The 109,133-nt window shown below is 38.8% G+C and overlaps 2 protein-coding genes across 7 annotated transcripts; both read right to left on the bottom strand.

Annotated features, from left to right (window-relative positions):
- Positions 1-702: 702 nt before the first annotated feature.
- On the bottom strand, positions 703-12,311 carry LOC139755781 (uncharacterized). Its single transcript, XM_071674402.1, has 3 exons — positions 11,786-12,311; positions 1,913-2,470; positions 703-1,094 (listed from the first exon to the last, which is right to left on the bottom strand). The coding sequence occupies exons 2-3, from the start codon at positions 2,121-2,123 to the stop codon at positions 763-765; spliced, it is 543 nt and encodes a 180-aa protein (XP_071530503.1). The 5' UTR covers positions 2,124-2,470; positions 11,786-12,311; the 3' UTR covers positions 703-762.
- Positions 12,312-30,695: 18,384 nt separating this feature from the next.
- LOC139755911 (uncharacterized) lies at positions 30,696-102,832 on the bottom strand. 6 transcript variants are annotated; one of them, XM_071674653.1, is made up of 15 exons: positions 102,698-102,832; positions 97,818-97,956; positions 86,665-86,902; positions 84,274-84,399; positions 81,757-82,461; positions 81,499-81,631; positions 77,232-77,496; positions 74,943-75,088; positions 72,142-72,297; positions 69,662-69,819; positions 62,059-62,193; positions 59,038-59,166; positions 52,179-52,324; positions 42,967-43,310; positions 30,696-32,397 (listed from the first exon to the last, which is right to left on the bottom strand). In XM_071674653.1, the coding sequence occupies exons 2-15, from the start codon at positions 97,918-97,920 to the stop codon at positions 30,847-30,849; spliced, it is 4,335 nt and encodes a 1,444-aa protein (XP_071530754.1). In that variant the 5' UTR covers positions 97,921-97,956; positions 102,698-102,832; the 3' UTR covers positions 30,696-30,846. The 6 variants fall into 6 exon arrangements, with proteins under 6 accessions (XP_071530754.1, XP_071530757.1, XP_071530758.1 ...); XM_071674656.1 differs by having other exon boundaries at positions 81,499-81,628; XM_071674657.1 differs by having other exon boundaries at positions 86,665-86,893.
- Between the last annotated feature and the right edge of the window lie 6,301 nt (positions 102,833-109,133).

Here is a 109,133-nt window from a genome sequence, read left to right as displayed (position 1 = left end):
TAGTTAAGTAGGATCCTTTGATTGGCGGAGGCCCTTTCGCTCCGCCTCTGAAAGGCGGAGTCTATCTAAGGGTTCCCCACTTTGAAGCTAACATTTTTACCCTTCTGTCCTGCCTGAACACTGCACCAATCAGGGGGTCGTCTCATTTCAACTACCCATCGCGTTACGCTCGTAAAGCATCGCAACTTGACCATTGTCTCGTTACTCTCCCTGACGAAGCAGTTGGTCAAAGCACTTCACATTGACTGTACGTAAATGTCATTTTTTTTGCATTTCCGTTCAGATTCATCATCCTTATCGCTTCGAGTATCTGGCTGTATAAGTCTGTGATCACAGGAAGAGACGATAAGAAGTAATACATATGTCTTGGGTCGTGGCTGAAGATGACCTGTCCATTGTATAAATCCACTTCAGACCAGAGAATAAAAGAAGCACATAAGCTGTTTTATATAGGACACGGCTGTCCTAATTGGCGTGGAGGTGAGGCTGTTTTAGACACGGTAGTCATATGAATTGAAACACGTACGACCCAATCCTGATGTTTTATTACCTTATGCTAGAAGAAAAAAAAGATATGAAAATTCTAAAATATTGTTTACCTTTACACGAAGTTATATATATATATATATATATATATATATATATATATATATATATATATATATATATATATATATATATATATATCAAGTGAGACATTTTTCAAAGAGTAGATTTTACTCATATGAGGAGAAGAGGATAAGAAGCCATTGTTGGACATCATCAGGAGCAAGCTCCTAGGAAATCCTGCGCGGTACATTCTTCCACACAGCATTTGGCCCTCAAGTCTCCTATCGTCTGGGCCTCGCCAGAATCACCGTCTCTCTTATCTACATTGTTTCTTGCTGGGATCTCGTTGACGACGTTGCTCTGGCCACCACTGCGTCGTTCGATCAAGTTGGTCTGGACGTTGCCGAAGGCGTAAGACCCACCATTTCTTCTTGCTCTCGAGGGTGTTTCTGATGTGCGTACTCTGTGAGACACCTCTGCAGCTTCTGTTTGCAGGGGTAACTTGTGGAAATTCGGTCTGTTGTATCTCTCTTCAGACAGCCACTCTGAAAAAAAAGAAAAACCATATGTCAAAAAACAAACCTGTTGAATGGCGCCCTCCTTCAAGTGGCGCCATGTAAGGTTGCTAGTGAAAGAGAAAAGAGAGGCGTTTGGGCTGTACTTACAAGGAAAGAGAGTAAATGATTGGGAGATGTGTAATATTGAAAGCAGGAGGTCAAAAAGAAGGTGCAGGGGTTGAAAAAGAGGTGTAAATGAGGGTTGGGGTGAGAGAATATCATTAAACTTAAGGGAGAGTAAAAAAAAAAAAAAAAAAAGATGTTTTGGAAGGAGGTAAATAATGTGCGAAAGACGAGAGAACAAATAGGGATATCGGAAAAGGGAAAGTGATAACAGGTAATGATGGAGTGTGGAGGAGACTCGGTAATAGTTACTCTCCGTATTGTACAATAGTAATTACAATGTAAATAAAGGTGATTGTAGTGTTTACAAAGATACCTATGATGCTTTACAAAGATACTCAACAAAAATGCTTGGGATTCTGTTATCACACGAGACTTGTAAACAGAAGGAATGGGTTAAAGATGGAGGACGATTGCAAAAGAAAATCATCAGTTTAAGACATATAAGTCTGAGCCTGACAAAAAGAAGGGGAAAAAAAAAAAGCATGCACTGCTGATGAAAATGGATACAAGCTGAAATAACTGGGGAGGAGATGATAAAAAGACAAGAAACTCAGGAGTGAAAAGACGGCGCTTTTGAGGTGAACATTAGCATTTGCGTGAGAAGGTCAAGGCTGGGATTATGACGAACGAAAGATTTCAAACGAGAATAACTCCGTCATGAGACAGACAGACAGACGTACCTGGGGCAAGAGATGTACTAGTCTCCGGCGGACCCTGGGAGTGTACGGATCGTCGGGCAATGTTGCACACATAGACGAGCATCTGTCTGATCTCCCTGGAGGAACAAAACAGTTGCTCTCTTTTGATGCGTGGCGGCCGCGTCTCCACCACTACCACCACCACCACCAACACCGCCGCCAGCATCACCAGCACTGTCGATCTGTTCGTCATGGCCGAATGCCCAATGGTGTACAATATTGCTTGACAGTGGATATTGTTAATGCTGTGGGGTGGAAGGGAAGGTTTATATTTTTGGTGGGATAAGATGTGGGGGCGATCTACTGTTGTTGGAGGTTACATAAGACGTTGTTGAGGCTGCTACTGTAGAACTGTTGGTGGTTCTACCACGCCTGAAGGCTCTTGTAGAGCTGTCGAAGCTGATGGAGAAATCTTTCAAGTATTTCAGCGTTGAAGATGATTCTGACAGACTTGGATCTGCCGAGTGTGTTTGTCTGATGCCTTTTCCAGGTATACTGGACAACACCAGCCTTCCAGGATGTGGCAAAACACACGCTAGTCTGGAATGGTAGGAGAAAGTCCCATTAGTAACCCCTTCACGCAGGAGTACATAGCAAATAACAGAAGCCTTGATGATTGTGCAATGAAAGATAAAAGTCGTGTCGCGGTTTTTGTCCAAAAGATTAAATGTAATTCGTGAAACATTATCAGAACCCTAACACAGTTACATAGTCGTGGTCGGTAAGACTGAGTTCCTGAAGCTTTATAACTGCTGCTGATCAGATAAGTGTTCAAATGAACCCAGAGAGTCTGGTACAACGAGGAATACGAACCAGATTCGGTCAGGCGACGTTCACCTGGTCATTTCAGCTTAACACCAGCGCGCAGAACACCAGGTAGACCTACGATATACCCTAGTATGGAGAGAGCAAGCACCATGTATGCAACTGCCAGGAAGATAAGGGGTGGTATGATCTCCCTTTACTTAGAGGGAGAGGAGCCTGAACACATAACACAAATATTCCGTGTGAGCAGAAGGATGGTAGAGAGCTGGATGCAACTGTTTCGGAAGGAAGGCACAACAGACAACCGTCATTGGCCAGGTCGCTCTCGTGTTACAACACCATTACAAGGCCAAGAAATAGCCTCGTCGATGAAGATGACCCTACGAGCAGCGCTTACGTTGTAAGGGACGCGTTACTGCACGCGAACAGTTGTGCCAAGGCTTCGGTCGTCTGGTTTATTCGCCCGAACTCCAGCTGTAAAACTTACCCTAACGGAGAGACAAACAGGATCTATTAGCATTAGCAAGACGGTATGACGAGATGCCATAGGAGTTTTAGCAGAGGGGCATATTTTACGACGAAAAAGTGTCTTCTCAGAGAGTTTACGACCGCGCTGTACTGTGCATGGGACGCTAGTACATGATTATAGGAAATTATTGGCAAGCATTGTCGATTTTCGCTTGGTGTTCCTGCCTCATTCCATGCGTCATTTTCCTGGCATAATTAATGGAAGGTTTAATTATGTCCTAATTATGTCTTTCGTCAGTTCATTTATCATCACAACTACGACGAAAACTTTGTCCTCTCCAGCGTTCTTTTATATTCACCCTAACGTCACCTATTTGTATAGACAGATATGGCAAGGAAAATGTTGTTGCTTCAAGAAGTGGCCTCACCACTGGCGGAATCTGGGGCTGTATGACGAGCAGTTGTGTAGGGTAGGTGGTCGAGCAAGAGTGTCGTCTCACAGCTTGAGAAATATGTTGATAATCTTGGAAAATGTTCTAATACCATCTACGAGAGCAGTACTCACGGAGGGAGAAAGATTTCACATTCGTTTGGCTCAATATAACAGCCCTATCCACAATGCACGAATTGTAAGGGACTTCTTTGTGGCACGTCTTGAGATGACACTCCTTGACTGGCCTGAGCCCATGTGAGTAACAGTGGCTAGGATGCGACGGTCGAAGTCGGAGAGCATTTCACTGTCTACGTAAAGGAGTTATGGAAGAGGCTTCGATTACAACCGGACCTTACCCAGCATCTTGTCCACTAAATACGAGGAAGGCTCCCAGATGTTATTGCAACGAACTATACTAAGTATTAGTAACTTTTTGATGGTGTATTTGGTGGTGGTATGTGGTGTTAATGTGGGGGTGGCGATATGTGATGGCGTGGTGATGGTAATGATGTGTGTTCTATGGTAGTACATTAAATGTGGTGGTGATTTTATGTAGATTATATTACAGTAAAGGAATGGTTTATTCTATGTTTCATTTTTCCCATGTAGGGGAGGTGGTAGCGGGATTGTTGTAGTGTTGGGGCTCGGAAAGCCTTGGTCAGAGGGTCGAGGAGGCTGCAACAAGTCTGGTCGGAAACCTGTGGTCAGAAGTTCGTGGCTTCACCAAGTCTGGCCAGTCATTCCCTTACCCCAGCGTTGTCGATCAGCTGTATATCTGTATGTGGCTTTGTGTCATGATAGATGTTGAGATTGATGGCCCTGCAGGAAAACATAAAATAATATAGGTTGTCAACTATAAACCGAACATCTGCTCGCCAATAGTATAGGGCAAACTTGTTTGAGTGTACAACGAAGGAAAACGGATGAAGAGTTGAGGTAATGAAACATGTAGGGAGGAGCAACTAAACAGACCGAAAGAGAGAGAAAGAACAAGAGAGAAATTGATTCCCATAAATGACACAACACCATCCTCCTACCTTAGGCTACATCCTGGACCAAATCACCAAACAAATTACCCACAATAGCATGAGAATGAAACACAAGGAACAGTCAAACCACACCTACAACCTCTCTACTTCTGCATTCCTGTGCATGAGACGCCAGCTTCCCCTAGCCTAGCATGTTGACCGTCAACACGGGTTAGTGTTTGGTGTGTGTGTGTGTGTGTTGGCGAGGCCGCCCTCATCCATCCTGTACTGTCTAGAGACAGTCTGTAGACTTCCTTATCTTCTTATCTTTTCTGCTTCACTTACATGTCTTTTAACTCCAGTTTTGGTTAACGTTAGGAGATAACCTGGTCCTTGGAGTATCAAGTATCGTGTTATCTGTACTTCCCATGCACCTCCAGGTAGAAATTCATATTAAGGTTATGTGATGAGTCTTATGATCACATAAGTATCTTAAATAACATTGACTTATATATATATATATATATATATATATATATATATATATATATATATATATATATATATATATATATATGTGTGTGTGACTTTTGTAATTGATTTATTTGTTTCTGAAATATTCACTTCCCGGTAACAAGCGTTAGAAATTCCTTTGACATATTAAGCAATATCATATATATATATATATATATATATATATATATATATATATATATATATATATATCAAGTGAGACATTTTTCAGAGTAGATTTTACTCATATGAGAAGAGGATAAGAAGCCATTGTTGGACATCATCAGGAGCAAGCTTCCTAGGAATCCTGCGCGGTACATTCTTCCACACAGCATTTGGCCCTCAAGTCTCCTATCGTCTGGGCCTCGCCGGAATCACCGTCTCTCTTATCTACATTGTTTCTTGCTGGGATCTCGTTGACGACGTTGCTCTGGCCACCACTGCGTCGTTCGATCAAGTTGGTCTGGACGTTGCCGAAGGCGTAAGACCCACCATTTCTTCTTGCTCTCGAGGGTGTTTCTGATGTGCGTACTCTGTGAGACACCTCTGCAGCTTCTGTTTGCAGGGGTAACTTGTGGAAATTCGGTCTGTTGTATCTCTCTTCAGACAGCCACTCTGAAAAAAAAAGAAAAACCATATGTCAAAAAACAAACCTGTTGAATGGCGCCCTCCTTCAAGTGGCGCCATGTAAGGTTGCTAGTGAAAGAGAAAAGAGGCGTTTGGGCTGTACTTACAAGGAAAGAGAGTAAATGATTGGGAGATGTGTAATATTGAAAGCAGGAGGTCAAAAAGAAGGTGCAGGGGTTGAAAAAGAGGTGTAAATGAGGGTTGGGGTGAGAGAATATCATTAAACTTAAGGGAGAGTAAAAAAAAAAAAAAAAGATGTTTTGGAAGGAGGTAAATAATGTGCGAAAGACGAGAGAACAAATAGGGATATCGGAAAAGGGATAGTGATAACAGTAATGATAGGATTGTGTTTATGAGACGTCGGTAAGAGTGTACCGTCTCCTATCTGAGCGTGTCACCCTATTTGGAAACAATAGTTAATTTAAACATATGTAAAATAATAGTGATTGTGAGGATGTTGTTTAATGTTTTAAATTGTTAATTATGTTCAAATTTGTAGTTCGATTAGAGGGTTTAATTGTTAGGGTGTAGAAATATAAGCTAAATTGGTTTGATAGAGTGGCTAAGTTGTGCACATTCTATAGTAATATATATGGAATTATATTGTGTGGACTTTAGAAAATCGATTAGTTGTATCCACAAGTATATTAATTATGGGTTGTGATGTATATATTTATTATGGGATTTATGTTTTGGTTTGTGGGTGGGTAGGGGAGATTGATTTTTGGTTTTGACATGATGGGTTTATGTGTTGGAGTGGTGGGGAGGTAGGTGTAAAATATATTGGGGGGGATGTTTTAGTATAATTAAGGAAGAAAGGGAGTGATGTGAAGAGAGTGTAGTGAGCGAGGTGGTGCAATTGGTGAGGGGGTGGTGTTTTTTATTGTTTTTTATAAGGTTTTTTGTAAAGGGGGTGGTTATGGTGAGGGGAGTCTGTTGGATTAGGGTTTTTGTATTAGTTGTGGGATTTAGTTTGTTATAAGGATGGTTATTATGTATGTAGGGTAGGGATTGTGTGGTATTGAATGAGGTAAAATGTGGTAGGTAGAGGATTGGTGATATATGTGTAGTATGAGGGAAGGTGGAAAGGTTTATTTTTATGGAGAAGGGGGTAGAAGAAGGAGAATAATATAATAATAATAATAATTTATAAGTAAATATGATAATATTGGAATGATGGGATGGGGATTGATATTGGGATTGTGGAGGTATGGGGTGTGGGGTTGGAGGGGGTTGTTGGGGTGGTGGTGGGGGTGTTTGGATGAGTGAGGGGGTGGTATGTTTAGGGTGGAGGAAGTAGGTTTAGGGGGGAGTAATAAAGTGAGAGGGTTAAGGATTGAGTGTTTTGAGGGGAAAAAAAAAATTGTGGGGATAGGGTAGATGGAGTATTAGTGAGAATGGGTGAGTTAAGGGGAATGTGTAGTATTCAAAATGAATTGATTTTAATAGATGAATTTTGTTTTATAATGGTGATAAAGGATATAATTGAGTAATTTATTTTTTATGTTAAGTGGAGTTTGTAATGTTTGTATAAAATAGTGTAGAGGTTTTTTAAATTTTTATATTGTATACAACTGCCAGGAAGATAAGAGGTGGTATGATCTCCCTTTACTTAGAGGGAGAGGAGCCTGAACACATAACACAAATATTCCGTGTGAGCAGAAGGATGGTAGAGAGCTGGATGCAACTGTTTCGGAAGGAAGGCACAACAGACAACCGTCATTGGCCAGGTCGCTCTCGTGTTACAACACCATTACAAGGCCAAGAAATAGCCTCGTCGATGAAGATGACCCTACGAGCAGCGCTTACGTTGTAAGGGACGCGTTACTGCACGCGAACAGTTGTGCCAAGGCTTCGGTCGTCTGGTTTATTCGCCCGAACTCCAGCTGTGAAACTTACCCTGACGGAGAGACAAACAAGAACGATTAGCATTAGCAAGACGGTATGACGAGATGCCATAGGAGTTTTAGCAGAGGGTCATATTTTACAACGAGAAAGTGTCTTCCTCAGAGAGTTTACGACCGCGCTGTACTGTGCATGGGAAGCTAGTACATGATTATAGGAAATTATTGGCAAGCATTGTCGATTTTCGCTTGGTGTTCCTGCCTCATTCCATGCATCATTTTCCTGGCATAATTAATGGAAGGTTTAATTATGCTGTCCTAATTATGTCTTTCGTCAGTTCTTTTATCATCACAACTACGACGAAAACTTTGTCCTCTCCAGCGTTCTTTTATATTCACCCTAACGTCACCTATTTGTATAAGCAGATATGGCAAGGAAAATGTTGTTGCTTCAAGGAGAAGTGGCCTCACCACTGGCGGAATCTGGGGCTGTATGACGTGCAGTTGTGTAGGGTAGGTGGTCGAGCAAGAGTGTCGTCTCACAGCTTGAGAAATATGTTGACAATCTTGGAAAATGTTCTAATACCATCTACGAGAGCAGTACTCACGGAGGGAGAAAGATTTCACATTCGTTTGGCTCAATATAACAGCCCTATCCACAATGCACGAATTGTAAGGGACTTCTTTGTGGCACGTCTTGAGATGACACTCCTTGACTGGCCTGAGCCCATGTGAGTAACAGTGGCTAGGATGCGACGGTCGAAGTCGGAGAGCATTTCACTGTCTACGTAAAGGAGTTATGGAAGAGGCTTCGATTACAACCGGACCTTACCCAGCATCTTGTCCACTAAATACGAGGAAGGCTCCCAGATGTTATTGCAACGAACTATACTAAGTATTAGTAACTTTATGATGGTGTATTTGGTGGTGGTATGTGGTGTTAATGTGGGGGTGGCGATATATGATGGCGTGGTGATGGTAATGATGTGTGTTCTATGGTAGTACATTAAATGTGGTGGTGATTTTATGTAGATTATATTACAGTAAAGGAATGGTTTATTCTATGTTTCATTTTTCCCATGTAGGGGAGGTGGTAGCGGGATTGTTGTAGTGCTGGGGCTCGGAAAGCCTTGGTCAGAGGGTCGAGGAGGCTGCAACAAGTCTGGTCGGAAACCTGTGGTCAGAAGTTCGTGGCTTCACCAAGTCTGGCCAGTCATTCCCTTACCCCAGCGTTGTCGATCAGCTGTATATCTGTATGTGGCTTTGTGTCATGATAGATGTTGAGATTGATGGCCCTGCAGGAAAACATAAAATAATATAGGTTGTCAACTATAAACCGAACATCTGCTCGCCAATAGTATAGGGCAAACTTGTTTGAGTGTACAACGAAGGAAAACGGATGAAGAGTTGAGGTAATGAAACATGTAGGGAGGAGCAACTAAACAGACCGAAAGAGAGAGAAAGAACAAGAGAGAAATTGATTCCCATAAATGACACAACACCATCCTCCTACCGTAGGCTACATCCTGGACCAAATCACCAAACAAATTACCCACAATAGCATGAGAATGAAACACAAGGAACAGTCAAACCACACCTACAACCTCTCTACTTCTGCATTCCTGTACATGAGACGCCAGCTTCCCCTAGCCTAGCATGTTGACCGTCAACACGGGTTAGTGTTTGGTGTGTGTGTGTGTGTGTTGGCGAGGCCGCCCTCATCCATCCTGTACTGTCTAGAGACAGTCTGTAGACTTCCTTATCTTCTTATCTTTTCTGCTTCACTTACATGTCTTTTAACTCCAGTTTTGGTTAACGTTAGGAGATAACCTGGTCCTTGGAGTATCAAGTATCGTGTTATCTGTACTTCCCATGCACCTCCAGGTAGAAATTCATATTAAGGTTATGTGATGAGTCTTATGATCACATAAGTATCTTAAATAACATTGACTTATATATATATATATATATATATATATATATATATATATATATATATATATATATATATATATATATATATGTGTGTGACTTTTGTAATTGATTTATTTGTTTCTGAAATATTCACTTCCCAGTAACAAGCGTTAGAAATTCCTTTGACATATTAAGCAATATCATATATATATATATATATATATATATATATATATATATATATATATATATATATATATATAGATAGATAGATAGATAGATAGATAGATAGATAAAGAGATAGAGAGGAAACCTACTGACGTAGTACCTACACTTAGATCTTATATCAAGACAAGAGTAGCCCGTAGCGCCCACTACAGAGAAATCTAGAGTTACGACGATCGATCGCGTCCCGTGAGCCACACGCTCCCATGCGTTGTATGTGGAGTGAGTGCCAGCAGGTCACGCGTGTGTGTGTCTTCCTGGGTGTGTGTTGACTTCCGCAGGGCTGCGGGCGAGGTGCTGACTCGTCCATTCCTCTTGCGTAATGATGACGGAGCGCCAAACTGCCGCTGCTGCTGCTGCTAAGTATGTGTGTGTGTGTGTGTGTAGTTACCTAGTTGTACCGAAAGGGGTGTGGAGTTCTCTACACTCGTGGGGCCTCCATCTTTTAAACATTTTCCACTGTCACACAATGCAATATCTACGTTTGTTGTCTGCATTAACCATGCCTTCATTTATCTGATTCCATTCATCCTCTACTTTTTTCCTATAAAAGTACTTTTTTATAATATTTTCATTTAACAACTTTCTTGCTTAATTTCATGATACGTCCCCTGGTTATTCTATTCTTACGTCTTTCGAAGAACTGTTTACTATCTACATCATCATCTAGTTTGAAAACTTAAAAGTTATGATCAAGTCACCCCTCAGTTTTCTCTCTTCGAAAATGGGAAAATTTGAAACCTTTAGCCTCTCCCTGCAACTCAGCTCTCTTAATTCTGGTACCATCTTGCTTTCCCTCCACTATACCTTCTCTATTAGTTCTTTACGCTTCTTTAGATGCGATGGCCAAATCTGAGAAGCATAGTTTTAGCCTTACGTAGTATACGAACAGCTTGCTAGACATTTCCATATCTATATACTTGAAAGCTTTTCTAATATTTGGTAACAGACTGTTTGTACCTTTAACTATTCTCCTAAGGCGGGACCCTGGCGACAGGTTAGGGACGATGTTGACACCCAATAGGTCCTTCTCACAAACAGATGCCAAAAGGTTATATCCTGCTAAATAATCATCACATTAAGGCCTTCTTTCACTTTGTTCCATCATCATCACTTTATATTCGCTTGGATTGAATTTAGCCAATCATGGAGTCTATTTAGGTCCTCTTGCCAGTTCTTACAATCCTCCTCGCTTTTCACTTCTTTAACCACTTTGCCAACTTCTGTGAACATATTCAGGTCGCAGTATACGCCCTTGGGCAAGTTACATACTTATATCAAGAAGAGCAGTGGTCCCAGAACAGAACCTTGTGGCACTCCTCCGCTGGTCACCTCGAATTTCACCTCCGTAGAAAGTCGCCCATTTGCTTTCTGATTATCTTGTCAAGTACCTCACAGACCACAGTTGTTTGTGAGACAGATCTGTAGATAAGTACCTGATTCTAGTCTCCTTTCATATGGATACGTATGACGTTTGCCTGTCTCCCATAACTTTGGCACTTTGTCTCTCTCTAGTGCCATCTTGAACAGCGCATCTGGCATATATTTTCAGCACATATGGTGAAGTTTCATCAGGACCATGAGTCTTGTGTGGAGTCAAGACCCTTTACTAATCTGTTTGTGTCTTTCCTGTATGTCTCAGTGCTTTCTAAAACCTTCCTCCCTTCCATCCCACCGGCGTTGCAGCTATAGTATCTTCCATTGTGAAACGCTTTTGAACGTGTGTGTGTGTGTGTGTGTGTGTGTGCGTGTGTGTGTGTGTGTGTGTGTGTGTGTGTGTGTGTGTGTGTGTTATTTCAATTATAGAACGCAAGGACCCATTTAATGGGGCTCCTGCAGCTTCAAGGCAGCGCTACAATCAGAAGCAGGGATATGATTGACTCCTTTGAAGTGAGAAGTTCATCTACGAAATGGGACCCTTTTGTCCACTGTCTGATCCAGCTTCCAAAGGTGACTTTTCACTCGAAGTGTCGCATCAAGTAAGAGGAATTCGGTGACACCTTTTATAACTATCATTACTATCATTCTACTATTTTTGTTTTTAATATCATTGTCATTATTTATGATGTTATTACTATCATCATTGTCATTTACTCACCTTATGTCGATTCCGGCATTCAGTCTACACAGCCAGGCGGACGAGCGTTGAGAGGCTACTGTCCACCAAGAAGCTAGGAGTCCGCTACGCTACTGTTTTTGTTAGCCAGGTGTTCTTCAGTCGGCCAGTAGCGAGGTGTCCGCTACAGTGAGGGTTCTCTGAGAAAGATTAGGTTTCTAGCAGCGGCTGGGCATCGGTCGGGGTGAAGGAAACGTCCCTCTGGTCGTGAGGGAAGACCTACGGTGTGGAACTGATGTCGGAGGTGGCCCATCGGCGGCTACTGGTGAGGTAGGGAGGTGGGCGGAGCAACACCTACGTCAGGGGAGGATCTACCAAGACCCCTCACAGGAGAACCTCCATATACGTCTGGGCGTTTTGTACCCCGCGTTGCACCGTGGTAGATTTCACTGTTTCCGGGAAACGTCAGGCGTTTAAAACAACGACGTCAGCAGCCTACGTTGCCGGGGACTAGGAGACAGGAGATCTCTCAGCAGCTTAGAAGAGAGACGGACTTTGTAGAGGCAGAGGCTGCGATTGACGGGACACTACCAGCCGCTTGGACAAGTATATGACCACCGGGTCTGACCCAGGGATGCGGTGTGTCCCTGGCTGAGGTAATAAGTGACGCCGTAACCACCTCTATGTCGAGTGATTTCCTCCATCCCCCTTGGCGTTATCAATCACCTGTTGTGTATTTCAGAGGCTGGAGAGCTTCCCAAGGCATGAAATTTCCTCCAAATCATCAGAAAAATGCAATCCATCTCTTCCATAGGAGTGTGTGGTGTCTGGCAACGTGTATGTGTGTGTGTGTGTGTGTGTGTGTGTGTGTGTGTGGTAAAGACGTACATACACTCAACACAAAAGAGAGTTGGTACACAAGGTCTTGACCCCGAGTGAGACGGTAAGGCCACTGGTGCTGATCAACAAGGCTATTTTTATCGACGTCAGCGAACCCGAGGTGACGGTCGATTACTGGCACAATGGAGGGGTGTAGTCTGAGGGCCTTATTACCATAGTAGTGCTAACATCAATGTTGTTCTAAGACTGAGTCGGGAATACAATTTACTCCACTACTTCTCTACAATACCCCAAAGACTGAGGACTGCCTCATACATCCTTATGCAGAAAAGGAAATCAACGAAGTGTGGCACTGAAGCCTCATCTCTAATTCCCCGCTTTTGGCTTCCCTCCCTCACTTTGTTCCTTCATATGTAGCTTCCTCTCCAGCCGATCTATTTTTGTGGTTGTTGATGGATCAACTTCCTCTCCTTTCTTCTGTTAACAGCGATATCCCTCAAGGTTCTTTCCTGTCCCTCACACTTTTTCCCCTTTTTCTTCAACGATTTTTCTCTTCCACAAATAACCAGATGTATTCATACGCTGGTGACTCAACACTGCCTGCATCGGCATCCCTCAGTTCTGCTCCTTCTTCTTCTCACTCGATCTGCATCTCGTCTTGACACAGCTTCCTCGATAAACTCAGATTCGGACAGGATATCTCAGTGAGGTAAACGAAATCTAGTTAAGTTTACTGCCTCCAAGACCCAGTTCCTACCTGTTTCACAATCGAAAACTCCTCACAGCCCTCGTCTTTCCTTTGACGGTTCTATAATTCCACCTCTTGACTCAATGAACATACTTGGTATTACCGTAGCATCCACTCTTTCTTGGAGCCCCCACATTACAGGAACAGCTAAATCTGCCTCTAAGAAACTGGGTGTCCTGTTCAGATGTCGAAACTTTTTTTCTCTTCTGAGCAGGTACTCCCTTTATACAAGGAATGGATTCGTCCTTGTATAGAGTACCGCTTTCTTATCTCCAACGGTTTTAGCTCTGCATCTTTAGTTGCCAAGAGTCGAGTCGAAAGCGGTCACTTTTATTAACTGTCCCAGGCTAACTTCCAAACTTGACCCACTTACCCTTCACCACAAGGCTGGTTTACTTTCCCTTTTTTTTTGGTATTACTTTGGTTTTTGCTTCCGAGAGCTGAACGCTTGTGTGCCTCCACCACGCTAGACCACTAAGTGCTCGGCAAACTGCTGCGTCACATGATCATTGTAGCCATCGTCAACTCAGTGACGGGCCGTTTTGATAAGTGTTTCTTTCCTTTTACGTCGGAGCTTTGGAACTCTCTACCTTCTCATTATCTTTCCCAATAACTATAACTTGGCACATCATCAACCACAGGTTTTTCATTTTCTCCAAAATTCGTAGATATTTTCCTCCGTCTCTCTTTTTTTCCTTTTCATAATCCTCTCTATATTCTAAGTAAGGCCCGGCCTTGGTGTAGACTCTTGTCCATGACTGAAGCCTCCAACGTAAGAAAAGAAAGTAATATCTCGCACTCATGGAGTGTTGAACACAGGCCGCTTACGCGAGATGCTGTAGGTGCCTTCTTGCCTCTATATATCACCCAACCTTGCTAATGTAAAAGTCGTTGCCCTGAAGACGTCTAGAGAAATAGACGAAAGCTTGGCGTCTCTGTTTCCTGTGGATGATATATATATATATATATATATATATATATATATATATATATATATATATATATATATATATATATACATATATATATATATATATATATATATATATATATATATATATATATATATATATATACATATAGATAGATAGATAGATAATTCAAGCCTATATGTGGCTTGGCAGTTGTTGTTGCGAGGACAATAAGACAGAATAGCTATACTTGATTGATAATGAACCTTAACGAAATCATACAGCCAATGACGCATGAGAGATGGGGTCTGGCAGACCTGCTTTCGTGAAGCAGCAACACAGCAAAAGTAAGCATTATCACCTCCTCCCTTGGAAAAGTCAGCAGATCAGCTGATGATCACAACAGTCCTTGTCACTTAGACCTTCAAGGTAAGTATTTGCTCCTCCTCCTCGACCTTCCTGACGCGCGTCATGAGTCTGCCTTGTCGTCTACGGCGGCGACATCTTTGCCATCAAGGTTTTCTTTTTTTGTTTACATGACGTTAGCAGGTGTCTCGTCCAACTCTACTTTATTGTGTCAACAGCATTAACTCATCGTGAAAGTTGCCTCGTTCGTTTCGTGATGGAGAAGTGGTTGATGGTACTACCTGAAGGGAGACTGAAATAAACCATTGAAGGAGGAAAGTCCATCAGAGAATTACATTACAGTTCGGTGACATGTCGAGGTGGATGGTAGCTAAACGAGTGATTGATAGTATGATTTGTTTTTGTAGTAGAAAGTACTAATGTGGATGGTAGATAAACGAGTGATTGATAGTATGATTTGTTTTTGTAGTAGAAAGTACCAATAGTGGAAAGATGAGTGATGGAATAAGCCTGTTAGTGGAATACGTTTAAGTGATGACATTGTAAATGACATTATACAGAGGTTGTGATAACGAGAAAAAAAATTGGAGAGGCGCAATGAGTGTTCGAACCCCAACCCCGTCCCGTATATATAGGCAATTAAATGGGTGATACACATGCTTTCAGTATGATCATACTCGTAATCATAAGTCATACAGGTGAGGAAGATGAATGGAAGTATTACTGGGTGTCTTTTTGGCACGAGTGAATAACTGGGGTGTATATGATAAGGTAAGACGGGCGGATCTAGGGTGTGTGTTTACGGAAACGAAGATTTCCCTCTAAGGTGATCGACGGACATTCTGTGAGGTTGGATATTGAGTCAAACTCCTTTAAAACAATAATGGTGCCTGAGGATCTCTGCGGAGTCATACTTGTCGAAGCGTGGTTTCGTTTTTGCCGAGCAATTATAGTGACGTAAATCACTATACCCGACCTAGAATTGTGTTCGAGTCCACTAGTGATGTTGGCGCCCTCTCGCAAGTAGTGGGACAAGTATCTTGTTGCCAAGCACTGTAAAGTTCCCTACGTTATTCATGTGTTAAGGACCCTGCAGTGTTGCCAAAGAATGGAACTACGAACAGACATAGTTACCACGAGCTACTGTGGGATCGATCTTCCAGATACATTCAAAAAGTGCAAGTTCGAAGCGGTCATGCAGGATGGGGTTCCTTGCCACAGTAGTCACCAATTGATTTAAGGACTGTGCACTGGATATTTTCAGTGACTAGCCCAGGAATTCACTGTATTTGAATCCAACAGAAATCTCACAGGAGCTTACGAAAGTGAAATTTCAGAACACGGATACTCAGTCGCTACCTAAGCTGGAGGCAGCCATTCGTGAGGTTCGAGTGGACAATGGACCTACAATGGATTTAAAACTTAGCTAATTCAGTCCCGTGTCGTTTCAAGGAGTGTATGGAGAGGAAAGGGAAAACTAAAAAGTATTAGTTGGTGGTTAATACACAGGTTTCTTGGTTTTATTACGTTTATCCCTGATGGCTGTGCAGCAGCACCCTCGCACCTACTTCATTGGCACATGAAACAGCATATCCCCTCCCCCTCCACACCTTCCGCGAGGCAACGCCAGGAAAAGACAACAAAGGCCACATTCGTTCACATTCAGTCTCTAGCTGTCATGTGTAATGCACCGAAACCACAGCTCCCTTTCCACATACAGGCCCCACAGACCTTTCCATGGTTTACCCCAAACGCTTCACATGCCCTGGTTCAATCCATTGACAGCACGTCGATCCCGGTATACCACATCGTTACAATTTACTTTATTCCTTGCACGCCTTTCACTCTCCAGATGTTCAAGCCCCGATTGCTCAAAATCTTTTCATTCTATCCTTCCACCTCCAATTGGTCTCCCGCTTCTCCTTCCCTCCACCTCTGACACATATATCCTTTTTGTCAATGTTTCCTCTCATTCTCTCCATGTGTCCAAACCATTTCAACACACCCTCTTCTGCTCTCTCAACCACACTCTTTTTATTATCACACATCTCTCTTACCCTTTCATTACTTAGTCGATCATATCACCTCGCACCACAGTTGTTCTCTAATGATACAGCGCTGGTAGCTGATTCGGGTGAGAAACTGCAGAAGCTGGTGACTGAGTTTGGTAAAAAGTAAGAAAGAAGAAAGCTGAGAGTAAATGTGAATAAGAGCAAGGTTATTAGGTACAGTAGGGTTGAGGGACAAGTCAATTGGAAGGTAATCTTGAATGGAGAAAAATGGAGGAAATGAAGTGTTTTCGATATCTGGGAGTGGATCTAGCAGCGGATGGAACCATGGAAGCGGAAGTGAGTCACAGGGTGGGGGAGGGGGTGAAAGTTCTGGGAGCGTTAAAAAAAATGTGTGGAAGGCGAGAATATTATGTCGGAAAGCAAAAATGGGTATGTTTGAAGGAATAGTGGTTCCAACAACGTTATATGGTTGCGATGCATGGGCTATAGATAAGGTTGTGCGGGGGAGGGTGGGTGTATTGGAAATGAGATGTTTGAGGACAATATGTGGTGTGAGGTGGTTTGATCGAGTAAGTAATGAAAGGGTAAGAGAGATGTGTGGTAATATAAAGAGTGTGGTTGAGAGAGCAGAAGAGGGTGTATTGAAATGGTTTGGTCACATGGAGTGAATGAGTGAGGAAAGATTGACAAAGAGGATATATGTGTCAGAGGTGGAGGGAACGAGGAGAACTGGGAGACCAAATTGGAGGTGGAAGGATGGAGTGAAAAAGATTTTGAGCAATCGGAGCCTGAACATGCAGGAGGTGAAAGGCGTGCAAGGAATAGAGTGAATTGGAACAATGTGGTATACCAGGGTCGACGTGCTGTCAATGGATTGAACCAGGGCATGTGAAGCGTCTGGGGTAAACCATGGAAAGTTTTGTGGGGTTTGGATGTGGAAAGGGAGCTGTGGTTTCTGTGCATTATACATGACAGCTAGAGACTGAGTGTGAACGAATGTGGCCTTTCTTGTCTTCCTAGCGATACCTCGCGGGCATGCGGGGGGAGGGGGTTGTCATTTCATGTGTGGCGGGGTGGCGATGTGAATGAACAAAGGCAGCAAGTATGAATTATGTACATGTGTATATATATGTCTGTGTATGTATATATATGTATACGTTGAAATGTATAGGTATGTATATGTGCGTGTGTGGACATGTATGTATATACATGTGGGTGGGTTGAGCCATTCTTTTGTCTGTTTCCTTGCACTACCTCGCGAACGTGGGAGACAGCAACAAAGTATAATAAATAAACATATATATATATATATATATATATATTGACCACTCATATTTCTTCTGTATATTTTTAGAGAAAATACGTTTTACTTTACATTTTTATTCTAAATATATTTGTTACTTGCTGCAACAAAGATTAATTCCTACACCATATAAGCTTTACCACAAATGCTCCTAAGAGTTGTGGATCTTACTTTCTGGTATAAAAGGTGTGTGGAGAACAAGGGAGCTATCTTGGGAAGAACCACTTATCATGAGAGTACTGTTCCCAGAATAGTAGAATTCTGCTTCAGTGATATAGCTTTGTACTGAGTTTTATCTTTGTAAATTTAATTTTTTAGTCGCCCAATATGATCTTTCCAGTCCTTAGCAGCCCTAACTATTTCCCAAAACCATACTCATTAGATGCTTTCATTCACACAGTAGTCTCGCTTTGTTTCATCCTTATTCTCAAAGCTTTTCTCACCATGTTTTTTTTTTTTTTTAATCTTTTACGTCCAGTATGTTTCCTGATTCTGCTGCAGATACATCTTCCTTTTGAGAATACTAGCTAATGTGATCCTAGTTTCTGGAATTACAAATTTTGTCAAAGCATGATGTAGTGGTTTTTATTGAATGGAAGTTTTTTCAATGCAGTACAGACCATTAGCAAATGTTCCTTTAAAAATTAATGCATAATGTATGTATATCCATACCTGTGTTTCATATATGTAAGAGGCACCAATAATAATTTTCCATAAGAGTTAAGTGCTTTTTAATGCACTCACCCACAAAATTACCTTTACACATACTACATCTATGTTTTATTAGTCTCAGGTTAGGTTGGATCTTAAGAAACAATGCAAAAATGGATTTGCCTGTTGATTCTAACCGTTAGATAGGCATTATTGGCAATATCTGTGACCTTTCCAAAGAAAAATTGAAGCAGACTGGCCAGTATAAATGTCTAACATACGTAAAACTATTTATGTTTCATTTAACCAAGCCTTACTTTTCAGTCTTCATTGGAAGGTATTATTGCATCTATTTCAAAGAAAGCTGCTCATGGGCTAGCAACTTAGGATAATCTTTGGCTTTAATTCAGAACAAAATAAGGCTTCAAAGGTTCAGAAACTTTCATTAAAGATTTAGCTGTCAGATGTGTCAGTTGCTTACTTTGCAAGGTACCTCTTTCCTTAATGATAATGATACCAAAAATTGATTTATCTAGAATTGTAAATGAAAGAAATCTAAAAACTTAAAACTTATCACATAAAATTATATGTTTTGGCTTTCTTTAAATCCTAAGGATATGGTACTCAACAAAATGATTTGCTGAAAGTATCTAATATCACAAAGATTAACATCTTGAAAGATAAAGGACCCGATATATGCTGCAAGGCAAGGAAGTGCCTTCCATCCTGTATGTAATGCACTCTTCAATTTTATTTTGCTCTTATACTTCAAAATACGTGTCAGACTTCAAGAAAGTCTTGACTGAGACTTTTCCAATCTTTTGTTAAAAAAAAAAAAGGAAAACTGAGGTGAAAGTCCTTTTGTTTGTATGCTTTGGATAAGTGTTATTAGCGTCATGTTGGGCCATTATTGAAGTAGAAACGCTAGGTCCTGAACGGCTCAGTTAACTGGGAAAAACTTTTTTTTCACAAAGTTTGGGTTGATCTCACAGATACACATTATCTGCATAGGTATAAAAGCCAAAACATGAAGAGTTAGTTAATGTGTCAACCACAATATCTCAATATGAAAGTTTTTTGTTACCATTTAGCAAGGAATAAGGTCTTGTTGGGATTTGCCGATTGATAACATCACATTTCCCATGATTTGATATATTGTACTTCATCTTGTTGCCAATTCTATCATCTATGGCACATTGTATTATCACTGCATTCTTGCCAACCTATAATGCCCTCTTCTAATCTTACTCTAAGTGTTATTCTATGTAGCTCATTTGTATCTGAGGAAAGAATGCTCAGCTTTCAGCTCAGTTACCAAAGGACTGTACCTTCATGTTTGGGAAATTCTAATATTGTACAATTAACCTTTTAAATAAATTCAATAACCTGGTATTCCATCATAAATTTACACTAATGGAAGTCTAATAGCAGTGATCGGATGTAAAAAAAAATTTGATCTTAAATGTTATATTACTTTTACTGAAAGACACAAGCCTGTATAAAGAAAAGAAAACATACCCTTGTTTGTTTGTTTATTTTTGAAACATAGCAATAGTTTTAAGGAAGACTAAAATTGTAATATAATGCCCTTCCAAGAGGCTGTCAAACGAGTACTGTAATATCAATATTCAAAGCTTACAAAGCAATTTCAGATCATTTTTCACTGTTATAAGATCGAAAATGAGACTCATTACAGCCTCACACTCTGTCAGCAAATAGAGTCCATCAGAAATGGTACTGTTTGTTCCTTTTTATGAAGCTGCTTTGATAACCAAAAAAATATATATGCCTAAATTTGCATTAAAAAATTTAAACTTGAATATTTCTAATGAAGGTACATTTTTCAACAAAATATTCAATGATTACATGGAAGACACTGTATATCGGTACATATGATGAAACCAAATATTAAGACAAAATAATTGAACACAGGAAGGAATATGTATCTAAAAATGGTTGAAATCAACACAGTTATATATACTGGGTTGAGTACCATACACAAGCTTAACATACAGCATATGCCTCAACAATGGTAAGTATTATATCAAACACAGGATCACAAAGAAGTTATGTGGACAAGATGGTGATGATTTGTGACCATCATTGTTGAAAGGCAACAGCTTGGAATACACAAAACTCAGAGAGATAAACAGTTACATGTCTCATAAACATCTATGCATGAGTAATGGCATAAAATCATAAATGCAGACAACTAATTTGAGGTCCTCTTTACATTAATTTAAGGATAAACCAGACTTAACCACAAATATTGGCTCAATTCATTTTCTAGTACATATTACCATTTATAACCATCAAAAGATACATGAGATCTAAACATCTCACAGCAATAATATCTATTCCATGTGTTCAGCGTAACACAAAATGCTCAAGTTACATAACATTTACCATTAGAGTGCCATCGAAAATGTTTACAGTTTTCTCCAGTCACATAAAATGGCATCCTCCCTAAGAAAGGTTGGTTTTATGTGTACCAACTACGAGACTGACCAGCTCTGTTCATTTTCCCACAAACACAGGGTAGGATGCTCTCTGGTATATAATGTTAGTTTACTTTGGAGTCTAATGTCAATAACAATTTACTCTGTTTATAGTTCCATAGACACATGGCAAGTTCTTTCCCAAAGATGTTAACTCATACTGAGGTTTAATGTATGATTGGCTACATCTTCAACACAGTATTCCACTAATATAAGATGGTATCCTCCAAGAGAGAAAGCTCCATGTAGTGGCTTAAAACAGACTGACTACTCTTGCACTTACTTAGCTTTATGGATGTAGACATAAAATGTTCTCAATCATAAAATACCATATATTATCAAATTGCAGTATTCCTACTGTCTTTGATGTTGCGATTTCAAAGTATGAAGATACAAAAGCAATATCAACTGAGAACTGAGAACTTGAGTATTTGCTTTTTCATTCACTAGCGGTGGTTTTTCTTTGGCCACAGTCATATTGCATATAATCGAACACTTAAACTCTCCTTTAAAAATGTCGTTCCTTTTTTCCCATCCCTCCCCCTTATTTTCTATCACCTTTTACTTCCACATTTCATTCTTCAAAAGATAAAAGATGTTTTTGTTGTTAAATTAAGTATTTAGCACTTGAAGGTACTTGTATTCTACACTGGTCAATCAGTTGCGATACTACAAAAAGGTGTAAGTGACAAAAAAGGGATTGCATTTACTGTATCAGAATGTTATCCTCAGTTTAAGACATGAATGACAATGAAGCCTATCTTCTCTTGCCCTAGCCCCACAGATTTCCTATGCAACAAATGTGTAAGAGGACCAAAAATAAATTAATATGAACCAAACTAAATGCAACCAATACTAAAATTCAACTTACCCTCTCCCCCCTCCCCCCTTCTCTCTCTCTGTCTCTCTAAGAAAAAAAGTTTAATTCATTTTGTGCAGATTATGAAATTTTGGAACACAGTAGTTGTTTAATGCGTTATGTGAGTCTGTATACATGATTGTGCATATTTTGGATGGACACTTTAACAAAAGGGCAATTCCTAATAGAAAGATGAAATCTTTAACCCAAGTAACTCTGTCCATGTTTAAAACCCTTGGTCATTTGACTACTCTGACTGTTAAGACAAAAATGTTGTAATAACACGAATTTGCACACAGCTTGAGTTACTAAGAGCAAGCAACTTCTTTGGTAAAGTAAGACAGGAACATAAAACCATATACATGAAATCTTATAAAAGTTACATCATTTACACACTATCATGTGTTTAACTGATCTACAATCACTACAGTAATACTTCACAGATTTACAGGTCAAGATTTTGTAGTTCAATCATGAGTTATATACATATATAAAAATAAACATTTACATACATATAAATACATATATTGCTAGTTTTCTGCAACCCCAAGACATTTTCCAGAGGTTCCAGCAGTTTCAAAGCTGCACACAATGGGAGTAGCGTGAGATGGGTTCCTTTGAAGTCGAAAGGTTTCGAGAAAATGTGTAATCCCTTGTACTTGCTAATAATAATACATTTTCACTGAATGTGACTTCTCACTTTCACTGTTACTACTTGCAGGTGGGTTCTATCAGAAGTGAGCAATATTGCAGTTGAACATCTTAAGGAAAAAGTTGACTTGTTGATTGGTTAGTTAGGATTTTCACCATATGTATGGATCCTGGAGAGGTGCCTGAGGGTTGGTGGAATGCCTGTATTGTACCACTGCATAAAGGCAAAGGGGACAAAGGCGAGTGTTTCATTTACAGAGATACTCAGCATCAGATTGGAAAGGACAGGTATTCAAGCCATTGGGGGTGGGAAGGCCTGGGAGGTTAGCAGGTTTGCTGATGAGAAACTGTAGAAGCAGGTGTCTGAACCTGGGAGTGTGTGAATGAAGAAAAATGAGGGTAAGTCTGAATAAATGCAAGGTCATTAGGTTTAGATTAGGTTTAGCACTGGAGAAAGACAGGTTAGCTGAGGTGAGTTTGAATGGAAAAAAAAACATGGAGGAAATGAAGTGTTTTAGATACCAAGAAGTGGGCATGGCAATAAATGGAACCAAGGGAAACGAAGCAAGTCATGGGGTGGGTGAGGGAGAAAAGGCCCTGGGGACATTGAGAAATGTGTAAAAAGAGGTCACTATCTGGAAGGACAAAAATGGGCTTATTTAAAGTAGTCCTGATGGTGTTGTATGGATGCTAAGCATAGAATGCGGATGAGAATGTACAGAAGTGAACATGTTGGAAATGAAATGCTTCAGGACAATATGTGAAGATGGTTGATTGAGTAAGAAGTGACAGAGTAAGAGACGGGTGTGGTAATAAGATTATGGTTAAAAGAGCTGAAGAGAGTGTGTTGAAATGATTTGAACATGAGGGAATCCATCTGGGGGGGGGGTGTTTGAGAAAGATGGTATCAATCAAAAGTGAAAGGGGCAAGGCGATGAGGGAGACCAAATTGGTTTACCCCAGGAGACCATTCAACTCAACACTTGCAGCAACTTAAAAGCTAGACAAGTCTACCAATCAGGGGAGAGGTCAGAGTGTGGTGATGTGTGTATGTCTCTATGGGGAAAGTACATGGCAAATGAAGAGTATCTGCCGTTATCTTATATATAGAAGCTGATTCTTAGGCATGTTGGGTCTTGTGATATGATGAAATGGCATTTGGAATGTTAGATATTTGGCAGTGTCCAGAATGTTGAAAAAAAAATTGTGACTTTTACAAGTCTAGGTAGCAAGATTTTGGATAGGTGTATGTTTTGTGGTATACTGCTTAAGAATGGGCTGGGAGGGCAGTTGTTTACAATTTGTTGGGTCATTTCAGTGTGTATAAGTTTGGTCACTTTTTTGTTTATTAGAGGAGAGGAGATCTGTATCTGTGTCATTAGTTTGTGTTTGTTGGGAGGCTAGTGATGGCTCCAAGTCCTCTTCTGCATGGTTTGCAGCTTGTTATATTTGCTTTTGACAGGTTAGATGATCAAGCAGGTGAAGCATAGTTTAAATGAAACAGATAAACTTTTTGTAGAGAATACTACAGGACTCTTTATCACATCCAAATGCAGTAAGAGTGCGTGTTTGGGGTCAATTAGTTTGATTATGGCCTTTGTATTGTCTGTGGTATAAGAATTTAATGTCATATGCATAATATATCATGTTAAGTATGGTTTGAGTTTTGTTAAGTGGAGGTGGTTGACTATTTAGGGTGACAGAAGGGTGTAAGTTAGATTTATGTCTTTAAGATTTTAAAGGATAATGTTATACTAAGATGATACATACTTTCTCTTTTGGGCAACAGTGTTCTAAACGTGTGATGTAGGGCTGCATGTTTGGTGACGGTGCTGTATATGATCGTGAGGCAGAGTTTGAAAAAGAACTGCTCCCTGGGAAGCCCATTAATTTGAGGGGTTTGGGGGTTTTGGAGTGAGATCCTTGTGAATGACTGGCTTGGAAGCCAACTATGAAACTGTTGAGGGTGTTGAAGGCTTTGTTAACATCTATTGCCATGTGGATCAGTATATCAAGGAGTTTGGATACTGAAAGCATCAGTGATATAGGGCAGGAAGATGGTTTGGAGGGTTTAAAGATGGGCACTAAGGTGGCAAGTTTCTATGTTTGGATTTTGTGTAACCAGGAATAGTTTAATATAACTGTGGGTGCTGGCATTGGAATCAGGCCAGAAAGTTTTATGTGGGTGTGATATGTTGTCAGGATCTGTTGTAGGAGAGTTCTTTAGTTTTTATGGCAATGCAAGTAGCATAAGGGGTGAAGAGATGGTCAGCTTTTGTTTTAGGAAGGATTTTGAACATGTTTTCTTGACTTTCTTGTTCAGGATGTGTTAGTTTGTGACTGAATTTTTAAGTATTTCACGATAATGTCTGCATTTGCTTTGGGAAAAGGGATGTTGTGGGTTTGGGTCAGAAGTGCTTCATATGTGGGGCTGATGTGGTGTGGGAGGTGTTGATTTTCTAATTAATTTCCATAGTTAGTTGCTGTTGGTTTTGTAGATCACAGCATTATGGAGAATGTGCCAGTTTCCTGTCTGCTTTTTCAGTAATTAGATTATTGATGTAGTTTAGATTCTGTATCTGATCTATCAAAATCTATTTGTGGTGTGGTTTTGTCATAGCATGTATCTGTTTTACAGGGTCTGCTACTTGTGGACAGGTTTGGGTTATATAGCATTTCATGTCCTTATGGTGTGTGTTTCTTGCTGGCTTCGTTGATGATGTAATGTGAATTGGCATGGTATGGGGATGGGAAATTATATATGGTGAAGTTTTGGTGCTTGGAATTCATGGACTGTGTGAATGATGGCCAGTCTGTTTTCCTGTAGTTATTCTATTTCTTTTTTCTTTTAGCAGCTGTGTACTCTGAAAGTTAGGTGAAGCATTATCAGAATGAAAACTGGTCAGATGAGAGTTCATGTAGTGTGCTCCAGGCAGTCCTTGTATACAGTGCTGGTGTGAAAAAGGTAATGCATGGTGGTGTTTCTTGTCTGAGGTGGTAGGTATGAAGTCCGGCTGTCAAACTGTGTAGATTGAGAATGTAGTTGGTTTAAGGGTAGTCCTAAAGTGCAGTTCTGTGATTGGTTAAAGACAATGTCCACTCTCAAGTCTCTCTCACACACAGATTCCTGTAGTTTCTTTCCTGTTAAATTATAATCCCATCAAAGACTTCTTTTGCTATGACCCTTCCTCATTACTTTACATTTACTCAGGTTGAACTTCATTAATCATGTATCAGACCAACATTGAAGTTCAATACAGCACCCTTATAAGTTGATGTGATCCTCCAAGCTTTTCACGTGAATTCACTCATGACTTTTGCATTTTCTGTAAACATACAGGTATGACTCTATACCTTTTATCAAGTTATTCACATACATCAGAGGGAGTAATGCTCCCAGAAAGAATTATGTGGCGCACCCCTGGTAACCTCAGCTCATTAAGAGAAGGCTCCTCTGAAGTTCATGTTTTGTTCCCTTTCATTCACTAAGATAGTCTTCCATCCATCAAAGGTGTCTTCCCCTTATTCCTGCCTAGAGATCCAGCTTTTTAATCAGACTCCCATGCAGTACAGTATTACATGCTTTCTAAAAAAAGTAAACAAATCCACCTAGCCCTGCCTTTCTATGAGGTCACTCTCTCATAGAAATCAAAGATGTTTGTTAAATAAGACCTCCTTTCCACAAAACTATACTCTCACACTTGATAATTGCTCCTCTGCAAAAAGTCATCTATTCAATTTCTGATTAACTTTTCCTGAAGCTTACAGTCCACATTTTTCAGTGAGACTGGTCTGTAGTTCAGAGCCTATTACCCGTCTCCTCTCTTATAGACAGATATGGCATTTTCCCTTACACTCCCTCAGCATCTTGCCTTACTTCAATTACAGTCTGAACAGTGCCTGCATACGTAATAACTGTTTGTGTGTTATGGGAAGAGTTTTTACACTCACACTGCGCCATCTCTTAATCTTGAATACATGCACCATGGCTAGGTATCCATTTATCAACCAACCTACAGGGAAGGATGTCCAGCTAAGATTGGCTTTTGGCTGACTGTCACCCAGGATTCCAACCTGTGCAGGCCTGACCCTAGGTGGGCCAATGTTGACTTGTGTATGTATGTATGTGTGTGTGTGTGTGTGTGTGTGTGTGTGTGTGTGTGTGTGTGTGTGTGAAATCATTTAACTGTGCTGTGCAGGAAGAGAGTTTCACATTTATGGAGTCTCATCTCCTGAACTTTCACTACTAATGTACAGCTTTTTAAACTTCTGTATGCTGTCCACATTCGCAATCTCATAACAGTTTGTTCAGTTCAATCCCTACTTTTATACTGTACAGTTCTTTACAAATGTATCTAACAGATCTTTAATCAATTTCACATGTGTGTGGGTGTTAGCATACTTCATCTGTTAAAGGTTACAACACAGGCGAGAATTCACATTCAGTACAGCTATATCATCATCAGGGAAGAGAGACATATGGCCTTGTCAAGGACCTTCTCGCTCCAAAGAAGTCCATAACTCTTTGCTCCTGAATGGGGTGCAGCCTTAAAGCTGTAGAGCCCTACAAAACTGCATGATGCAGAGTGAATAATTAAGCTTACCAAATTCCCTTACTTCTTAAGAAAAAAAAATCTAAGTTATCACATCAGTGACTATGCACATTAGTCAATGAAATGAAAACTGATAAGCTATATTACTATAAAAGTGTTTCAAGGTCAAAACACCAGGGTTAAGCCCTAACTTTGGCACATGTATATTCCTTGACCAATATGATAATAGGGATACTGTAGAGATTTCAGGCATAATCACTGCCTTTACCATGTTCTTTCAAATTCACCTTGGAGTTATCCATAACATCTAAGGTATTTCATATATTGATCCATCCAGTATTACTTTATCTTAAAAGTAGGTACGATTTATGAAGAACTCTACACAATTCAAAACCAAACTATTAATGCAAATGAATTCAAAATGCCATTGACAAGTCATCATGAGGCACCTATGAAGGTCTCAAATTTTTTAACATTATTCACAAGTTTTACACATGAAGAATATGAGTAGTCATTTACTTCAAAATCCTGACCCAGCTCTTTGTACATTTGTTAAACTGCATGACAAAGATAAGAACTAATACTGAATAGAGAGTGTGCTGTTATGCTTGTCTTAGGCAAACAAGTGATGAAAGAGTACATGGTCAAGTTATCTCTTGATATCAAAACTCTTTCATTAACTCACTTTAAATAAATCTCTTTACCTCCAAAAATAAATCATAGATTGTGATTCTGATGCCAGAGAGAAATTATTATTATCATAATATTTAACAAGAGGAATCAACCAAGTAGGCCATTCAAACTTGATAACAATTAAAAAAACACTCAAAAATACTTTCAGATCCTACTCTTACAAATCTTAAGGAAAGGGGATTCATCAGTTATAAGGAGCAAATCCAATAAGGAAATAAAGGCAACTTGCTCAAAGAGCACATTCCTCATCACCTAGCATCAATCTACTATTGATAAGCCCTTTGAGATTCACTCAGATCAATGTTACAACTTTTATGTAGTCAGTCTAATGTGTTTGTGTACAGTATTAATACAATTTTGCATAAAAAACATTGAAAATAAATACAAGCATTACAATGCTATTCTTTACAAAGCAATACACTGAGACTGAGGTAATATATAATCTTGTTTACATTCTTTAATATAAAGCATGAACCTTATTTCTAACATTCCTGGACTGTAAAATTTGAATTAGCCAGGCCTATAACATATAATAAGCTAAGGGAGACTGACAAAATAAGCACTGAAACATGAAAAACTAAAAAACACAACTTGAAACAATTATGATATCAGTGGTGATGCCTTCCATTTCTAAATAGTTAATAACTAATTTGCATATTCTTAAAGAGCAAGATGGCAGCCTCTTGGGTGAGAAAGGATCAATTACTTCAGGAATTAGAATGACAGAGTCCAGCTCTGTGCCTGCCATAGAGAGTGAGGCTATAAACTCAGCCCAATGTCAAGGATTTAAACCTGGCTCCTCAGGTATATGGAAGCAGATCATTATTCTAAGCATCTATATACATTATACAGTTTCTTACTTACACAAGGCTGATTAATGCAGACACTTTACCAATCAATGCAACAAAGTTTATCTCATTGTATTCAAATATAAAAATTTCTAATGATCTTTTACATGATTACATTATCAGTATACTGCATTTAAGAACAGCCATGTATGGTAGTCATCACACAGAAGTATCAATATCAAACTGTATCATCATTACAGTAAGAGTTTGGCAAAAATACTGTACAATATCCTGAATTTGCTGGTTCAAGGTTTGTTATGTGGAGACAGTCTAAACACAGCAAGTTTAAGAATATTCTGATATTACTAGTTCATTACAAGTTACTCAGATGCAGTCTAATCATTGTAAGTTTAAGAGTGAATAACCATTATGATGCACACATTTCTGTCTTAAAAGTAATAACACCATTCCTAATAATACAAGACAGAGATAAAATTCTCGTCTTTCCAAAATATATGAGTTTGACTGTGTGACAAAGAATGACTAGGAGTTATTCAAAGATCTTATGCACATACTGTTGCCGAAAAAAAGGCGCATAATTAAACCTATAATTCTCCTAAACAGATGGGTAAACAGTCATTTACACTGGATTCTTCAGTGTAAGTAAGTTGAAATGAAATTTCTCACTATCCTAATAATATCTTTATAATAATAATTCAGAGCTTCTTTGCACTTAAAAAGATATATATAGAAAATCAAGTTCAAAGTCTGCAGCTTTGAACAGTCAAAAAGAATCTCTGTAAAGAAGACTTAGATAATCAAAGAAAGGGATCTACACAGGTTCGTACTACTACTGGGAGTTCAACATTCAGCTTTTCTCTTACATTTTTTCAAGGCAATGGTAATCATTTTTCAAACCAATTATTTCAGGTGCTAAATCACAGAATTTGAGCATTGCTTGTTCTAAATTATAAAAATATTAGAGTATTTTCTTTAAAGTTCATACAATCATTCAAGAAAAAAATAAAAAAAAGGCTAAAATATCTATATTTTGGACAGTTCTTAAGGTTCCATGTTCAAAATTCAGACCAAACAGCAATTTCAGGGCCATTTTTCATTTTTTTTTTTTCAGGCCTGAATCCATATCCATGCAAAGCCCAAACTTCTCTAGACTTTCACAGATTCATACAAAACCTGTCTACATAAGAATGAAAGATATATCTTACACAAAAGAGATTCTACTTTCTATCATTAACATTACTTGGACACATGTGACTCAATATAGCACCATTGTAGGATATTCCTCACTAAGCACAAACCATCACACTACAGTAATGGCACAAAATTTTAAGTTGACAACTTGTGACCATGGCACCAACTGACAACCTGTTTTGTGGTCAACAGTTAATTACTGCCAATTCTTCAGATGTCTTATCACCAAGGTGAAGATAACTGAAAGACCAAGTCAGATAAAAGGGGTACAGCATAAATATGGTACAACCAAATTAATGAACCTCATTTCATTAGCATCTCTACATATCACAAGGTTGTAAAATGCTTATCACCTGATTTGTCTATCAATATTACTAAAGCCAAAATGACACTATATCATTCCTCATCAGAAATCCAACATCAAGAGGTCAACAAAAGCTACTTTTATACAGTAATCAAGTGGGATATCTTGACAATCTTCATTAATATATGTACAATACACTTCTAGTGTTCGGAGAAGGTAGATCAACCTAAAAAAAAATCCATAAATTACTTTCAAATTTTACAAAAAAAAAATAAACTCGAGAAGTCTGTCAGTAAATAAATGGTGTACACATTTTTAAATACCCACAAATTCTAATTAGTTATGATGAAAGATATCACGACCCCAGTAATACTGTCTGTCACAGGATCATATCACCTAACATTAAACAGCAAGTCATGATTCATTTGGACGGACTCATATCCTTCAACTGTGACTGAAGAGTATGAAAAAGGGCAACTGTATCAATGCACCTGTGTTAGAGAGTATCACCTCTCTAAACAAGGAAGTCATCGCCAGAGCCTGTGAATCAGATCATGAGGATATCCACCATTTTGTGGACTGAGCTGGTCATCCAGACAACTCTTTTAACCCCAACTGAGCATTGGGTATTCAGAGAAGATTTCTATCACAAGGTCAAAATCCAATTAACCAAGTGATCATCAAATTTCCAAAAATTCTGGAGGCTATCAAATATCATATAACATCTTGTAAAGGTTTGGTAATATCTTTAGATATTTTGAGTTCATCTGTATCTTCTAATATTATCAACTCTATTTTATCCTCCTGGTTATTATTTAGCTGATTAATGTCATTTTTCTTCATTATCTGATCTTGACTTGCAACTTTATTGTTAACAGGATATGTAATACTATTCTTGGTTTCAGTTGTTGTGATGGTGTTTGAATTTGAAACATCTGATAAATTCAATGGTGAGTTGAATAAATTTTGCACTCTTGTAGAGAGACTGGGTTTAACAGTCAGTGATGAAGGTATGTGGTTTGTAGTTTGACTAGACAAGCTAACTGCAGAGTTGGGTAAATGAGGATTTGATGAAATATCTTGTTCTTGCCTTGTATCATTCACTGATTGAGAAGTTTGTTGCTTCTGAGTATTAATGACCTCTGCTGAGGCATTCCTTTGCAAAGGATTTTGTGTTTTTTGCTGTTGGTTTTTAACTGTTTTCTCTGAAATATTGTTCTTTTGATGCTGCTGCTCTTTCATAACTTCCTTGGCTGTAGAGTTCTGCTGTAATGCCTGTTCTTTCTGAGGTTTCTCTTTAGCTCCATCTTTTGATGAATCTGTTAAGGTAAAACTTTCAGGATGTTTATCCTTAACAAAGGCATTTGAAGTAAGAGGCTGTGACTTTGTCTCAGTAGAAGATGGCACACTCTGAGGAATAGAGTTATGTCCACCTGATGGAATATTTCCCATTTCCCATTCTCTTCTGAGACGAGCCAAGATACTTGGAGCATCATCTGTGTCCAAGCCCTCTTGGCAAGCAGAAAGGGGTGCAGAATTTCTGTAGGTGTGACCAGCACTTGAATTTGCCCGTCGAACTAAAATGGCGGCATTCTGCCTGTTACTACTGCGAACACTGTTACATTTTCTGCATGCAACAGTAGGATGATGTGGATTATGACACATGGGAGGGCGGGGCACAGGCATATCAGTAGCGAGATTGGGTGCACTTGGAGACATTTTAGGACCCATCCGGCGGTTAAAATTCATGGGTGGGCTGCCCGGAATCAGTGGAGTGTGTACCTGCTCTGCAGAATGAACGGATGATGTCTGTATGGTTGTACCTCCTGGCTGATGAGAGACTACCTCATGATGACCATGATATGGGGGAGGATCACCACGAGGGTGACCTGCAGACAGAAGGTTAACTGTTTGCAGTGGGGTTTCATGCCCCACCTGAGTCTGTGACTGTGAGGCTGCCATAGATGAAATGTCTCTTGGGGGAGGAGGAGGAGCATTACTTGTGACCTCCAAGGGATAAGAAGGTGGAGGATCATATGGTGGGCAGGAAGAGGCTGGAACATCACTATGGGGATGAGTGTGGACCTGGGAGGAGCGGTCCAAACCCATGCTGAGGCCAAGCCGCGAGAGATCACCAGTAGGATGATGAGAGGGTGGGAGCAGGGAAGGATGAGGCTCTACACACGCCAGTAGTGGTTGGGATACCATGCCTTCTCCAGTTGCAGAGCTAGGATGAGCCAGTCCTGGAAAACACACCACACGCAGCTGCAATGAAATATCTGTGCGTCACCAACACAACTGACAGTCGTAGGAGAAATGGCCAGATAAAAAGCAAGTCAACACCCTCTTTTGCTTTGTTAATAAGCAAAGTAGTTAATGAATCAAGGATCAGTGACAATGCTCTCTTTTGATTAACAAAATATGAAAACATATCCTGAATATTCTTCCCCATATTGGACAATGGGTATTGTCATACTGTGCCTGCTTGAGGTTACATTACGAGAGAAGAGTCACCTTTGGCAAGGCTGTATCATCATCAGTTGACGAAAGAGTCTACACCCTCATCAACAAATTTTTCCCTTCAAAGAAGTCCATCCTGTCCCCATTACTGAGTGTAGGCAGCCTTGAAGCTGCAGGAGCCCCTGGGTATGGGGTCATAGGTAAATAGCCCCAGGATCCCTTCGTACATGGTGTCCTGGGGTTGTATAATAATAATGTTGGACTGTGCCACCCAAAAACAACAGTACTATAAACCCAATACCCTTAATCTCAAATTTCGTTACCAATAAAAGTGATTCCATTATGTCTCTTGTTATCATCAAAGGTAATACTTCCTACAGTTAAACTTCTAAGCAGTTAAACTTTCTAACCCAACCATAGCTTTCAGTTTCATTTACTTCAGAACCAATGAGACCTAATAACATACTATACTATACAACTAACTTAACCTAAATGGATTACAAAGGAAGGCTTTCTGGTTCAAATCCTTTCATATCTGTCTAGGCCAGAAATCCATACCCTTCATTTTTTTGGCCACATGCAGCCAGAAATTTTACAATTGCTGCCAGAAAAGTGTAGAACATGTGATGTGCAGCCAGCAAGCTTGAGAAGGTTTTAATTATTAAGGTATTAATTGTATTTTCAGAAAAAACAGAGATAAGCTAATGGGGATAGTCTTGGGATAAAGGTGAATGATGCAAAGAGAAACGTATTAAGGTATTATGATAAAAGTCTTCTGCTTTTAACTAGACCATATTCATTATGACTTATTTGTTATTTGTTAAAGAAAGACAAATTCAAGCCGCATTTCTTAAACCCACATATTGTGCTAGTTCAATTTCTGTACTCTAATGTGAATGAACAATATTGTTCAGCAACTTAAGAGTGCTCATTTCATGTTTCAATCCTCCAAAGTAGTTTTTGGCATGTTGCACTACTAGTACATGTGGCAAGTGCATCCAATCACTGATTACTTACTTACTAGTAAAGTGACCAGCTAGTTCATAATAGTAGTTGATCTCTGATTGAGGCCATCCAAACTTCTCACAGCATAAAGATCTCTGCTAACCACATTATACAGCACACTGGCCAAATAACTCAAGGCAGCAAGTATGAATATATACATAAGAATATATGTATATGTCTGTGTATGTGGGTGGGTTGGGCCATTCTTTCATCTGTTTCCTTGCAATACCTCACTAATGCGGGAGACAGCAACAAAGTATAATAAAAAAAAATATTATACTTTGTCGCTGTCTCCCGTGTTAGCAAGGTAGTGCAAGGAAACAGACGAAAGAATGGCCCAACCCACCCACATACACATGTATATACATACACATCCACACACGCACATATACATACCTATTCCTATGAGTAGGAATATCTTGATCACGCGCAAAATTGTGATCCTTTCCATACATACCTATACATCTCAACGTATACATATATATACACACAGACATATACATATATACACATGTACATAATTCATACTGTCTGCCCTTATTCATTCCCATCGCCACCCCACCACACATGAAATAACAACCCCCTCCCCCCGCATGTGCACGAGGTAGTGCTAGGAAAAGACAACAAAGGCCACATTCGTTCACTATCAGTCTCTAGCTGTCATGTATAATGCACCAAAACCACAGCTCCCTTTCCACATCCAGGCCCCACAAAACTTTCCATGGTTTACCCCAGACGCTTCACATGCCCTGGTTCAATCCATTGACAGCATGTCGACCCCGGTATACCACATTGTTCCAATTCACTCTATTCCTTGAAAGCCTTTCACCCTCCTACATATTCAGGCCCCGATCACTCAAAATCTTTTTCACTTCATCTTTCCACCTCCAACTTGGTCTATCACTTCTCCTCATTCCCTCCACCCCTGACACATGTATCCTCTTAGTCAACCTTTCCTCACTCATTCTCTCCATGTGACCAAACCATTTCAAAACACCCTCTTCTGCTCTCTCAACCACACTCTTTTTATTACCACACATCTCTCTCACCCTTTCATTACATACTCGATCAAACCACCTCACATAACATATTGTCCTCAAACATTTCATTTCCAACACATTCACCCTCCTCTGCACAACTCTATCCATAGCCCACACCTCACAACCATATAACATTGTTGGAACCACTATTCCTTCAAACACCCATTTTTGCTTTCCAAGATAACTTTCTCGACTTCCATACATTTTTCAATGCTCCCAGAACTTTTGCCCCCTCCCCGCCCTATGATTCACTTCTGCTTCCATGGTTCCATCCGCTGTCAAATCCAATCCCAGACATCTAAAACACTTCACTTCCTCCAGTTTTTCTCCATTCAAACTTACCTCCCAATTGACTTGTCCCTCAACCATACTGTACCTAACAACCTTGCTCTTAATCACATTTACTCTCAGCTTTCTTCTTTCACACACTTTACCAAACTCAGTCACCAGCTTCTGCAGTTTCTCACCCGAATCAGCCACCAGTGCTGTATCATCAGCGAACAACAACTGACTCACTTCCCAAGCTCTCTCATCCACAACAGACTGCATACTTGCCCCTCTTTCCAAAACTCTTGCATTCACCTCCCTAACAACCCCATCCATAAACAAATTAAACAACCATGGAGACATCATGCACCCCTGCCGCAAACCAACGTTCACTGAGAACCAATCATTTTCCTCTTTTCCTACTCATACACATGCCTTACATCCTTGATAAAAACTTTTCACTGCTTCTAACAACTTGCCTCCAACACCATATATTCTTAGTACCTTACACTGAACATCTCTATCAACTCTATCATATGCCTTCTCCAGATCTATAAATGCTACATACAAATCCATTTGCTTTTCTAAGTATTTCTCACATACACTCTTCAAAGCAAACACCTGATCCACACATCCTCTACCACTTCTGAAACCACACTGCTCTTCCCCAATCTGATGCTCTGTACATGTCTTCACCCTCTCAATCAATATCCTCCCATATAATTTACCAGGAATATCGACAAACTTATACCTCTGTAATTTGAACACTCGCTTTTATCCCCTTTGCCTTTGTACAATGGCACTATGCAAGCATTCCGCCAATCCTCAGGCACCTCACCATGAGTCATACATACACTGAATAACCTTACCAACCAGTCAACAATACAGTCACCCCCTTTTTTAATAAATTCCACTGCAATACTATCCAAACCCACTGCCTTGCCAGGTTTCATCTTCCACAAAGCTTTTACTACCTCTTCTCTGTTTACCAAATCATTCTCCCTAACCCTCTCACTTTGCACACCACCTTGACCAACACCCTATATCTGCCACTCATCAAAAACACTCAACAAACCTTCAAAATACTCACTCCATCTCCTTCTCACAAGTGGAAAAAGTGGAAGTTAGAAACATAGAGGTGTAAGTCTGTTGGGCATTCCATGTAAGTTTATTGAAGTGATAATTGAGAGGATGCTGGCAAGCAAAGAGCATCAAATAGGGGAGGAGCAATTAGACTTTAGGAGTGGCAGGGGATGTGTGGCCCATGCATTTCCTTTTATGAAGAATTTATGTGAGAAATATCTAAAGAATGAGAGGGTTCTGAATGAGGCAATATATAGATCTGGAGAAAGTGTAAGAGAGTCAACAGAAATACCTTGTGGATAGTGCTACAAATACTAATGAAGGTGAGGAGCTTTCATCAATGGAGTTAGGCATGCAAGCAAGCAGGAAATGAGGGTGAGTACTTCCAGGCAAAGATGGATGTGAGATGTCAACATGGCTGTTTAATATTCTTAAGAGGAGATGGTGATGGAGGTAATTGTAATGGTCTAGGGGAAAGGGGTATGTCAACAGTATGCTACAGATGGGGGAGCTTGAGAAGTGAGTCAGTACCTGACTGAACCTTTAATTCTCAAATGTCATGCACACATCCCACATAGACATACACACATCATTACACTTCTTAACCCATGGTTCTTCCCAGCAGATGCAGGCAGCATCCCCAGAGTTGTGGGAACCCAATGGAGGGGTATCCTGAGACAGGGAGTTACGATACACTTTTCATCATCCAAGAATTACTCAACCCTTTGTAAAACATTTTTTTCATTTTTCTTCTATTACAAAGGTATGAATGATTGTAAAGAAATAAAAAATCAGTCTTCAAAAACTGTCCGTTAATATGTGAGAAGGCATTTTTTTAATGATTTACTTGTCTCAATCCTTTCCAGAAAATTCTTTCTTCTGGACAATATTTCTAGGCAACACAATTTGTATGCCTCATGCCAAGGGTGACTTGCTTCATGGCCAGAAAACAAAGTTAGAAACAGTGGATATAAGAGTAACATAAAAATTCAGTAGTTAGAAAACAGTAAGCAAAAATGAAAAAGAATGACTCAATCAGTAATAAAGGCAAATTATGCATTAGTTAAAATAAAAACTTTTCAAAAATCTAGAAATGTAAAAATAAATCTTCCCAAACCATGTGTTTGACATTCCATACACAAATAGTAATTCCAGAAATGAAAGCCAAAGATCTACAGGTATTATGAAAAATGTGTGGGTGGACCATCAACATTACAGTATGTAATTGCATTATGAACTCTATCCACACATGCTAATAATGATTTTGGGGTCAAAACTCAAGGTTTGGCAAGACAAGAAAAATTAACTTTACAAGTCAGCCTCTCCATACTAAAACAAATATCTATCAGAAAATAGGCTTTTGGTTCTAATAAATACATATAACTGAAATTAAATATATAAATCCAAGACTACAAGTAATTCTTGACCCATATATAGGTTAACTGGAACACAAGACTAACTGGGTGTGTCCTCTGTGAGGCCAATCTCAGTGAGAGACTGAATGTCGGGTATAAAGAAAATTTCCACTAATGGATTTCTGTACTGTGGTACATTCTTATGTCACAATGGATTACCTACTATTATACCAAACACATGCAAAGTGCAATTAATATATACTTAAGAAAAATTCATACCTGCTTATAGTACAACAAATCCTTAACATATTATAGCAAGAAGCTGGCTCACTGATAAAGCAAGCATCTAATAAGACTCCATGTGCTGCTGTCTGTTTCTTGCTTAATAAAGAGTGAATGGTGTTTTTGCTATTACAGTTGCTACCTTAATGAAAGCTCTGACACAACAGCTAAAGAAACTAGAGCTTAGAATCTTTCAATTGAAAAGGGTGAAGGATCTCGCATCAAATGACACTTTCTTCTTCTTTTATGTTGTATACTCTTAGATAATATCATGGCCATTAACCTGCTGTATGACATGTTAGCTATACAGACCATGCTGGTTTTGTGAACAACTGTTCCTGAAGTAAGCAAAAATGTAAGCAGTATAATCAATTTTGCAACTGAGGAGTCAATCCTAAGCCCTGATGCACTTAGAGACCATTTCAAAAACAATTTCAAGTATTGCATTTCACCATAAATAAATCTTCAAATAGGTATGGTCAAATAGGGTATATAGTGTACAGTAACTACATAATCTCAAACAACTCAAAATGATGCTAATCTGGCATTCCAGTTTGATAATCACCAAAATGCTGTGACTATCAGTGTTGCCATAGAATCTGATATAAAAGACAACAAAACCAAATAAAAGGTTGGCCACACTACAGCTTAAGTGCATGCACAGAGTCTTAATTTTCCACCTAGCAGCTAAACATAAATCATAAAAAGCAAAAAATACTTACAAATATCAGATACATAAATACAAATGCATATGTCAGTATCTTCTGAGCCAGTAAAACAGGAGTACACTGAACTATAGATGATGACAATCACAGAGAGAAGGTCAGGTGTGGATTGCAAACAGGGAATGCTAACAATAGGCATGGCCCCTTGGACCAAGAAAAGCAGAAAGTATGAGCCAAAATAGATCAGCTGTTCAAGGTATACTCATATCAAAAGGCATGGCCACTGCCAGTATACTTTTCCAATACACATCGTTGTTTAAAAACTTTCAATGCTAAAGCAGCTAAGTCCTAACCAACTTGAGCTGAATGTTTATGAGTAACTCAATCAATTCATCCTTATACTAAGCTAAAGCCAACTATTTCTCTTATACCTTATTGCCTTTCCCACTTTAGCAAGGTAGCATCAGGAAAAAACGAACAACACCTGCATTTGGACACATCCAATCTCTTAAAAACGAACAACAGCTGCATTTGGACACATCCAATCTCTAGCTGTCCTGTGCTATGTAACAAAACAAGAGCCTACCATCCAAAGCCAAGCCCCTCACACTACTCAATGGTCTACCTTGGCTGCTTCACATGATCTGGTTCATCCCATTAACAAAATTACACCAATCATGTGCAATATCAGTCCTATCTATTCCATCTAATACACACCTCTCACCCTCCTGAAAGTTTAGCCACAAATATCCCAAAGCCTTCTTCACTCCATCCCCTTCCTGGTCTTCCCCTCCATTTATCTTTCCACTACCCACACATAGCTTCTCTTGGTCAATCTTCCTTTGGTCATCCTTTCCATTTGCCTGAACCATTTTAGCACACCCTGGTCAGCCTGAGCTTTCTACCACATCTCTCTTTAACAATATCATTCCTTACATATTCAACCCACTTCTAACTACATACCACTCTCGAACTTTTCATTTTCAATGCATCCAACCATTTCCTTAATTTTGCATTCCAGGTCCAAAATTCACACCAGCACAGCACTGCTGGTATTACTATACCTTCAAATTTACATGTCTTTGCCCTAAGAGAAAAAGACCTCTCCTCCATATGCTCCTTTTTGCACCCACGACCTTAATCCTTGTCCCAACCCGGGACTCAATTCAGCCCACATGGTTCCATCCACTACCACACCCACTTTCAGTTATCTAGAGCACTCCACTTCCTCCAAGTCCACCCCATTTAAATTTACACTGAAGCCACCTTTAACAACTAGAAACAGCACCATGAATGAATTCTAGTGTGTTGGTTACCCATATAACACAATGGGTTAAGTGCATAATAAATTCAAATATTTTTTGAGCATCAAACTAGTTAAGAAATTTTTTGTTTATTTCTTAATAACTGATACGACAAATTTTACAATTCTTGGTTAAACTTTTGTTCTGGGGAACCAACTAAATTTTCCATGCTCTATCTTTGAACCTTTTCACTGCAGGAATGGTGTATAGATGTCTCAGTAACTTTCTTCTTTTCAATGAGGCTGGAGCATATGTCTCCATAATTTTTTCTGTTCACTTGGGTGCATATCTACTGCTATTAATACATGTTTTGGTATCCCACATAAGTTTCCTTGTACTTAGGCCTAAATTTTTTTCTCACACTACTTAGTATATTTGGAGATGTCAAGGATGCCTATTCGATTTGTGCCCTCATGTAATGTATATATTATTGAAGTTGATGAAAACTGAGTAATCACATTTTTTGTGAAAAAAATATGAACAAAAATCCACACATCTCTTTATAAATGCCTGAAAATACTCCTGGAAAACTTCATACACCTGAAATGGATAAAGGGTACACAGCAGATACAGAGTTTCACCAGGCAGAAATGTATGTCGTTTCATTTAGATAATTACATTTTTTTTTTTTTTTTTTTTTTTTTTTTTTTTTTTTTTTTAATACTTTGTCGCTGTCTCCCGCGTCTGCGAGGTAGCGCAAGGAAACAGACGAAAGAAATGGCCCAACCCCCCCCCCCCCCATACACATGTACATACACATGTCCACACACGTGTATACATACCTACACAGCTTTCCATGGTCCACCCCAGACGCCTCACATGCCTTGATTCACTCCACTGACAGCACGTCAACCCCTGTATACCACATCGCTCCAATTCACTCTATTCCTTGCCCTCCTTACACCCTCCTGCATGTTCAGGCCCCGATCACACAAAATCTTTTTCACTCCATCTTTCCACCTCCAATTTGGTCTCCCTCTTCTCCTCGTTCCCTCCACCTCCGACACATATATCCTCTTGGTCAATCTCTCCTCACTCATTCTCTCCATGTGCCCAAACCATTTCAAAACACCCTCTTCTGCTCTCTCAACCACGCTCTTTTTATTTCCACACATCTCTCTTACCCTTACGTTACTTACTCGATCAAACCACCTCACACCACACATTGTCCTCAAACATCTCATTTCCAGCACATCCATCCTCCTGCGCACAACTCTATCCATAGCCCACGCCTCGCAACCATACAACATTGTTGGAACCACTATTCCTTCAAACATACCCATTTTTGCTTTCCGAGATAATGTTCTCGACTTCCACACATTTTTCAAGGCTCCCAAAATTTTCGCCCCCTCCCCCACCCTATGATCCACTTCCGCTTCCATGGTTCCATCCGCTGACAGATCCACTCCCAGATATCTAAAACACTTCACTTCCTCCAGTTTTTCTCCATTCAAACTTACCTCCCAATTGACTTGACCCTCAACCCTACTGTACCTAATAACCTTGCTCTTATTCACATTTACTCTTAACTTTCTTCTTCCACACACTTTACCAAACTCAGTCACCAGCTTCTGCAGTTTCTTACATGAATCAGCCACCAGCGCTGTATCATCAGCGAACAACAACTGACTCACTTCCCAGGCTCTCTCATCCCCAACAGACTTCATACTTGCCCCTCTTTCCAGGACTCTTGCATTCACCTCCCTAACAACCCCATCCATAAACAAATTAAACAACCATGGAGACATCACACACCCCTGCCGCAAACCTACATTCACTGAGAACCAATCACTTTCCTCTCTTCCTACACGTACAGATGCCTTACATCCTCGATAAAAACTTTTCACTGCTTCTAACAACTTGCCTCCCACACCATATATTCTTAATACCTTCCACAGAGCATCTCTATCAACTCTATCATATGCCTTCTCCAGATCCATAAATGCTACATACAAATCCATTTGCTTTTCTAAGTATTTCTCACATACATTCTTCAAAGCAAACACCTGATCCACACATCCTCTACCACTTCTGAAACCGCACTGCTCTTCCCCAATCTGATGCTCTGTACATGCCTTCACCCTCTCAATCAATACCCTCCCATATAATTTACCAGGAAAAATTACATTTTTGGTGATCAAAATAAACTTAAGGGACACATTTCTGGGATATTTCAGAGTAGACCACACACGGTGTCCCTGGATATTATAAATGAAGGAGCGGAAGGATCAAGGTTTGAGTAAAGTATTCATTCTAACAATCTAACATCTCATTTAATAAAAAGGCAACAAATTTTTTTCATTCTACTACTTCTTTTTCCAGTCCTTATTTTTGCAATTACTTCCAATAAAGTTTCTTATTCTTCACAAACTTTTTATTCAACCTTCTATCAAAGTCTTCTGCTTTATTTCTTTCCTTCACTTACAATCCTTTTCATTCATTTATTGCAAAATTTATAGTCAAGTATCATCCTGTCCATAACTTACCAGAGCAAAGTCTATAAGAACTTCATGTGTGACTCCTTCATTTCTTATTGATTTCTTTACCTCTTCACTCTAGCACGTATAACCAACCACCTCTCCCCTTTTAACTTTCCTGTCACACATATTCTCTGGTGCCTTTACTGTACTCTTCTACAAGAAGCATCACGTACATTCCCAATAATCCTCATTCAGATTTCAACTTAACCACTTTCTCCACTGTTACCCTCATTTCCTTTTTTAAGCCCATACATCTGCATTTCTGTTCCCACCTTGTTCTAATCCTTACAATTGCTGTTATCCTATAATGATCTGAATTCAGCACCAAACCTCTTATTACCTTTCCATCAAACACTCAAAGCCTCATTACTTGTCATTACATCATCAATCAATGCCTTTCTCTAAATATATCTCAAGTTAATATACAATCAAATGCAGTATTTGCCTGGATTTGTCAACCAGAGACTCACCATTTTCATTAACACCTAGTGCTAGCTCTAACATCTACTAGAAACTCACCATTTTCATTCAAATGCAGTACTCCCCATCCTTCTACAATATCTTCTACTTTCTCCTTCCTCACTTGCATTCATTTCCCTACCACAGCTGTTTTTCTTTCAACCTCAAAATTCTTTATATACACATGTCTAATTCCTCCTTTTTGTTTTCATTTCTGCCTTGCTTATGTTTTTCTTAGTTTAAGTACTAATATCAGTCCATGCCAGTACCATCACTTTAGTGACAGTGGTGTCTGTAGTGCTACACAATACACAATACAGAAAGGGATGGTTGAATAAAGTACAGAGTCCTAATGTATACCAGTAGTACTAAATGCATAAATTTCTTATGAAGTTAGATATACAGCTATAATAAAAAAAGGTTAACTTTCTCACCTTCCCAAGTGTGCCATCTTCACCATCAACTAGCAGGTCATCTGAATTCAAGGGATCCATGTCGTGCACTGTCGCAGGAGAATGACAAGCTCCCCTAGAGCCATCTGCACCTTTAGGTTCATCAGCCTGATTCTGACACCCACTCAATCGGCCAAGAGCCTGGCTTTCTTGCCCCACCAAAGCTGATGAAGTGAGTGATGCTGAAGAAGTAGAAGCAATGCACGACGATGTGAAGGAAGGCACTGCCAAGTCCAAGTAGGGGTTGATGGCATTAGGTTTTGTGGAAGAAGTACTCACAGATGTGTGGCTCAGGGAAGGAAATGGAGGGATAGGCGGGGCACATCCTGTAGGAAGGTGGTTAACAATAAACATCTGTCTGAGGAAAGCCAATGACATAATCTCTTAGGAAATAGCAAGTAAAATAACTTTACGTGAAGATAAAACAATCATTAATGCATACATTGATGGTAAAAAGAAGCAAAGGATATGAGAACTGTTTATTACCAAAAACAGCGATGGTGTATAAGTATAAAACTAAAAAGACAAAACTACAGGAGGATGACAGGGTAGGAGGTCTCTAAGGACTAAAAGCAATATGTTGAAGTTTGGCTAAGAGGTATTCTGAAGTGGATATAAAAATAAGTAATGAAGCAACATCAAACTTTAAAAAGATGGGAATGAAAATGTATAATGATAAAATATCATGCCACCACATAAAAAGAAAATGGAAACTTGTTTCCTTGCCCTTAATAAAATTTGTCTTGTTCACAGTAACCACCGAGTAAATTTTCCTTATGATTACTGAGCATCCTCACACATTCTCTTACAATACTTTCAACATAATCCTCTACCAAGCATCTTAACACATTCCCTTACAATACTTTCATTTTCCCATTTCATATTTGGTGATGCCTACTCTTTTATGAGGTCAAACTAACTGAAATTTTCCATTTGTACATTCACTTAACCCAAATGACCAAACTGATACACTTTCCATTATAAATATCCTGTCTTCAGTGAGGGCCTCATTTAAAACACTGAAATTTACTCAAAAAAGTCTATGAAGGTGGAATGAAATTAGATGCAGAAAACCCTATGAGCACACAATCACATACATTTACTTCAGTATCCATCATTTTCAATTTTTTGTATAACTGGAGATTGAAGAGAAGGGCATTAAATACCCTATCATGGGATGTAAGGCTACTGTCTGTGGATCAGTTCCAAGATCTATACTTTTTAGCGATTCTAGCTCAAAAAAGAAATGCTTTGCCTCAAGGATAACACACTTGCAATGACTGCTGGCAGTAATATATGCTGAAAGGGAGTCAGAGGATGGAGATCTTTTCCAAACCTGATATGCTTGATCCCTTGCCTAAATGGCATAAGAACAGGAACAGCTGAACCCTGCTTTGGTGGAAGGAGTCCTTTTGAAGGAAAAGGGGATAAATCTTTCCATTCCAACAACAATAACCTCTATGCTTTTGATGGAGAGAGAAGCACTACCATATAAAAGACAGTAATCTATCAAGGCAAGTCAGATGAGAATTTTTGCAAACCATTCCAATCAGCTTTGTTGAGGTGTCAATATTTACATTTCAAAGTAGCTGCTGGAGAGGGAGTTACCATCAAAGAGATACATTCATGAAAGTGTGGTCAGATGAACCAACTGGGGGTGAGGTTATAATGCTACAGCATGGAAGATCTGAGGTGAAAAACAGATCCAGAATATAAGGAGAGTGATAACAGAGGTCAGTATTATGGAAGAGGGGGTGGTGACAATTTGCTCTGGATCACTGAGAATGGAGAATGTTAGGGCTTCAACTCCCTAATCATCTGTATAGGAGTAGATCAACTATTCCTTATGGTGAACACTGATGTCCCCTAAGTAGAAGATCACAGCTTGCGGGTATAAAGATGTCACAGCCTCGTGAAAGGAGTTTAGTTAGTCAAAAAAAGTTATAAAATTTGTAGAACTAAGAAAGCAGTAGGTGAAACAAAAGAAAAAAGAGGTATTTGGGAGAAAGCCCTAATGCTAGATTACATAAAAGTCTGGGGACTCAAGGTCTTTAAGCAATGCCATTGCTGTGCTGAATTTGGAATAAGCACAGACACTAACTTTGAACTGGAACTACGAGTGGAGATTATGGTTGAATATGAGAAAAGAGCTAGTGAGAACATCCTTTGATAGTTGGGTCTCACAGAGAAGTAAAATATTAGGAGGAATACTACACAGATGGCGTTCATCAGAATACAGGTTATCAGAAAGACCATGCATGATGGTATAGTGAATAGAAAAAGAGGTAGGTCTGTTGAATACGGAAAGATAGTGGCAGGGACTGGTACTATTACTATCTGAGCCCTCCCTCTCATTGGTAGTAGAGTCAGACATGTCAGAACCTAAAGATTCTCAGCAGTCCAAGAAGCCAAGGACTAAGGGTCATAAATTCGTTGGACTCTATCATGCTTACACTTAAAAATTTCTGTGCCAACAAGAGATAGCAAGAGAACTTATATAACTAAATTTGAGTAGGTGTGTGTTGCTTGTAAAGAAAGGATGGCAGGACTAGCCTAGTTATTACATTCTAATGAAACAAAGTAAGACCATCAATCCTAACATGGATGGTGTAAAATGGTTCCGTTCTAACATGGACGGTGTAAAATGATTCCATCATAACCCTCCTGAGTCTGGACAGGAATACCACCATGGGCTGCTGCTATCATATTCCTATTAGCTAGGGGACTGCTCCAAGGCTAGGGAACCAGACATTCCTTGTGTTAGCTGGGGTACTGGGAGGGGCCAATACATTACCACCACATGTTTGTGAACCTCATATGAATACGTAGCTTCTTTCTGATTCAAGTCTCTGTCCAGGTCTAATCACTGGAATCTATAAAACAGCATTAAGTAAGATACAAGTGATCAATACTAACAAACATAATGCTGAAGTTATCAATGTCATCTGCTTAAGATTCAACTGCCTGGATTAACATACACTGAACTTGCAATCATTTCTTGATTTCAAAAGCCACATCATCTCTACAAGCTACAAATTATCATAATTCTGTGATAATTCATGGATTACTATCTCACTGTTTCATTATGAAAAATCAATCATCCCTTGTACCAAAACTAGTTGCTGAGCTAGTATGTATAAATGATACTGGAAAGGATTACATACATTCTCATTTGAAAGCAGTTTTACCCTCAATACTTGTCATATCCTTAAATAAGAATAAGTCTTTTTTCAAAATGAAGCAATGAACAACAAAATTTTGCTAAAGAAATGTTTACTGCCCAAGAATGATAAGAGTAAGAGAAAAGAGCTTGTGATTGGGTTAGACTGCAATGTTACCATTATTCAAAACTGTCATTTGTCTCGTTCTAAACAAAAGAAATTTTGTTAAAGGCTTTCACTTTTCTTGACCCATCTAGTAGTTCAAGTGGATCATGCTAAAGGAAAAGCAAAGCATGAGCTTTTCTAAGCCTTTGTTACAAGAAGAAACAGAGAGGCGTAAAAAAATGTCATCAAATGATAATATCCTGAAATATAAAACCAGCTGTCAAAACAACTGAAGGCATATCAAAGGCTGTATAAAGAAAGAAATTGAACAAGGAGCAAACAGAATCTTTATATAAAAGGCTGTCAAGTAATAAATGTCATTACGGTTTAAAGAACACCAGTCTGAATGATGTTAAAAATATCTGGATAGTATACATTAAATGGGAGATGGCAGTGGACTAAATCAATCACAAAGAAGGATTAAGCAAGATAGGGGTATGAAGGCAATATTATTTGCTCACTACAGGATGTCAAATGCAGGATAACAAATGAATTCAAAAGCAATGGACTAAAAGGAAAGTTCTATAAACAGATATTTTTGTTATAAATACTGTCAAAGGCAAAGGTACCTGGTGTCAAACACCTTCTGCTGATTATTTTCATTTCTAAGCAATTAATATTAAAAAAAAAAATAATATTCAAATATAACCATTCAAAAAATGTACTAAAATATGCCTGAAATGTGATATGAAATTCCCAGGTCTGATCTTAGAATGCTGCACTAAGTATTCAAGACATGCTCAGGAAAATCACATGGTTAGTCAAAACTTTTCAAGCCTAAAGAAGTTTTGCTATTTCCCCTCTATTTTTGTCTTTTTTTCTGTCTTTTCTTCCTTCAGTTTATTCTTCCTCGCTTCATTTACAAGCATGTTCACCTGCTTTGTTTTGTTACAGAATACTTCCTACTATTAATTGGAGGGGTGACAAAAGACTTCAAAAAGCACAAACCAAGTGGAAGTATAGCCTTGCCCACTCCATTTTGACCACACTCCTAAACAGTTCTATTTAACTGATAAGCTTTACAATGCTGAACTAGTAAATATTTCACAGATTTTGCTGAGCTTTCATGACCTTTCGTGGACAGAAATATGAACTACTTGAAACCAAATAAAAGCTACACTGACAGCTAAAAGATGGAACCCTCAAGAACTAGCCCACAGTTCTCCCTGCTTGAAGGGGGGAGCTATAGCTAGAGGCTAATAAGTTTCCTGATGTTACAATCTTGATTTGAAATTCAAATCTCAAACTCAAAATAGAAGTTTCCTGTCCTGCTGGAAACCATGAAAAAATCTGGTTAAATCAGGTGATGAAGAATCAGGTGATCATCACAAAGAAACCAGCATTCTTGGAAGAGTCATACTTGTCTCTATGTATATGACCCTAAAATCAAGTGTTCTATATAGCCCTGAAGATTAATCACATATTTTGCCATAATATTAGAGGTACCTAGCTGAAGCAGGTCGGAGCAGTGCTGTTCCCTGAGGGACAGGGTGGCGCTGGGAATGGATGAAGGCAAGCAGGTGTGCATGTGTACATGTGTATGGGAGTGTATGTCTGTGTGTGTATATGTATGTATGTGTATATGTTGATATGTATATGTATGTATATGTGCAAGTATGGGCATTTGTGTATATGGGTGTGCAAAGGAGTGGATGGGCCATTCTTTGTCTGTTTCCTGGTGCTGCCTCATTGACAAAGGAGGCGGTGATTGGGTATTATAATAATAATAATAATAATAATAATAATAATAATAATAATAATATGAATAATAATAAAATGAGAGTTGGGGTGAGAGCATTATCAAATTTTAGGGAGAATAAAAGATGTATTGGAGAGAAGTAAATAAAGTGTGTAAGACTAGAGAACAAATGGGAAAATCGGTGAAGGGGACACATGGGGAGGTAATAATAAGCAGGGATGGAGTGAATATTTTGAAGGTTTGTTGAACGTGTTTGATGATAGAGTGGCAGATATAGGATGTTTTGGATGGGGTGGTGTGCGAAGTGAGAGGGTCAAGGAGAATGGTTTGGCGAACAGAGAAGAGGCAGTGAAAGCTTAGTGGAAGATGAAAGCCGGCAAGGCAGTGGGTCTGTATGGTATTGCAGTGGAATTTATTAAAAATGGGGGTGACTGTGTTGTTGATTGGTTGATAAGGATATTCAATGTATGTATTGATTATGGTGAAGTGCCTGAGGACTGGCAGAATGCATGCATAGTGCCATTGTACAAAGGCAAAGGGGATAAGGTGAGTGTTCAAATTACAAGAATTCCTGGGAAATCATAAGGGAGGGTATTGAATGAGAGGGTCAAGGCATGCACAGAGCATCAGATTGGGGAAGAACAGCGTGGTTTTAGAAGTGGTAGAGGATGTGTGGATCAGGTGATTGCTTTGAAGCATGTATGTGAGAAATACTTCGAAAAACAAATGGATCTGTATGTAGCATTTGTAGATCTGGAGAAGGCATATGATAGGGTGGATAGAGATGCTTTGTGGAAGGTTTTAAGATTATATGATGTGGGAGGTAAGTTGCTGGAAGCACGGTAAAGTTTCTACCAAGGATGTAAGGCATGTGTATGAGTAGGAAGAGAGGAAAGTGATTGGTTCCCAGTGAATGTCGGTTTCCATGGTTGTGTGATTTGTTTATGGATGGGGTGGTTAGGGAGGTGAATGCCAGAGTTTTGGAGAGAGGGGCAAGTATACAGTCTGTTGTGGATGAGAGAGCTTGGGAAGTGAGTCAGTTGTTGTTCACTGATGATACAATGCAGGTGGCTGATTTGGGTGAGAAACTGCAAAAGTTGGGAACTGAGTTTAGTAAAGTGTGTGAAAGAAGAAAGTTGAGAGTAAATGTGAATAAGAGCAAGGTTATTAAGTTCAGTAGGGTTGAGAGACAAGTTAACTGGGAGGTAAGTTTGAATGGAGAAAAACTGGAGGAAGTAAAGTGTTTTAGATATCTGGGAGTGGATTTAGCAGCGAATGGAACCATGGAAGCAGAAGTGAGTCACAAGGTGGGGGAGGGAGCAAAGGTTCTGAGAGCGTTGAAGAATGTGTGGAAGGCAAGAATGTTATCTCAGAGAGCAAAATTGGGTGTTTGAAGGAATAGTGGTTCCAACAATGTTATATGGTTGCGAGGCATGGGCTATACATAAGGTTGTGCGGAAGAGGGTGGATGTGTTAGAAATGAAATGTTTGTGGACAATTTGTGAGGTTAGGTGGTTTGATCGAGTTAGTATTGAAAGGGTCAGAGAGATGAGTGGTAATATAAAGAGTGTGGTTGAGAGAGCAGAAGAGGGTGTGTTGAAATGGTTTGGACACATGAGAATGAGTGAGGAAACATTGACAAAGAGACTATATGTGTCAGAGGTGGAGGGATGAAGAAGTGGGAGACCAAATTGGAGATGGAAGGATGGAGTGAAAAAGATTTTGAGCACTCAGGGCCTAAACATGCAGGAGGGTGAAAGGCATGCAAGGAATAGAGAGAATTGGAACGATGTGGTATAACGGGGTTGACGTGCTGTCAATGGATTGAACCAAGGCATGTGAAGCATCTGAGGTAAACCATGTAAAGGTCTCTGGGGCCTGGATGTGGAAAGGGAGCTGTGGTTTCGGTGAACAGTATCCCGGGGATAGGGGAGAAAGAATACTTCCCACGCATTCCCTGCGTGTCATAGAAGGCAACTAAAGGGGACAGGAGCGGGGGGCTAGAAACATTCCCCTCCTTGTATCTTAACTTTATAAAAGGGGAAACAGTCTGTATATGTATATGAATGTATACGTTGAAATGTAGATGTATGTACACATGCATGTGTGGGTGTTTATGTTTATGTGGGTGGGTTTGCCCATTCCTCATCTGTTTCCTTGCACTACCTCGCTAACGTGGGAGATGGTGATTAAGTACAATAAGTTAAGCTTGAATGGAGAAAAACTGGAGGAAGTGAAGTGTTTTAGATATCTGGGAGTGGATTTGGCAGCAGATGGAACCATGGAAGCGGAAGTGAATCATAGGGTGGGGGAGGGGGCGAAAGTTCTGGGAGCACTGAAAAATGTATGGAAGTCGAGAATGTTATCTTGGAAAGCAAAAATGGGTATGTTAGAAAGAATAGTGGTTCCAACAATGTTATATGGCTGCAAGGCGTGGGCTATAGATAGAGTTGTGCGGAGGAGGGTGAATGTGCTGGAAATCAGATGTTTGAGGACAATATGTGGTGTGAGGTGGTTTGATCGAGCAAGTAATGAAAGGGTACGAGAGATGTGTGGTAATAAAAAGAGTGTGGTTGAGAGAGCAGAAGAGGGTGTTTTGAGGTGGTTTGGTCACATGGAGAGAATGAGTGAGGAAAGATTGACAAAGAGGATATATGTGTCAGAGGTGAAAGGAACAAGAAATGGGAGACCAAACTGGAGGTGGAAAGATGGAGTGAAAAAGATTCTGAGTGATTGGGGCCTGAACATGCAGGAGGGTGAAAGACATGCTAAGAATAGAGTGGATCGGAATGATGTGGTATACCGGGGTCAACGTGCTGTCAATGGATTGAACCAGGGCATGATAATCAGAGCTGTAAAGCTTATGCTTCTGGAAAGAAACCACTTCCTTATTTGGGTCTTTAATGTTCTTAATCTTTGACTTCAATATCAAGTATCTCAAAAGAAAGCCACAGGAACAGTGTGGTCAACATATACATTGTTTTCTTGTTTGATTCACAGTGGCCTTAAATTTCTTCCTCTTTACACTCAAATTGCTACAACATTCCTTGCATGTGTGGAAATCCATATAAAGAAAATGGTTCAAACCTAAGATACTGAGCTCTTTATATAGTATGGACAGCATTCTCATTTCGTTAAAGTCATGAAACATTACCTTTGATCCCGAGATCTATCAAATACAGTTCTTTCTCGCTTCAGCAGAAAGCAAAATATCATATGCATGTCTTACCTGTTACATATAAATCTAGTCCTCATGAGGAAATGAGCCCAAATAGCCAAGAAGACATGTATCACTGTTAAATCCCATTAACTTTTCAGTCAGTGGGTAAGAAGGGGTAAAAAATGGGAAGACCTTAGAGTTGGGAATTGGTAAACATAGGCCTATAAAGTAGCAATGATGGTAGAACATTGATTCAGCAAGTGACTACTCATACTGGAACTCCAATTAGGTCAAATGGATAAGTCATCATCACTTGGATGCAGGGTCAGAAAGAAAAATTCTTGCCACTTGATAACAGTAGTGTTTCCACACACATCAGAGTTATGCCAATTCACTCTCTACTAAAAACAAAAAAAATTTATTATCTCACCTATGACAAAGGAAGAAGACACACGTGGACAGGCAGGCAGGAGGTAAGTGGGCGAGCAGCAGGCAAGTAGCACATTTAATGCATTCTGCTCACAAGTGATGTAACATTAAGCAGGTGCTGAATTGCTGTAACTTGGGAACACAGTTATGGGAACACAGTTACATAATGTAACATCAGCAGACATTAGACACATGCAGCAGAGACAAAAAAGACTGAACATATATTTCAAAAGTGCTCACAACACCATAGACCTCACTCAGTCCATATGAGGTAGGGTGTGACAATCAGATGTATGGCTGGATGGCAGTTAGTCTATGAGATCACAGGAAGCTTACTTGTGCAAAAGCACACTTACATGACTACAAGTTATTGTAATCAATGACATCTACCACAGACAACTACTCAAGGACAACAGCTCTGTCAGGTACCAAATATCTCTGTTAACAAGCTATGCTGACTGATATCAGCACCAGGATATTTCTGTACACCGGTCATTAAGCTCACTCAATATGACATTCAGCATATGAAATGCATGGCACTGCATTTGCATCTCCTCATTACACTAGAGGAGGATCTCACCGAGCTCTTCATCTCGTCTCGGTGTACCAGGGGTACTGGAACCACCCCCAGCCCCGCCTACCCCACAACTGCTCTGTGAATCAACTGTTGATGCCTGTGTACTATGGACCATGCTGGTGTTGCTACTGCTGTTCCGAACATCCAAACTGAAATAAAGGTTAATATCCGAAAATTATTCCCACTTGGAGGGATATAGCTTTTCAGATACAAATTGATATCAGATAAACCAAGCAATGAATCTCAAGTGAAGTGTGAATGCCTCAGTTAAAGACTGGCTAAATCAAATCTTAACTACATAAGAAATGCTGTGAATGAAGATGAAAATACACAAATCTCTATTCAGAAATACATGGTTGACAAACTGACACAAGTTTATACATTCTTCTGGAGAAATTCTTCATCAAAACTCCCTTAATCTAACAAATACCCTTTTCCACATAAGCTGTCATACTGGTTCAACAAACTTCCATCTCCATAAATTTAATACATTATATCAAAGAAGTCACATAAAACATTTTCTTATGCCTACTACTCCTCTCTCTCTCTCTCTCTCTCTCTCTCTCTCTCTCTCTCTCTCTCTCTCTCTCTCTCTCTCCCTTAAACCGGAGGCCCCAGTCACAGACAGAAGTCCACATCAAGGCCAGGTCTACACTGAAATAATTAGAGGTTAATGAAAGGGGAAAAAGAAATGATGAGGGATAGAATTTGGAAGAAGTAAAACTCTGTCTTTTAAAATGTGCCAGGTCATAGTTGCTACAAAAGACATGAGAGGGTAGAGAGTTCTAGAGCTTTGAGGTGTACGGAAAGAAACTTATCAAAACAGCACACTCTTGTGATACCAATGGCCACATAGTAATCACATGACATAGCGGCTTGACAAGTACTATGTGGTCTGGCTAGTAGTGGAACCACACAAGCAGATACCTCTTGAGAACAAAAACCAAAGTAATGCCTATAGAAGAGGGAGAGTGAACCAAAATTGAAGTGGAGGGCAAGTGGTTCAAATTTTGAAGTTAGCCTGGGAGAGTTTATAAGTTGGAACACTTTCAACTCAACTCTGGTTAGTAAGGATGCTGAGCTAGAACCACTCCAGAAGTGAGAGTAGTACTCCATACAAGGATATATCAATCCTTTGTATAAATGGAGCAACTATTCAGAAGAAAAAAAATTTCAACATCTAAATGGGACTCCCAGTTTCTTGGAAGCAGACTTAGCTATTTTCATAATGTGGGGTTTCCAAGATAAAGTGGATGTTACAATAATACCTCTTGAATTACAGAACTGTCAAAGGAGAGTGGAAAGTTGTGAGGAATTTTCAACAGAGATGAGTGGAAACAGGGTCTTGGAGACATTAAACTAACCAGATTTTGTCTAACCCACTGAGATATACTATCCAGGTCTGTGAGTATACAGAGGATGTTGTGTCAAGATGAAATGCAGATCGAGTGAAAGAACGGGGGAGCAGATGTGGAGGAATGCAGTGATGAGTCATCAGCTTATGAATACATTTGGTTATTTGTGCAAGGGAGGAAATGATTGACAAAAAGGAGAAAAGGGGGTAGGAGACGAAATAGAACCTTGAGGGACACTGCTGTTGATGGAGAAAGGGGATGAGGCTGATCAATGAACAACAACAGAGACAGATTGGCTGAGAGCAAAGTGAGGGAGGGAAGCCAAAGGAGACAAGCTTGGAGATAGACTTCAATGCCACATCTTATCAAAATCTTTGGATATGTCAAAGGTAACTATATATGATTCCCCTAAATCTTTCAGGGATGATGACCAGACATTAGTAAATTAGGAAAGAATATCACAAGTGGATCCTGTCTTACTAAAGTCATATAGGAGATCACAGAGATGACTATGATATTTAAGATGTCTGAGGATGTGGGAGATGAGAAGGGATTCAAAGACTTTGGAACTGGTAGGTTCAAAGCAACAGGACTATAGTTAGAGGGGTTTGAATGGTCGCCCTTCTTAGGGATGAGATGTATCAATGCATGCTTCCAAGAAGAAAGAAAAATTCTCATTTTTAAACAAAAACGGAGCAGACATGCAAATATAGGTGCTAGTTCAAAAGCAAACTCTTTCAGTGCACAGGGATAGATTCCATCAGGACCATAAACCGTGCATTTGTACAGAGAAAAGAGCACTTTCTGGAGTGTTTGAAAAGAGACAACAGGAAGGGGCATAAAATTAGAAAGAAAAGCTTATGAGGGTGAAGGAATGGTAAAGTCATCCTAGATAGAGTTGCATAAGAAATGGGAATCAACAAGAGTTGCTATATATGCAGGACAGACACCTATAGTACCACCAGAACAGAAAAGTGAAGTAAAGGTAGAGTGATAGTTGCTAGAGATGTCCTTAGCTAAAGACCAGAAAAACAAATCAATGAATGACATGTAGATGGTACCACATTTCCATTAAACCGGTCATAATATGATTTTCCAATAATCTATGTCCAGCTAGGTCTTCCACCAACCAGCAATCTAAATCTAGCAAGGTCTTCCACTATCTAGGAAGGCGAAATAAAAGGTCTCTTACAGAAAACCTTGGCCTTGCACATTCCAAGCATTCCTCCATTCTGTAAAACACTCACATCCATACACTCCCTCATTCTATCCTTATACATATATCTTGGTTACTCCTTACACTCCAACATTTCACTTCACTTGCAGACAATCTTACAAAATTCATCCTTTTCAAACCCCTTTAATATCATGGCATAATTCACTTTTTCAACATATATTTCAATATATTTCAATATGAAATCGGGAGCGGGGGGCCGGAAATCCTCCCCTCCTTGTATTAACTTTCTAAAATGGGAAACAGAAGAAGGAGTCACGCGGGGAGTGATCATCCTCCTCGAAGGCTCAGAGTGGGGTGCCTAAATGTGTGTGGATGTAACCAAGATGTGAAAAAAGGAGAGATAGGTAGTATGTTTGAGGAAAGGAACCTGGATGTTTTGGCTCTGAGTGAAACGAAGCTCAAGGGTAAAGGGGAAGAGTGGTTTGGAAATGTCTGGGGAGTGAAGTCAGGGGTTAGTGAGAGGACAAGAGCAAGGGAAGGAGTAGCAATACTCCTTAAACAGGAGTTGTGGGAGTATGTGATAGAATGTAAGAAAGTAAATTCTCGATTAATATGGGTAAAATTGAAAGTTGATGGAGAGAGGTGGGTGATTATTGGTGCATATGCACCTGGGCATGAGAAGAAAGATCATGAGAGGCAAGTGTTTTGGGAGCAGCTGAATGAGTGTGTTAGCGGTTTTGATGCACGAGACCGGGTTATAGTGATGGGTGATTTGAATGCAAAGGTGAGTAATGTGGCAGTTGAGGGAATAATTGGTATGCATGGGGTGTTCAGTGTTGTAAATGGAAATGGTGAAGAGCTTGTAGATTTATGTGCTGAAAAAGGACTGATGATTGGGAATACCTGGTTTAAAAAGCGAGATATACATAAGTATACTTATGTAAGTAGGAGAGATGGCCAGAGAGCGTTATTGGATTACGTGTTAATTGACAGGCGTGCGAAAGAGAGACTTTTGGATGTTAATGTGCTGAGAGGTGCAACTGGAGGGTTGTCTGATCATTATCTTGTGGAGGCTAAGGTGAAGATTAGTATGGGTTTTCAGAAAAGAGGAGTGAATGTTGGGGTGAAGAAGGTGGTGAGAATAAGTGAGCTTGGGAAGGAGACCTGTGTGGGGAAGTACCAGGAGAGACTGTGTACAGAATGGAAAGAGGTGAGAACAATGGAAGTAAGGGGAGTGGGGGAGGAATGGGATGTATTTAGGGAATCAGTGATGGATTGCGCAAAAGATGCTTGTGGCATGAGAAGAGTGGGAGGTGGGCTGTTTAGAAAGGGTAGTGAGTGGTGGGATGAAGAAGTAAGAGTATTAGTGAAAGAGAAGAGAGAGGCATTTGGACGATTTTTGCAGGGAAAAAATGCAATTGAGTGGGAGAAGTATAAAAGAAAGAGACAGGAGGTCAAGAGAAAGGTGCAAGAGGTGAAAAAAAGGGCAAATGAGAGTTGGGGTGAGAGACTATCAGTAAATTTTAGGGAGAATAAAAAGATGTTCTGGAAGGAGGTAAATAGGGTGCGTAAGACAAGGGAGCAAATGGGAACTTCAGTGAAGGGCGTAAATGGGGAGGTGATAACAAGTAGTGGTGATGTGAGAAGGAGATGGAATGAGTATTTTGAAGGTTTGTTGAATGTGTCTGATGACAGAGTGGCAGATATAGGGTGTTTTGGTCGAGGTGGTGTGCAAAGTGAGAGGGTTAGGGAAAATGATTTGGTAAACAGAGAAGAGGTAGTAAAAGCTTTGCGGAAGATGAAAGCCGGCAAGGCAGCAGGTTTGGATGGTATTGCAGTGGAATTTATTAAAAAAGGGGGTGACTGTATTGTTGACTGGTTGGTAAGGTTATTTAATGTATGTATGACTCATGGTGAGGTGCCTGAGGATTGGCGGAATGCGTGCATAGTGCCATTGTACAAAGGCAAAGGGGATAAGAGTGAGTGCTCAAATTACAGAGGTATAAGTTTGTTGAGTATTCCTGGTAAATTATATGGGAGGGTATTGATTGAGAGGGTGAAGGCATGTACAGAGCATCAGATTGGGGAAGAGCAGTGCGGTTTCAGAAGTGGTAGAGGATGTGTGGATCAGGTGTTTGCTTTGAAGAATGTATGTGAGAAATACTTAGAAAAGCAAATGGATTTGTATGTAGCATTTATGGATCTGGAGAAGGCATATGATAGAGTTGATAGAGATGCTCTGTGGAAGGTATTAAGAATATATGGTGTGGGAGGCAAGTTGTTAGAAGCAGTGAAAAGTTTTTATCGAGGATGTAAGGCATGTGTACGTGTAGGAAGAGAGGAAAGTGATTGGTTCTCAGTGAATGTAGGTTTGCGGCAGGGGTGTGTGATGTCTCCATGGTTGTTTAATTTGTTTATGGATGGGGTTGTTAGGGAGGTGAATGCAAGAGTCCTGGAAAGAGGGGCAAGTATGAAGTCTGTTGGGGATGAGAGAGCCTGGGAAGTGAGTCAGTTGTTGTTCGCTGATGATACAGCGCTGGTGGCTGATTCATGTGAGAAACTGCAGAAGCTGGTGACTGAGTTTGGTAAAGTGTGTGGAAGAAGAAAGTTAAGAGTAAATGTGAATAAGAGCAAGGTTATTAGGTACAGTAGGGTTGAGGGTCAAGTCAATTGGGAGGTAAGTTTGAATGGAGAAAAACTGGAGGAAGTGAAGTGTTTTTAGATATCTGGGAGTGGATCTGTCAGCGGATGGAACCATGGAAGCGGAAGTGGATCATAGGGTGGGGGAGGGGGCGAAAATTTTGGGAGCCTTGAAAAATGTGTGGAAGTCGAGAACATTATCTCGGAAAGCAAAAATGGGTATGTTTGAAGGAATAGTGGTTCCAACAATGTTGTATGGTTGCGAGGCGTGGGCTATGGATAGAGTTGTGCGCAGGAGGATGGATGTGCTGGAAATGAGATGTTTGAGGACAATGTGTGGTGTGAGGTGGTTTGATCGAGTAAGTAACGTAAGGGTAAGAGAGATGTGTGGAAATAAAAAGAGCGTGGTTGAGAGAGCAGAAGAGGGTGTTTTGAAATGGTTTGGGCACATGGAGAGAATGAGTGAGGAAAGATTGACCAAGAGGATATATGTGTCGGAGGTGGAGGGAACGAGGAGAAGAGGGAGACCAAATTGGAGGTGGAAAGATGGAGTGAAAAAGATTTTGTGTGATCGGGGCCTGAACATGCAGGAGGGTGTAAGGAGGGCAAGGAATAGAGTGAATTGGAGCGATGTGGTATACAGGGGTTGACGTGCTGTCAGTGGAGTGAATCAAGGCATGTGAGGCGTCTGGGGTGGACCATGGAAAGCTGTGTAGGTATGTATACACGTGTGTGGACATGTGTATGTACATGTGTATGGGGGGGGGGGGTTGGGCCATTTCTTTCGTCTGTTTCCTTGCGCTACCTCGCAGACGCGGGAGACAGCGACAAAGTATAAAAAAAAAAAAAAAAAAAAAAAAAAAAAATTTCTCACTTTCTCTAGTCTCACTTTATTCTCTAAAGTATTCCAATGTTAAAGAACCAAATGCAAATCACATTTTGTTTGCAGGTCTTTATACTTATAACTGATTAAGTTTTTGTAATGTCTACGAAGGGAAATGCCCAAATACATCAATTCTTTTGCCTGTCTGTCTGATGCTTTCCAGGGAGTAGTAGAGTAACAATATGCCTTGAATTTCCACTGTACAATAAAGGTGACTGGTACTACTGGATGCTACAGGTTAGCTACTGATCATTCACTGATAGATATACAATTATTCAGTAGGTAAATCTGTTATTATTGTAATTCTCATTGTCATTCTAAATCCCAATCTCCTCTTCTTCCTTCCTCAAAAAAGGGAGTATGTTCCAACAGATACAACAAAATTATTGTCATTACAGTTGCAGGGATAAAAAGGTTTTCCTTGAACTTAAGGGTTATGTTCTTGGGACAAACTTGCAATGCAGCCTATTAGTGAAATACCACTTTCTAAAATTCGACATTATCCTTCAAGCAATGCTATTTCCAATTTTTCTGTTTCCTGCTTCTACCCTTTACTTACATTTACTCTTTCCTTTTCTACAAACACATCACTGCCACTTCTTAAAAAACCAAACTACAAGCAATTGCTTCCCTTGTGAGATAAAATTCTAAATATGCATTATGCATAGGCAAGTATTTCATGGATTTCCCTTCTCACCTACTCTTAACAACATCCAGGTCTGAATTTTCAATGGAAAACTTAACTTGAATCTGAATCTCTCTACAGCATGCAGTCCACACATCATGTGACTCTCAATTACCACTTACCTTTTTCCTGTGCTCAGAGTGCTTCTCATGAGAGCTTTTTGGTACAAGACCTCCTTTTCTTCTGCTCGTTTTTGCAGAGCACGTATCATAGCATCACGCTCTGCTACATGACTTTCCAGTTCACGGTTCCTGGTGAATATATATTTCAATTATTCTTAGGTACAACTGAAGCACCATAATTCCCTTTTAAGTAAACAGCAGGCATAGGCAGTAATGGAAGAACATAAAACCAACAAGGTAAACAGGAATGGGTGCAGAAAGAGAATGAATAAGTTGAAAGAAGAGACAGAAAGTTTGGAAAAGAGAGGGATGCTGAAAAGTTGCTGAGGGATGTCTTTTGCTTTATCAGCAGGAAAAACACATAAGTCATATGAATATTCTTTAAATAATAATGAAGAGGACAAAACCTAAACTGCATCATAATAAGTGGATGAATAATAGAGTGCAAAGATATGAGAAAAGTTTTAACATGGTAACGAGAAATTTCAGCTGTAGCATGGAACTTCAGATCCAGTTTCTCAGAGGACAGGCCCCATGCCCTTTTTTCTGAGACTCGCTAATCACAAGTGAGTGTACCCTGGTTTCTTTATACCTCTCATTTTACTGAACATCAAGATAACTAAACCTGACTTACTAATGATCTATGCTCTGTGCATAATTCGGAGAATACAGACAAACATTCTTTACTGTATCTAACACTATTAAATCTTTTTTTAACTTACTTACCCATCACCATTAAGCTCATTTACATGGGATGTACCATGTGCATAGAGGCATACTCATTTCAAGGCAATTAATTTCCTATAAATGGGGTCCCAAACCCAAAGGCACGCAACATCCAGAGACTTACAGATAAAAATCTTTTCATTACTAAAAAGTTTCCATCACACACAGAAACTTTTTCTTTGTTAAAAAGTTTACCAGTGATAAATAAAATATTTCCCTTATAAAAAAAGTTTTTCATAGTCCATAACCCATATGAATGCTGAAAAGCAGGCTTTTTTTGATTATATGAATATTAGTGGTGAGTACTGCTAAGGACACACTCTTAGTTTCCACTGTAAGAGTTTCTCCACATGTTCATCAGTCACAAACTGATATGGGTAGGTCAACAAAACATCTCAATTCTAATCAGTTTCATGAATGTTCTAACCTTCTTGACTCTTCCAAACCATAAAAATAATAAATCTGATAAGAAACTGTCATGACTGTTCAGCTGTTGCAGCATGACATGTACACTGCCATCCCATCGAGTCTTCAATTAAAACATCTGCTTTCCCTCTCATCCCTTATCAACCACATTCTTTCTATCTTTCTATCAGCGCTGAGCTTTTCATCTCCTCAGCTTGATTTCAGGAAAGTTTTCTCCCACATAGTATATAACAGAACATTCAACTGAAGAGTAAGAATGCAAACCATGTTTGCAAAATGTTGGTAGATTGCTGACTAACTAAATGGAACCATGGAAGTAGGAGTGAGTCATAGGATTGGCAAGTTAGCAAAGGTTCTGGGATCATTATAGAATGTAAGGAAAGAGATTATAGCAGGGAAAAAGGAAATGAGTCCCAAGAACATTGTATGGATGCAAGGCATGGGTTATAAATGAGGATGTGCGAAAGAGGGTGGAAGTGTTGGAAATGAAATGATGAGGACAGTATGTGGTGTGAGGTGGTTTGACTGAATAAGTAATAAAAGGGTAAGACAGGGGTGTGGTAATAAAGGAAATGTGGTTGAGAAAGCTGAAGAGGGTGTGCTGAAATGGTTTAGACATATGGAAAGAATGAGTGGGGAGAGGTTGACACAGAGGATATAAGAGTCAGAAGTGGAAGTGAAAAGAAAAGGGGACACCAAACTGGAGATGGAAAGGAGTGAAAAAGATTTTAAGTGATAATGGAATGAACATGCAGGAGGATGAAGTTCAGCAGGAGATAGAGTGAAGTGGAAGGATGTGGCATACAAGGGTCAAAATGCTGTCAATGCACTGAACCAGGGCATGTGAAGTGGCCAAGAAAAATCATGGAAAGGTCTGTGGGGCAAGGTTGTGGATGGGGGCTGTGGTTTTGGTGCATTGCACATGAGCTAGATAATGGATGTAAGTGAATACAGCCTTTCTTCTTCAGTTCTTGGTGCCACCTCACTTATGTGGGGAACACCATTCAAGTATAAAAAAGCGAGAAACACCATTCAAGTGTAAAAAAGTAAATTATGACTCTAATGCAATGTAATCTCACAGGGATCCAAAGAAACTGAGTCCCTTAATTCACATATCAAGTGCAACATTCTTATCATCTAGTGATAATGAAATCACAAAATCATGTATCAAAGCTTTCTGAAGAAAGAAGTCTTTAAAATCAATCCAAAGTTGATGTTGCTTAAAGTTGGCAATTTCAATACAACATTATCAATCAACAATATTACATATATTTTCCATGACAATATCCAAATAGTATACTAAATAAAGAAGTAACAGTAAAACTGCAGGCAAAGTGATGGGAGGGAATAGATCAGACTGGATACAGAGCAGGTTCCTTAGAAACAGCAAGTGTTTCTTGTGCTTTTGCAAGAGAATAAGGTAAAAAAAATCTATGGAAAATCAAAACTTCCCGGAGAAAGAATAAGAATATAAAGCTGACATCCTTTCATTTATTCCTCAGAGCTTCCAGTTCAATGAATTAGCAAAGAAAACACCCTTGCTCTGTTATCCATTTATACTAACTTTATCAAAAAGGTACCCTCACAAAATAATGCTTCCCTTTCATATTCTCCTCTACTAAGCTCTCCTGTCACCTCACCCACCTAAAAAGCCTTATAACTTTTAACATATTTCATAAACAATGATGCTCTGTTTTACAATCATACACTACAATGGATGGCAGCAAATTAAAGAATCTCAATAGATCTGACAGTTGACATCTTGCCCTTCAGTAACTATCTTAAAACCTCCACAAATAAGTTACAGTCTCAAAATCTTCTACAACTCACGATCAATACATGTCTGGAAAATAATTCAATGATACTGACCTTGCCTCATATTCTGCTTGCTTCTTATTCATGTGATGAAGCTCATCCATTTGACGCAACTTGTCAGACTTTGCTTGGGCGATATGCCTCTCACTCTCTTGACTTGTCCTTTCAAGGGCAGCAATTTTAGCATCCCTGTAGATAAAATAATATAAGAACCATTTGATGAAAAACACATAAAAGATAAATAGGGAATAAACTGAAAAGAACATCTGAAAAACACAGGATTCCATTGCAATACCAAAACCGAATTCAATTTCATTCATTCCCTCAGCTATTTAATTGTGTTCTATAGTAATTAAAAGTAAAATACCCAAAAGGAATATGGTGACTATTATCATCATAGAATGGTGCAATATGTTATTCATCTGTAGATCAAGAGGAAAACAGTAATAGATATAAGTACAACGAAAGCAATTCTAGATCCTGCAATGCATAAAAGGTATAAAGAATGACACGACCAAGAGATTTTGATTTTTGAAAAATATTTTATCTGGGGGATGGCAAGGAAACAACACTACCCACATGTCTTCTGCATGTCAAAGAGAATGACTAGGAGAGGCAGAAGCGAGGGGCTGGAAATTCTCCTCTTCTGTATCTTCACTTTCTGAAGATGGGAACAAGAAGGGCCAAGCAAGGATTATTCCTCAATGGCTCAATCATCTGTTCATGATGCAAACATTCTATAAGGTGGGACAATGTTATCAGGTATAAAAACAATAAAATGTGTGAATTTCACTATATCCAGTAAAATCAAAAGGGAAAGTGAAAACAGAAAATGCCATTTAATAATTTGGTCAAGGAAAGATGTATGGATTACTATTGCACAAAAATACACAAAAAGTAGTGCAACATCTGGAAGAGCATGTATTATTACATATCTACCTACTGCCTAATGTTCTTTTCCCATTTGCATGCAATGGCTTTCGTGCATTCTGTCCAACAGTTTACTAAAATCTGTCTGTGGTAAGTGTCCAAAAGTGGACAATATTCTCCTAACATACAGTCATTAATTTTCCTCTTTCCATATTAAATAGAGTTATCAGATCAGAAAAACATCTCTATACACACTACAACATCCAACAAGTACACCATCTTAAGTTATGATCAGATGTGTGATTCTGAAGTGTAAAAGTTAGGAATCATTTATCAGACTTGAGTAATTCAATAGAGATTACAAAAAAAATAACATCTTTTCATCAAAACATCATGACAGACAGCATTAAGAAATAGTAAAATTCTGGATTTTCAAGAGGTTAGTGAGAGATATACTAATTCTGAGAATGTGCTGGGCCTGTGCAGTTTCAACAAGCTATGTATTATAAATTAAATTTTACAGTCATCAAGCATTTACCATTTGACCATGCAATACATAACAGTGAGCCTCCTCCTGACATGGTGCTGGAATCAACAAAGTCAGAGGCATATATGAAACTAAATGAAAAATAAAATTGCTCACAAAAATTAGAGTAAAACAGTAAAGTAACATCCTGCAAGGAGATAATGGTGTAAATGAAATGAGAAAAGCTCAGGAATGCTGTTGTACATAGGGATGAGAAATAAGAAATGCAAGAACATATGTGGAAAGTAAAAGATGCAATTAACCATTAAGTGCATATTGTACAACCTCTCAGTTAACTCATACCCACCCTCAATTAAGGTCTTGCACAGCTGTATAATCATTGGATCTATCACAATCCTTTTTTAACTACTCTTTCCTTCCATGTTCTCTCACATACAAGAAAATATTTGTTCGTTGATTCATCTCTTTCCTGAATCACCAAAATCACATTTTCAATCTCTTAACCATCCCACTTGTTTCTTGATTCACTCCATGAAATTTTTTCACATACTTTCACTATCACTTTCTTGATTTTGACGACCATGGTGTTATTTCCACCTATACCCTTTTTTTCTCTTTATCCACATTTCAAACATTCAACAAATGTCTTCAAAATATACTAAATACTCTTTCCATATTTCACAACGATCAGAGAGCAATTTACTGTTTGTGTTTACTTTTTCTCAAGACTTACTTCCCTCTTAATAACTCTTTTTATGCCACCTACAACAACCCATTAATTCCAAAAACCTGGTCTCTTATTTCTTTCCCATTTCCTTTCCCATTTTGCATCTGAGAAGGAGTGATCAAACCATGATTGAAAGAGAAAAATCAGGTAGAAGGGATACAGGACTCTATCCCTGCTATGATCATATCATCTTTGTTGTACAGTCAGCTAAGTTAGAGGCTACTTAGCCAACAAAACAATATCAATCCTTTGCTGTTTAATCAATCAACAATTCTAATGAAGTAAAATCCTGAAAAAAAATCCTCCAGACAGACACGACTCAAACTAAATTCTCCCAAGAAACTAAAAAAACATCTTGCCAATTCCACTACAATCACCATCCACTCTTCAAACAATATCAATACAAACCTCAACTAATTCACAACACACTCTGTCCAAACTGCCATTCTACAGCACACACCACTTAACACCTAACTGCCGCTTGTTCTTCAACATTTCCCCTGTAATAAATCTCTGGGGAAATAGGTAAATGTTGCAAGACACTTGAGGTTCATCAGTTTTGTAAATATGTAAATCTTAAACAACAACAACAACATTCAAAAGCTAATGAAAAAATCGATTGTGAATAACCCTGATATACATAGCTTTTCTTATATGGTGCAAGTAAGAGAGACAGCTTCTCCCCAAATGTTGAGTTTAACAGGAGATATTTTCATAACACAACTGTAACAAATAACGCAAAGACTGTGCACTTAACTGGTAAGTAGTAGTCTACAGTTTCTTGCATTGGTGACTCATAGTTGTGAAGTTTAATTTTTTTCATAGATGCTTGCAGTTTCTTGCATCAGTGAGGTAGCACCAGGAACAGAAGACCAACGATCTCATTCGCTCACAACCATTTTCTAGCTGTCATGTATAATGCACTGAAACCAAAGCCCACCATTCACAGCCAATTGCCAAATACCAATTCATGGTTTTCCCTGTTTTACCTGACCACTTCATTATGCTTTGGTTCAGCCCACAGACAGCACATCTCCCAATACACCAAATTGCTCCAATCCATCCTATACCATGCACACATCTCTTCTTAACACCCAGGTCACAATACCTTGTGACCTCTCTCACTCCATCCTTCACTCTCCTTCTTGGTCTCCCCCTCCCCTTAGCTTCTTCCTCTTCTGATACACCGACTCTTTCGTTCCATCTTTCTTTCCTCATCCTTTCCGTATGTCCAAACAATTTAGGCACATCCTGAGCGCCTCTCAATCAGCGCATGTTTACTATCAGACCTCTCACTCAAACTCTCATTCCTTACATGATCAAACTCACATTGCTTATTTACTTCTGGCATTTTATTCTCAACAAATCCCCCCTTCTTTCCTTTTCCATTTATGGCAAAGATAACATCCATACAACACCATCAGGACTACTATATCCTCAAATATAATTCACCCTCTCACACAGACTTTTCCTTGTACAAACTACTAAATGCACCCACAACATCAGCCCCCTTACAAAAAATACTAACATTGATAAATCCTTAAAAAAAGCTATGGAAAGTATGAATGAAAGTAAGAAACATTATGCCACTTCTAAACATTGATCAACCTATATGTTACCAATTCTTATCTTCTACTTGTCAAAATGACAATTAGCTTTTCAATTCACACTAACTTTAATATAATTCCTTTCAGACACATTCCACCTAACTCAAAAACCCAAAAATAACGTTTAACAAACACAAGCAGGGGGGATATTGTGGGAAAAGTGAGAATAAATTATGTCTAGCCAGATCACCCTGGCCACCAGCAACAGTAGCCCAAGCTAAAAGGAACATTACTGGGTTTTATCTTCCATGCTATTATATTCATCTATACTTCTGGTGCCCATTCCCTCTATGAACTTCCTCAAGGAGGTTGCCATGGTAAAAAAAAAAAATTCTATAACTGAACTCCTGTGCATCGTTTCAGCCTTTACTGTCTCTAAGGAACATTGGCAGAACGCATCTCTAGTGTAATATTTCCTACCTAGGCAGCATATCTATCTTTTGTGAAGTAATGCAAATATTTTTTGATAGTGGAACAAAAGGGAGTAAGAAAAAAAACACACAAATAACATAATAAAATGCAATTTCCACAGTGTGGTTGAACTAAGTAACCGAATTGGTAATTTGTCACCCTAAGAAGGATGACTGTTCTGATCCCTCCAACTATCATCCTATTGCCTTGACTAACATTTCTAAGTCTCTGAATTCCTCCTCAACTCCCATATCCTTAAACACCATGAATCTCTGTTTTCTCTCTGATCATCAGCATGGCTTTTGTACGGCGAGATCCACTGGTGACATTCTTTCCTATCTTACTGATGTCTGGTACCCATCACTGAAAGATTCTAGCGAGTCTTGTGTAGTTGCCCTTGACATATCCAAAGCTTCTGACAAGGTGTGGCACCAGGGTTTCATCTCTAAACTCCCCCTCTTTTGGCTTCCCTCCCTCACTTTGCTCCTTCGTATCTAGCTTCCCCTGCAGCCGATCTATCTCTTATGGTTGTTGATGGATCAGCCTCCCCACCTTTCTCCATCAACAGTGGTGTTCCTCAAGGTTCTATCCTGTCTCCTGCTCTCTCCTTTTTTTCAGCAATTTCTTCTTCACAAATATCCAAATGCACTCATACGCTGATTACTCAACACTGCATTCATCCCCATCCTTCAATTCTGCTCCTCCTTTTCTCAATTATTCTGCATCTTATCTTGACACAGCTTCCTCAATAAACCAGACTTGGACAGGATGTCTCAGTTGGGTAGATGAAATCTGATTAATGCCTCCAAGACCTAGTTCCTACCAACCTGTCCATTGAAAACTTTTCCCAACTCTCATCTCCCCTTTGACAGTTCTGTAATTCCACCACTAGATACAATGACTATACTTGGTATTACTGTAACATCCACTCTTTCTTGGAAACCCCAAATTACGAAAATAGCCGAATCTGTCCCTAAGAAACTGGAAGTCTTGTTGAGATGTCGAAATTTCTTCTCTTCTGAACAGTTGCTCCACTTATACAATGGACTAATTCATCCTTGCATGAAGTACTGATCTCACATCTAGGGTGCTTCTAGCTCTACATCCTTACTTCAAAACTTGACCTTCTTGCCCTAAGCTGCAATGTTGGTTCACTTTCCATCTTCTACAGGCATTATTTTTGTTTTTCTCTCAAGAACTGGCTGCACACAATCATACATTCTCTCCTCATCACACATACAACTTGACAATACTTAACCCACACAGCTCATTTTTTGTAACTAGATTTTCCTGTGGTGAAAGCTATGTGTTACCCCTGCCTTTTGGCAAACTGGCTGGAGCAATAGATAGAAATAGTAGGTATGAACATTCAGGTAAGAGCATTAGGTTGAAACTTTAGGTAGAAGCAGTAAGTAGGAACATTTGGCAGGAGCATTAGATAGAAGTAATCAGTCAGAACATTAGGTAGGAGCCTCTGCAAACACTGTACTAGACTTGCCCTCTGCCAGTGGCCTGTTAAGGGTGAGGCATTAAAGGCTTAGAAGCAGCACTGGAGTTCACTATGTTGACTCTACTGCTGTGGCCACACCTTTGAGGGAGTTCCAGAATGGAATGGGCATCAGAAATATAGATAGATCGATAGATAGAACTGGCTGTTTGTGTGCCCCCACCACTAGCTAGACCATGAAATATTTGGCAAGTTGCTGCATCACATGATTAGTGTGTACGTACAAGCAACTCAACGGTGGTGCATCTTGATTACTGTTTCTTTCCCTACATCTCAATCTCTACCTTCTCATGTCTTTCCCAATAACTATGACCAGGCACAATTTAAAAGGTGTTTCTCACTTCCTCCAAAATTTTTGAATACTTCCCTTTATGACTTCTTTCCCTTTCATAATCCTTTCTATATTTTAATCAAGGACTAGCCTTGATGTAGACTTTTGTCCATGACTTGAGCTTTCAATATAAAAAAAAAGAAATCTAATGCTCAGTGCATGTCACCATCCTCTCAATAACCACTTTCCTATACAACTTAAAACGTATATTCAACAGACATACAGTAATTTAAATTCCAGCAGTCACTTTTGTCCCCCTTGCCATCATATAACAGTAATGTACAAGCATTTTCCTAGTCCTCAAGAATGTTACCTTGGGCCGTACAAACAATGAAAAACCCTACCTAGCCCATTAACAACACTGTCACCTCTTACTAAGAAAATTCAACTGCAAACCTATCAACTCAAGCCACTTTGCCAAACTTCTTTGCACACAAGACTTTTAACCTCTCTTTTTACCAAACCATTCATCATGTCTCATTTCATATACCTCCTTGCCCTAATTACCTCCTGTCTGCAACTCTATCCTCTAATACATTCAGTTGTCCTTCATAATACTCATTCCATATCCTCTTTACCACCTCTTTGTCTGTAACCACTTTTTCATCAGCTCCCATTTGTTTTCTTCACATTACTCACCTTCTAAAACATTTTCTTATTCTCCCTGAAGTTTATCAATACTCTCACACCATCTCTCATTTTCAGCCATTGCAACTTCCTCCTGCTGCTTTCTCTTGTACACTGTACAGGAGCATTAGGTGAAACATTAGGTAGCAGTAGATAGGAACATAAGGTAGAGGTAACAGGATGGCACATCAGGTAGACAAAAGAAGTAGAAGAAATTCGTAGGAACATTACATAAGAGCCTATGAAAACACTACGAGAAATGCTGAAAACAATGAAACACTGTGCTAAAGTTACCCTTTGCCAGTAGCCTGTTGTGGCCATCCCCTTGAGGCAGTTTCCAGAGGGAATGGACACTAGAGATATAAATAGATAGACAGACAGTGTCAGGGTGAAAACTAAGGAAGAGATGGGATTCTAGAATTTACCCCTCAGACATTTTCAAACTATTCTTTCCTATTCCTATTGAACTTACTTACACTCAAAGCAAGAACATCCAGGTTCCTATCCCCAAACATACTTATGTACCTATTTCTCCCTTCTTTCAATCCTGGTTATGTCCCATGCACATTCAGACACCCAAGCCTAGACCTTTTGAGGAGCATTTCTGTCCTTAGTCTTAAGATAGCAAACCACAAGAAAAAGAGTGCTTCTAGCACCGTAATCTTGCTCCTTTTAGTTGCATCCTATGACACACACAAGATATAAGGGTAGCATTCTTTCCACTGTACTGCAATGAACAAAACTGTAAAGCACGAATATCATTATTTTCTATTCATTATTTTGAAGATGCTCTCCTATTTTTTCTGTAGGTACCTGTATCTTTACTACTTAAAGGTTGAAAAAAACTCTATTTCAAAAAGATAGTGGGAACACTGTACTAGCCTCTTCATACAACTATACACTTTTCACAACTGAAAGATTTCTCTATTCATTTACAGCTGCTGCTAATCCTGCAAAAGGCATTCTTCCCGGATAAGGTTACACAGCACTTAATACAAAAAAGACTTTGCAATTAACCTAACGTCATCTTAATGCTTCATTTGATAAACAAGCATAGTACACAGAAATCACTGACACTTAAGTGACGCACTTGGGCATGGATGCAGCATCTATGGCTAACTGCCTCATAGCTGACTCCTGTAAGTAACGCTGCTCCCACTTCGTGACCTCTCCTTCCAGAATCATAATTTTTTCATCTTTTTCTCTGATCTCTCGACGAAGATCACTTAATTTGCTTCCAGGTCCATCCTGAAAACCAAATACCATATCCTTTAACCTTAAAAAATTATGATTAATAAAAGAATAAATTAAATAACAAAATTCTAGGAATGAAGCTCATCCAGGTCTACAAAATATACATCCATGTGATATCCAATAAACTTCTACTCTCATTTTAACACACCAGCCCAGGGGAAATCATCTTCAAACAAATTAAGCACAGCATATCACAAATTATGACACCAAATATTTTGCCAAAATATGCTTGTGAAATCTGTTAAATACATATTCAGCTTTTACTTATGTTAAAAATTATCCTTAGTTATTATGTTCCCTTCAACAATCGGAAAAGGTTGGCTATGATGAAATTCCATAGAAAATTACACTAGTTGACCATTTCTACATCTTCAAGTGTCAAGGAGACAACGGCAATGTGCTAAAAAACTTTTCCCAACAACAGACCACCATTTCCTGTGTTAGCGAGGTAACACAGGAACAGAAAGTGAGAGAACACATCCACTTATATCCATTATCTAGCTGCCATATGTAATGCACAAAATATTTTCTCATACCTTATTGCCAATCTTTCCTCACTCATTGTCTCCATATATCCAAGCCACTTCAACACACCCTCTTCTGCTCTCCTAGCCACACTCTTTTTATTTCCACTCATCTTACCCTTACCCTTTCATTACTCACTCGATCAAACCACCTTACACCACATACTGTCCTCAAACATTTCATTTCCAACACATCCATCCTTCTCTGTACAACCCTATCTATAGCCCATGCCTTGAACCATATATAATTGTTGGAACTACTATTCCTTCAAACATACCCATCTGTGCTCTCCGAGATAAGGTCCTCTCCCACACATTCTTCATTGCTCCAAGAAACTTTACCCCCCCTCTCCCCACCATATGACTCATTTCTGCTTCCATGGTTCCATTTGCTGCCAAGTCCACTCCCAGATATCTACAATATGGGTTATAGTGCAAAGACCAGGTTGAACCAATACAATGGGTATCTCATTCCAAGATGATCCTCATCAAATAGGATTTCAGAGATTGCTGAAAGGGACAAGTAAATGTTCATCTAAAAAAAATCTAATTTTTAAAAGACCAGGAGATTTTACTAAACAAAAAGCACTTATTTCATGAAGATGCTTCTAAGAGCTATTGACAAAAGAGCTATTACAAACCTTATAGTTTCCAACTTAATAAAAAATCTGGGGTTTGTTTATCTTAACTACAAGTAGTCACAAAAAGGAAGACTATTCTTGTGTAAACACTATTTCATTTCACTTGCTGGGAGATTCTACAGACCAAAAGGTGTTAATCTCTTCAAGAACTCTTCCAAGATGTGATAACAAAAGGGCTACTTATAAACTGAATAGTTTCACAGAGAATCTATCCAAGAACTGGGGACTGATTTTGCCTTTACCTGTACGTAATCAAAAACAAGCCTGTTTTTGTGTGCATATTACTTGTATTTCACTAACTTTTCCTGGAGCTCAAGGCTATAAGGAAATATGTCTTCATGAAGAGATGCTGAGCAGCTAATTGCCAAATACAATTTTACGCTAAAATGCCTCGTACTTTTGTAAGGTCCATCCTGAACTACAGTGATGAGGCAGTTAACCCCCAAAAAAGGCCAAACAGATTAACATCAAAACCCAATGAAAGGGTTTCTTATGAGGCACTCTTAAATGAAACAAGGTACTATATGCTACATCATTATTATGAAAAAGGCTTGGGATGATCACATCTACTCAGATTCTTCAAAGAAAGATTCACATCTATCTAGAAGAGTGGTATGCCTTAACTCCAATCTGAATGTAATTCTACTAAAAAATAACCGATCAAAATTAGGTTTTAAATGACTGTTTTAACTGGAATGAATATAAAGAATCAAAATCTTTTATCATGTGCAACACAAAGATCACTACAAAGTGGCTAGAAGAAATGTGAAAAAACCTATTTTCACGTTTCTGATCTTCCCCATATCTGTCCCAGAAATGAAAATTACAAGAACTAGAGCTCACACTTACTCCCAGTGGTTTAACCTCACAGTCACAAGGATTTGGTCAGCCAGTACATGCTATGACACAGAGATCATCAATTTGTCATAAAATTACTCAAGGCTTGGTAAGTACTAATGCCTTATAACAAAAATATGATAATCTGAGTCTATGACAAAAGACTTAACTGACAGTGCTCAAAATGCTTGCCAAGAAGCAATGCACACAACTGGATATTACAAACAGAAAAAATCATGATTTTCTACACCTGATAGGTTTACTTTCACCATTACATCTTAAAAGCAGATGAAAAAATCATTCACATCACTAACCTGTTTACAACCAAGACGAAGTTGTTCTATCTCCTTCTCCAGTTTAACACGAAGATTTTTCTCTGACTGTTCTCTCCTGTCAGCTGCCAATTGGAGGGATACCAACAGGCGCTTCAGCTGTCCTGCTTGCTCCACCAAATTCTGCTTCTTACGTGACTAGTAAAATAAGTGCAGAAGGAACAAGTACTTTATAACTTTTATGAGAAATTTCATTTCCACATAAAAAATGAAAATTCAGATGAAAGAATATACTCAAAATGAAAAGCTAACAAAATATAATTTGAAGAAGACTCTCAATGCATAATATCACTTTTACATTATCACATCACTATTTATGTTTTTTTGATACCTGATCACCATTTCCTGCATTAGCAAGGTATGGCTAGGAACATAGAAAAGCCGAATCCCCTCACATCTGTTCTCTAGTTGTCATGTGCAATCCACCTAAAGCACAGCTCCCTATCTACAACTTAGATGCACAGACTTTTCCATGGTTTACCCCAGATGTTTCACATATCCTGTTTCAGTCCATATCCACAACCTTTCCATTCACTCTATCCTATGCATGCCTTTCAACTTACTGCATGCTTAGGTCCTAATAGCTCAAAATCTTTTCATTCCATCCTGCCACATCCAAACTGGTTTCCCTGTTCTTGTTCCCTCCACTTCTGACACATAAATTCTCTTTCTCAACCTTTCCTCACTCTTTCTCTAAATATATCCAAACCATTACAGCCCACCTTCTTCAGCTCTCTCAGCTACACTCTCTTTATTACCACACATCTCTCTTACCCTTTCATTACTTACACAAACCACATCACACCACACAGTATCCTCAAACATTAAATTTCCAACATAGCTCCCCTCCTTTGCAAAGCCTTATCTACAGCCCATGCCTCGCATCCACATAACATTGTTGGGACTGCTATACCTTCTAACCTAACCATTTTTTCTTTCCCTGATTACATTCTCTATTTCCACACATTCTTCAGTGCTCTAAGAACCTTTACCCCCTCATCCACCCTATGACACACTTTGGCCTCTTTGGTTCCATTCACAGCCATGTCTACTCCTAGGACTCTAAAACACTTTGCTTCCTAAAAATTTTCTTCCTTCAAACATACACCTTATCTAACTATCTCTCTGATGCCACTTCCCTCTGGAAACTTCCTCAATTGGGTGGTCACAACAAGTGTCTTTACAAATGGTGAACTTCAGTGCCACTTCTTACCCTTTACCACCTCACTCTTAATAGAACATTACTAGACATCAATTTCAGCACAACAGTTTTACTTCTATTTGAAGTCTTACAGGTTAATTTCTTGTCAAACATTTTTAGCCCAGTTAATCAATTCTGCATCTCACTCTTGACTTCCTAAATCTTGTTTTAGCATTCTCAATGGCAGCCCTCCAGCCATTTCAATCTAGAATATTATCACCCAATACCTGAACTCATGTCATACATGCTACTATCCATATCTTACTGTAACAAAATTCTTCAATCAGTGTCTATTCCTTCATGATTTTGTGTCTAAACTAGGTACACTCATGATTTTCCTTCTGTTAAAACTATGAACATTTAGATCCATCACTAAACATGTTCCCTTTCCATGCTTTCACTAACATCACTGGTTCCTGAAGACCCCAAACCTAACTGTTGCTCCTGCCTCCTATGTATTCTAACCATTAATTCCAATCACTCATTAAAAGTAAACCCCTGGGATTTTCTTTCATAATTTCTACATGAAATTCTTTAAAACCATTAATGATGCACAAGCAACACACTTATTCACATTCCACCAGATTTTGTAAATAACATCCTACAATTTAAATAACTTTTCAAGAACATTTCTATTTCATTCATATCTAAACTTAAGTGTGATCCCTTCAGTCATACACCCTTCTTTTAAACCATACCAAAACCTAATGTCAAACCTTTTCGCTTTATTCCAAATACATTTCAGTACTTTTCAGCGTTGTCTCATATATGCTTAATTGAAATCTACTGATCTATTATCTCCATTTCCATGGAGATGGTCAGGGTCAAGCATGCACAGACCTTCCACTGAAATAAATTTTGCCAAAAAGGGGGTCCCCAACCCCATTAACACATACTTACCAACCCCCCTATTAATCATACTAAAATCAGTTATTCACATTAGAAATAATGTATTTTTCACACATGACACACTTGGGATATCAATGGTTACATACAGTCACTAAGTACTAAATAATCTGACCCAGCTAATTTTGCCTAACTTTAGCACCAAGCTTAGCTTCCATGTTATCCATATGCCACATTTAAAAAAAATCTTGCCTACTCTTCTAATTACATATATCATCAATCTAGCCTCCTTACATCCTTACTTCTCTTATTTTCTTTCTTAATTCATAATAAAAAGTTGGTCCTTTTTATCAAAATCTCTTCTTCATCCATTATTAAAACAGTAACACAACCAACCACAGCAACACAACACTTTCCTGACTCGTAGAAAAAAATAAGATGAAAAAATAGTCCACTGCTATTTCAAATACTAGCTTTCACTGAATCTCTTCTCTACATTACCCAACTATCCCCCTCATACCATCAAAGTTTCAAAAACCCTTTCATATATGCTTCAACATACACTTGTCAGAGATCAATAACAGTATGAGAACTCCTTTCATACTTGGTTTTGTTTCCAAAAAAAGAAATCAATAAAAGAGTCTAAATGCAAAAATTCTCACAAACTTCGTACAGTACCAATTAGGTAATTCTTTTTTAATTATGGGCTATAGTATGTACTGCATCATTCTATTACCTCTTCCTCCAGTTTGACTACATTAGCTTGAGCATTGGTTAAAGCAGAGTCTAAGATATCTATGTGAGTTCGTTGTTCATTGAGAGTTTGCCTTTGGGCAGTTAGTTCGATTTCTTGCCGTTCTTTAGCAGCGATCAGTTCCTTATCTGCAAAAATAAAAAAAAATGTATCAATAAATATATGTTTTTTTTTTTACTAAACCTCATTTTGCCATATTTTGTCTACAGCATTTTCTATCTGTTTCTTATACTTTTCCTTGTGAGGAGTGAGGGAGAGAAGTTGAGGAGGAGAGGAGGCTTCTCAGTAAAGCAGGTTAATGAATTCAGTATAATTACTCTTCTCATCTTCTATAGCAAAATCTCGTATGATCAATCTTTCATTCATCTGACAAGAGATTTATCACTGATATCAAATTTCTTCAACATGAAGTAATGGTTACTCCAAATACATATAAGTCAAGCATAAGGCTTTATTCATAATATACTCCAAAACTCCCACACATTTAAGTTTTATTTCAACATATTCTAAAACCTCCATCACTTAAACAGCATTCAAAATACATTTAAAATTTTCCCAGCATAACAGCAATGATTTCTAAAAACCAGTCTCCCATGAGCATGTAATAGCCTTCTAAATCTCCTCTATGACTACTCAAAACATTTATTCATCACTTCAACAAGTGCACACAGCAATAGCAATTGTTTCCAACGTATCAAAACTTCATAATCAAAACAAATCTTAGGTGGGTATATGCTCCATTTTCCTTGTCAAACAGCAGTTCTTACAATCTTAAGAAGAGACACAGTAAAAATGACAAAATACACAAGGGTCTTACAGAATCGAAAAATGTAACACTGGTGAAGAAGAAATCTATTACAAAAAGTCTGTTTGATTCCCCAGAAGTTCTTTTTGCTTTTCATACTTCTTAACAGTTTCGCATGAATGAGATAGTACCGGAAACAAAGGAAGGATGGTCTCATTGACTCACATCCACACTCTAGCTGCCATGTACATTCCACCAAAACCAGGGACCCCCCTATCCACAGCCAAGCCCCAAAGACTTTTCATGTTGTCCAGTGACACTTCATATTCCCTGGTTCAGCCCATTTACAGCACACCACCACCTGTCCTGTCTATCAAATCTTTAAATTCACTTTATCCCATACACACCTCACACCTTTCTGCATCATTAGGCCCTGATCACTCAAAGCCTCTTTCAATCCATCCTTTCATCCTGTCCTCAGTCTTCCCCTTCACGTAGTTCCTTCCACCTCAAACAAAAATTAATTCTTATTCACTGAAAGTGGAGTGTCCACTAAAACAAATTCAGCACTTCTAAAACGGCTCCAACAGTCTCACTAGCACTTCTCTAAGCACCTACTAAGATTCAACAATTCCTTCACGTCTTTAACATGTGTATTTCTCAAAACACATCCCTAACATCGTACAAGGTAAATTCAAGTTCATTGAGAACTCAAATTCTTCTCCATTCCAACAATAGAAAACCAATTTTCTAACAATCGTCCAGCAACCTATTAATACAGCACTTCAACTTATCTCCATTAGTACTCAAAGGCTGACTCTTAACTACTAGATATTAACCAAGATCACTATGGATAAAGAATAAAAAAAACATACAGAATCCAATCCATGGGACACTCAGGAACCCAACAGAAGCACAGATTCAAACAGAATGGACAGACCCCTAAAGTATAGACAAGCCTGTAACTGTAAATTACTCTTTAAGACTTTCATTCCAGTCTTTATGGTTTGTCTCTTCCCCAGTGTACAAAGAAAAAAATCCTTGCAGAATATGTCGTATCACACATTATCAAGGAATATACCCAAAAAAGTAGTATACATATCCTGGTGTGGGTAGATGTGGGAGGGTGTTGAACTGAAGTAGGGACAAGCCTTGGTGGTGGCACGGACCCTCATTATTTATGTAAGTATAGGATGACCATGATTATTTCTTTTTACATGTGTGACTTCATTCTACATATACCTAAACACATTACATACTTTATAGGTTTTTATAAGGCATGATCTGACACATCCATTACGAATCATTTACACATTTTTTAATTAAGATTTCTTTTATATTTCATGTCCATTGTTTATCTATTTAACATTCATATACACAGAACATTATTTACATAAATAAAAAAATACCCTTATTTTCACCAAACAGATAAAAGAAAATACAAGAAAATTGTTTCTTTCATTATAAATCTTTTTGCAAAAGATGCTTTGTAGATATTCAAACAGTGTGATATACATTTTACTTACTCTGTGATATAAGCTGGGCAATTATGACATCCCGCTTATTCAGTTCCTTACGAAGTGCATCAGTACTATCTGTAGGTAAAGGCCGATTAGCAATCTGAGTAGTGAGTACATCTATCTGATCCTTCAGATCTGCATTTAACTCAGTTAGTCTCTTCACCTCAGCATGTAATTTATGACGTGCAAGTCGCTCCAACTGTTCTCGACGCTCTGATGACTTGACAAGAGCCTCATGAGCTTCATGTACTTTGACAATTTCCATTTCAAACTGAAAAATAATGGAATGCTTAGTGATGTCTCATACAATACAAAGTTTAAATTTCAAATGACTGTTTGAAAGCAGTTCTGATTTTCAGCATTACAATTATGGATATCTAGAATTAACCAATTGATGAGGCTTTTATAAGCAGTAGAACTTAAATAAGTCAAAGAATTCATTCTTTTCTATATATAATGGCATACAGATAGGACAATTTTACATCTCTATAGCTGATACGATAAGGGGCCTGCTATGAAAATTCTACAGGATGTAGCATGGAGGTTTTTCAGAAAACATGATTAATACAATGGAGAATAAGGCCTGGGTGACTTTAACATAGAGGCTAATATCTGCAATATACACAAGCATGTGAAATTCACAAGCATTGTCCTACAATACTGAAATATGAAAAGACATGGGCACCACTGGATGAGAGTGTGGCAGAAACCTGATGATGGCAAACAATAAAGAATGCAAAAGTAATCATATTATCTCAACACACAACTGAGGCAACAAAAGCTTCTAAATTCCAGCATCATCAATAAAAGATACACCTAGTACTGTAATGCAAATTATCACAGTTTAAAGATATAACAGGCAGAAACAGGAATACATTAAAAGTAAATAAAACAAGGAAAGTGGAAGGTAATACATAAACAACTGAAAAAGGTTAGCAAGTAGTGGGATGAGGAAGATGAACAGCTAGTGAAAGAGAAAAGGGAGATGTATAGTGAGTACCTGCAGAAAGGAGTTCAACTGTAGGGGGAAATATGAAAGAAAGCAGCAGGAAATCAAAAGAAAGTACAAAAGCTAAAAGAAAAACACAAAAGAGATGGAATTAGAAAGCATCTAAGAACTTCAAAGTGAACAATGAAATGCTTTGGAAGGAGGCAAAAAGTGTGGTGAGAATGAGAGGAAAAATGGAGTCAAGAGTGAGGAAAGCAAAAGGGGAAGTGGAAACAAGCAAATATAGGTGAAAAGAAATGGTGTGAGTGTTTGAAGTACTACTAAAATTGTCAAAAGACAGGGTGGCACATCTCATGTATTTCAGATGAGATTGCATGAACAACAGGAGAGTAGTGGCAAATGGCATATGGAAAAGAGATGTGGCAGTGAAAATCATGCACATGATGAAATGTGGCAAAACAGTACGAGTTTCTCAAGAAAACTGTTTCGGAAGAAAGAGGGTGACAATGTTGTTGACCCATGCTCAAGAAACCTGGTGACTGTTGCTGATTATTCAGTCAAGCTATCTGAAATTTGTTTGGCCCTTGATTAGGTGTCTGAGGACTGACAGAAAGCAATGTTCTCTGAAATAGTACTGTATATCAAGAATTTAACATGTACTTTAATGAAATGTCTGGAAATGATATTTGTATGGTCCTTAGTTAGGTGCTTGAGTCTGGAAATGATATTTGTATGGTCCTTGGTTAGGTGCTTGAGGACTGACAGAATGCAATATTCTCTGAATTAGTCTTGTATACCAAGACTATGGAAAACATTAAAAATTGTGCCTGTTCCTAAAAATCAGTCACCAAAGTTGTATAATGATGGCTTTAGCATACATTTCATTGAAATGTTCGGAACATGTAAAAGCTTTTGTATGATCTGGTTAAATACCAAATGGATGTCCTATAACTTGAACATAGAAAAAAAATATGTGTCCATTATTGATTCTGTACTTAAAATTCTGGGGTGGGCAAAGATTTTGATTGCTGACTTCTCAAGGGCTTTCAACACAATCTAACCCCATATACTAATGCAAAAACTTATATGAATGTCCACTAGTATCTTGTCTTGTGGATTCATGACATTATGTTGTGTAGACATTAATTTGAGAAATTTCTGGATAAATATTCAGATTTGTTAATAACATACACAAGTGTTCCCCACAGTTGTGTGATATCACCACTAATGTCCACTCTTTATACAAATGATTGCAGATGTGTATGATTCTAGTAAGCTTTATAAGCAAGTATATGATATTGCCTTAGTCCCACTTTGTAAAATTAATGATGTGTTGGACAGGCAAGAAGTGTAATAATAATTTTCTGGAACCCAAATGTCATCAAAACTAAAGAAAAGGTCATTGATTTCAGTACAACACAAGTAATATAGCAACCCTTAGTTATAAACCCAGTATGTTTTGAAAATGTTCACGAATACATATACTTGGGTACCATTATTGATAAAACTTTAGTTTTTCCTCTTATGCTGAATCAGTTTATAAAAAGGGAAACTCCAGAATGTTTTTTTTTGTCAGGAAACTTCATAAATCAAAAGCAAATAGTATCATCCCGGATTTGTTTCATACAAGCATCGTTCAGTCTTTATTACCTTGTCCCATATGCTGTAGGTATGGAAACAGTAGTGCAGAACTGAAGAGGGAACAAAGTAAAATCATAAATGGTAGTAGTAAACTAAAAATCAAGAATATGAAATCATTACTATATCTGCACAAAAAAGTTGTTATTCAAAGATGCAATGTTTTACAAAATGATTCTGACCATCCATTATGTCCCTATTATAAAATGAAGCCATCTGATAAAAGATTAAGATCAGTACAATAGATCATTTGTTTCATCCAGTGTCTGCATAGTTAATAGTATGTAAATTAATTCACTCATAAATGGTTGTAGTACACTAAAAATCAAGAATGTGAAACCATTACTATAACCATACAAAAAAGCTGTTATTCAAAGATGCAATGTTATACAGAATGATTCTGACCACCCACTATATCCATATTATGAAATGATGCCATCTGGCAAAAGATTAAGATCAGTAACAAGTTGAAATATACGTTACAATAGATTGTTTGTTCCTTCTAGTGTCAGAATAATCAAGAGTATATAAATAAGCTGCGATTATGATTCTATGGTTGATTTTAAGTGTGTTTGCTTTTATTTGGCTTTTATTTGTACTATGAATGTGTGGTATTAGACTTGATGCTTTTGGTATATATTATGAGAGTTCTTATGCTTATTTAGTATTTTTGTGTAATCCTTTATCCTCTACATGCCTGTTTCTTTTACATATGGATGAGGCCAACAAATTCTCTCCGTGAGCAATAAACTAAGATTTATGTATCAAAATTGGAGAAAGCAGGGGAATGAGAAACTAAGAAGATGGAAAGATACAGCTAAAAGATTTGGGATGTCGGGGCTTGAACAATAAGGAGAGTGAAAGCTATCAATCTAACTATCTATATCTCTAATGCCTGTTCCCTCTTGGAGCTACCCTAAGGGGGTGGCCACAGAAAAAGAGTCTCCATGACTAATAAACTCCAGTACTGCTTCCTAACCTTTTGTGCCTCACCCTTAACAGGCCACTGGCAGAATGCAACTCTAGCACAGTGCTTGCACAGTTTCCTACCTTATGAGTCTATCTAATGTCTGCCCAAATGTCCCAACCTACTATCTGTTTCTCCTACCATTTTGCATAGTGCTCACCACAGGAAAATCTAGCTACACAGAATGAGCTGTATGAGTGAAGTTTTGTCAAGTGTTGTGTGTGACAAAGAGAGATTGTGTGTTTGTGAACAGCTTAATGGGGTGTGATAAATTATATAAATGTCGTAAATGGGGGCTAGGGACAATGTGCCATAAGTGAGCTGAACCAGGACATATGAAGCAATCAAAGTAAACTACAGATAAATCTGAGGGGCTCGGCTGCAGAAGGTAGGCACTATCTTTAACATATTGCAGATAACAACTCAAGAGAGGATACGCGTAAGTGAGGCCACTGTAAATTTTTCCTGACACTACCTTGCTTAGGAGGGTAAGACAATTAGGTATAAAAATGTTATAAACATAATTCACACAGAAATATCTCAATGAGCAAAAACTAGTACATACAAATAATCAAAATCTTGTCTGTAATAAAAATAACTTGTACAGAATAAAGCTTAGTCATCTGTTTTTGCTGCTGTCTTGCTCATGCAGGAAATAACAAACAAGTATGAAAGCAAAGAGAGAAAGGACTACAACACTAATGTTATGAAATACTTACCCTCTGAAGTTTGGCAACTTTCCTATGATACATATCCACTTCCATTTTTAAGGCACTATTTTCCTGAGCTAAAATGTCAGCTATATCTTGCATGGGATTGTCTGCATAGTCAGTCTGTCCAGACACAACTCTGCTAGAAGAAAAATTATAAAACTGATATATTTTTGTACTGAAATTCAAACACATACTTTTACAGCACAGGGTTTAAATCATATTCAAGAATAATCCTAGGATATGAATCACAGAGATGTAACTTACCTCTGACTTATCAGATCCTTGGGACTAGTGGCTTCTTTGGCATTACTCAACTTAGTCAGGTCAGGCTGAGACTTTGACAAACTAGACTTCTCCATCGAATGTTTTACTAATTCCCCTTGCCGCTCCTGCTTTTCTGCCTCTTTTAATCGCCATATTGGGTATGCTGGTGGAGGTGGCAAGTTAAGCAAGTCATAATTTACAGTGCCATCCAAATCACAAAACAATGGAGCTTGTGACAAATCCTTTGTCATTGTGCTAGTGTGATCAGTTATCAAATTTATACCACTGTTTGAACTAGATGCACTCTGGTCACTGCATCCACTTCCTTTGCCCTCACGTTTCAGAAGATGCTTAAGCACTTCAGACTGATCTAAATATGAGGAAGGGATATCCGGTAAGTCTGTTGCAGCTTGATACTTAATGGCTGAACGAGAGGACAATTTGGGTGACCCAGGAACACTGCTTTGGCTAAGATATGAAGGTAGAGGTGTTTTCCGAGCCAGAAGCGAGGAATCCAAGAGGTTTGAATTCAGTAATGACGAACTGAGCATATTAGAGTTAACTGTCGAAGAGTCAAGCACAGAAGAAGAAAGGACAGAGGAATTAAGAAGTGGTGAGCTGAGTTTGAGAGATTCCATGTTTAGCTGATGTGCTTGAGTGTTGTATGAAGATCCCCCTTCTTGACCATCAAGAAGACTTGCTGACCTGAAAATTGGAAATCTAATCAAAAAAAAATTCTTTAAAATTACATCTCTTCACATCTTCACAAACAGGATTTAATAAAATTATAAAACGTTAATCTAAAAGACATTTCATATCATCTAGATGAAATACATAAGTATTATATAAAGAGGGAATATGTTGCAGTTTGGAGACTACTTTCAGTAATTCATCAATTTGCAAATTGTAGCAATAACAAATCAATAATGCTGGGTCAACTGCATTACACAAGCACTAAAAATTCATTATCACTAATTCTCTTAATCAAACTCTTAAATGTACACATCTTAGCCAATGAACAATTTACTTAACATTAACATCACAATCCAGACAATATTTCATCCTTAAACTCTTGGCAACATGAAGAATACTGAACACAATCAGGACAAAAAAAATGTCTTCAAATTTTTGTTTCTGGCAGTAAAATGAAATACAGGCAAAAGTAAAGGATATCTATGGATAAGTAAGCGACCATATATCATATGGCTTTAGTACAGTGCTGAAGTTACATGCATAGACTACCCAATGGAAATAGTGGAATGTTGGAAAATGGGTGAAGTTAAAGGAAGGAAGTAAGCCTTGTGTCACAATTTCAATGATGAAATCATCACTATTTATGAAAGAAAGAAATTCAAAAGTAAAGAATAATTCCAAAAAGTGAGCTTACATATATGGCCATGGCATGGTACTGAAGTTAATGTGAGAATCACCTAGAGGAGGCTGTGTATTAAAACAAAGATCAAGTACAAACTAGTGAGTTACCATTCTTTGCACAGCAGTAGTACAGCACTACACTTAACATGCAAGTCACCTAGGATGGAGGAAAGGGGAGGTTGAGCAAAGCAGTGAGCCTTGCAGTGCCAATTCAATAATGAAATTATCACCATTTACATATTTACACATAAAAACATAAATATATTCATTTCAGTTATAACAACCACTGAACTAGTTTCTATGAAAGATCCTTCTCTTTTCACTCATCACATACAAATGCTCAAACCATCCAGGCACACCAATATCTATACCATGCAACACTCAGCAAGCTGCTCCATCACAAGATCACTGTGAGGCAATTGGTAACTCACGTGAGGGCTGTCTTGATAACTGTTTCTTTCCCTACACCTTGAAGCTTTGGAACTGTCAACCCTCTCAAGTCTCTCTCAAAAACTATGACCCGGCAGGTTCTACATGACAGGTATTTCACTTCATAATTTGTAAATACTTTCCCTTGTTTTGTCTTTTTCCCTTTTATTAACTTCTCTATACTTCAATAAGGCCTGGCATTGATGTAGACTTCAGTCTATGAGAGGAGCTTCCAATAAAAAATATAAAAAATCTGACTAACTCCCTACCTCCCTACAATGATCCTCTCAGACAATGTCCTTTCTTACACAATCATCCTGCCTCATACCACATACCAACCTTTGGTATCTCTATCTATCTGTACCTCTGACACCTGTTCCATTCTGGAACGCCCTCAAGGGGGGTGGCGTTGAACCCAGCACCACCTCTTAGCATTTAATGCCTCATTTAACAGGCCACTGGCAAAGGACAAGTCTAGCACAGTGTTTCCAGAGGCTCCTACCCCATGTTCCTACTAATTCTACCCAATGCTCTTGCCTAATGTTCCTACCTACTACTTCTACCTTATCTTTCAACCTAATACATAAATCTGATCCTTTGCATCAAAGCTGCCAAAGTACTCACTCAGCTCCTCCCAAAATACAATCCCTTCTTCACTTTTCTCACTACCTGGTGCATAAGGTCCAAAACAATGTCTTTTTAAATGATACCTACATTGATTTCCTGCCAACCATGGGAGTAGAGTAGCCACCAGGAGCCCATCTATAATGCCACAGGTCATCACTCACTGAGTTATGAATTATCAGTGTGTTTGTGCTGCTGCTGATGGAGGCATTACAACTGCAAGATGATAAAATTCTGTTTTAAGTGTACTCAGTAAGTGAACTTAAAATGTAAAATGTACATCAGTATCTAAAATAAAGCGTTATTCTGGTTATATTAGCTACAAAAACATTGCCAGATGCAATGTTCAGACCTATTCTTCCTCCTGTCTGCTAATACAGCACTACCTGTAACTTAAAAGAAAAGCTTAACTTTTGAACTGTGACAATTGTCATTTGTATGTTATCAATCAAATGCAACATGCATTATTGGAGAAAAGATTTCAGGAATACTGTTTTGAATTGCACAACAAACATAAACTTCAACACTCTACCACAGCAAAACATGGGTAGATACATAAAAATACTATGTTCATCTTTCAAATTTCATTCTTCATATTATGCTAGCACATCTTAAATTCAATCTTATAAGAGCATTATATTTCATAAGAGACTTTCTTTTCTTGATCCCTGGGGATAGGGGATTAAGAGTACTTCCCACGTATTCCCTGCGTGTCGTAGAAGGCGACTAAAAGGGGAGGGAGCGGGGGGCTGGAAATCCTCCCCTCTCGGTTTTTTTTTAATTTTCCAAAAGAAGGAACAGAGAATTGGGCCAGGTGAGGGTATTCCCTCAAAGGCCCAGTCCTCTGTTCTTAACGCTACCTCGCTAATGCGGGAAATGGCGAATAGTTTGAAAGAAAAAAGAAAGACTTTCTTTTCTTGTACCACTTTTTATACAATTTCCCATGAGAAGCTTTCATAAATTTCAACACTCAACCATGCCAAAATAAAGTAATTATTTTTTCGTTTTATCTCAAACTTCTGCTTGCACACGTTTAGCCTTAAAAGAATATAACCTACTTTTACAAATTTTCTTGTATTTTTGCACATACTATGAAAGCCAAGTTTTCTGGAAGTCAAAGTTTAAGGGTTAAAAGGCTGGCCCAACAAAAGTTTGAATAAGATATTAATCTATTTAGAATTCAATATATGAATCCCTTCTGAAATTAGCTAAGTACTGCTAGACCCAGTAGTATGCATGCATGCACTCTTGGCACTATCAATTTGACCTTAGAATAATTCATTCATGTCATCATCATTCGATGAGATACCATCCAGAGGAGAAAGACATCACACTTCAAACTGCTCATATCCAGTGTACACATAAATGAAAAATATGCCAAGAAACATTCCCTACATCGCTACAGACTGGAGGTCTGACACATAAAATAATGTAATAGTACGAGAGGACATAATTGCTTAAAGAATTAATACCTTAATCTTAAATCAGAAGAAACTAGTTCTGAAGATGATAATCTACACAATATAGGATGCATCTCATTTTCCAATTATCTTAGTCTGTTGTTTCCCAGTAATGACCCATGATATCCCATTCCAAACTTCCAGCATCACTGGTTTATGATGATACTATTAATCAGTGTAAGAAATACGAGCAGGAAATTTTTTTCTATTTTCAGCTCTCATGTTCTTTCCACAAAGGATGAGGAAAGTGGGAATTGTGCTTATGAATGCACTTAAAGGATTCACCCAAAAATTTATTTTGTGCTTTATGAGTTACTTTCTAGATCTAAATGTGGAAATTCAAATATCATTCATGCTATAAATGACAAAGGTTGAACAGTTTTTTTTTCAACCATATAAAATCAAGTCACTCTCTTCTCCAGTACTTATTCACTGGTGATAAACAATAAAGAGAAACCACAATCTTAACTCCTACAACTATAGCTTACAGATTTACAAAATTATCTTAACACCTGCCACTACCATGTCGTACCAGCACCACTTTACATTCTGTACATGCTGACTTGCAGGCTGTAATGATATGTACATGACTTGAAGTGACAATCCTTAGCTCAGCTGTGCCTGTCCAGACTCATATAAGTCTTTAGTCATGCAAAATCCTTCCTCTCTGATAGCCAGCCAACGAAAACAAGGCTTGATTACACAGTACATGGACAATCTGCAGGTTAGATTTCACCTACTCAGCCATTTACTTTGGTAAAAAAAAAACTCCTAAATATCAGTTTAACTTAGTATCAACTTCTTAGAAGCAAAATACCAGGGACACAACTATGACAAAGAAATCAAGATCTAACACCAAATCATATATGCAAAGTCCTTGTTTGTCCTTCACTTACCCATTAATGCAAATAAACAACCATGTAAAACATGTATTTATAACCCAATAAAATTCACATAATCCAATATCATTTACAAAGTGATTTTGATGAAAAGGTATAATTAAAAGGAAACAAAAACTCACTCATTAGATCTTGCTGTGGTCATGCTGGATGCCCCACTTGTTTCTACTGCTGATGCTCGAGAGAGCTGTGAACTAGCCATACTGTTAGGAGTGTTCCCAACATTCTCTTGGCCCTGAGGCTCTTGCCGCTGTGTGTGCTCTAAAGCGTAACGTTCCTCTGGACTCAAGTTTTCTGTTGATGTACTTACATCTGTCTCACTTCCACTGAAGCTCTGGCCATATGCAGTGCCTGAAATATCTGCAAACTTACAATTTACTCATCCCTTATACAGTACAATCTTTAATTATGAGCCTAAAAACATAAAACCAAATATCTATAATCATTGAGAAGAGTAAAAAACTATGGGCATAAATAATGGAAGATTTACACCAGCCTATATGGACTGGTGGTAAATTAGCTTGCAGATAGTTCTTAATCATGAAACTGATAAACAGAAAATACAAGTATATGATCTCCAGCGCTACTCCCCATAGATCAAAAATTTGCAAGATCTAAATTAGGGCATATTTAAGATTCTACCAAAATAGTACATGAACTTCCTTAATATAAATTCAAAGTGGTAGAGCTCCATAGTTTTCTCAGTTACTTCTATCATTTCTGTGGTATTTGCCTAGTTCAGCTCTTAACCCTAAAACTCCTCATTCAAGGATCTTCAACTCTGTTTCAAGAAAACTCCCTTTTCATATATCTTATGAAAACAAGTGTTACCTTTCAAACTGAAAGAAAACCATACAAAGGTATATTTAGCCATTTTAAAGCAACCCCTAGCTAATATGCTGCTATTACCTGACATAAGGATGGAGTCTTGCCGTTATGTAATTTTCAAGAATTATTTTTTTCTACCTTATATATTCAAAAAATTTTAAGAGTACATGGTGTGGGAGATAAGTTGTTAGAAGCAGTGAAAAGTTTTTACAAAGGATGTAAGGCATGTGCACAAGTAGGAAGAGAGGAGAGTGATTGGTTCCCAGTAAATGTCGGTTTGCAGCAGGGGTGTGTGATGTCCCCATTGTTGTTTAATTTGTTTATGGATGGGGTGGTTAGGGAGGTAAATGAATGAGTTTTGGAGAGAGGGGCGAGTATGCAGTCTGTTGTGGATGAGAGGGCCTGGAAAGTGAGTCAGTTGTTGTTCGCCGATGAAACAGCTCTGGTGGCTGCTTCATGTGACAAACTGCAGAGATTGGTGGCTGAGTTTGGAAAAGTGTGTGAAAGGAGAAAACTGAGAGTAAATGTGAATAAGAGCAAGGTTATTAGGTTCAGTAAGGCTGAGGGACAAGTAAATTGGGATGTAAGCTTAAATGGAGAAATATTGGAGGAAGGGAAGTGTTTTAGATACCTGGGAGAAGACTTACCAGCAGATGGAACCATGGAAGTGGAAGTGAGTCACAGGGTGGGGGAGGGGGCAAAGGCTCTTGGAGAGATGTAGAATGTGTGGAGGGAGAGAATGTTATCCTGAAGAGCAAAAATGGGTATGTTTGAAGGAATAGTAGTTCCAACAATGTTATATGGTTGCAAGGCATGGGCTATAGATAGGGTTGTGTGGAGGAGGGTGGATGAGCTGCAAATTAAATGTTTGAGGACAATAGGTGGTGTGAGGTGGTTTGATCGAGTAAATAATGAAAGGGTGAGAGAGATGTGTGGAAATAAAAAGAGTGTGGTTGAGAAAGCAGAAGAGGATGTCTTGAAATGGTTTGGATATATGGAAAGAATGAGTGAGGAAAGATTGACAAAGAGGATATATGTGTCAGAGGTGGAAGGAACAAGGAGAAGCGGGAGACCAAATTGGAGGAGGAAGGATGGAGTGAAAAAGATTTTGAGCGATTGGGGCCTGAGCATACAGGAGGGTGAAAGGCATGCAAGGAATACAGTGAATTGGAATGATGTGGTACACCAGGGTCATGTGCTGTCAATGGACTGAAACAGGAAATGTGAAGTGTCTGGGGTAATCCATAGAAAGGTCTGTGGGGCCTGGATGTGGATAGGGAGCTGTGGTTGCAGAGCATTACAAATGACAGTTAGAGACTGAGCATGAACAAATGTGGCCTTTTTGTCTGCTTTCCTGGCATTACCTTGCTGAAGCAGGGGGGGGGTAGCGATGCTATTTCCTGTGTGGCAGGGTAGCGACAGGAATGGATATAGGCAAGCATGAATATGTATATGTGTATATATGTCTATGTCTGTGTATATGTATGTATATGTATGGATTTGTATGTAGCATTTATGGATCTGGAGAAGGCATATGATAGAGTTGATAGAGATGCTCTGTGGAAGGTATTAAGAATATATGGTGTGGGAGGCAAGTTGTTAGAAGCAGTGAAAAGTTTTTATCGAGGATGTAAGGCATGTGTACGTGTAGGAAGAGAGGAAAGTGATTGGTTCTCAGTGAATGTAGGTTTGCGGCAGGGGTGTGTGATGTCTCCATGGTTGTTTAATTTGTTTATGGATGGGGTTGTTAGGGAGGTAAATGCAAGAGTCCTGGAAAGAGGGGCAAGTATGAAGTCTGTTGGGGATGAGAGAGCTTGGGAAGTGAGTCAGTTGTTGTTCGCTGATGATACAGCGCTGGTGGCTGATTCATGTGAGAAACTGCAGAAGCTGGTGACTGAGTTTGGTAAAGTGTGTGGAAGAAGAAAGTTAAGAGTAAATGTGAATAAGAGCAAGGTTATTAGGTACAGTAGGGGTGAGGGTCAAGTCAATTGGGAGGTGAGTTTGAATGGAGAAAAACTGGAGGAAGTGAAGTGTTTTAGATATCTGGGAGTGGATCTGTCAGCGGATGGAACCATGGAAGCGGAAGTGGATCATAGGGTGGGGGAGGGGGCGAAAATTTTGGGAGCCTTGAAAAATGTGTGGAAGTCGAGAACATTATCTCGGAAAGCAAAAATGGGTATGTTTGAAGGAATAGTGGTTCCAACAATGTTGTATGGTTGCGAGGCGTGGGCTATGGATAGAGATGTGCGCAGGAGGATGGATGTGCTGGAAATGAGATGTTTGAGGACAATGTGTGGTGTGAGGTGGTTTGATCGAGTGAGTAACGTAAGGGTAAGAGAGATGTGTGGAAATAAAAAGAGCGTGGTTGAGAGAGCAGAAGAGGGTGTTTTGAAATGGTTTGGGCACATGGAGAGAATGAGTGAGGAAAGATTGACCAAGAGGATATATGTGTCGGAGGTGGAGGGAACGAGGAGAAGAGGGAGACCAAATTGGAGGTGGAAAGATGGAGTGAAAAAGATTTTGTGTGATCGGGGCCTGAACATGCAGGAGGGTGAAAGGAGGGCAAGGAATAGAGTGAATTGGAGCGATGTGGTATACAGGGGTTGACGTGCTGTCAGTGGATTGAATCAAGGCATGTGAAGCGTCTGGGGTAAACCATGGAAAGCTGTGTAGGTATGTATATTTGCGTGTGTGGACGTATGTACATGTGTATGGGGGGGGGTTGGGCCATTTCTTTCGTCTGTTTCCTTGCGCTACCTCGCAAACGCGGGAGACAGCGACAAAGTATAAAAAAAAAAAAAAAAAAAAAAAAATGTATGTACATGTTGATATGTATATGTACGTATCTGTGCATGTATGGGCATTTATGTATATGTGTATGTGAGTGAATGAACCATTCTTCAACTGTTTCCTGGCACTATCTTGCTGATGTGGGAAACAGCGATTAAGTTTGATAAATGAATAAATATATTAAAAAAATAATTTTCACTGAGTTTTCATTTCAAACAACATCAAAATAAATTTCATATACAGAATCTATCGGTAAAAGATAGAAAAAGTGGTGAATCTTAAGAGGACGCAGCAAGTTCAGCACAACTATGCACTTCCCCTCTAACTGGAGTCTGGAGCCTGAATGAACAAAATCTGACAAATAAATATTCTGGAGAGACTCATATACATTCCCCCATACCCTTAACCAGAACTTAGCCTTGAAATTGTAGCAAGAAATTAGGTGCATACAAATACATTCTGGGCAGTTGCCTAGGCAGAAGTACTTGTATGTTCTACGCAGTTAAAAGGTTATATACTGTCTAACAAGCGTCCAAGTGATTAAGCTGGGTGTAATGGTGCAAAGTGGCCTAGACTCACCAAACTCTAACGTAGTTTACATTAAACCTTGTCAGAAGCAGAGAAAGGAAGGATTTTGAATACGTCTGGTCCCCACTTAACGTTGGGGAAGCATTCCTGGAAAAAACAACTTAGCACAATCACTGGAAAGTGAATCACAGTTTACCACAGGATTCAAATGGATTAGGAGGGTTGTATTCCTTGGGAAGATCTCCCAACCTAATTTTCACACAAAAATCTATATCAAATGTCAAGAAACATACAGCTCAGTTCATCTACATCACTGATCTCAGTGTTTAACCTCTTAACTCCTCTTAACAGATATTCATGTACAGCAAGCAACTCCCCTAGAGATAAATTTACACATTATCATTTTGTGCATCAGTTTCATGGCTGCCTGTTGAGCCTGGGTGGTTCCCAAGGTGGCAGTACATGATAATTTCTCCCATCTGTCAGTATCCTCTAGCCATGCCAATTACAGCACAGTCTTATGAGTTTTCTGGGGAGGAAATTGAGTGGATTTTAGCTACATTTAGAGAGCCAGACAGACAATCTGGAATTACTTAATGAAGATGATCTGTCTTTGGATCATGTGGAGAGTGATTTCATTGACACCAACTCCTTCAGCATTTAGATATGACCACAAGAGAAGGCATTTCTCACAAAAGTGGTGGCAATGTTGCCACTGCCTGTCTATCATTGACAAAAATATGTCTATTTGGTGCAGCTGGTAGTTTTACAAACTTTTTCACTTTTGCCTTTATAAAAATATTATTAATGAATCACATTCCTTACAACAAGATTCATCATATAAGGTAAAACATGATAATCATAATAAATTTTTCAGTCGGCAAAATCAGAGATTAAACATGCAGTGGTAATTCACTTGACACTCAAGCCTTACTCCCACACTTTTTAGCACACTGTCCTGAAACATTTACAAAACTTCTGTACATCATAAGAGAGATGGAAGTGGGCAAAATATCTTTTTGGAGATATCTTTTATTCAGATATTGAATACCTTTAAAACTGTAAGGTTCATGCATCTTTTTAAACACCCTGAATTTCTAAACTGAGATTCACAGTGTTAGAAAAGATACCTCATGAGGAGTTAGGGGTTAAAGAAAAAAAAAATGAAGTATGGAATACCTAATTTACGTGTATATAGGTTATCCAGCACCATAACATGTAAGAAAAAGGATATGTTCCAGACTCACAATCAATCCACCTTAAAACCCATTTCAATCACTAGTTCATGATATCTATACGAGACAAGTTAACAAAGTGCACTTAATTACACAAATACTGATAAATGTAAATATACAAGTGTACAGAATGAAAACAATAATAAGTATACAGTACGAAAAAAATTTTAAAAGATGACAGGAGCATTCACCAAGAGATGCAAACAGCACATATAAATTTTTGAAGTTTTGTGGTCATAAAGAGTGTTCCAAGAGATTGGGCCCTAGGAGTGCAAAACTCCTTTCCATACTGTACAAACAGGTAATTACTTGAAGGCAAAGGTGAACATTGCAATGAAAGGTGGTGGTGAAGTGGAGTGCGGTGAGGGTAACATACATATGATTCTAGATATCAACCCAAAAATTTGCAAGTGCTATTAGATTCACTAGATCTGATGACTTTTCCCCAAATTTGACATCATGTCTATTATGAACAATAATACAACAGGGTGTTATATGCAAATACTGAACATAAAATAAAAGAAGGAAACGATTTTTATAAAATAACATCTAAAGAAAGAAGCTAGCTGTGAGCATCCACAGTGGTCAAGTGAGTGAACAGGAGGGAAAGAGATAGCTAGTCCCTTTCCAACAATATCCCCTCCATATCATAACAAATATCATTTTTTTTAAGCTTATGGTAAACATCAGATAGAAAACACCTAAACACACACACACATACATAATGGAACAACGTAGTGTAATAGGGTGTGCGTACTATCAGTGGACTGAACCAGGGCATGTGGAAAGGGGCTGTATTTTTGATGCATTAGGCATAACGGCTAGAGAGCTGAGGTGAGTGAATTGAGTTTTTTCTTCTTATGTTCCTGGCACTAACTCGCTTCATAGACCAGTTCAGTCTACTGACTGTTTGTTGATCCCTGTATACCAAATTACTCTAGTTTACTCTTATCCTTTGCATGACTTTTACCATCCTGTGGGTTCAGGCCCCAAGTACTCAAAATATGTTTCACTCTATCTATCTATCTCTAATCTTGTCTCCCCTTCTCCCTGTCCCCTCCACTTTTAAAAAATACGTTTATCCTCCTTATCAACCTCTCCTCACTCATTCTCTTCACATGTCTAGACCATTTCAGCATACCCCCTTCAGCTATCTCAATCACAATCTTTATATCACCACACCTTTCTCTTACCCTTTCATTACTTTCTCAATCATTTCCAACACCTCCACCCTATTCCATACATTCTCATCTATAGTCCATGTCTCGCATCCATACTACACTGCTGGGACTACTAAACCTTCAAACATGACCATTTTCTCCCTCCCAAAAAGAAAGCTCTTTCCACACTTTCCTTTGAATGTAAACCCTTTGCCCTTTCATGCACCCTAAGACTTGCCTCCATTTCCTGAGTTCCATTAGCTGCTTTGTCAACTTCCAGGCATCTATAACACTGCACTTCCTCCATTATTTCTGCATTCAAACTTACTCCCCACCTAACCTGTCTCTATGCTAAGCTAAACTTAATAACCTTGCTTTTATTCACATCTACTCTCAACTTTCTCTTTTCACACACTCTCCTAAACTCATACATCAACTTCTGAAGCTTTTCAGTTAAATTTTCCACCTGTCCTAAGTCATCAGCAAAACAAGTGACTCATTTCCCAGGTGCCCCCCCCCCCGTCTTACCTCACACCCTAGAAACTGCATATCTGCTAAGACCCTTGCTTTTACCTCCCTCATAACCTAATTTAAAAACAAATTAAACAGCAACGGTGACAAGACACACCCTTACTGCAGACCCATCTTCCTTTTCTCTAGATCTATATGTGCCACATACAAATCCTTATAGTTTACATCAAATACAAAGTGTTCATTACATGCTTGAGATATAAGCACATTAATGCAAAGCCTTCTTAGTTGATTGAAAAGCCTTTCTTCTTAATCCACAGTGTGAGTGGCAGTACTTACATCTCGTAAGGATGTGTGAGGCCACACAAGACCCATGAATCAAAAAAAAATGGTTCGGGAGGGGATACTGTTTTATATCAATCATAGCCTGGGCATAAACCACCTAGCTACTACACACACAGACCAGGTTTCAATTCTTATGGTGTAAGAGGTAAAAGTTTACATCATGTATCATGTGTAGATTGCATGTTTGAGATATATGCACATTACCAGTCTTGTGAGTAAATCAAAAAGTCTTTCTTCCTATTCCAAAATGTGGGTGGCAGTAATTCTATCTCATAAGGATATATGAGGCATTGTGAGATCCATGAATACGAAAATGTTTACATAAGGTACACTGTTTGAGCTCACTGTGGGGTGGTGGGTTGGCTACCTGGCTGCCATACAGATGGACTGGGCAACTACTTGACATGCTGGCATACCACATAAGCCCACCTTAGTGGCAGTTTAGCTACTGTAGGAGGCTGGAGTGCTTTGTGTGCTCCCTCCTTATGCCCTCTACAAGGGAACTACATCACTTCAAGAAATTTTTCATATTACCAGTGTAAGCTTGAGATCTGTACAATGAAAGGTGAAGAAATTTAACGACAAGTATTACCACTACATCGACCCATGTGAATTGTCCTTGGAAGGCCAGGAAAACCTCTCCACATGCTCTGAATGTTTTTAAATGGCAAGCAGATGCAGATCCATGCTTGAGTGCAAAGGGATTAAAAGAAAAACCTTAGACTGTTCAGTGATGGGTCACTAAGGACAGCACAGCACTGCTTACATAAGAACCATATGCACCAGAGCTCCAGGTATTGTCCTAAACCACTTGTAGCCCTAAGGTACCAGAAGAGTCAATTTTTGCAAAACATATATAGAAGGATACAGCTAAATTCAGAAATGTCTTGTGGAGTGATGAGTCTACCTCTTCTGTAACAGGTGGCCATGGGATGTGTGTGTAGGTACATTGCAAGCACTGTAAATTTCCTTGCTTCAATCATGGTATGGGGTTGTTTCAGTTATTATGGCACTGGGGCCTTATAGTGTTGCCCAAGAATGAAACAATGGACAGACATAATTACATTGAGTTACTGTGTGACCATCTTCCAGATTCATTCAAAAAGTGAAAGACCAAAGCGTTCATCCTAACTAACCAATCAACAACACAGTCACCCTCTTTCTAAAGAAATTCAGCTGCAATACCATACACTCCAACGGCCTCATCACATTTCATCTTACACGAGGCTTTCACCACCTCTTCTCTCTTCACCAAACCACTCTCCATGACTCTATCACTTTGCATACCACCTTGACCCAAACATCCCACATCTACCACCCTATCATCAAATACATTCAACAGTCCTTCAAAATACTCACTCCATCATCTTATTATTTCATCACTACCTATTCCTTCATCCTTTCACCAATGCTTCCATTTGTCCTCTTGTTTTTGAAAATTACCAAATTCCTTCTAAAACATCTTATTCTACCTAAAGTGTACTGATACTTGCTTACCTCAACACACCTTTGTCCTCTTTCTCAAACCAAGCACCATCCTCTAGACCTCTTGCCACTTTCTCTAATACATATCCCAATCATTTGCACTCCTCCCCTATAAGTATTGCCTAAACACCTTTTTTTTTTCTCATTCACTAGCAACTTCTTCATCCCACCACTCTCTACCCTTTCTAATCTGCCCAGCTCCCATGTTTTGCATGCCACATGCATCTTTTGCATATGCCAGTACTGCTTCCCTAAATACCTCCCATTCATCACCCACTCCCCTTGCTTCATTTACTCTCACTCTTTGTCATTATACACTTGAGCTCTTCACGTAAGTCTCTTTCCCAAATATTTGTTCTCATCGATAATACTTCCTCTTTTCCAAAAACTTCTACAAATCTTCACAACCATTTCTACAAGATAGTGATCTACAAATCTTCATCCTCGCCTCCACAAGATAGAGATCAGACATCCCACCAGCTGCCCATCTCAACACATTGACATTCAAAAGTCTCTCTTTTACATGCCTAAGTAATGAAATAATACCTACAGACCATCTCTCCTACTTTCATTTATATACTTATGTATTTCCCTCTTTGTTTTAAACCAGGTATTTCCAGTCACTAGTCCTTTTTCAGCAGAAGGATTGTAATGTGCAAAAAAAAAAAAAAAAAAAAAAAAATAGAAATATCAATGAAAGGGGGGGAAAGGGGAAGTGGCAACAGTTAGTGATGAAAAGAGGAGATGGAGTGAGTATTCTGAAGGACTGTAGAATGAGTTTGATGACAGGGAGGCAGATGTAGGGTGTTTGGGTTGGGGTGTTATACAAAGTGAGAGAGGCACAGAAAATGGTTTGTGAAAAGAGGTAATGAAAGCCTTATGTAAGATGAAATGTGGCAAGGCAGCTGGAGTGGATGGCATTGCAGTTAAATCTATTAAGATAGGGGGTAGCTGTGTTGCTGACTGGTTTTGCTAGTGAAATATATGTATATTGCCACTGTTTAAAGAAGGAAATAAAGGTGCTTATTCAAACTACAGAGGTATAAGTGTGTTGCGTGTACCTGGCAAGCTGCATGGGAGGGTACTGATTGACAAGATGCTATATACACAGTATCAGATTGGAGAGAAGCAGCATAGTTTCAAAAGTGGTAGAGGACATGTGGATCACGTGTTTGCTTTAAAGAACATGTGAGGGATATACTAAGAGATTCAGATGGATTTGTATGAGGCATTTATAGATCTGGAGAAACCATACGATAAGAGTTGATAGAGATGCTTTGTTGAAGGTCTTCAGAATATACAGTATGGTAGGAAAGCTGCTAGAAGCACTGAGAAGTTTTTATCAAGGATGTAAGGCATGTACATGAGTAGGAAGAGAGAAGAGTGAATGGTTCTATGCGAAGGATAGTCTGCTGCAAGAGTGTGCGATGTCACCAAGGTTGCTCAAATCGATGGAGGTAACTGCAAGAGTCTTGGAGAGAGGGGTTAGTACACAGTCGGGGGAGACTTTGCTTGCTGATAATACAGCACTGACGGCAGATTCGAATGAGGAAATGAAGTTGGTGACTGAGTTTGGGAGAGTGTGTGAAAGGAGGAAGTTGAGAGTAAATGTGAATAAAAGTAAGGTTCTCAGGTTTAGTTGAGTTGAGGGACAGGTTGGTTGGGGTGTGAGTTTCAGAGAGAAAACTTGAGGCAGTGAAGAGTATTAGATACCTGGGAGTGGACATGGCAGCGAATGGAAACATGGAACCTGAAGTGAGTCATAGGGTGGGTGAGGGGAGACATTCACTCTTACCTGTATGTGGAATCGATGTAAGCCACTTCACCAATATGTGCTTGGGATCAAACCCAGTATCTAAGACCGGTAACTCCACAATTAGCTTAAAAGTTACCCCATCTCTGACCACATTCTCTGTATACTTGAGATGTCTTGTTAAATGTCTGACAACCTGAGACCTAAAAAGTAACCCACCAGCACACTGGGAAGGTTTTACTCTAAAGAGAAACAAGGCACTCCAGTGACAAGAAAATATTTTCATAATATCCAAATTGGATATCTACATTGCTTGAAGAAACTCTAATAATTCTAAGCGTTCACTCTTAAAAGAGTTTATCACTAATTAATAATTCTTTCAGAATTTTAGTTTTACATGTTAAAATAAGTAAAATAAGAAAATACTGAAAAAGATTTAGTTGACAGTACAGTAATTCAAAATACCTTCTATCAACTATTTTGCATTCAAAATTCAAAAAAATTAGTCTGATTATATCATTTTTACTGAAAATTTCCATCTCAATATTATGTAAAAATTTCTTTCCATAACATAAGCACAGATAGACTCTAGAACTGAAAGGAGCATTTTTATATGCATTTGACAAAAGCACAAACACCTTAGAAGAAAAATTATGCATGAAAAAATAAATAAAACTAACCCTGGGTCTGTGCAAAGGTGATGTGATGAGAGTCACTAAATGTGTTCTCATTGGTGGTGGAGCGCTGCTTGGAGAACTTGGAATCGTGCTGCTGCGAGGTCATGGCTAAGTCATGGCACACAATGCTCTCTTTGTTGACCTGTAGCAGTCAAAAGCCCTTTCTGAGTAATGAAACATCTAAAAGAATATAAAATGTTGCTCCAAAAAGCATAATCAACTAAAGAAGCTTTTAACTTAAGAATATTCTAGTACATCTGTATCTATAATAATAACTGAAAGTGTCATCATATCACCCCAGGAATCATTTCTCAAAGGGTCATGGAATCCTACATCTCCTAAGGTGTAACATCAACATAATAAAACCCAAGACCAAATTTTATGAGAGAGTCCTGGTGTTACCCAGGATCTTTCAAAAGGCTCCAGCAGCCCAAAGCTGCTCTTCTACCAGTCACAGGGGATAGGGGAGAAAGAATACTTCCCACATATTCCAAGCGTGTCGTAGAAGGCGACTAAAAGGGGAGGGAGCGGGGGGCTGGAAATCCTCCCCTCTCGTTTTTTTTTAATTTTCCAAAAGAAGGAACAGAGAATTGGGCCAGGTGAGGGTATTCCCTCAAAGGCCCAGTCCTCTGTTCTTAACGCTACCTCGCTAATGCGGGAAATGGCAGATAGTTTGAAAGAAAAGAAAGAAATATTTCTTTATTTATTTATTTTACATTTTTTATACTTAATTGCCGTCTCCCACGTCAGCGAGGTATGGCAAGGAAAGATACAAGGAATGGCCCAACCCACCCACATACACATGTATATACATAAATGCCCACACACGCACATATACATACATATACATTTCAATGCATACATACAGATACATACACAGACATATACATACATAAACATGTACATATTCATACTTGCTGCTTTCATCCATTCCCGTCGCCACTCCGTCACACACGAAATAGCATCCTCCATCCCACAGGGAGGTAGTGCCAGGAAAAGACAAAAAGGTCACATTCATTCACACCATGTCTAGGTGTCATGGCTGTCATGTGTAATGCACTGAAACCACAGTCCCCTTTCCACATCCAAGCCCCACAGACCTTTCCATGGTTTACCCCAGATGCTTCACATGCCCTGATTCAATCCACTGACAGCACATCGACCCTGGTATACCACATCGTTCCAATGCACTGTATTCCTTGCACGCCTTTCACAATCCTGTATGTTCAGGTCCCAATCGCTCAAAATCTTTTTCACTCCATCCTTCCACCTCCAATTTGGCCTTCCGCTTCTCCTTGATCCCTCCATCTCTGACACATATATCCTCTTTTTCAATTTTTCCTCACTCATTCTCTCCATGTCTAAACCATTTTAACACACCCTCCTCTGCTCCCTCAGTCACACTCTTTTAAGTACTACAAATCTCTCTTACCCGTTCATTACTTACTTGATCAAACCACCTCACACCACATATTGTCCTCGAACATTTTGTTTCTAACGCATCCACCCTCCTCTGCACAACCCTATCTACAGCCCATGCCTCACAACCATATAACATTGCTGGAACCACCATTCCTTCAAACATACCCATTTTTGCTCTCTGAGATAATGTTCTCTCCTTCCACACATTCTTCATTGCTCCCAGAACCTTCACCCCCTCCCCCACCCTGTGATTCACACCCACTTCCATGGTTCCATTCACTGCTAAGTCCACTCCCTCCCAAGTATGAGACCAACAAATGATAATACAGTAAGTTTTAGAATAAAGTAACAAATTTCATAGTATTATTACTTATTTTGGGGGATAAAACAATTCTTAGCATTACTAAGTATAAAATTCTTTTTTGTGAAACTTTGTATAAAAACAAGGAAATTTAAATAAATCAGCATATATATATATATATATATATATATATATATTTTTTTTTTTTTTTTTTTTTCATGCTATTCGCCATTTCCCGCATTAGCGAGGTAGCGTTAAGAACAGAGGACTGGGCCTTTGAAGGAATAACCTCACCTGGCCCCCTTCTCTGTTCCTTCTTTTGGAAAATTAAAAAAAAATGAGAGGGGAGGATTTCCAGCCCCCCGCTCCCTTCCCTTTTAGTCGCCTTCTACAACACGCAGGGAATACGTGGGAAGTATTCTTTCTCCCCTATCCCAGGGATATATATATATATATATGTATACGCACATATACATATATATATATATTATATAAAAGAAAACAATAGACATTAAAGGAAAACAACAGATATCTGAGAAACAACAATTGAAGAATATTGTAGATATATGGTTGTGTGACATGCCAGTGAATGGGTTGCAACAGATATGTGATAGCGAATGCCATATTGATTAGATAAATGCTTATTTCATATTTCTTCATGCATGAAATGAACATAAATTTGGGCTTATTCAACACTATATATATATATATATATATATATATATATATATATATATATATATATATATATATAAAATCAGTAAGTTCAGCAAAAACCAATGCTTGGGACTAACACATCTCATGGCCCATATACATAATGAAAGTATGTGGCCTTAAAATATCTTTATTATATGTGTTAAAAGACTTTTTGGATGGTGGTTATAACTTCATGTCAATGGCCTTAATGTAACTTGCAGCTGACAGGACTAAAAGCCAAATAACCAAACAACCTAAAATGAAGTATGTATAAAGCATAGATATGTTTCAATATTTTCTCTCACTTCATAATCCCAAGGGCCCCTTCTCCAGGTATTCCTGCAGTTTCAAGGGTGCACTACAATCAGAATCCTTCGTACAGGGAACAGGGAAAAGATGGAATCCTCTTGAGTGTGAAGTTCTTTGATGAAATTGTACTCTGATGATATAACTTTGCCAAAAGCAAATTTTTCATAAGCAGCATAACCACTAGCAGGAAGAATCCAGTTACACCTTCACATATGTATATATAGATATATACCAATTTGAAATCATGCCTATAAAAAGCAATCATCATACACTGGCTGCCTGTCTACCTTATCATGGTCCATTCAAAACCTTATCACACCAAACCAGAGGAAGTTAACCTCCTTTTTTCAGTTCTTCTTCATCATACTTATAGATAACATATATTCATTCTCCAAAAATACGTATACATTCCCCTAAATTTATATTTCCTACACAGGAGAGAGTCCTTCAAGATCATGTGAACCCCTTATGGGTAAAAGGAAATAAAAAAAAAAATTAAGCCAAAACTACTTGCCAATTTGGCTGCAGTTCAATCTTTAGTATCCATTAGTTCCTCTTAATAACAGCTACCAGAATTTACATACGAACTATAGAAGAACTTACCTACTGATCTCACTGCTGGTTCAAGTCCTGCCCACATTTAATCAAGGAGATGCACCTCCTGCTCACTTGATAAATAAGCACCAACTCCAAAGCAACTACGATACAAGAAATGAAGCAGTCAATTATGCCTCTCACATTACTCCACTATATATCTCTGACCACAAAACTGACAAACTTTAACCCTGACAGTCCAATGCCAAACAAATATGGTGAGGCAACTTTGTTAAGTGGAAAAAAAAAAAGTAGAGAAACATTTCAATACCCAATTTCTAAATCAAAGTGATGTATCTCATACAGTAACGTTAAAACTTAAGAAAAATTTTGTCTACCAGAGGAAGTTTCTGTTCATTCATCTGTGCTTTTTTTTTTGCTAGAATTTACCTGATTCTAAAAGCCCTCTCCACTATTGGTTATCATCATATAATCATTTTCAAATCACTTTAACTGGTGTGTGGGGTCCACTGATATGCATTGATCACTTCTTATCAATCACTTCTGTTGAGCACTACAACCACAGTAATTTCTTTGGAGGGGTTCTTTTCTTCACCCATTATCATCAGCTCAAGCACTTACAAAAAATACAGTGTGCATATGAACGTAAAGACATACCAGTACGTGAAAATAATGGTACAAACTGAGAAAGACTCTGTCTATTGAGTAACAAATAATTCTGTTTCACACAAAAAGTAGTTCCAGAACTTCTCAACTTCCACATCACTAAGCAGAAAATATGAGTTCCATAAAATCTTACTTAGGCCCAGAACTGTGGCTGTATAACTAATACGTTTTTTTTTTTCCAGTAATTAATGTTAAATCATAAAAAGTATCTTTTTTCAAAGTAAAGCAACCTTATTCTAAATATATATGTAGTTGTTGATGAATGTTCTACTTCCAAGTAACCAAGCCGTGACACAACACCAATCTTCCTGTGATACTAGTATGAAAAGGACTTATCTATCAATGCATCTATCACAACTGCATTCCCAGTTTCCAAGGGATGTATTTGGTACCGTACAAGGAGCCACTTCCTCAAAGTGTTAAACTAATCAAAACTACGTCTCCAAATCTCTCAAGCCACAATTCACAGCACCTAATCTTAATTCGAGGAAGGTATATATATATATATATATATATATATATATATATATATATATATATATATATATATATATATGCAACTGGCGAACTCCTACCACACTCCACAGATGGAACGACTAAAGCAACTCCTGATGGGATCTTGAGATATTTGCGTGAAGTCTGTCAGTACAACCCAGACCAATGACCAAACTAAAGTATACAGGTTCTTCAGACCGTGATAACTGAATGACAGGGCAACCACAAAGTTCACACGAGCAGGAGATGCTTAAAATTCCGGAGATGACAATGATCGAGTTTACTACGGAAGTTTCAGTTTACCTTTATATTTCCCCCACAGGAGCCTTTATTACCTCCCCTATGGCAACACCCGGACCAATCACACTGGCCATACACTCCCACGTACCTCCCATGCTGAGACCAGACCCCTCGGAGGCGATATAGTCCCTTAACTAACCTTAGGGGAAACCTGGAGAAAACACAAACATCCCTGCCCTCAACCTCTTGCAAGAACTGGTGTTATTTCCGCGAGGGAACAAAATGGCATCGTGGAGGAGCGCATCAGCGGGAGGCGAGCACGCTCTGATCCCGCTCACGCCGACCCTCTCTCTCCCCTACCCTACCCACCGTCTATGCCACCCCCAACACTGATCACAGGCCAGGATCTGTATAATAACAACACCCCCCCAACAGATCCCCTCTAATGACCATGGGTGATTCATGCCGACATATAACATCTTCATCTATTTCCTCTGTGTTAAGTTACTCTCTCACTTGATGAATGTGCGACAGCCTCATCCCCCTCTCCCAAGGTCCTTAAGGCTTTGCCCACCTCATCCAGCTAGCAATGGTCTCACAAGGATATATATATACACTCACTACTCTCTACAAAAGCTACCAGTAAAAAATACCGAGATTAGCACCTTTTAAGAGCATTCTCTTTGTTTAAACACTTTCGCTGAAGACTGTCATATCCCTCTTCTGAGGTTCCTCTACAGAGCCTGAACCAGCTAACACAAGTTTCTCCTGGTTATACCATCTGCTTTCAGAAACAACCTTTGGCGGAAATACCTGCATTACACCATTTCATATCTTCCTGTATACTATCTTATTACTCTCACTGAAGACACTCTGATCCCTCTCCTAGAGTCCTGACTCACCCCTTATACCAATCAACCCCAATCATGGCAGGATATGCCAGATAGAACCCTCAGTGAATTTGCCTGATTGACACCTTTTTTATATCACGATTCCTAATTACCCTCACATGACGCAGACCACAAGAATAGTCCGTTCTTTCCTGAGTTGTACTAATTCAACAACTTTACCACGCCCTTAGTCACAGCGGGATATACGCACTAATCACAATTGAGAACTAGTAAGGAATTTGCCTGCATGACAAATTGTTTTCACTTGAACCTGGAGATTAATCTGTAGTGTGGGTGTCCGCTCTTTAATCAAGTAGTGATGAACAAGTTTCTTTTTATGTCGCAGACTCCGGCCACATTGCCCAGGTCCGCTTCGAGATCAGGCTTTAAATGAAATATGAAAATAAGGGCTACATAAAGAGAGAAAAAGAAAGTAGAGATAGAGGACACCTCTTATAATACAGTAATGGGTATTCCATGCATCTCTTATTCTTTACGCGATGAATAACAACTGCATCAGTTCACAAGTACGTCAACTTCATCAGAATTTGTGGTTACTACTGAAGAGTTACAGGCTATATTATTGCATGGAAACGCCTCCTTTGCAGGTATGCCTTATGTATTATCATACGCTTTTTTTAGTTTATTTGTTACTGATGACTTACGCTGAAGGAATGAAAGGCCTGAATTAAAGATATATGAGAAGTAGCAAGGAAAATTTGGATGCCTGTTCACAGGACTGTTAGAGATATAGCATCAAATTTTCAAAATAGTGAAAGCAAAATAGTAGATAAACCTCCTCACCCTAACACTGGTTCTCTTTCTTGCACTGAACATATCTGCTCTCTTGATTGGAACCTGTGCATCATCTCGAAATAGGCTGAAGCAGTATCGTGGTTAAGCTCTACAGGGATAAAACGCAATTTCTACCTATATCTCTTCTATACGCCACTCGTTCTCTTGTTTAATTACAAAAGATAATATAACGCTGCAGTAACAAAAACAGGGGTAAAGCAATATCCTTCACTCTGTCCGAGAAAATCCACATAATCAGTACAACAAAACCTGATTTCCAAAAGCTGGGTGTGCTGTAAACACATTGAAATATTGTGAACAGCTGTTTCATATTTACAGAGATTTCATTCACTGCTCGAATGCCTCGTCCACCAATGTATTGACCAGTGGAATCAAAATACTTCCGTGGCGTTCTGCCCCCTTTCTCCTCGGCTTATAAAGTATTACTTCGGCCACTGCTCTCGTAATATGTCTGCGCGTCAACCACCAAAATTAGGACCAGTGGACCACGTATGGATGCTGCTTCCCAAGGTTTCTGTGTGGAGACAAACCACACGAGGAATAACCGTTACGATCCTTCTTTCCTCGGACAGCTATGTCAAATTATCTTCCTCGTTTAATCTTTCCCACTTACCGTAACCTTTCTGCCAAACAGAGTAAGGTCTATAGACAAATGAGTGACTTTGTTTAATGTTCATCACCATATTTCCTTTCCAGCTTCAACAGAAACTTATTCGTTCATTCAAATACTAAATGCATTACACTTCTTTATGCACGTGGATCCAACTGTAATTAACTATATAAACTACTGACAAGCACAAACATATACGTCACACAAAGGTATGATAGAAATTGAGAGGTGTGGCTGGCAATCACCAGACCGGCGGCAGAGATTTAAGAATCGCGCTTAAAAGTTGTATAAAGTCTAACCATTTTATTACCCAGAAAGTAACACGAGGTTCCTTGTCACTCGGGTCTGAAAAAGAACGCAAATAAAATTACTTTTAAAATAAGAGACACTATACACTCCTTAAAACATACATAGACTTTAATTAGTTAATGAAACTTACGATACGGGAAATGTAGAAAATGAATAACAATAAGTAGTCCAAGACTGGACACTCGTTTGATAAGCAATGCCTATTTTTTTCTTATTCCAAGACAAAAAAGCTATTGCAAAAGTGTTTTCTACAGCATATCGATCTACAAAATGGCTGCTCGTTCTGTCAGAACTTTGATTACATTCTTTTATGCGTTTTTACGGGTCAACCACTGGCCTCTAAATCAATCACTATCTAAAAAGTGTACAATTCTTCCACAAAGTACAACATTGCTGTGTCTACTCTAGTACAGATCAAGTGACAAAAAAAAAAAGTAGGTTTTAGGTCGGCATATCTACGACTAAACTATTCTGAGAAAGTAGCATGGTACAGCTAATTACTGGCGTGTCTGATGCTCTAATTTGTTTAGTGAGGGTATTGGTTCTTTGTTGTAGCTATGGTGGTGCATTTTGCTATGGGATTACTTTCATGTATCTATTTAACATATATAGAGACTTCGAAACATTCATGAAGTCGTATATATATCAAATATATTATGCACTATGCTCATAATACTTAGTCTACCGATTTACGGACCAAGGAGACTTACGGTGGCAATTGCAATAATGTGATCAGTCTTCTCTGAGCCAGTTGTATAACGCTTCAAGTAATTCTGCTGAAACTTGACAGTTGACTAAGTTCAAAGTTGAATACCGGGGTTGCAGGTAGGGAGCACTGAGAACAGAGAAAAGTCGTCTGTCTTTTTAGAAAACGATGGTCAAAAATTATGAGAGTAACTTCTCTACTATTCTATGGTTATCTTTGCTAGCACCTATTTGACAGTTGGATATACCGAATATCAAGCTTAACATATACACTGTATGACCTACAAAATATTTATGTGTGCTCCCCGCGAATGCCTTAAAACTGCAATACTCTGCACTGCCAGACGTATACTGCTTACAGTTTACAATACCCTCTTCCAGTTTTCAAGCCATACTTTTGCTAAGTGCATGAAGGGGAGCAAACCAAGCTAAACCTGACCGTATCAGAATGAAGGCAAGCACCAAATATTTTAACAGAGTCGGGGAAATTGCGGCCCGCTTATAGTCATACACCGCCAGCAACTGCAGCTTCAAGGTCACCCTCCATTGGACCAGCTCCTACTGCCTTAATAGAATATTAGATATATTCACCCGCCTGTAGATGAACTGCACTCGAGTTACACACCTCCAGACCTGCATCCAAAGATTTTCCGTTCTCGCTGCATTGCACTGATTGCCAATGAACGCTTATCTTCCCACATACCAATTGCAGACTGTGCAATAGGTCAAGGGGAGAAAAAATCATACAGTACAAAATCCCTAAGAAAAATATCATCCAGTGGCACACTGCTTCCCAACTTCTTTTCACTCACGGCACGTTTCCGAGATTGCTTAATCCTTGCGACACACTGAACCAATTCTATTTTGGCCGTTTTTCAACTGTTATTAACCATTCTTCACGGTAAAATACGGAAAATTATAATCTACCAACACGCACGCATGGTAGGCACGGTATAGCAAATGTAGTAGCTGTAAAATCATATTTACAAATTCAGGAGACCTACAAAATATTCTAAATACCTTAATATACGTCTTATATGTTGGATGTGCGAACGAATAATTGCAATGGTATCTTCTCTCAGATACAGGGCATGCTTAGCACAGTGCCATGGTTATTAAGATATAATTTCATCAAATAGATGTTGTAGTTGTTTGTTAAGACTGCGATTCCTATGTACCTTTCTCTAATCATGGGTGTACCACAGCTAAACTAGGCCAAACACTGTCACATACATCAGTGTTGATGAGGTGTTGTGTTACTGTATGGTGGCATATATAACATCAGTGTTTAGTCGCTGGAGATTAAATTAACAACCTACGTTCGCTCTGAGTTTCTGCGCAGCATATTCTAATAACTCTTGATGCCTATCATAATTAAAGTCTTAACGCCTATTCAAAGAGAATCTTTTTCTTTTACTTTTTCACTCGCTTATCATGTCGAAGGAGCTAAAATTCAGGGGACGCTCGAGTCTGTCACACTAATGTTATAACGATTGACTATATTCCCAGCTTCCTTCCTATATGGCAAACTATGAAAGGGCCTTTGGTGTGCATTTGAAATTTCTTGGCAAACAAAATTTCTGAGGGCCAGTGCCGGCTGGGCTAATGAACATATGTTCATGCCAATTCTGAGAGAGAGAGAGAGAGAGAGAGAGAGAGAGAGAGAGAGAGAGAGAGAGAGAGAGAGAGAGAGAGAGAGAGACTTTATTGATACCTCGTACATGTTACGCTGACTCATTTGATCAACTGTTATTCAAAATCCATTAAAAAAAAATGTAACAAACAGTTCCTGGTCATTATCAAAGGATACCTACTTTATGACGTACACAAAAATATATTGAGTCTCCAAACCCGATATGCTTGCTTGTTCTCTGGCCCGAATGGCCTCTGTATGGGGCTTGTTCAGAAGTACCTCTGTGTGGTTTCACTGATATTGGTTGGAATAACATGAATCAGTGGCTGAGGAATTTGTCTTTTTTTTTTTTGATGACCTTTACCTCAACGCTGGGGTGTACCGATGAAGGTGAGGGGAATACCCCTTCAAACTAATCGGCATTGAATAAACTCAGTGACATTGATTATTTGTATGTATATTCTTATGATTATTCTAACCTATTTGGTTCCTCGAGAGGGAAAATAGCCTCAACTTCGTAAGACGATCTTTTTAAGAAAATTATTTGATGCAAATGATTGTTTGTTTGGTTTGAGCTCACCGAAAAATAAGGTTTAAGATGAATAGTGCAACTGGATGTTTCCATATAAACAGATATCACACACCAGAATAATGGGAGCAGGTCTCTATACTGGGGCAAGGAAGAACTCTGCATATATGAAGTAGCTTTTAGCAAAAGAAATAATTACGGCACCTATAAAAGACCCCATGTTACCCCATCTTTTGGGAAGCAGAATATATAATATTGGAATTTCTAGGATAAATGCTTTACATGTGTACGTTACTTCAGGGGTGCCTTTTGGTATTTTAAAATAAAACATGAGGGAAACTTTTAAAGAAACAAACTACGTATAAACAATTTTAGCAACATCGATTTTGACCATATTTTTGCTTCCCCTTTCCGGGATATTGCATATGTCCGAATTATGAGAGATGTGTTCGGTACGAGAAAAAGAACGAGGATTAGAGTAACGGGGAGGAGGAAAAAATGAGTTGATGCAGAGTGGATTCAGCAGAGTAAGAGTGAAGAGGGTTGGATTCTGAAGAGAGACTATTTACAGAGAAAAGAAAGAAAGGTGATAGGAGAGAACCCTGAGGAACACAGTTCATATACTAACAGAGGGATTTCCTTCCATCAACAGCTGTTGTTATGGTCCAACTTGAGAGGAAGATATGGGTTAGGGAGATCCCTATGTTCCACATTGAACATGAACACCGTAACTGTGGATGGTATCAGTGGTTTGAAGGGTCATGGACGCAGAAGACGAATGGGCTTCGCATTAGTTTGATGCTTAACTTCGGATGTGTAGATGGAATCTTGAAGCGGCACAGCTTCTTGAAGTACCACATATGACTTTCAGTGATGAAGCCTTGTCTTTGTGCATTGTTTAACAACGAAATGGACATAGAAGTTTTAAAGGAATCTAGCAACACAGGTGATGTTATGATTCATTTTGTCGGTAGGAATGTGATTTTTTTAGCAACTTTTAAATATTTTCTTCATGATTGAACCCATGTCTGAACCATGCATGTGAAGCTTTTTCTACGTGACATCATGAAACAGAATTTCCTGGGTAGCAAAGGCTTAGGTTGTACCGACGTTATTACACTAATCAGCTGTGAGTGTTTACAA

This window comes from Panulirus ornatus, chromosome 20 (assembly GCF_036320965.1).
Source record: "Panulirus ornatus isolate Po-2019 chromosome 20, ASM3632096v1, whole genome shotgun sequence".
Taxonomy (NCBI): domain Eukaryota; kingdom Metazoa; phylum Arthropoda; class Malacostraca; order Decapoda; family Palinuridae; genus Panulirus; species Panulirus ornatus.
Note: the sequence above shows the minus strand (reverse complement) of the source record. Positions and strands in the feature narration are given on the sequence as shown.

Coding starts and splice junctions, on each gene's coding strand:
- LOC139755781 (XM_071674402.1), bottom strand. CDS start 2,123: ATGACGAACAGATCGACAGTGCTGGTGATGCTGGCGGCGGTGTTGGTG. Junction 1,095..1,912: donor TAGTACATCTCTTGCCCCAG/GTACGTCTGTCT, acceptor CTTTTTTTTCAG/AGTGGCTGTCTGAAGAGAGA.
- LOC139755911 (XM_071674653.1), bottom strand. CDS start 97,920: ATGACCTCGCAGCAGCACGATTCCAAGTTCTCCAAGCAGCGCTCCACC. Junction 86,903..97,817: donor CACCTTTGCACAGACCCAGG/GTTAGTTTTATT, acceptor GTAAGTTTGCAG/ATATTTCAGGCACTGCATAT. Junction 77,497..81,498: donor AAGTTGCCAAACTTCAGAGG/GTAAGTATTTCA, acceptor ATTATTTTTCAG/TTTGAAATGGAAATTGTCAA.